Source organism: Balaenoptera ricei, chromosome 1, assembly GCF_028023285.1.
Source record: "Balaenoptera ricei isolate mBalRic1 chromosome 1, mBalRic1.hap2, whole genome shotgun sequence".
NCBI lineage: Eukaryota > Metazoa > Chordata > Mammalia > Artiodactyla > Balaenopteridae > Balaenoptera > Balaenoptera ricei.
In genome coordinates, this window is record NC_082639.1 from 122282300 (window position 1) to 122426478 (window position 144179).

The following is a 144179-nucleotide window of genomic DNA, read 5'->3' on the forward strand; positions in this document are numbered from 1 at the left end:
AGTATCATAATTTTTCAATCCCTAATTATTGGCAATTAGTGATTAGCAAAAACTAACATTACAAAAAGAGACAACCAACAGTGTGTAAAACAGGCATGCAATCAGCAAGTTTCAAACTGAGGGAAACCCTACAGGGGAAACAATGCAGTTTCTTCAACAAATAAATTACAAGGGGGGAAATGAAAGAGAGATGGTGGGGAACTAAAATGTGAGTGGACTGCAAGCCAGCCAACATCAGCGTCACCCTGGAATTTGTTAGAAGTGCAAGTTCTCAAGCTACACTGCAGACTTATCAGAATCTCTGCAGTAGGGCCCAGCAGTCTGTGTTTTAACAAGGCTTCTAGGTGATTCTGATGTATTCTAGTTTGAGAACCATGATAATAGATTAGAAGAGATTTACAACGCTTGTCAACCAACTGACTAAAAAAAACTGTAAAAAATTTTGACATATATAGACAATTATCCTATCAAGGAATTGTCAATTTTTTAAAGTGTGAAAATGGTATTGAGATATATATAGAGATAGATATTCTTTAAAGCCCTGAAACGTTTATGGGTAAAAGATACAATGCCTAGGATTTGCTTTAGAATAATATAAGAGGAATAGAAGCAAGAAGGGGTAGACATAAGATTGGCCATGAATTAATTGCTGAAGATGAATAATCAGTATCTGGGTGTTCTTTATACTATACATTTTTTTAACTTTCATTTATTTTTGAGGTTTTTTTCCATTCTAAAAAGCTTTAAAACTCAAAGCAAGAAGTAAATTCAAAGAAAATAAAAGACTATAACTTAAGCAGAATTAATCCAAAAAAGGAGAAAGTATATGGTGCTTTTACTTGTATTGAAGGGCAGGACTGAAATACACAATATAAGTTTAAGTTATGTTGAAAAAACCCTACTACACACTAGCCTGTGAAAAAATGATTTTGATTTGGATGTAAGGGAAAATTCTGGATGCTCATCAACCCACTGATGTCATCTTAAATCCCTAAACAAACTGAACAGAATAATTTACACATGAGAGAAGAGGAACCACAATCTGGTCAAAGGCATATCAGTACACTCGTTTGCTTTCCAGGTTTCAAACTGGCTTAGATTCTTAAGTCTTATCTGTTAATAAATTTAGGTTTACCTGCATTTTTAAAAAGTTTACTACTAAGTATATTAAGAGCACAACCTGAGTAGCCTAATGTAAATATTAATAATGCTTGATTTTTTTTTTTTAACTAGGAAGGGGACAATCTATCCTTTACATAAGCAAAGTAACCAAATCACGTGTTTTGAGAGCTGTTCAGAGGCTTCTCTGGCTTGAAATGTCATCTCCATTAATTCAGTGATGGTCTGGATTTAGAGTCATCCGAATGACTAGTCTTGAAAATTTTTCAGGGCAAGTAAATAAAAAAGCTAACTGTGAGGCTATAGTAGCCCTTAACATCTCCTTGAATTTACATTCTTGTGATGTGATAGCTCTGTTTCCTCTGCATACATCCTTGCTATTGTGTCCTTTTAGGAATAGGGTGAATAGATGTTCTCTCTCCTCCTTCCTTCTCCTTTTTTACTTCTCCCTCTTATTTACCCTCTTCCACTGAAATATACTTTATGAAAACCTCAACATCCATTAGAAATCTGATTAGAAAGCACCAGCTTCAAAACCTAAGAGGGCTGATGGCAGGATGAACTATATATTTTCACTTTACAAGGTGACGCAGAATTTTGAGTATGGTTTCTTCTCTTTTTATGCTTTAGTTTAGATATTCCGTCATTTTCTCATCATTGTTATCATGATCATCGTTTCCTTCTTTATCACCCTTTTAATTTTTATTTTGCCTGGAACAGTTAATGACATGGAGAAAAGACCATTAGAAGTTATCACTATCCATTATCAGGCATCTTTTCTGATAAAGGTAACCTTGCAATAGAGATTTCTGTTCCATTTCAACTGCTTTTAATGAGCTCCTGCTGTGCCCCCTCCCACCCATGTGATGGCTTTGAGGAAACAAGAACAACAACAAAAAAAGACAAAGCCTCAACTTTAGAGCTCATATACTCTAGCTGAGGAGATAATGGAAAGAGATGGGAAGAGATTCACCACATACTATATTGGGATGTTATAATACAACACAGCATTTGAGAGCCTGGACTACATGGCTTTAAACTGCTTGGGTTCGAATCCTAACTCTGCCACTCACTAGCTAAGGGATGCTGAGCAAGTTATTTAACCTCTCTTGCCTCAGTTTCTTCATCTGTTAAATGAGGGCAAGAACAGTAATTACTTTGTGGGGTTGTCTTGAGATAATCCTTAAACTAGATAATCCATAAAATATTTAAATGTATCCATATATTTTATCAATTTCTGTGTTGACCATCGTTTCTTAGATCCCACACCTTCCCCCTGGTATTCTTTCCCGTCCCTGAAATATATCCTTTAATAATTCAACTATCTTGGATTTTGTAGCTCTGAAAATATTTTCCCCAGTTTTGCTCTCAAACTTCTGGTTTAGCTGTACATAAAATTCTAGGTTGATAATTATTTTCTCCAGCTTTAAAAATATTATCCCACTGTCTTCTGGACTTTATGCCATTGAAAAGTTTGCTGTTGGTTTAACAGTTGTTACTTTGCAAATAATGTACCTTTCTCACTGGTAGAATACATGCATCTAAGGACACTACTGATAAAAGTAAACATTTAGTACTAGAGTTATCACTCCACATAAGATTTCCAATTCCATGGATTCGGGGGGAAGATCATGGTATAAACATCCTCTCATCCTTTACAAAGGAGCAGGGCAAGAACCGAAGGCCACTGTGACTACAAGGAAGCTCTGCAAGATTAACCACAGATATAACCATAACCTTGCCTCCAGGGGAGGACTGAGTGCCTTCCCAAGAATCCAACAGATTGTACTAGGGTATGAAGGAAACTGCTGAGGACCCTCATTTTTGTACTCTCGTGAGTTATTACTTTCCTTTCCTCTCATGCTTTCGAATTCCTATAACAGAGCAACTCTGTATTTTGAGCATATGAAGCAAGTATGATAAAATATTACATTTAAACACTGCCCCAGGGTAAGGGGGACGGGAGAGAAAAAACAAAAGCAAAAACAGCATTGCCCCTTCCTGGCCAATGTTTATTTTACCCTTATGTTCAGATTACTAAAAATATGTATCTAGAAATATGGCAAAACAAAACATGTCTCTCCTCGTAGATGAAATAGCTAAAATTTTGGCCTCTTTTATTGATCTCAGGTCATATATTTGGGTTGAAAAAAACACACAACAAATAGTTCCAAATAAGAGTTACATAAACTAAATTTTTCTTCCAGATCTCTAAATGCTCACTGAGAGCCAACTTCCATGGTACATGGCACACAGCACATACTTGAGAGTTGATCCCACAGAAATATTTGGGTAAGCAAAATAAGAATTCGTTTCTTATTACATAAACATCACCTGTGCTTATCTAATCAAAACACTTGTTTAAAAAAAATTAATCTGTGACCAAAAGCACTATCATGCTTGTTGAGTGCCATTCTCATTCAAATCGTATCCAAAAAAATCTAGAAATAACTCAAAATTAGAAAGTGGCCCAAGTGCTAAGGCTGCCTATGGCTCTTGCTACAAAATAGTTGCCGGTCTGATTTGAATGTCTAAAAAGAATGACAGGAATTACAGGGTTCTTCTTAAATTCAAGAGAACTTCCCAGAAGGAGGTGGAGGGCCAAGAAATCCACCTGCCTGCTTGGTGGCGGCTCGTGAAGGGGCAAGGCCAAGGATCTTCTGGATGTTCTGTGAAGGAAACAGAATAAAAATTGGGTTTTAATAAGATACAGAGAAAAGTATTTAACATAGATCTCATATAAAGAGAAAACTTACAAATAAAAAGTACTGATATGACCTAAAACAGGATGATTACTACTTATTTTTTAAAAGGCCTATAATATTATAGAGATCACAGAACAGTAAAAGGCCTCTTACCTCATGGGATCTTGGTCTACTAACCAAAGAAGCTGATTTTTTCAACTGGAGAATCATAAAAAGAGGTAATCTTTTATTTCAACACAAAGTACATTCATTAGCTATTTCGTGTAGGAAGGCCTTTTCTCTGAGTATGGGTCTTATAGCTGGATTTAGTCATTATTGCACCGTCTGAAGCTGAAACTGAAATATTCAGTATCAATGTCTTCAAAGAAGCGAGAGAATTCAGAATTTTGCAAAGTAATCTAAGTTCAGAATCCTCCTAGGTTTCTACACAACCCCTCATCTTTTCAGCTGTCTCACTTAAATCTAATTCAATAGTTTTTTTTTCTAGAAACTCAACTTTATGAAACTAGTTCTCATAGAAAAGACTATTTTATACTCAGATTTCATCAGTTAATATAACATTAAATTAAATAACATAAATGCAACAATGAGTAAAACTAGCATAAACAGTTTAGGGATAAACACAATTGGCTCTTGAAAGGCAATGACTCAACTGGTGGGAGCAGACAGGTGGCGGAGTTCTATAGAGCAATCAGTAGTGGACAGTGTGATGTGGGGATGAGGTGGTTTGCTTTAAAGAGGGAGGGAAGGGGTTCATGAATGTGGAGAGGTTAAATAAGGTCAGTTAAGATACTGTACAGCACCTGTAAGGGGGAAAAAAACCTTAAAGATCGTCTAATTATTTTTGCTCAAGTCTTTCATTTTATATTTCAGAAATTCCAATTAAAACTTGGAAGAGTAGGATGGCCTGTCTAAAATTACAAAGTTCAATGAAGAACAGAGTTAGAATTAAAACCCATGTTTTTTGATTCTTAATCTAATGGGTTCTCTTACACAGTACCTCCTCTATTAAAGTTCTGTTCTTCAGAACAAACTCTACACCAGGGTAGGCAGGTAAGCTTGTATGCATTCATTCGTTCAACAGTTATTGAGTACCTAATGTGCATAAGGCACTATGAGAATATCTATATCTAGGCTCCTCTGAAGTATACACTCCCCAATCCTTTATCATTAAGAATAATTGCTACTGAGAGGGCAGACAGCAGAAGCAAGAAGAACTACAGTTCTGCAGCCTGTGGAAGGAAAACCACATTCACAGAAAGATAGACAAAATGAAAAGGCAGAGGACTTTGTACCAGATGAAGGAAAAAGATAAAACCCCAGAAAAACAACTAAATGAAGTGGAGATAGGCAACCTTCCAGAAAAGAATTCAGAATAATGATAGTGAAGATGATCCAGGACCTCGGAAAAAGAATGGAGGCAAAGACTGAGAAGACGCAAGAAATGTTTAACAAAGACCTAGAAGAATTAAAGAACAAACACCTAGAAGAATTAAAGAACAAACAGAGATGAACAATAAATAACTGAAATGAAAAATACACTAGAAGGAAACAATAGCAGAATAACTGAGGCAGAAGAATGGATAAGTGACCTGGAAGACAGAATGGTGGAATTCACTGCCACAGAACAGAATAAAGAAAAAAGAATGGAAAGAAATGAAGATAGCCTAAGAGACCTCTGGGACAACATTAAATGCAACAACATTCGCATTATAAGGGTCCGAGAAGGAGAAGAGAGAGAGAAAGGACCAGAGAAAATATTTGAAGATATTATAGTCAAAAACTACCCTAACATGGGAAAGGAAATAGTCACCCAAGTCCAGGAGGCACAAAGAGCCCCAGGCAGGATAAACCCAAGGAGAAACATGCCGAGACACATAGTAATCATATTGACAAAAATTAAAGACAAAGGAAAATTATTGAAAGCAACAAGGGAAAAACAACAAATAACATACAAGGGAACTCCCATAAGGTTAACAGTTGATTTCTCAGCAGAAACTCTACAAGCCAGAAGGGAGTGGCATGATATATTTAAAGTGATGAAAGGGAAGAACCTATAACCAAGATTACTCTACCCAGCAAGGATCTCATTCAGATTCTACGGACAAATCAAAAGCTTTACAGGCAAGAAAGAGCTAAGAGAATTCAGCACCACGAAACCAGCCCTACAAGAAATGCTAAAGGAACTTCTTTAGGTGGGAAACACAAGAGAAGAAAAGGACCTACAAAAACAAACCTATAACAATTAAGAAAATGGTAATAGGAACATACATATCGATAATTACCTTAAACATGAATGGATTAAATGCCCCAACCAAAAGACACAGGCTTGCTGAATGGATACAAAAACAAGACCCATATATATGCTGTCTACAAGAGACCCACTTTAGACCTAGGGACACATACAGACTGAAAGTGAGGGGATGGAAAAAGATATTCCATGCAAATGGAAATCAAAAGAAAGCTGGAGTAGCTATACTCATATCAGATAAAATAGACTTTAAAATAAAGAATGTTACAAGAGACAAGGAAGGACACTACATAATGATCAAGGGATGAATCCAAGAAGAAGATATAACAATTATAAATATATATGCACCCAACATAGGAGCACCTCAATACATAAGGCAACTGCTAACAGCTCTAAAAGAGGAAATTGACAGTAACATAATCATAGTGGGGGACTTCAACACCTCACTTACACCAATGGACAGATCATCCAGACAGAAAATTAATAAGGAAACAGAAGCTTTAAATGACACAATAGACCAGATAGATTTCATTGATATTTATAGGACATTCCATCCAAAAACAGCAGATTACACGTTCTTCTCAAGTGCGCACGGAACATTCTCCAGGATAGATCACATCTTGGGTCACAAATCAAGCCTCAGTAAATTTAAGAAAATTGAAATCATATCAAGCATCTTTGCTAACCACAACGCTATGAGATTAGAAATGAATTACAGGGAAAAAAACGTAAAAAAGACAAACACATGGAGGCTAAACAATATGTTACTAAATAACCAAGAGATCACTGAAGAAATCAAAGAGGAAATCAAAAAATACCTAGAGACAAATGACAATGAAAACACGACGACCCAAAACCTATGTGATGCAGCAAAAGCAGTTCTAAGAGGGAAGTTTATAGCTATATAAGCCTACCTAAAGAAACAAGAAAAATCTCAAGTAAACAATCTAACCTTACACCTAAAGAAACTGGAGAAAGAAGAACAAACAAAACCCAAAGTTAGCAGAAGGAAAGAAATCATAAAGATCAGAGCGGAAATAAATGAAATAGAAACAAAGAAAACAATAGCAAAGATGAATAAAACTAAAAGCTGGTTCTTTGAGAAGATAAACAAAATTGATAAACCATTAGCCAGACTCATCAAGAAAAAGAGGGAGAGGACTCAAATCAATAAAATCAGAAATGAAAAAGGAGAAGTTACAACAGACACCGCAGAAATACAAGGCATCCTAAGAGACTACTACAAGCAACTTTATGCCAATAAAATGGACAACCTGGAAGAAATGGACAAATTTTTAGAAAGGTATAACCTTCCAAGACTGAACCAGGAAGAAACAGAAAATATGAACAGACCAATCACAAGTAATGAAATTGAAACTGTGATTAAAAATCTTCCAACAAACAAAAGTCCAGGACCAGATGGCTTCACAGGTGAATTCTATCAAACATTTAGAGAAGAGCTAACACTTATCCTTCTCAAACTCTTCCAAAAAATTGCAGAGGAAGAAACACTCCCAAACTCATTCTATGAGGCCACCATCACCCTGATACCAAAACCAGACAAAGACACTACAAGAAAAGAAAATTACAGACCAATATCACTGATGAATATAGATGCAAAAATCCTCAACAAAATACTAGCAAACAGAATCCAACAACGCATTAAAAGGATCATACACCGTGATGAAGTGGAATTTATCCCAGGGATGCAAGGATTCTTCAATATACGCAAATCAATCAATGTGATACACCATATTAACAAACTGAAGAAGAAAAACCATGTGATCATCTCAATAGATGCAGAAAAAGCTTTTGACAAGATTCAACACCATTTATGATAAAAACTCTCCAGAAAGTGGGAATAGAGGAAACCTACCTCAACATAATAAAGGCCATATATGACAAACCCAAGGATATACAAAGGAGAAAAGACAGTCTCTTCAATAAGTCGTGCTGGGAAACCTGGACAGCTACATGGAAAAGAATGAAATTAGAACACTCCCTAACACCATATACAAAAATAAACTCGAAATGGATTAGAGACCTAAATGTAAGACTGGACACTATAAAACTCTTAGAGGAAAACATAGGAAGAATACTCTTTGACATAAATCACTGCAAGATCTTTTTTGATCCACCTCCTAGAGTAATGGAAATAAAATCAAAAATAAACAAATGGGACCTAATGAAACTTAAAAGCTTTTGCAAAGCAAAGGCAACTACAATCAAGATGGAAAGACAACCCTCAGAATGGGAGAAAATATTTGCAAACGAATGAATGGACAAAGGATTAATCTCCAAAATATATAAACAGCTCATGCAGCTCAATATTAAAAAAACAAAGAACCCAATCAAAAAATGGGCAAAAGACCTAAACAGACATTTCTCCAAAGAAGACACACAGGTGGCCAAGATGCACATGAAAAGCTGCTCAACATCACTAATTATTAGAGAAATGCAACTCAAAACTACCATGAGGTATCACCTCACACCAGTTAGAATGGGCATCATCAGAAAATCTACAAACAACAAATGCTGGAGAGGGTGTAGAGAAAAGGGAACCCTCTTGCACTGTTGGTGGGAATGTAAATCGATATAGGCACTATGGAGAACAGTATGGAGGTTCCTTAAAAAAATAAAAATAGAACTACCATATGACCCAGCAATCCCACTACTGGGCATATACCCAGAGGAAACCATAATTCAAAAAGACACATGCACCCCAGTGTTCATTGCAGCACTATTTCCAATAGCCAGGTCATGGAAGCAACCTAAATGCCCACTGACAGACAAATGGATAAAGAAGATGTGGTACATATATACAACGGAATATTACTCAGCCATAAAAAGGAACGAAATTGGGTCATTTGTAGAGACGTGGATGGATCTAGAGACTGTCATACAGAGTGAAGTAAGTCAGAAAGAGAAAAACAATTACCATATATTAAAGTATATATGTGGAACCTAGAAAATGGTACAGATGAACCAGTCTGCAGGGCAGAAATAGAGACAGAGATGTAGGGGACAAACGTATGGACACCAAGGGGGGAAAGCAGCGGGGGATGGTGGTGGTGTGATGAATTGGGCAATTGGATTGACATATATACACTAATATGTATTAAATAGATAACTAATAAGAACCTGCTGTATAAAAAAATAAATAAAATTCAAATATTCAAAAAAAAGAATAATTGATACTGATGTGTTTATATTTCTGAGATAACACTGTCAGAATATCACATAATATTTAAATATGAAGACACAGCTTTAAGAACTCATTTAATTATATTTGCCATAAAATACTTTATTTATTCATTCATTCAATCACTCACAGTACTATAGATCATGCTGTACTTTAAAAAGAAATCTAAAAACAGGTTAAGAAGAAAAATCAATCATTAGTAGTTCAGGTTACATCCCCTTAGTAAAGCTGGAGAATGTCTGTATTACTTTCATAATAAAAATAGCTCCTGCATGCCCCCCTCTAAAAATCCACTGCACAAAGCAATAAGAAGACCAAATGATAGAATGTCACTAAATTTCCAACTTCTTTTATTTATTTATTTTTAAATTATTTATTTATTTATTGGCTGCATCGGGTCTTTGTTGCTGTGTGGGGCTTTCCTTAGATGTGAAGAGCAGGGGCTACTCTTCATTGCGGTGCTCGGGCTTCTCCGAGTGCAGGCTCAGTATTTGTGGCACACAGGTTTAGTTGCTCCACGGCATGTGGGATCTTCCCAGACCAGGGCTTGAACCCACGTCCCCTGCGCTGGCAGGTGGATTCTTTACCACTGCACCACCAGGGAAGTCCCCTGACTTCTTTTACTTAGTCAGTAAGTACTTACTGACCACCTACAATGTATCCAGCATTAAGCAACGCATGATGGTAAATTACTTTAAAGATAAAATTTGAAATAGTAAGACATTTGAGAATTAGCTGCTGATAAACACATTTGTCTAGTTAATGACTAGAATAATACAGTCTAGACAAAATATACAAGGCATCCTTGCTCCGTTATTCTGTAGAGACAGGGGTCAATTAAGTGACTCCTTACCATTTTAGAGATAAAGACCAGTGTAAAAACCTCTGATGCCCTTTAAATCACACGTTTACTGTGATTTAAAGAAGACAAATGAAAGGAAAACAGGCAATATTTTGAAAGGCAGACTGAAAGGGTAGACTGTGGACAGTCTCATTATGAATTAAAAACACACAAATGACTATTGTACACAAGCCACTGCTCTAGATGGAAAACAGCCCTAACAGCAACAACCAAAACAGCAACAAGAATGTCAAAACAAGGTTCAAGTTCATGGAAATCCAGGCAGTGCTTTGGATTTCCTTGTGGTTCTTGTCACAGACTCCCTTTGGAAACACTAAATCAAGTTTATCAATGGTACTTTACTCAAGCATTTGTATTTCAATACCAACCCTCTGCAACCTTATCCTTTAGTGAAATTCTAAACCATCAGTTTAAATTCCTATAGTCTCACAAATGAACCCACAACGGTTTTTCTCAGATAAAATTTTTCCTCCACAGCAGTAATACTATCCTACATTTCTATGCACTTTAAAGTTTGAAAATAATTTTAAAGACTAGATACCAGTCCTTAGTTATCCTTGTTTTCGAGATGAGAAAGCTGAGGCAGAGAAAGGTTACAAATCAGGCACAGTTTTCCTCTATTAAACAACTCTCTAAGGGATCTTCACCTTAGGAGTGAAAAATATTGTAGCAGGCCTGGCCTATAAAAAAATACACAATTATGAAGACTATGTATGAGCACACCATAAAAAATATATATATGTTACATTGTTAAGTGAATAAAGGCATATAAATCAAAACCCACAGAAGGTACAATACCAAGAGTGAACATTAATGTAAATTATGGACTTTGGGTGATAATGATGTATTAGTGTAGGTTCATTGATTGTAAAAAGAACGTATCACTATTATGCAAGGTGTTGATAGTGGGAGAGGCTGTGTGCAAGTGGGGGACAAGGAGTTAGATGGGAAATCTCTGTACAGTCCACTCAATTTTGCTGTGAACCTAAAACTGCTCTAAAAAAATAGTCTATAAAAAATGCATATAAATACTGTAAGAATATATGGAAAAACAACAGTTGTATTAATAATAGTTGTATATCCTTTTCTCATTCCTTGCCTTCAACTTTTTGAAATATTGTTGAACAGGATAATTTAAAATAAAGACAAATATTTCCATAGGTGCTATCTCAAAGTGCCAGCCAGGCATTGTTCTAAGCACTTCACATCTATGTTCTCCTTTAATCCTCACAACAACTCCATGAAGCAGGCTTATTATTATCCTTACATGCAGATAAAAAAAGGGGATCCAACTGTCAGGCTGTAATTCAATAAACAGTCACTGAGCTTCACAGTGTATATAGCAGGTATGTGTGTATACATTATCTCCTTTATATCTTTCAACAATCTCATCCATTAAACTTGACCTGACTGCTTTCTTACAGCCTCTCAATTCTCCTCCAATTTTTCAGGCCTTCTTAATTAGCAAGATTTAGTTTAGAAATATGCACTTTGCTAAAAAGACAGGAGTTTTAATATATTATGAACATGATATGGAAGAACACTTAACAGAAATGCAAAATATAAGATGTGAGTCTCCCAAGGAAATAGAAATAAAACAAAAATAAACAAATGGGACCGAAATCAAACCTGCAAGCTTTTGCACAGCAAGGGAAACGATAAACAATATGAAAATACAACCTATAGAATGGGAGAAAATATTTGCAAACGATGTGACTGACAAGGGCTTAATTTCCAAACTATACAAACAGCTCGTACAACTCAGCAACAACAACAACAAAAAACCCAATAGAAAAATGGGCAGATCCATTGTTCTCAGACTGTTGCCCCCCAGGGTGCCCAGGGACTCCAGCGGTGGGGTAGATGGGGGGAGACTGAGTTGGGAAGAGGATAAAGGCAGAGAAGCAGACAGTTGGGGTTCTGGGACCCCTCTCTCACTTCTACCACTTTTACTGCTTTTCTATTTGGTGGTTCTGTGTAAGATTTAACTGGAAAAAGGGGTTGAAATGCTAAAAAAAAAAAATGCATGGGACTTCCCTGGTGGCCCAGGGGTTAAGAATCTGCCTGCCAATGCAGGGAACACGGGTTCGAGCCCTAGTCCGGGAAGATCCCACATGCCGCGGAGCAACTAAGCCCATGCACCACAACTACTGAGCCTGTGCTCTAGAGCCTGTGAGCCACAACTACTGAGCCTGCGTGCCACAACTACTGAAGCCCACGCGCCTAGAGCCCGTGCTCCGCAACAAGAGACGCCACTGCCATGAAAAGCCCGTGCAACCACAACGAAGAGCCAACACAGCCAAAAAGAAATAAATAAAATAAATTTAAAAAAAAATGCATGAAAGCCTCTTTCTACGGACCTGGGATCAGATCTCAGTCTGGGTGCGGGGCCCTGGCCAGTTGGACTGATTCTGTGGTGTGATTCTTGTCAATAAAAAAATAATATAAATTTAAACAAAAACAAAAAAAGAAAAATGGGCAGATGACATTTCTCCAAAGAGGAGATACAGATGGACAATAGGCATGTTAAAAGATGCTCAACATCACTAATTATTAGAAAAATGCAAATCAAAACTACAATGAGAAAAAAAGAAAAGAAAAAGATAGGGACTTCCCTGGTTTGCGCAGTGGTTAAGAATCTGCCTGCCAATGCAGGGCACACAGGTCTGAGCCCTGGTCTGGGAAGATCTCACGTTCCGTGGAGCAACTAAGCCTGTGCACCGCAACTACTGAGCCTGTGCTCTAGAGCCCATGAGCCACAACTACTGGGCCTGCAAGCCACAACTACTGAAGCCCGTGCACCTAGAGCCCGTGCTCTGCAACAAGAGAAGCCACCGCAATGAGAAGCCTGCACACCACAACGAAGAGTAGCCCCTGCTTGCAGCAACTAGAGAAAGCCCGTGCGCAGTAACAAAGACTCAATGCAGCCAAAAAACTAAATAAATAAATTAAATAAATTTATTAAAAAAAAAAAAAAGAAAAAAAATTTTTTTAAATCAAAAGAAAACTGCAATGAGGTATCACCTCACACCAGTCAGAATGGCCATCATTAAAAAGTTTACAGGGCTTCCCTGGTGGCGCAGTGGTTGAGAATCTGCCTGCCAATGCAGGGGACACGGGTTCGAGCCCTGGTCTGGGAAGATCCCACATGCCACGGAGCAACTGGGCCCGTGAGCCACAACTACTGAGCCTGCGCGTCTGGAGCCTGTGCTCCGCAACAAGAGAGGCCGCGATAGTGAGAGGCCCGCGCACCGCGATGAAGAGTGGCCCCCGCTTGCCACAACTAGAGAAAGCCCTCGCACAGAAACGAAGACCCAACACAGCCATAAATAAATAAATAAAAAAAAAAAAAAAAAAAAAAAAGTGTTTAAAAAAAAAAAAAAAAAAAAGTTTACAAATAACAAATGTTGGAGAGCATATGGAGAAAAGGGAACCCTCCTACACTGTTGGTGGGAATGTAAGTTGGTGTAGCCACTATAGAAAACAGTATGGAGGTTCCTCAGAAAACTAAAAAATAGAATTACCATATGATAAAGCAATCCCACTCCCAGGCATGTATCTGGACAAAACTATAATTCAAATAGATACATGCACCCTTATGTTCACAGCGGCACTATTCACAATAGCCAGGACATGGAAACAACCTAAATGTGCATCAACAGATGAATGGATAAAGAAGATGTGGTATATATATACAATGGAATACTACTCAGCTATAAAAAAGAATGAAATAATGCCATTTGCAGCAACATGGATGCAACCAGAAATGATCAAACTAAGTGAATTAAGTCAGAAAGAGAAAGACAAATACCATATAATATCACTTATATGTGGAATCTAAAATATGACACAAATGAACCTACCTATGAAACAGAAACAAAATCAAGGACATAGAGAATAGACTGGTGATTGCCAATGGGGAGGGGGGTAGGAGAGGGTAGGAGTGGGAGCTGGGGATTAGCAGATACAAACTGGTATATATAGAATGGATAAACAACAAGGTCCTACTTGTTATAGCACAGGGAACTATATTCAATATCCTGTGATAAACCATAATGAAAAAGAATATGAAAAAGAATGTATATATATGTATAAGTGAGTCACTTTGCTGTACAGCAGTAATTTACACAACACTGTAATTCAACTTTACTTCAATAAAAATTAAATTTAAAATTAATTTAAAAAATTAATTAAAAAAATAAAAATAATTTAAAAATTAAAAAGAAAAAAAGTATGGTAAGGTTTTGGAAAGATATAAAACAATTATTTTGCATTTCTGTCCAGTCCTGTGTAACAGGGTAACAACTGAAGAGTATATGTCAGAAGAGAAAAACAAAGGAAAAACATTTTCCCGTAATCATGCCTTCTATTGGCAGGAAACCCAGAAAAATACCACTACAGGATTTGCGTTCCTTCCTCTCTGCAAAGGATAAGGACCGGTGATCAAGAAAAGGAAATTGTTGGTTGCTAACTGGATATTCTGGGAAGACCCAGGTCACTGGCAATAAACACATTCTGCTAAATTTTATTTCTTAGTCATTTAGCTAAAATAACTCAGCCATGGCAGTCCTTACTTCACTCTTTGTTAGTTTCTCTGGCATCTGACAACCAGCCTTCCTTTCCAACTGATTACAATTTCTCATCAAGTTCCTATAACATAATCTTTACTTTATTCATAATGCTGTGTGTAAAATCCAATCACCTCAAATGGCCCCATCCAACAGTCCCAGGATTTTCACATTGTATCAAAATAGGCTATTTAGGAGAATGATGTAGAGATTAAATATTTAATGACAGTACAACACCAGTGTAGCTGAAATAATACTGGGTTAGCAGTCAGAAGACTTGCTTTCCAGTACTAGCAAACTAGGCAAAGAAAGTAATAAGCAGTATCTTTTCACTTTACCAAGTCTCAATTTTCCTTATATTTAAAAGAAGGGGGCTCACTAGGTTGATTGTTTTCAGACCCTTTAGCCACAGAATCCTTTCTTTAAACAAAATCATGTAAAAACCCAACACAGAAAAGAGATGAAATAGTGTTGGGAACCTGAAGCCCCCTACCGGGCCCTTCAAACTTCCCCATCAAGCACCTTCAAGGAGCCACAGTCCTGTGTGGCTGTGGCTCTAACATTCTAGAATGTGTCTATGTTGTAACAAATTATATTGCAGACTTCAACACATATCTTACAAAGTGGAAATCAAAATTTTGAAAGGAGGATGAGCCATCAAATCTGCACCAGAGTAACACCACCTCCTTTGTAAAGTTGAATGAATATTTTCTGTCCTAGGATGTCCAAAGGCCTCTTTTGTAATAAATGTCTCTTTTGGGGGGATTAGGGGATCAAGTGACAATTTCGACCAGTCAAGGAGAACGTTCTGAATGTTCTGAATTTGAGTTTTGTGTAAGAAGACAAGATGTTTTATCCTTTTAAAAATCTCAAAATGGATAGTAGAACCCAGCTGGCACCATGTGGGGTATCTATAACTCAGAATGAAATTGTAGTCTTACTGGTTTGAAGAACCAAAGGACAGAGTTTAGGGCAACCACAGCAACTGAAAGTTGAGGGGAAAAAATCTTGGAAAATAGCTAAAAGGAGAGTTCAAAATTTTACATCTAAACTCTGCCCATATCTCTGGCTGACTCTTAAACCATTCACGCATGAGACTGTCTTCAAGCAGCCGAGCTAAGACTAAAATAACTAAGATCTCAGGTGCTGCCTACCACAAAGGAGACAGACTTTGGAGTTTGAGTGCCAACTTAATTGCCCACTTAAACAAACAAACAAACAAACCTCCCACTCTTTTAAGAATAACAGAATCTAGAATCTCTGTAGCCTATCATTCACAATGCCCAAGATACAGTCTAAAATTACTAGACATACAAAGAAATAGGAAAACTTGACCCATACTAAAGAAAACAGGCAACAGATAGAGCTCAACCTTGAGATGATCCAAATGTTGGAATTAGTAGATAGGGTTTTTAAAACAGCTTAACTATGCCTAAGGACATAAAAGAAAATATGTTCGTAATAAATGAACAAATAGGAAATCTCAGCAGGGAAAGAGAAAAGCCAAAAAGAACCAAATGGAAATTCTGGAACTAAAAAATACAGTATCAAAATTTTAAAATCATTGGATGAGCTTAGGGTTAACTCAGATGAAAGAGGAGTCATGAACTTGAAGACAGATTACTAGAAATTATCCTATCTAAAGAACAGAGAGAAATAGACTTTTAAAAAATTGAACAGACTCAGTGTCCTATTGGAAAATACCAAAATTTTAAAAGGAGGATGAGCCATCAAATCTGCACCAGAGGATTAATGTATATGTAAACGGAATCACACAAGAAAGAATGGGGCAGAAAAAAATATTTGAAAAAATAATTGCTGAAATTTTCCCAGATTTTATAAAACCATAAACTCTAGCAGGATAATTTTTTTTAAATGCCCTAGGCACATCATAGTCAAATTGCTGAAAACCAAACTTAAAAAAAAAATTGAAAGCAGCCAGAGAAAAGTGACACATTATCTGTAGGGATACAAAGATATAAAGGACTGCTCATCAAAAACAATGGAGGCCAGAAGATAGTGGAAAGACATTTTAAAATGCTAAAGGATTAAAACAAACACAGTCAACCCAGAATTCTGTATCCCACGAAAATATTCTTCAAGAATAAAGATAAAATAAATATTTTTGGATAAATGAAGATTAAGAGAATTTGTCACTAGTAGATTTGCACTATAAGAAACACATATAAAGAAAGAAACAGGGCTTCCCTGGTGGCGCAGTGGTTGAGAATCTGCTTGCTAATGCAGGGGACACGGGTTCGAGCCCTGGTCTGGGAAGATCCCACATACCGTGGGGCAACTGGGCCCGTGAGCCATGACTACTGAGCCTGCGCGTCTGAAGCCTGTGCTCCGCAGCAAGAGAGGCCGCGATAGTGAGAGGCCCGCGCACCGCGATGAAGAGTGGCCCCCACTTGCCACAACTAGAGAAAGCCCTCGCACAGAAACGAAGACCCAACACAGCCAAAAATAATAAATAAATAAATAAATAAATAAATAAATACCACATCTGTGCAACAACTCCCACATTTCCATTTAAAAAAAAAAAAAGAAAAAGAAAGAAAGAAACAGACAGAAATCAGTACAAGCAGTGACATGCTTCATCTCCTATTATATCCCACCAAGAACTCTGGACTCAGTGGTCTCTATATCCACTACACACTTTCAAGCCTCCATGTTTTTACTCATACCATGCCAAGAATATTCTGATAAGATTGGAAAACCCCTACTCATCCTTCAAGATACAACTTAAATGGCCCTCTTGTATAAAATCTTTGTTTCATAGAAATAATCCCTGCAGCCATTTCACTTCCATAGCACTTTTTTTCCCCTCCTATACCGTATTTGTACATGCACACACACACAAAGGGCATCAATCACACTCTACTATTACTTATGGGTCTGTCTTCCCACATAGACTGTGAGTTCCACAAGGGTAGAGACAATCACTTCTTGCTCTTGCATTCTCAGCATCAAAGAAGAATTCCTGGCATAGTATAAGGACTTGAATCATTCTTTTGCAAGGACAGGAATATTCTAAATAAAGCCTTGAACTCATGCACTGAAACAATTCAAAGGGATCAGATTAAGATGATGCCTGAATAATCTGTTCTGAATCACATGCATTCTCTGATTTGAAGTTAAATATTACAAATGAAAATGCCTTGCTTATAGATAAGCTATACTGAAATTAATGACTTAAGTTATAATCCTTAAATAAAGTGACATAAATTAATGATGAGGTACAAGAGATGGCAGGCATCTATCTTGTCCTATCATTCTGATGACTTTAAGATATACTGACATGACATAATTAGAACCTATTTTTACAAGCCATATCAAAATTCTTTGCCCTAGGAAAGCCAAAAGTGAGAGAAAAAATAAAATTTACTTATTTTTATCACTGTCCTGAGCACATATGTCTGTTGAAGGAGACAATGACAAATTCTCACTGATACTTCTTCAGATTACAGTCATACATCCATTAAAGTTATATATTAAGATGTGAGTGACAAAAAAAAAAAAAGAAACTCTTTCTTGTACTTTCCTCAGAACCACTAACCCTTTTTGCCTGCAAAGAAAAGAGAATTCTGTTCATAGCTTTTACTGTCATATAAATTTATAAGAATAGACCACTTTTCCCTTAGCTGTTCACCAGGTAAGTTTGCGTGTATTTTCACTAAGATTTAGAGCACCTTCTGTAGAGGAGATCACCATTTACTCAACCCACTACTGACTCATAATAAGAAAAGGAAAGAAAAAAAAAAAAGCAAGTACCTTAATTTTAGGAGTTAAGAAAATTTCCCTTTATTCTTAAATTTCATCACTGCCCTGGACTAACTTATCACCTCTGATAAAAGCTGGCAGACCTACCATTTCCGCTGCTACAAAGTCAAACAAAGGAAACAGTGATGTGAAGGTCAAGGCAGCTAATCGCTAATCACTACACATTAAGCAAGTAAACAAAAGGAGAAAGATAAAATTAGGAAAGGTAATTAGATTTCTTTTCAGTTAATATGACATATCACCATGTTTTAATCTGTGAAAAGAACCGGTCCTATCTAGGGCTGGGAAACAAATACTAATTTTAAAAATTTAAATACTTATTTTTTAACTGGTTTTTAAAAAAACTATCACCTTAAGAAAAACTGCTAACCTTCTATATCATTGTCATCTGATTATCATAACATGGTGAGGTTGTACACCAAATCCCATTTCACCTTTGTGAAAATTGAGACTCAGAGAGTTTCCCAAGGACACTCGGCCAGTAAGTGTCAACAAGAATCAAACCTTGGTGTTTTACCTCCAAATACTATACTTCCTCAACCTTATAATGCATTCCTCCTCTCTCCCCACCATTTTAAAGTTTCTGAAGTAAGAATGTGTCTTAAAATCTATTATCAGTAAGTATTATTTCTGCTTTTACTTGAAAACTCTTTGTTATTTTTTTTATAACTTTATTTATTTATTTTTGGCTGCGTTGGGTCTTCGTTGCTGTACGTGGGCTTTCTCTTGCAGTGAGTAGGGGCTCCTCTTCCTTGCCGTGCGCGCGCTTCTCATTGCGGTGGCTTCTTTGTTGCGGAGCACGGGCTCTAGGAGCACAGGCTTCAGTAGTTGTGGCACAAGGGCTCAGTGGTTGTGGCTTACGGGCTCTAGAGCGCAGGCTCAGTAGTTGTGGTGCACGGCCTTAGTTGCTCTGCAGCATGTGGGATCTTCCCAGACCAGGGCTCGAACCCATGTCCCCTGCATTGGCAGGTGGATTCTTAACCAATGCGCCACCAGGGAAGTGCCTCCTTGAAAACTCTTTAAGTCGATGGTGAATCATATAATCACTAACATACTAGAACATGAAAAAAATAAGTAATAGATAAAAACCAGACTCACAAATACTTACGTGAATTAGTAATGTCATAAAATTGCCTTAGTTTAGGTTTAAAATTTAATCTTTGTTTAATCTGCCTCCACTCTGATTGGTATAACAGAAATAATTTTAAATGTACTTCTATACCCTCATATTTGATAATGATTTCTTTAGAAGTGAAGTTGCAGGTGGGGAAAATTAACCTTTTTATTTGAAAAGAAACGTAAGTTCCATGAGGGCAAGGACCATAATCATACGTCAGTTTTTTTTTTTTATATAACTGTATACTAAGCACCCAGCACAGAGCCTGATACACATATGTGTTCAATTTTGTTGAATGAATAAATGAACAGAGGACTCTATCAAGGGATTATTATTAATGTGATAGTAAGTTCTCTTATAGATAGGGGAAAAAATTACTGAAGCAGACAGATACCCTTAATTCAACCTAATATTATACCTCCATCATAATAAGGGGGCATGATATAGAAAGTTAGCAGTTTTCTTTTTTTTTTTAGCAGTTGTTCTTAAGGTGACACTTTTTTTAAAACCAGTTAGCACACTCCTACCCTTGGGGTATTGTCACGAAGGGACTGGAGCTAGTTGATTTAATCACACTATCACTCTCAGTAAAGGAAGTGGATTCTGGTTAATGCTGTAGAGACGTTATTAACTGACATATGTAAATATCATAATCTTTCACAAATATAAGATGTTTAAAACAAATTCCAGAAACCTGGTGATAGAACTATCTACTCACTTCAGCAATTAAACTGTTGATAGTTTAAGGACATGAATAACAGAAATGTTTCTCATTCCCCTAGATGCTATATTCTAATTTACTACAAGAAGACTTCCCCATTAAAACAAGCAAGGCCACCCCACCATTGCTGGAGGTAACGAATAAAATACATTTTGTTTTTACACATTCAGCATAAACATTAACCCTGAGTGAATGAAATTATGGTTTTCACTCACTGAAACAAAAGCATGAGAAATTACTTGTATTCTTTTAAAAATGGTCTCAAACTGGTGGCGAACTGAAGCCTTAAGATAACAGTACTGGGTAAAATGATGAGTAGTTATGGAAAACAGTATGTTGATTCCTCAAAAAATTAAACATAGAATTGCAGTATGATCAGCAATTCTACTTCTGGGTATATATGCAAAAAGAAGGGAAAACAGGAATTCAGACATTTATACACCCGTGTTCACAGCAGCATTACTCACAACAGCCAAAAGGTAGAAGCAATCCAATGTCCTTTGACAGATGAATAAACAAAATGTGGTATATACATACAATGGAATGTCTATTCACCCTTAAAAAGGAAAAATTCTGACACATGCTATAACATGGATGAACCTTTAAAACATGCCAGTTACAAAAGGACATAAGTATGATTCTACTTATATGAGGTCAAATTCACAAATATGAACAGCCAAATTCACAGAGACAGAAAGTAGAATGGTTGTTGCCAGGGTCTGAGGGGAGAGGGTAATGGAGATTTAGTGTTTAATGGGCAGAGATTTTCGGTTTGGGAAGATGAAAAAGTTCTAGAGATGGATAGTGGTGATGGTCATATGACAACGTACAATGTACTTAATGTCACAGCATTGTACAGTTAAAAATGGGTAAAGCAGCATATTTTATGTTATGTCTATTTTACCACAATAAACAAGAAAGATTAAAAGCACTGGAATTACTGAATATAGGAAACCAGAAAGTAGCTTCTGGACATAAGACGGCATTGCCTTGAGGATTCCTCAGGAAAATTGCTACCAGGGGCCAGTCACACTGACAAGTTTAAACCTTGAGACTCTATAGGTATGACATGTATATTTTGACCCACTCCTCCATATTCTTTTACTCTAGGGGTTCAGATCACAATGCTTAGCCCACCCTATGACACCTGTGCATTCCAAAAGACCTGATTATCTACACAAGGTGTGAAGAAAGGAGGAGTGTCCCCAGCCAAACACTTGCACTGGGATCTGAACAGACTTACAAATTTCAAAGAGGAATTTAGCCAGGCACTCCAGAGAAAATATTAATAGTAGGCTGCTGACAGGGCTTCGTCCTATTCAAATACACACTAGATTCAAGAATAATCATTAACCTTACTGCATTCTTTTGACCCCCTGGCTTCTCAGTCTTTGAAAACAAGGGATAGGCAACCTTTGATCTCAAATGAATCCACGTTTTCCCTCATAAAAATCACATAATAGTTGGCAAAGTACAAGAGCAAAGAATAAATAAGGTACACCAGTGTCAACTCCAAATGCATCGAACCATGATTTAAATATAAAGAATGAAACCAAAATGTACTAGAAGAAAACAAGGATGAATTTCTTTATAACTTTAGTTAAAGACTAGTAAACCAAAAAAGGAAAAAACAAAACAAAAAAAAAACAACAAAAAACCTCCAGCAAACAAAATTTTGCATGGCAAAAACCATACTAAGTAAAACAAACACGAATGACAATTTGTAAAAATTATTAGTAACTTAGATCACAGAGAGAGCTAATCTCCCTAAGAGCTAAAAATTAAGAAAAAGACCAACAACACAATAGCGAAATAGGCAAAAAGCATACACAGTGTCTCACCTACCAAAGAAAGAAAAAATATACATGAATAGCTCTTAGACAAATAGAGATGAATCCAATCCAAATGAGCAAATTAAAACTACAATGAGAGAGCAATTCTTATCTATTAGATTGGTAAAAACCCAAAAGTTTGACAATTTCTACTGGAGGTTGGGGGCAACATGAATTTTCCTACATTGTTCTAGGGAGTAAAAAGTGGTATAACCCCAATTTTCCAAGTTTATAAGTTTATATTTGGGTGTAGTATCTACTGTTTGTTTCACATATGCCTTTTAGGTGCACACTATGCTTTAAGGTATATACAGGAAATTAAGAAATCACTAGAAGCCCGCATACCACAATGAAGAGTAGTCCCCGCTCGCTGCAACTAGAGAAAGCCCATGTGCAGCAACAAAGACCCAACACAGCCAAAAAAAAATTTTTTTAATATATACATAAATTAATTAATTAATTAAAAAAAAAGAATGGCTTCATTGAGGGAATCATAATACAGTCTCTAATCTGAAAGCCTCATATTTTATGACGGCTCATTTCACATGCATCAACAGAGTCAACTATTATGCAACCTAAGATCTTAAAAAACAAATAAAACAACAAAACAAAACTTAGAAAGAGAAAGGGAATAAGAGAAAGGAATTTTAATTCAAAGAAAGAAGCATATATTCCATAGTAACACTTCAAATGCTGAAGTATTTCAGACTGGATATAAGTTCATAATCCTCCTGTTAGTATACATACTAACAACCAATGGGGAACAGAATACAGAAACTATTGGCAGCTAATAAAAATGATAAAAGTAGGCCATTTAGGTGATTTTTCAAAGATTTTTAATATCTCAGAATACTTATATTAGAGCTCTATATACTTTTCTCTTATTAATATCAGTGCATAGGATCGGACAAGTGTAAATTAAAAGTATGAATATATATCTTCCTTGGCTGAAAACAAATACACTGAATTTTTTTGGTTTTTTTTGCTGCCCCTTCTCTCCCCACCCATCACCTTTCACCTTTTTTTTGTATTCTCAGGAGTTAGCATGGCTGGTCTACTGCCCGGTTTTTATAAATTAATTAATTAATTAATGGCTGCATTAGGTCTTCATTGCTGCGCACGGGTTTTCTCTAGTTGCAGCTAGCGGGGGGCTACTCTTTGTTGTGGCACGCGGGCTTCTCACTGCAGTGGCTTCTCTTGTTGCGGAGCATGGGATCTAGGTGCATGGGCTTCAGTAGTTGTGGCAAGTGGGCTTCAGTAGTGGTGGCTCGCAAGCTCTAGAGCACAGGCTCAGTAGTTGTGGCTCACGGGCCTAGTTGCTCTGTGGCATGTGGGATCTTCCTGGACCAGGGCTCGAACTCATGTCCCCTGCATTGGCAGGCGGATTCCTAACCACTGCGCCACCAGGGAAGCCCCTGTTTTTATAAATAAAGTTTTGATGGAACACAGCCACACTCATTCATTTACATATTGTCTAGGACTGTTTTCATACTATAATGGCAGAGTTAAGTTGTTGTGACAGAGACTGTATGGTCTGAAAAGTAAATACAAAAATATTTATCATCTAGACCAGCAGTCCCCAAACTTTTTGGCACCAAGGACTGGTTTCATGGAAGACAATTTTTTCCATGGACGGGCAGCAGGGAGATGGTTCAAGCAGTAATGTGAGCAATGGGAGCAGCAGATGAAGCTTCGCTCACTTGCCCGCAGCTCACTTCCTGCTGTGCGGCCCAGTTCCTAACATGTCGTACCAGTCCGCAGCCTGGGTGTTGGGGACCCCTAACTTCTTCTGTTTGCTGACCACCATGGTAAATGACCATGGCATTCCTGATAAAATTAATTGCTACATATACACCTCACCAGACTTTCTGAAATAACTGAAAGGAGTTTAAAGACCAGCTTGAGCTGAACTTTCTCAATGATCGTTCTTAACATTTATTTCATTAAAAAAAAAACTCTACAGTTCAGATGGTGATTTCTAGGTAACAATGTCCAGGTAGCAGTGCAAATGGTGCATATAAAATAACTATTGTGAGGGAGTTCCCTGGTGGCCTAGTGGTTAGGATTCCAGGTTTTCACTGCCGTGACCCAGGTTCAATCCCTGGTCAGAGAACTGAGATCCTGCAAAGCCGCGAGGCGTGGCCAAAAAAAAAAAAAACCCCAAAAACAAAATACAAAACTGTTGTGAGCCATCACAAATAAAGTAGTAACATCTGCATGTAATTAAAATAGAATTGTTCTTTGTTGCTTAAAGTAGCATGTATACATCATTGTTTTTATTAATATTTTGACCCTAGCTATAATTTTAATATTTCATACTTAAATAATCCAATTTAAGAGCAATATTCTAGTTACTGATGACCTCTGTTAAACCAACAAAGAGATCCATGTTGTCACTGTCTTGGCTTTCACCTTGGATAAGTCAAAATGCTAAAGCATGCCAAAAGATATAGTATACACCTCGGCTACACAAGAATATAACTTCCTGGTGGACATACCCACTTAAGTGCCTCACAAACACCTCAAACAGCATGTTTTCTAACCAACCTACTTCTCTTTCTTCTATTCCCATCCTCCATTTGGTCACCAAAGCCATAATGTTGAAGTCACCTTAGTTTCTCCTTTCTCACATTAAATCAATCTCTAAGTTCTGCTAGTTTACCTCTATATATTTTTCAACTTTGTCCCCTCCTTTTCAACCCTCCCATCACTGTAACAGTTTAGAACATAGTGATTTTTTGCTAGACTACTGTGATAATCTTCTGAGATTTCTGCATCTGGTCACATATCTACCCTTCAGAATGCAGCAAGTGTCAGAAAATGATTCCAGGAAGCCTGGAAACTTGGTTGCATTCAATATGCAACAGAAGAAGGTGGGAGACATCCAGACAGAAGGAAGAGCATTCACAAAAAGTGAGTCTGGGTAAGTGGAACATGGAAACTGTCAGGCAAGTCAGAATGGCTGGAGTGTTGGATGAGGTGAGAGATGAGGTAAGGAAAGTATTAAGTGGTAAGATCATGAAGATCTTTGTGAGCTTCAAATTATAATTCCGTTTCCTATTGATTCCCACATGCCAGACAAATCAAAAAACCTGCTGCCACAGACAATATTCAGAGGAAGAAGAAGAAGAAAAACAACTCACTTTTTAAAGTCCCATCTCAAAAGCCACTTCATTCTTTCAACCTTTCTGCCTGAATCGTCTGCCACTAATTGAATGTTGTGTCTCTCTTCCAGGCTCTCACAACGTTATATGGATCTCTTAGTTCTCACTCTTTTTCACTATGAATGTCTGACCATCATGTTGCTTGAATGTAAATTCTACAACCCAGACTTTATCTCAACTGTGACTAACTTAAAGTTCCCAAATTATTATGTTTATCTGTGTTTCTGAAGTGCCAAAAGGCACTGGTGTATAATAAAGAAGAAATGATAGTGGGAAGACAAAACCCACTCTTTACTTTTCTACCTTTAGATAGTTGCAATAAAGAAGAAACTTGAGAGCTCTAAAAATGGGATGTGGAAACCATTTTTGATTTTATGGCTACTTCCCATCCCTAAGGATCAGTAATCTAGACCTACACACATTTAAAACAGTTTTAGATGATACTCTGGAATTCTAAAACAAGCAACTGAGAGATCTCAGTAGCAAAAGGTAGACACTTCCAGTATTACAGAAGTAGACACTAATTTAGGGTGTGACAGCAAGGAAGGATATACATATTAAATAGTGGATGTTGTCACTTACCTGTCGAATTGACATGGTACAGAGAATATACAGGAAGATGAAGGAACAGTCTGTGGTATCATCCCCCAGCAGATTTCGATGAGACAGTCCTTGGATGTAGGAAAGGGGGGTGAAAGGGAGCTTTGCCACCACTCTACCATCAAATCTAAAAAGGAAAAGACAAAGAACTGTTATTTTTGGAAGACAGACAAGGCTCTTAGTTCCAGAGAAGAATCTGGGACAAAAATAGAACTCTAAGTCCCTTGATCTCTAAAAAATAAAGAAAGGATGATATTCTAAAAAGAGACTTGAAGTATAAGGATGTAAGGAAGGGCCTAGATTTTTCCCATCAATCTTTTTCTAAACTAGTGATTCTTAATTTTTTCAGTACCAGGATCCTTTAACACTCTGAAAACTTACTGAGGACCCTAAAGAGGTTTTACTTAGAGGTTATATCTATCAATATTACTGTTTTATAAATTAAAACAGAAATTTTAAACCATTTATCAAATCATTTAAAAGGTAGCAATATTCAGTATGTTAACACAAGTATTTTTATGGAAAATATATTTTCCATAAAGAAAAAGAATTTAGTGAGAAGAAAGGCTTTTTTTCCCCCAATCTCTTTAATGTTTTACTTAATAGAAAAATGTTGGATTCTCATAGCTGCTTCATTACTCAGGCTGTCGCAATATTACACACCCTATGAAGCCTCTGGAAAATTCCACTGTACATGCATGAGAGAAGGAGAGTGAAGAAGGCAAATAACATCTTAGAATTATTACAACAATAATTTTTACCTCAAGGACCTCCTAAAAGTCTCACAGACCTCCAGGGATCCCCAGACCACACTTTGAGAACCACTGTTCTAAACCATGACACCAATAAGATTTTAAGAACCCTCTTTTCCAAGACTCAAAGATTCCCAGTATATACACATTAAACAGGATAAACACTTCTGGAGAGAAATTCATGGAATATACATAGCGGTGAATGAAAAATGGCATACATAATACTCTGAGGTAACTTTTAACATACTTCTAATGTTTGAAAGTAATTCCTTTTACTTTTTCTAAAATAGGAAAGAAAAATGTTCTGAAAAGAGAAAATCTTAGAAAAAACTAGAAGAAAATATGTATCAGTGTTTATTTTGAGGTGCTGGGGATATAAACTTCTTTTATACTTTTCTATGAATAAGCTGTACAGTCAGACAATATTGAGAATTATAAATTAATGTGATTAAGGATAGTGATACTTCATAATATTAGAAAAATATATGACAGCATCAGTTACATTATCCAAATAAAGTCTTTAACTCCAGTTAAAATATCTAGAACATTCCCTCTTAGAAAAACATTTGGTATTTAGAATGTTTCTATAGAGGGAGAGGGAAAAGAGAGGTAGCATTACCATCTTTTTCATTGGGGAAAAAAATCCCTAAATATCCATATTAACTATTGTGGTTATAAAGATCTTCTTATACAGCTGAACTCCAAAGAATATAAATAGAATGAATTTGACATATTCTATACATATGTATGATTGTCCACTTACTATTTCCAACTGCTTTCCTAGTATATAGTTTGCACAGGGTAAGGGCTCAATCATGAACTGTTACTTGGATATGACGAAAATATTTAAAGATCTGCTTGAAGTAGTTATTCTTATCTACTAACCTCACAAAAGCAAAACAAAGTATTGTAATAACTTTTCCAGGAGGAGATATTCCCATTCACTCACAGGAAGTATTATACACAGTTGTTCCAATATTTCCTGGTTATATGCTGTATGCAGTATACTGTTCTACATACGCCACTCTACTCTCCATCTGTAGAGTTAAACTGTGAGGAGTAGGGCTGGAATAAATATAGCCCAAAATGTTTAGCCCTCTTATTGCTAACATACACACCCAACAAATTCATCTTATATAGTAATTTTATTCCTTGACATTTTTGACTTGAAATTGTAGCCAAAAAGAAAATCTTTTACAACTAATAAATGAATTCAGTAAAGTTTTGGGATGGAAATCAACATACAAAAATCAGTTGCATTTCTATATACCAACAATGAACTATATGAAAAAATAAATAAAACAATCCCATCTACAATAGCATCAAAAACAATAAAATACTTAGGAATAAATTTAATCAAGGAGGTGAAAGATATATACACTGAAAACTATAAGACATTGATAAAGAAACTGAAGAAGACACAAATATATGGAAAGATATCCATGTTCATAGACTGGAAGAGTTAATATTGTTAAAATGTCCATACTATCCACAGTCATCTACAGGGCTTCCCTGGTGGCACAATGGTTAAGAATCCACCTGCCAATGCAGGGGACACAGGTACAAGCCCTGGTCCGGGAAGATCCCACATGCCGTGGAGCAACTAAGCCCATGCGCCACAACTACTGAGCCTGCGCTCTAGAGCCCACGAGCCACAACTACTGAGCCTGCACGTCACAATTACTGAAGCCTGCATCCTAGAGCCCGTGCTCCACAACAAGAGAAGCCACCACAATGAGAAGCCTGCGCATCACAATGAAGAGCAGCCCCCGCTCCTTGCAACTAGAGGAAGCCCGTGCACAGGAAGACCCAAGGCAGCCAAAAATAAATAAATAAAATAAATAGATTTATTAAAAACAACAACAACAAAGTCATCTCTAGATCCAATACAATCTCTAATCAAAACTCTACTTTTCACAAAAATAGAAACATCAATACTAAAACTCATATGGAACCACAAAAGATCTTGAATAGGCAAAGCAATCTTGAGAAAGCTGGAGGTATCAAACTTCCTGATTTCTAACTATGTTACAAAGCTATAGTAATCAAACCAATACATTACTGGCACAAAAATAGACATGCAGACCAATAGAACAGAATAGAGAGCCCAGAAATAAACCCAGTCAACTAATATCTGACAAGAGCCAGAAATGCTCAGTGGGGAAAAGGATGGTCTCTTCAATAAATGGTGCTGGGTAAACTGGATATTCACATGCAGAAGAATTACACTGGACCCCTATCATACACTACTCACAAAAATTAACTCAAAATGGATTAAGGACTTAAACATGAGACCTGAAACTATAAAACTTATAGAAGAAAACATAAGGGAAAAAGCTCCTTGACATTGGTCTTGGCAAAGATTTTTTTGGATATGACACCAAAAGCACAAGCAACAAAAATCAACAAATGTGACTATATCAAACTAAAAAGCTTCTGCACAGCAAAAGAAACAACAAAATGAAAAGGCAAACTATGAAATGGGAGAAAATATTTGCAGACTATATATCCGATAAGGGGTTAATATCCAAAATATATAAGGAATTCGTACAACTCAATAGCAAAACAGCCCCCCAAATAATCCAATTAAAAAGTGGGCAGAGGATCTGAATAGACATTTTTCCAAGCAAGACATACAAATGGCCAAGAAGTACATGAAAAGGTGGTCAACATTACTAACCATCAGGGAAATGCAAATCAAAACCACAATGAGATTTCACCTCATGCCTGTTAGAATGACTACTATCAAAAGGACAAGAGATAACAAATGCTGGCAAGGATGTGGAGAAAAGGGAATCCCTGGGCACTATTGCTGGGAATGTAAATTGGTACAGCTACTATGAAAAACAATATGGATGTTCCTCAAAAAATTAAAAGTAGAACTACCATATGATCCAGAAATCCCATTTCTAGCTATTTAGCCAAAGGAATTGAAATAAACTATCTCAAAGAGATCTGTACTCCCATGTCATTGCAGTATTATTCATAATAACCAAGATATGGAAACAACCTAAGTGTCCACCGACAGATGAATGGATAAAGAAAATGTGATATATATACTGTATACAAGTCTGACAGAGAAAGACAAATACTGTATGACATCACTTATATGTGGAATCTAAAACAGCTGAACTTATGGAAACAGAGAATTAGATTGGTGGTTGCCAGAGGACGGGGGTTGAGGGAAATGGGGAGATGCTGGTCAAAGGGTACAAACTTCCAGTTTTAAGATGAATAAGCTCTGGGCTTCTAATGTACAGCATAGCAATTATAGTTAATACCATATTATATGCTTGAAAGCTAAGAGAGTAAGTCTTAATTGTTCTCACCGCCACCACAACAAAATGATATTTATGTGAGATGAAGGATTTGCTAACTGACCTTACTGTGGTAATCATTTGGCAATATGTATGTGTATCAAATTATCACTCTGTACACCTTAAACGTACACAATGTTCTATAATATGTCATTATATATCTCAATAAAGCTGGAAAAAAGCTTTAAAAGAAAAAGGAGAGAGAAGACCTTTCATGTCCTATAAGTGAGTTATTCATTTATGTGAAACTGAGCATTTAGTACGAATGAGACCTTAAACCAGCCACAAATATGAAGGAAAAAAACCCTTCAAATTAATTTTTCCAGGAGATTAGAGGCTTGCCATTGGAATAGTTACGAATAGATACCATTACTGGTGTGTAGCCTAATAATGAAAAGAGTTAGGGAGAGAAAGAAAAAGGTGCAAAGAGAGAAATAGCTTATAATAGGTCGATTATTTCTTTAAGTGAACTTACTCTCTGCAGTTCCAGAGGGCAGGACCACTGCTCATGAGCAGAAGAACAAGCAGGCATATTTTGGTCCAGTAAAAGGAACCACTTTCATACTCTAAATACTACTCGGTAAAACTATATTATCTCAGAAACCATCAAGCTCCTCATCGTTGAAAATGATTAAAAATAATGGAAAATTATCTGCTAGAGGTATTATTGGAGGCATTTCCGTATTGACACAGAAGTAATGTGTTAAATGACTTTTAAGATCACTTCTAATTCTAAGATTTAATGTTTCAGCTTTATGGAAATGATCCAGAAGAGAAGCCAAAGACAAATAAATAGCTGAATTTGGTGCCTCTTGTTGCTACTCTGGCAATCTGGGAGCTCAAGTCCTTCCCATCTTAGTCTAACTTGAGGCTTTTTTCTATCAACAATTTTAAGACTAAAATAGATATTAGAGATAATGTATTCCATTCCATAATAAACAGATGATCAAGGTGAAACTAAGAGAAATTATACGAAAAATGAATAGTGATTGTTCAATACAATCAAAATATGTACTAGACTCTGTAATAATTGACACCCACATTAATTTTGTTTAGAACTGCTGAGGGATGGTGGGGTTTTTTTTTTCTATATGTTTTTTTTCCTTTTTTTCCCATTTAAATTTAAAATTCATACATACAAATATGATTAAATTTTGATTAAATTATTATTTGCTAATATTTTTAATGAAAAGAAAAAGAAAGGGGTGCATTCGGTTTCAATCCCAGCTATTGTCTGGACTGTCATGTCACATGAACAATGACGTTTTATCTGAGGATATGAAGATAGCATTGAATCCTATAGACTGGATATTCTGAACATCAGATCTGAAACGTCTGCTTTTCAATATATGTGAAATAAAACTTGGAATTCGCTCACCAAAAAAAAAAAAAAAATGTACTAGACTTTTAATTTCACATACCAGCTTATAAAAATAGAGATACATTCTTTAACTTCTAGGTGTTCACAGTCCTAGACATAAGAAATATGTATATATTTAAATAGATTAAATATATATGTTTATATATATTTAAGTATATATATATTTATATATATACTTAAATATATATATATATTTAAATTTCTGGGCTGGGCACAAAGACCAGAAAAAAAACATGAATACCATTCGGCAACCATGCTCCTTGGTATCTATCCAAAGGAGCTGAAAACATGTTCACAAAGAAACCTGCACACAGATGTTTATGGAAGCATTATTCATAATTGCCAACTGATGAACCTACAATGGCACCTCATTATCACCCAAAGTCCACAGTTTACATTAGGGTTCACTCTTGGGTTTTAATAAATGTATAGCAACATGTATCACCCTTAGTGTCACACAGAATAGTTTTACACTAAAAAATCCTCTGTGCTCTGCTTATTCATCCCTCCCTCACACCTAATCCCTGGCAACCACTGACCTTTTTACTGTCTCCAGAGCTTTGCCCTTTCTAGAATGTCATATAGTTGTAATCATATAGTACGTAGCCTTTTCAGGTTGATTTCTTTCACTTAGTAATATGCATTTAAGGTTTCTCCATGTCTTTGCATGGCCAATAGCCCATTTCTTTTTAGCAATGAATAACATTCCACTGTCTGGATGTTCCACAGTTTACCCGTTTACCAACTGAAGAACATCTTGGTTGCTTCCAAGTTTTGGCAATTATCAAGCTGCAGTAAACATCTATGTGCAGCTTTCTGTGTGGACATAAGTTTTCAACTCATTTGGGTTCACTTTCACTTTTTATTCTATATTACTCTATACTGTTTGAATTTTTTAGAAGTATTTGTGTATTACTAGTATAAGAAAATTCTTTTTCTTTTTAAACTTTGGTTCTGATGCACATTCCTGGTTAAGATCTACTGCATAAGCTTTGGGAAGCTACCTGATATATCATAAACTAGTCATTTCAAATCATCAGGGAAAATATATTATTTGTTCCCTACCTGGTATTAACAATAGCTAAGTACTTGGTAAAGTTGGAAACTGACCACCAAAAAAAATTACAGATGAAACAAAATTTAAATATAACAAATAAAAAGTAGAAAAAAATTTATATAATCTGGTATGAGAAAGGCACTATTTATATAACAGAAAAGAGTAACAGATTTGACATAAAAATTAACATTGTCCATATATCTCAAAAAGAGAGCTTAATAGTCTCAATAAATAAAAAATTCTTATAAAAAGAAAATAAGGGAAAGAACATGAACTAGAAATTTAGAAATAGATAAACATAATAAGTATATGAAAAGATGCTATATCTCACAAGAAATGCAAATTTTAAAAGAAATATTATTGTTTAGCTATTAGATTTGCAAATATTAAACAGATACATAATTCCCAGTAATGACAAATATATGAAGAAAGAACCACTCAACCACTCACAAGTACTGAGGGCAATAATCAAAAAATATAAATTAATAAAAACCTTTCTAGGGGAATTCCCTGGCAGTCCAGTGGTTAAGACTCCGCACTTCCACCGCACGGGGTCGCGGGTTCGATCCCTGGTCAGGGAAACTAAGATCCCGCATGCTGTGCGGCAAGGCCAAAAAGAAAAAATTTCACCTAAGCAATACTGCTAGGATATGCCTGAGGAAAAAATAAGTATACACTGGTGTACATACTCCTGTGAAAATTCTGTGTGAAGATTAATAGAAGATTATATAAGTTAGGGTACATCCATTCAATGGAATACTGACAGACATTAAAAATGATTATGCAAGATTGGACTTCCTTGGTGGCACAGTGGTTAAGACTCTGCCCTCCCAATGCAGGGGGTCCGGGTTTGATCCCTGGTCAGGGAACTAGATCCCACATGCATGCTGCAACTAAGAGTTCGCATGCCACAACCAAGGAGCCCACGAGCCACAACTAAGACCTGGTGCCACCAAATAAATAAATAATTTTAAAAATCCTAGCCTGCGTGCAGCAATGAAGACCCAACGCAGCCAAAAAAAATAAAAATAAAAAAATAAATTTTAAAAAAATTAAAAATAATAAAAATCCTCTAAAAATGATTATGCAAGAGTTACACATACTGTATTTAAAAAATTATCACAGGTAACTATAGCAGGTTACAAAACAACCATTTTGGGGTATAAAAATTAATACATACAAATATCTAAATGTTTGTATACGGAGAGAAGAAGTACAGATCTTGAAAGGACACACACTCATTTGAGGAAGGCAGAGTGATCTTTACTTTATATTTTATACATTTATATATTATTGGAATTTTTCCAGTAAGAATTTATTACTTCAATGATTACAGAAAAAAATGTAATAAAAGGTTCCACCTGAGGGGAAAAATATGGCATTGTGAGAAAAATATATTTGAATCAGATGCCCCTCCCATAGAGCAGCCATTCATACCACGATATGTTCACAAATAACATTAAGAAAGGGAACCACATGAATATAAGGCAGCATTACCACTGGTAGAAATGGCCACCATTCTTTCTTCCTTTTCTTTTTTTTAAAATTCAGGTATAGGTGATTTACAATATTACATAAGTTTCCGGTGTACAACATAGTGATTCGCAGTTTTTAAAGATTATACTCCATTTAGAGTTATTATAAAATATTGGCTATATTCCCCACAGTTCTTTCTTCATCAGCCTATTTCGTTAGAACCCACCTGTACATAAGACTAAGGAATAAAATCAAATGCTGAACTTCAAGCAAAGCAGTGATTCAAATTTATTGTAGGTATCACACAATAAAGCCAAGACCAATAAGAATAGCTATACACACACACACCACTAACCTATAAAAATATTATTTTAAAAATCAGAAGTATGAGAAAAATAAGACGTTAAGCATCAAATTTTTAAAATATAGATGAGTACTTAGCTAGCTCTATACTGTCCAGAATGTGACAAATTAAAGAATATTTGAGTATTTGAGTTGTACCAATGAAGCTTACTAGTTAACTACAAAATCTTTCAGTGTTTGGTTTGCCTGGTAATCCACGGTGATATATACCCAAGAAATGAGAGAAAGCATAGCAGTGAAAAAAGAATACTGAGTTTAGAGTTATAAGTTAGAAATTATGAGACTTCTACAAACCTTGGGCAAGTTATTTAACCTTCCAAAGGTCCTTTTCAGCACTAAAGGTCTATGATTTTAGTAATCACTAGTTAAGTGGAAATTCTGTATTAAAATCATTTTGGACATTCCCTTTGGTGCCTCACCTAAGTAAAAATAACCACTCCCTTTCTCCCCCCTACTATATTTCACACACACACACATCTATTGTAACATCCATCAATGTATTGATTTGTTTGTCCTTTCTTTCCGTAAAATTTTGGTATTACTGAGGGCAGGGAACACACCTTATTTGTTATATTCTGATACCTAGCACAATGCCTGGCACAAAGTAGGCCCTTGACAGGTGGGAAGAGAAGAACATGGAGGTGGGGTGGGGGGTGGGTACAAGGAGAGAAAGAGACAGACAGGTAGAAATGAAGCAGGGGAGGAAGAGTAGGAGAAAGGGAAGAAAAAGAGTGAGTGAGGAAAATGCGTGGTAGTTCAGGTGAGCTCTGAAAGGTAATAAATGACAGCTTGTCATCTCTGGATACTTTCCCAGCTTCTGTCAAAAGCAGTCCCACAATTACTCAGGCCTGCTATATGCTAGTTTAGACAATAGTAACCTACCTTATCATTAAACAAGATTATAGTTGTTAAGACTCTATTTTAAGAGTCAAAACATCTCTGTACGACTACCTTCATTTTGAAGCAGTTTGTTAGTAAGGAACTTAAAAAACCCAGGAGACATATTAAATTCTTTTTAGAGGACCCATAAAACCTTAGTCTTTGCCTTACACATAAGATATCCTCAATATTAAGAGGGTGAAAAAGTTATAATTGTATTCCATCAAAATTAAATTTCCCTTGATTTTGATAACTGGATTGAGGTTAAGTAAGAGAATGTCCATGTTCTTAGGAAATACACACTTGAGTAGTTACAGGTAAAGGGGCATGAAGCCTACAACAAACTCTTGAATGATTCAGAAAAATATACAAATAATGTATGAATGAGTACATATATGATATGGAGAAACAGAGAAAAAAGGAAAGCAAATGAGGCAAAATGTTAACAACTGTGAATCTGGTTAATCAATGTACTATTCTTGTAACTCTTCTGTAAATTTGAAATATCAAAATATTACCAAAAAAGTTAATTGTTCACATATACACACACATAGAGCAATATTTAGATAAAACCATATAAAAGGCTACTCACATAGAATTAAACATTCCCATTAGGGCAGTAAAACAAAAGCCAATTGCAAACATGGATTTCATTCGAACCTGGAAGGAAACCAACCAATTGTTATTTTACACTAGAGAAAAAGCACCACTAAAGCACACCCCAAAAGTTTTGGTTTCATGTCATTTTTAAAAGATGCTCCTTGGCAAAAAGCTGTTTATTGGCTAACCCACCCTCCACCTCCAAGGCCTCTTCTCCTTGCCAGCTTCTGATGAATAGTATTGGGGTGGCCATATGACCCAACTCTGGCCAATGAGATGTAAGTACCAACCAGAACTTTTAAAAGGGACAAACTTGGCTAGCATCCCTTTAGGCCTTTTGCCCATACTTCTTGCCTGGAATGAAGAACATAATGCCTGACAGTAAAGCACCATCAAACAACCAAATGACCATAAGCTAAGGAAGGTTAACCTGAGTCCTTAGTGACATTACTGTGTTGCCACAGCAGCCCAGGACTACCAACCTCTGTACCTCTTGAGCAAGTGAAAAAAATTTTATATGTTTAAGCCATTATTAAGCATTTTGTTTCTTGTAGCTAACTTCTTTCTTGATTACATGTGCCATAAAAGTATAATCAAATAGAAGATCATAAAGATATAAGATTAACAGTTTATCAGCAATTTTTATCTCTTCTTTCTGCAGTTTCCAAATTTGGTCTCATGAACATGTAATAATTGCGACAACAGAAAAGCTATTTTCAAAAAAATGCACTTCTAAATTATGATCTTTCTTAATAAGAATTTCAAGAAACAGAAGATAAAATAATATAGCAAAGGTCTCTTGGTAAGCAAAAGACAACTGTTGCACAGTTTAGATGTCCTGTGTTGAATATACAGAAATTAAGTAGAAAAATAAGTCAAGCCATATAATTAGCCTACCTGCACCTCAGAAAGACATGCTTGAACTCTACTCTTTATAAATAATGAGTAAATGGCTAATAAAATCACTTTTCCTTACACTTTATGATATGCCTGACCCTCAGATCAAAAGGCCTCTTAAAGAATAAAGGCCACAATAAAGGCCATCTATGATGCTCCAACTCCTATTTGGGATTACCAGGTCACCATAAAGCCAAAGATTCAGCAATAACATGAGGAAGAAAAAGAAAATAAGCTACTTCATTTGAAAACATAAGGGGGAAGCTAATAAAAACTGTGTGAAAGGGACAAATTATGACTTCGAGAGAGCCTTAAAAAAAAGCTATTCATATTACTAACATGAAGCTTCAGCCCAGTAGCATATTTTCACTTCTATTTGGTCCAGGAACAACCATGATATTATTTATACCCTGCATAACTATAAATTTCTGAAAAGGTAAGTGCAGTGTACTTGATGAAAATCAGGGTCTTTTGCTGAAAAACATGTGGTTTATCATGAAGTTATATTTAGGACTCTTACCATTGATAGATCCCTGTTATTATTTTTCAGTTTCTCTTCTTGCCGCTCTGCAAAGAATTAATGAACTGGTTAATATACACAGCGCTGAGCGCAAAGCAGATGTTAAACTGTCACTGCCTGATGACTATAATAGCACTTCTGTCTCAGTATCACTTAGTAAGATAAGCTGAATACATGGAATACTGTATACTTTGTACTAACAGAAAATTCAAATGCAGCAGGGGATCAAAATAGTTCAAATTAAATAAATAAAAATACTTAAAGTTTAATTTAAACTTTAAGTGTCTGAACTCTGTACATTAAGATATACTCTTGGGCTTCCCTGGTGGCGCAGTGGTTGAGAATCCGCCTGCCAATGCAGGGGACACGGGTTCGAGCCCTGATCTGGGAAGATCCCACATGCCGCGGAGCAACTGGGCCCGTGAGCCGCAATTACTGAGCCTCCGCGTCTGGAGCCTGTGCTCCGCAACAAGAGCGGCCGCAATAGTGAGAGGCCCGCGCACCGCAACGAAGAGTGGCCCCCGCTTGCCACAACCAGAGAAAGCCCTCGCACAGAAACGAAGACCCAACACAGCCAAAAATAAATTAAAAAAAAAAAAAAAGATATACTCTTACTTTACATCAAAAGGAAGTATAACCATAATGACTGTACTTAGGTTTCAAGTATTAATTCCCCATCTGTTATGATTTTTTCCCCCTCTTTCAGTTTCTTTAAGAGAGCATGGAGTCTAAAAATTAAAAGCCAATTAAGATGAATTTAAGATTCAGGTTCTTTCATATTACAGTCAAATCAATCTAAAAATAAGCATAGTTTCATAGTTAAGTCACTTGGAAAGCTAGGAAATTTGACATATATTTCAAGAAAATTGTTATATAGACAGAACCTAAACTGCTAAAGAAGTCTCAGCTGTACATTAATGACCTTATTTACTGTATTCCATCAACATAAGGGACTTTATTGTACTTAAGAACAAATTGAGGCCCAGCAAAGGAGAAGTGACTTCTCAGAGACCACACAGGTATTTTATGCCAAAGCCAGGATGAGAAACCAAGTTTCCCAACTCCCAACCCAATGATCTCTATATATACTATGCTACTGCTTTCTTTGATTATGCATTTTTATCACCAGGATCAATTTATTCAACAAATACTTACTGATCACCTACTAAATGCCGAGCACTTTTCTGAGCACTAGGGATAAATGAATGAACAAAACACACACAAATCCTCACCCTCACAGGAAGATTATGAAATTAAAATATAATACCCTCTAAAATAAAAAATATACAATTGGAATATATGAAACTTGTGTGAGGGCTGCAAGTGCAGGCAGTTAAAGGAAAGGAAGGAAGAAAAGGCCTACAGGAACCGCAGACTGGAGTGTAGTTTCCAAACAATGTACAGTGAGATGAATATATGCTTCCTTGTCTTAAATCGTTCCTATCCAGTTTGTTCTCCCTGGGGGGAAAGGATACAGGCAGGAGAAAGTGGGGATTATGAAGATATATGGAAGAAAATGAACAAAATGGGGTGGAACTAAGGTGTATCTCGGGGACTAGAGCTCTTTTTCTACCTGAGCAGCCCTCTTACAATGTAATAAGACTTTTTAAAATTGGGTGTTTGAAGATTGGGATGACTAGAAGGTAAACAGGCATAAAATCAAGTAGAGAGGGAAAAGGACTACCACTGAGACATGAAAAGAAAGGTATAGAAAAGCATCTATGCTAGAAACCTTGGCACATCCTTGACTCCCTACTCTATCTTCAATCAAACACCAAGTCCTATTAATTATACCTCATAAATACTTATGAAATCCACCTCTTCCCCTCCTTACTATCACTTTCTTAGTTAGGATTTCTAACATCTCTTAACCTATATTACTTTCAAGTCTCCTAACAGATCTGCCTCCAAACTTGTTCCCTCAAATCCATCTTCCACATAAATGCAGTCAGATCTACTTAAAAGGCAAAACTGAACAAAATCATGATACTCCCAAGCTTAAAATCCTTCCATGGCTTTTCATCCCAAGATCATGTTTCTTTTTTTTTTTGGCCACGCCACACGGCACGTGGGATCTTAGTTCCCCAATGAGGGATCGAATGCACCCCCTGCAGTGGAAGCGTGGAGTCTTAACTACTGAACTGCCAGGGAAGTCCCAAGATCATGTTTCACTATCACCTGCAAGTCCTGCATCTGGCCCCTGCTTACTTCTGCAGCCACATTTCCAACCGCTCCCATACATTTTTATGTTCTTACAATACCAAACAACTTTAAGTTCCTGTATAAATGATGCTTTTCTCTTGATTCAGTGTGTTTGTTCACAAAGTCTCTTCTACCTTGGGTGACCAAGCGTCCCAGTTTTCCCCAGACTGTTCCAGTTTTAGCTCTGAAAATCTCACATCCCAACAAACTCCTCGGACTAGACAAATAGGGATGGTTGCCTACCCTACTTCCACCTAGACTGTTTTATCCTACCCCACCAAACCCTTTCCTGGCTAGCCTATACTCAACTTTTAAGCCTCAGCTCTTGTGTCACCTCCTTTTGACAATCTTGATTCCTTAAGCAATACTATTCTAAAAAACTTTCTACAATTATGAAAATATCTTATATCTGTGCTGTCAATACAGTAGTCACTAGCTACAGAGCAATGAAATGTGACCAGTATGATTGAGGAACTAAAATTTCAACTTCATTTATTAATAATTTTAATTAATTTAAAATCTGAACAGTCAAATGTAGCTACAGGCTGCTGTACTGGACAATGCAGTCTTAGACACCGGATTAGAAGTCCTTTCTTTATGCTTCTAGAATATTCCAAGCACATCTCTATCATTATACTCACTGAGTTTATACATTTTGTTATAATGATCTGTTTATGTACTTAACAATGCAACTAGATGGCAGGCTCCTGGAGGACAAGGACTTCTTCATCTTTGTATCCTCAGTAATTAGCAAGTAGTTAGCTGCTCAGTATTGTAGTATATGCTCAATATTGCTTAATGAATCAGCAATATAATAAAAGCTGATCTGAAGATACCGTACACCAAAAATCCCCTTCCAGGGACAGGAGTCTTTCATGATAAAGCTGGTAGCCTGAAGAGGCACTTAAAACCTGAAAGGTTGAGAGGACACTACAGTGACACAGTTTTTATGAAGTTCTATTCCACTTTTTTCAATTATGTCCAAACAGAAGCTCTAACCATACGTAGTGTCAAGGTAGACTGTATGTATACATGGCTTAAGAAGAATACAGCAGTACAGGTTTATGATATATCCCAACACTACTGTGCTTGGTTACTGAAGATTTTTCAACTCAAATTGTTTTTAGGTGCCCACCATATACAAATAAAGTAGGTTTTGTTGGTTTCAAATAATTCAGAAATAAGTTAACGTTCATCTGGTTTTGGAGGGGATAAAAGAAACAGAGTCAAGTTTCTTATGACCTTGATGTGCTTAGTTGGCAGGAAATGCTAAGATGCCTCAAGAAGCATAAACACTACAAGGACTTTAACATTTAAAGTCCTAGACAATGTAAGAGTTTTCAGAAATCCAGAAATGCCCAGGTGGGAAACAGCAAACCTGATCTAATAGAAATGTTACCAATAGGGAAGCAATTTCAGGTACTCCCCAAGTTATGAACAATAAACTTGTAAATATCTCCATAAAGGCACAGTTAGGTTTATATACCTCCCCTTCTCCCCACTAACCCCAATGCCTAATCTAAAGTTTTTCCATTTTCAGTTTTCTCCATTCCCAGCTCAGTTAATTGTATCTCAGATCCTCCTAATCTCTCTCTCTCTCTCAATACCCACGTTCTCTTTTACCCTCTTTATTTTCTTTCCAGTCTTAGAAAATTATTAAACTCCTTCTCTATCTCTCTTCCATTATGACTATCAAACCCTGACTCTAATAAAACTGCTAGGCAACGATTTATTCTATTCATTCTCATTATTTTAAAATATAAGATTCAAGTTTTACAAGGATATTCTGTTAGACACAATGAGAAGTGAAACATTTAAGTCCTTAAAAGTACTTAAAACATCCTTTTAGAGTTTCTATCTCTCATACTGTAATCAAATCTACTTTTCTTTAAGCCTCAGTGATTTAAGTAAATTTTAAATGTTATTTCCTAACCAATTTTGCTTTTAATTACCAGCAATACAAAAGAGGAACAAAAACAAAACCAACTATTGTCCCTAAGAATAAAGTTTTTACATTACATTATGGGTTAAATAAGCTTACGAAGACAGGTTTGTCAATATAACCACCATGTAATACATGGTTTTATAAGAATAATCCAACTTCTAATAAACTGTACTGAAAAAAGTATCTTTTTTTAAACAACCTGCTTTTCCCTTATCAAGAAACTTTGTTTCTTCAAGTGAATAATTTCTGGGAAAGTCACATTAGTAAGTAAAATAAGTGCAAACAATTTATTTTGAAATGATGATTTATATTGTTTATTAGCAGCAATCAAATATTTGACCATAATGCTTCATGTAATTATGAGAACAGTTTTGGCTGAGATGACGCAATAAGAGCTAGCTAGTTAACTCTTAACTTCTAGTACGCCAAATAGTTAAGAGTATACTGAAATAAGTAAAAGTGATTGACTGGTTCTCTATTGCTCTGTGTGTAACTTAGCCCTTAACTGTTGTCAGTTAACTAGCATAACTCCTCTCAGAAAGTTGTTTCTTGGCCCCAATAAGGTAGGGAAGTCACTGTCTCAGTCTAATGTTATTTTCATCTTGGTGGTGTGTTACTGAAAAGAAGTATAGCTAGTGAACCTCCTCCTAAGGTTCACTCGCCTTAGTTTTCTCCTTTGAGAAAACTCAACATCTAGAAGCCCAAGGCTTCCAAGATGGTTGTACTTCCCAACCCACCTTTCAACTGTTATGTTGACATCAGGAGGGAGAAAACGTATGTCTAAAACCTTCTACACCTCCCCTGAAGATCTAGAATTTAAAGGTTCCAAGCCGAGTGCTGGAAATAAATATTCTATGTCATTCAGTGTTCACTTGTCCTGTGTGAACTATTCTTTATGCCATTCAGAACCTCAGGATTTAATACAGAGGAGAATCATACCTCAGTTCCTCCATCTGAAAGGAATTCTATACACCCTTTTACTACTGAACTTTTGGAATACACCCTCTATGAAATTTGAGGAAATTTCATGGAGAGAAAAAACTGGAAGTATAAAGAAGATATATTTATATTCTAGGATGATTTATTATCCAAGATGATAGACAAAAGGAAACATTAAAATTCTAAAAGGGAATACTCCAATTAAAAAGAAGCTACATTTCTTGTAGGTACTGGAATACACTAATAGCAACTATGACATCCATTCTGACCAAAGAATGAACAAACCTCAAGCCAATCTATCACACATTTTTATTTGACAGCATTACGCTTTGTACAACAAGATAACATAATTTAACTAGAAAAGGAACACGTCATCATTTACCTTAGTCAATAACCAGTGATGGGACTTCCCTGGTGGCGCAGTGGTTAAGAATCTGCCTGCCAATGCAGGGGACATGGGTTTGAGCCCTGGTCCAGGAAGATCCAACATGCCACGGAGCAACTAATCCCAGGTGCCACAACTACTGAGCCTGCGCTCTAAAGCCCGCAAGCCACAACTACTGAGCCGACGTGCCACAACTACTGAAGCCCGCGCGCCTACAGCCCATGCTCCACAACGGGAGAAGCCACCGCAATGAGAAGCCCGCACACTGCAACGAAGAGTAGCCCCCGCTCACCACAACTAGAGAAAGCCCATGCACAGCAAAGAAGATCCAATGCAGCCAAAAAAATTTAAAAAATAAAAAATAAATAACCAGTGACTTTTCTGTCAAAGAATATAAATCAATTAAAGTACTCACGGGGCAAATGGGTAGTCTGATCAAACCGACAGTTTGGGAGATGGGGAACATTTTCAAATAAGGAAGAGATGATCAAAATAGCAGGTGCTTCTCTATAGATTAAAAGAGTTAGGTATGCCATGACATTTCTATATTCTGAGTTGTCTTGAATGGAAGACCAATTAATGACATGCCTTTAAAATTTCATGTAGATTGGGAGAAGCAAAATTTAAATGAAATGCCTGATACAGCCTTCTTTTATAGAAAATCCAAATAGCATAGATAAACGTCTTGAATAAATATATAAATTCAGGGCCCCAAATAAATTTCAAAAATGTCCTCCCATATTTCCAAGTCAACAAGAAAGGAGATACACACCCCATTCAGCAAAGTTTCAGAATGCCTGCTCTCCCTTCTCTAGCCACCTTCTGGGGAATATCTCCCTCTCATCATAGTCTTTGTTGAGGTTCAACCTTATGAAGATTCCTAATACCCCCTGCCCTGCCACTACTGACCAAAAAGGAGGCCAATCCATAGGCTTACCCATGACCTACGGCATAAAAAGATGAGCTGAGCTAGTCAGATTCCTTCTTTCAGGAATTTAAACCAAAAAATCTTGGGAAAGTGAAGCATTTAACTGTGGGAGCAGAAACAGCAAAACAGTAATGTAGAACTGGCTCCTGAACTTTAGTTCGTCTAAAAATTATCTGGGCAGCTTGTTAAAAAAGCAGGCTCCTGTGTCCCATGTCCAGAAATTCTGATTCAGTAAAGCCTGGGAGTAAGACTCAGAACCCTTCATTTGTAACAAGTATCTCAAGCAATATTGATATAGGTGGCCTAGAGAGCACATTATGAGTAATACTGATACAGAAAGAACCACAGGACACAAGCCAAAGTTAGGCGCAGGCAAAAATTAAATGCTAGGAAAGCACTGCAGAGAAAGTGGGGAAGTTGAACAACAGAAGAGAGAGAAGTACTATAAATTAAGAGTGGAGCCCAATGTCTGGCTTTATCCCAGGGCTTGCTCTGCCTGCAGGAACTGCTTTAACACAGTTCCTGCCTTCCTGTAACCAATTAGTTCAGCTTTTCCTGAGTTCTGGATCACATATATCCTTAAATTCCTCATTACTTGAGGTAACTTGACTGCAGCCAAAATATCTAAATAAAATTCACACATCAAAAGTAGTTTCTCTTTAATGAGAGGGAAACGTAAAATAACCAAAACATCTGCTCCTGAAATTAAGAACGGGAAACATAAAATCTTCAGATACTTCAGTTTCAAATTAATGTCTCTATCCAAGACCATCATCTCTAAGAGCTTCACCTAGTGATATCAATGATATTTTGCTTCTCTGAAACACTGAATATTGCTGACAACACCGCTCTTACTAAAAACTCCCTTCTTTCAATGCAGCAATATCATTCTTTATAGTCTCCCCATTACTGTATATATATGTTTGTTTTTTTTAAAAATAAATTTATTTATTTATTTTTGGCTGCATTGGGTTTTCGTTGCTGCACGCGGGCTTTCTCTAGTTGCGGCAAGCGGGGTCTACTCTTTATTGCGGTGTACGGGCTTCTCATTGCGGTGGCTTCTCTTGTTGCAGAGCATGGGCTCTAGGTGTGTGGGCTTCTGTAATTGTGGCTCGCGGGCTCTAGAGCGCAGGCTCAGTAGTTGTGGCACACAGGCTTAGCTGCTCTGCAGCATGTGGGATCTTCCTGGACCAGGGCTTGTACCTGTGTCCCCTGCATTGGCAGGTGGATTCTTAACCTCTGCACCACCAGGAAAGTTTATACATATATATATATATATATATTCATTCTTTTTTTTTTTTTTTTTAAAGAAACCCAAGTGGGGAATCTGAGCAAAGGGGAAGTAAGGGTTGCATAATAACAAAATTGTAGATAGGGTCAGTATACAAAAATACATTTAACTGGTCTTATAAAGTTGCTGGAGATGAATAGCAAATCTGACTCTATGCTTATTAGCAGCCAGTCTCAAAGTGGAGGGAATAACCATCAGTTCAAGCACAGGGTCAATAAGATAAAAAATAAATTAATTATTTATGAGAATCACTGCTTGTCTTGACATTGAAAACTACTAGAAAGTTTCCACAATTTCTCGTCAAAGGGGTATCGTGTAATGTTGTAGATAATGTTCTCAAAAATAGTCCATAGCAGCACTACAGTAAATTTTATCTGGCTGAGTTTTTCATGACATGTCTAATAGTGCAAATGTCAAGGTGAAATAGATAGAGTAGAAGCAATTTTATAAAGTCCAAAACAATACAAGTTTAGGTTTACAGATTTCTGATAGTCTGGTTTAATTAGGAGTAAAATTTAGACATCTACAGAATGGATAGGATGTTTGTCCTTCAAGCAACTCCTAACAAATATTATGTCTTGTAACTCCTATTAGATTTTGATAAGCAACTCTTCATAAATATTATTTCTTTTACCTTCTGATGACATTTTGGTGAGCAAACAATTCAAGGTAGCATTCCATGGTAAAATAATTTGAGTATAGATAGTTTGTGTTGTCAATTTTAAGGGTAGTGGGTAATGTGCCTTCCATTTTTATATCTTGCCCATCCTTTATAGCAAAGCTACTCCAAAGAATTACCCATGTTCAATGTCTTCACTTCCTCACCATGCATTATCTCCCTAATCTATACAATCTGGCTTCTATCCCCTATCATGCCACTAAAATTATTCTTGCTAAATCACTAATTATCTCTGTTTTGCCTCTTAGATATTTAACACCCAGCCTCTAACCCTTCCTGTCCTCTGAAACTCTCCCCTCAACTTCCGTGACACAACTCCTTTCCAACTTCTCTGGCAATACTTTTTCAAGCTCCACTTCTTCTGCTACCCCTCAAGCTCCACTTCTTCTGCTACCCCTTAAATTTCTATGTCTCAAGACTCTCTCCATCCTCAGCCCTTTGCTTTTCTTACTTTATATGGTCTCCCTGTGTGATTTCATTTACTTTGTGGACTCAATTATAATTTATAATCATATGATTCTAAATTTTATTTGTAGTCTTTATCTCTCTGCCAGCTCCAAACCATACATCCAACAGTGTACCAAGTATTTCCGCCCTACTGTCACACAGACACTGCAAATCTAACATGTTCAAACCTGAAATCATCCTCTCCTCTTCCTCATCCCAATCTGCAACTTCTCCGATATTTCCTCTCCTAATCAGAAATCTGGGCTTTCTCCCAGACTCATTCCTCTCTACATACCCTACATCTAAAAAGTCTGCAAGTCCTGGGACTTCCCTGGTGGCACAGTGGTTAAGAATCCGCCTGCCAATGCACGGGACTCGGGTTCGATCCCTAGTCTGGGAAGATCCCACATGCTATGGAGCAACTAAACCCATGTGCCACAACTACTGAGCCTGTGCTCTAGTGCCCACGAGCCACAACTACTGAGCCTGCATGCCACAACTACTGAAGCTTATGCACCTAGAGCCTGTGCTCCGCAATGAAGAGAAGCCACCGCAATGAGAAGCCCACGCACCGCAATGAAGAGCAGCCCCCGCTCGCCGCAGCTAGAGAAAGCCTGTGTGCAGCAACGAAGACCCAATGCGGCCAAATAAATAAATAAAATTAAGAAAAAAAAAAGGCCTTCAAGTCCTGTTACATCTACTTCCTCTATATCCACTGAATCTGCACCATTCCCATTGTCACTGCCTAGGTTCAGGTTCTTGCCATTTGTATGCCTAGGATACTTAAAAAGCCTCATAACTTCCCTGCCTCCAGAATCATCCCCTCTCTGATTCATCCTCCAAACTATTGCCAGAGTTGTCTTCCTTAAAATCTGATTTCAAATCTCTGTTTAAATCCCTTAATGGTTATGGGAAGACTTCTGCATACGTTAACCTCCTTACCTTAGTTTAATTTATCAAGATCTTTATGAACTAGGCCCTACTTATTTCTCTAGCCTTGTCTGCTTGTACTTTATACATACCTTCTTTTTTATTTGTTATACTAAACTATTTGTAGTTCCAGGTATATACCTTGCTATTTGATCCCTCTACTTCTACCGAGAATATACAAGGCTTAAAAATGCGGATTCTTGGGACTTCCCTGGTGGCGCAGTGGTTGAGAATCCGCCTGCCAATGCAGGGGACACGTGTTCAAGCCCTGGTCTGGGAAGATCCCAGATGCCGTGGAGCAACTAAGCCCGTGCGCCACAACTACTGAGCCTGTGCTCTAGAGCCTGCAAGCCACTGAGCCCACGTGCCACAACTACTGAAGCCCGCGCGCCTAGACCCGTGCTCCACAACAAGAGAAGCCACCGCAGTGAGAAGCCCGTGCACCGCAAAGAAGAGTAGTCCCCGCTCGCTGCAACTAGAGAAAGCCCATGCGCAGCAACGAAGACCCCAAGCAGCCAAACATAAATAAATAAATAAATAAATATTTTAAAACTGCAGATTCTTAAAGTTATGAATGACTAGGATCAAACCCCGTCTCTACCACTGACTTAATCCATCATACCACTGAATGACCAAGATCAAGTTACTTAAACCTCAATTTTCTCATCTCTGAAATTGAGGTAACACTGTTCACTACCACATACCATTGTTAAGAGAATTAAAAAATATGTCAAGTGCTTACTTCAGGGTGTTGCAGATGGTAAGAACTCAACTGACCAGTATTTATTTATTTATATTTTTACTTAGTTAATGCACACTAAAGCTTCAAGATTCAGCTTAAGCATTATCTCTTAAAGAAAACCTGATCCTCTAGATTCTTTTGGATATCCTTTCTCCTTTACTTTTATGACACTCAGAATATCTCTCTAAAAAGTAAGTATTACACTGCATTGATCTGTTTTTCCTCTTTAGACCTCTTAAATCAGCAGTCCCCAACCTTTTTGGCACCAGGGACCGGTTTCGAGGAAGACAATTTTTCCACAGATGAGGAGGGCAGGGGTGTGTGTGTGGGGATGGTTCAGGTGGTAGTGCACACGATGAGGAGTGACGGGGAGCGGCAGATGAAGCTTCACTCCCTCACCCACCCACCACTCACCTCCTGCTGTGTGGCCTGATAACGGTCTGTGGTCCAGGGGTTGGGGACCCCTGTCTTAAAAGACAGAATTCTACTTTGTTTCTCCAATGCCCACCAGAGTGACTGACACATACAGAGTAGATGTACAGTAGCATCTTGCCATGGAACTAAATGAATAGGCCATTTAGAACATATCTGATATCCCTACACTAAATTGAAAAGCTTTAGCCAGAAAAGAACACTTGTATAGTCTAGTCTGGTAGAGTAATCTCCCGGGATTTAACAGCAGTGACCTAGGCATAGAGACGTAGTTCTGATCCAAATACACAATTTCACAACCATTTTGTTCTGATTTTAGAATCAGGAAGCATCATAAAGTATAAATACAAATCACATGCAGTCATTTATAAATTGTCTTTTTGGAACTGAACTACATTCTGTAATTAAATTCTAAATTACACTGGAAAACCAAAAACATGTAATTATTTTGCAGACTAGGTAAAATTACTCAGCAGAAAATTTCCTACATCTTGGTAGATCTCCATCACCAGTCAATTCTCAGTAAGGAAGCTATGGCAACAATAAATACTAGTAACTCAGACTTAACTGGAAATAATCATCTCAGATAAGAAAAACAATACCCTTTTACAAACTATGCCAAGAACCTTCAGCCAAGTTCAAAAGCCATGACTGTCAACACCATTTCACTAAACTGAAATTTCAAACCTAAGAGCAAAAACAAGCAGAGAGAATCAAGTAAGATAACATATGCAAGTGCTTTGTAGATCATAAAACTATACAAACATAAGTTACCACTATTAAATACTTTATTACATTTTCATTATCTAAGAATTTATTTCTTCCAAGAAACCTCAATATTTTGTATACCAATAACTCATCTTACCGATTTTCTTTTTTTGTTGTCGACCAGCTGACTCCGTTATTGTTTCCTTCTTCTTTTCCACTGTAAACAACATAGTAACACCGTAAAAATTAATTATGCATTACACAAAAGAAACAAAGGATGTTTTATCACAGCTGAACCAATGAAAGAAGCTTACAAGAAAGTTACATGCTGCCTTTGATTATGGTCACGGTTAACTGGTATGCTCCCACACCTGCTGACAGTAAAAGGTAAACACAATATTCTAAAAATAAAACAGCAATATTGTAAGCATCATTAATTAAATACCCATAAAGGACTTTATAAAGACAAAGTCATAATCAAAACTGAGATGATTTTCAGACCATTAGCTGTGGGTGATTGCCTTAGGTAGAGTCTAAGCACAATTTTAAAATTCTGCTCTCTCAGGTGATTAATTGTAGTGCCATTCTCATATTCACCATAGAAGGTGGGCATTCATTCATTCAGTTATTGGCTGCCTAAGTTAACAGGCACCATTCTAGGTAAATAAAAAGATAAACATGATCCTTGCCCTCTAAAAAGCAATTCAGTGAGGGCACATAATCAAGTAACAATTATAGTATAGAAAAATGGCAACACATGCACAGGGTAGGAAGATCAGGAGAGCCAAAAAAGCTAAGACCAATTTTTTTTGAGGCTTTTCAATTAATATGACGATAGAGTAACAGTAAGCTTTTGAAGAAGAATAGTGTTAACATATTTATATTTTATATTTACTATCTTTAATCACCTATGAATGGACTAGCAATAGATACACCAAAAATCACCTTTACTCTATTTACATTATCTGTTTCTTATATTATCTTAGTATACTTTCTTTACTAGCAAATAGTACAGTACCTGTATTATTTCTAAAAGCTGCATTAAAGAGAATTGGCAGGTAGGAATCTTTCCCTTAGTATATTAAGTATGCTGAATTCTAAAGGCAAAATTGGTGTTACTCCTTTATCAAAGAGATATAAAATTCAATTTAACTCCACTATTACAAATAAAATGGTAAAGTTCTGACTAAAATAAAATGGTAAAGTTCTGACTATAATAAAATGTGTGTGCGTGAATATATGTATTGGGTGTCTAAGTGACAGGTACTGTTCTAGGTAGATAAAAAGATAAAACATGACATATATAGGGGGAAAAAAGAGTTGTTTTTTTTTTGTTTGGCCGCACCAGGCGGCATGTAGGATCTTAGTTCCCTGACCAGGGATCTAACCCGTGTGCCCTGCAGTGGAAGCTCGGAGTCTTAACCACTGGACCACCAGGGAAGTCCCAAGACAGATTTGGAATGAACTACTAGTATGAGATCATAAAAGGAAATTAAGTCAAATTCTACAAGATGTTACAGAAATAACATTTTAAAAGACATAATGGACAGAAACATTGATGCTTTATTCTTTATCATTATTATGAACCAAAGAAACAAAAAATATTTCTTTCCCACCTCAGAAGGACTATAACACAGCTACTTGGCATTTAACCATGACTGCATAAAAAACAAGGGGGAAAAAAAAAGTCAGAAGGCTAGAGAACAAAAACATAAGATGATACAATGAACATTAACCTGATCTTCTAGCACACTGGATTAAGACTAGATAAATCTTTTCTAGGGATAATATAAATTAACCTAATGGTTTTTTAACCTCATGAAGTTGCGAAGAAAACTCTTTTTGCTGATATTTATTCACCAGAACCTCACCCCATAACAAGAAATGGAGATATTGGACTTCCCTGGTGGCACAATGGTTAAGAATCCGCCTGCCAATGCAGGGGACACGGGTTCGAGCCCTGGTCCGGGAAGATCCCACATGCCGCAGGGCAACTAAGCCCGTGTGCCACAACTACTGAGACTGTGCTCTAGAGCCCACAAGCCACAACTACTGAGCTCACGTGCCACAACTACTGAAGCCTGCACGCCTAGAGCCCATGCTCTGCAACAAGAGAAGCCACCGCAATGAGAAGCACGCTCACCGCAATGAAGAGTAGCCCCTGCTCGCCGCAACTAGAGAAAGACTGCATGCAGCAATGAAGACCCAAGGCAGCCAAAAATAAATAAATTAATTAAGTTTTTAAAAAATAAAGGGAGATCCTTCTCTAAAAAAAAAAAGAAAGAAAAGAAATGGAGATATCAGAGTTGACAAAAATAAAAGCCGTCTACTATGAAACACATTTTTTACCCATGACCTGGTATTGCTGCATTCTGAATTCCAGAGTTGTCAAACAGTTTATAAATTACTCTAAAAGCTTTATCCTGTTGCACTGTAAACTAAAGAAATATTTCATACTTTACAATAATTTGTACTTAATAAATGCTCTCAAATAAATAATTTTGTTACAAGAATCCAATTACATATAGTACTTTAATCTTTCTCATTTACTGAAGTGTTCTTTCATTGGTCTATGTCATAAAAGTGACAACAAAAAAAGACTTACTGACATTTAGAGCACACTCATAAGTCTAGAGACCACCTAAATCAAACAACTTGGTACCTTTATGAAAGCATCTTTTGTCAAAGGTCCCACCACAATAGGACAGCTTTGTAGGTAACACCAGTGTTCTCCAAATAATGCCTAGGATCAGATCTGCACAAGATACGAAATCTACACCTAATTCTGATTCAAATATATTTATATTTCTTTGTATTCCTCAAAAACCCTACAAATTTTTTTGAGGTTTTAATTATTTTATTTTTTTAATTTCATTTCATTTTATTCTTTTACATTTTGAGCCTGTGCTTCCCATCGCTTTATTACAGAACAAAGAGTAGATGCAATAGCAAGGCTTCCCTTCAGTTTGGTTTATTACTATTGATTGGTTTGTTCACTGAAATGCGTGAAAATACACCTTAGTCACCTTAAATTCATTATTAGCTATCAAAGTCCAAAATGGATTGACTGATTCAAAATTGTTTCAATAGACAGAAAATATCTGCCTTTTCAACTGTGGCTGCCTACTTATTTATCTACTTATTTATACTCATAAAGGATTTTTGTTTGCCTGAAGTTGTGAATAGATTAGATTTTTATATAAGTTTAAAATATCAGGTAGTAACTATTTTAATAGTCTACAAGTTGGTGATCATCCAATGAGAGTTGTCACTGGAAAACATTTTAAAGAACAGATACATGTATATGTATAACTGAAACACTTTGCTGTACACCTGAAACTAACATAATGTTGTTAATTAACTATACTCCAATATAAAATAAAAAGTTAAAAAAAATAAATAACCAAAGTAAAACACTCATTTATTTTAAAGAGTCAGTTTTAAAGATAAGCAATTGTCTTATGCTTGCCCCCACTCCCTATTTCCTTCATTTCAAAGAGCAACCACTTTTACCTCTTTTAGTTGATTATTTTGATATTTACCCCTATATCCTTTTTTTTGGTTTTTTTGTTTTTTTGGCAGTGCCGGTGGCTTGTGGGATCTCAGTTCCCCAACCAGGGACTGAACCCGGGCCGTGGCAGTGAAAGCACCAAATCCTAACCACTAGACCACCAAGGAACTCCCATAAAGTTTTTTTTTCTTTTTCTTTTAACCCCTATATCTTGAAATAAGCTAGTTACATCATAAAATTGTTATAGTTATATACCATTGTTATAGTTGTAATTTTGGTTAAATGTGAGTTCAACATTTACAAAATTATGACCGTGAAAATACTGTTCACAGGTAATTTATGTAGCAAACGATTTAACTTCCTGCAAGCTTTTCGTAGATTTATGGCATTTTAAAATTTGTTTGGTTGTCTCCATACTTATCACTAATTCAGCCCCAGATTCTTAGTTAGCTGTCTAAATCTTTCCTGTACAAAGTCAGATCATTAGGCATTATAAATTTTCCTGAAGAAGTTTCTCCTAGCACCCTCTTATAAGCTCAGCCTGGTGCACAGCTGACATTCCTAAGAATGTCAGATCTAAATCTGCCGTCATCATTGTCACGGCAATTCCCTTCACCTGAGTCCTGTGTTGGAGCACTTGTTTCCTGGAATTCATAACTTCCTCTTTTTTTTTGGTTTACTCATTTGTCTTGGTGTAGTGTATTTTCCAATAGTTGGCCGAGATAAAATTTTGTAAGGCCTTGCATATCTGATAATTTCCTCAAAGGATCCTTTATGTCTGATATGTTTTTATTTCTGTCATTTCCATGTGACACTTTTTTATAGTTTCCATCTCCTGAAAATCCCCATCTGTTCATGCATATTGTCTAGATCCTTTAAAGGATCCTTTCCACTAGATCCTTTAACATGCTAATCATAGTTATGTACAAGTTCTATGCCTGGGCCATCTCTTTTTTTTTTCCTTTTTTCTTTGGTCACACTGCACAGCTTGTGGGATCTTAGTTCCCCAACCAGGGATTGAACCCGTGCCCCCTGCAGTGGAAGCGTGGAGTCCTAACCACTGGACCACCAGGGAATTCCCATGGGCCACCTCTAAATTTGGTCCCTACAAACTTTTCTTGCCTGGATCCATACCAAATTTTGAACACAGAATGTCAGAAAGGATTATGTTTGCAATTAAGACGTTTGTTCAAAGAGGGAATTTACCTTATTTCTTCCTATTAAATATCTCATGCTAAATAACAGTTATCCATTTGATTACAAACATCTAGAAGACAGTATCTATGCCCGTTCATTGCGTACTGCACTCATCATGGTGACCTCTACAGCGAGCAAGCAATCATATGTTTCAACTGATCATATAAATGAAAATAATACATGCTGAGTTCTTGTGTTTTTTTTTTAATTGAAGTACAGTTGATTTACAATGTTGTGTGAATTTCTGGTGTACAGCAAAGTGATTCAGTTATACATATATACATAAGTTCTTTTGCAGATTCTTCTCCATTATAGTTTACTACAAGCTATTGAATATAATTCCCTGTGCTATATAGTAGTACCTTGTTGTTTATGTATTTTATATATAGTAGTTTGTATCTTCTAATCCCAAACTCCTAACTTATCCCTCCCCCTATCCTTCCCTTTTGATAATCATAAATCTGTTTTCTATGTCTGTGCATGTTCACTGAGTTTTGATAGATTACCTGAAATAGAGGACCTAAGACCATAAGAAATGCCATGAGACATTCCAATCATCACCAACCTACCTCATACTTATCTTCAAAGCAAGCACATTAGTCAATTATATTAAAAAATACAACTATGGAAGCTTTGCCTGGCAACTGTTACTTTGAATTTAGGTGTCAGGTGAAGGAGACTTAACTTCTATAATACAGATAACTAGAAACAAGGCAATTAGTTGTGGATACCAAGGAAGCCCAAAATCTACAGAGCAAATTCATATAAGTATTTAAGGTATGAGAATATTAATCCAAACAAATTCGAAGCTAAATGTGTTTTGTATTTCATAAGACTACTCCATGATACATGTGATATGAAGAAATTTGTCTTTGGATGCCACTGCATGCTGGCTAACTAGTTTATGATCATAGCAGAATAATTCCTCACAAAGAATACATGTGATGTTACGTTATAGAGATCATTTATTCTTTAAGCTATTCAACACACTTTTATCAAGTAGCGAATCTGTGCCAGGAACTGTGTTAAGTGCTAGAGATACAAGGGCCTTTGCCCTCATAAAATTACAGTTCAGTTGGGGAGAGGACATTATTTGAATAATAATAATCACACATAGAAAAAATTGTAATTATGGTAAGTTCTCTAAGGAGAAGTATCTGGATAAATTAAGGCCCATGATCTGAAGATTTGATCCTGCTGGGGAGACTAAATAAGGCTTTGAGATCTGAAGAATGAGTAGGAGTTTATTAGACAAATGAGAAGGGAAAATTATTCCAGACAGAGGAAAAAGCAGATACAAAAGCCCAGCTCCATAGTAGGAAAAAGCAAGATTAGTTCAGAGGATGGCTAGAGAATAGAAAGTAGGGAAAAACATGACGCAGATGTGGTCGGAGGGGGAGAGAGGGAGGTACCTGACCACGCTAGACCTTGTAGGCCACACCTTTGTCCTCAAAGCAATGGGAAGAAATTGAGTGTTTTAAGAAGGGCAAATAACACAATCAGATTTGTGTTTTGAAAAACTACTCCAGGTGTTACTGAACAGAATAAATTTGAGTGGCTGCAGGTGGAGCAATGAGGAGGCTATCACAGTAAATCAAATGAAATGTGATAGAAGTTTAGGCTGAGTGATGGTGGCGGAAATGAAGAGATGTAGAAAGACTGAAAACTCTTCAGGAGGACAATAGTATCAGGGATTGAGAGTGGACTGCACATACAGGGTGATAGAAGGAAGTATTTGAATCAACAAATATTTATTAGACATTTACCATGTGCCAGCCACTTTTCTAGGTGCATGGGATACATCAGTAAACAACGACGATAAAAAAAAAAAAAAAAGAACCCTGCCCTAGTGAAGCGTTCATTGTAGCAGATGAATGAAAACAAAACAAATAGCAGGATAAGGAAGATGAGGAGTGGCAGTGGTACAGGAGGTAGGCTGACTGCAGTTTTAAATACGGTGGTCAAGTTAAGATTCACTGAGGTGAGCTCTGAACAAATATTTGAAGAAGTTACAAGGGTTAGGTAAACAGATATCACAGAGAAGAACATTCTAGGTAGAGGGAACAGCCATTAGATAGGTCCCAGCACAGGAGTGAGGCTGATGTGTAGTAAGGAACAGCAAACAGGTCAGTGAGGGTGGAGCACAGTGAATGAGAGGGAAAGAAGATCAGAGCCGTAACAGGGGACCTCTGTAGGCCACTGTAAAAACTTTGGCTTTTCCTCCGAGTTAAAATGGGACACCATCACAGAGTTATGAGCAGAGAAGGGACATGATCTGATATACTTTTAAAAAGATTATTCTGGCTGCTATCTTGGGAACAGATTACAGGGAAACACAACCACTTGTTGGAGGCTATCACAATAATTCATGCAAAGGATGATGGTGGCTTGGACTATGGTAGTTAGCAGTGGAGGTGATGTAAAGTGGGCAGATTCTGGATATATTTGAAGGCAGCCCAACAGTTTTGGATGTGGGCTGTGAGAGAAGAGTCAAAGATAACTACACAAGGATTATGTCCTTATGTCCTACACAAGGACAGGATTACCACTGACCAAGACTGTGACGGCTACAAATGTAGCAGGCTTAGAAGTGAAGAACAGTGTTCAATTTGGACAGCTTGGGTTTGAGATATACATTAGACATTCCAGTGGAATTAACAAGTTGATAGTTGGATATTTGAATCTTGCACTAACAGAGAGGGCTAAGGATATAAATTTGGGGGGGTCACTGGCAAATAGAGCACATAAATGAGTTCATTAAGGGAGTGAGTATAGAGGAAAAAAAATAAATTTTGGTCACTCCCAACAACAGGAGGTCAAGAAGAGGAACCAACAAGGAAACTGCAAAAGAACGACCAATTGACAAGTTAAGTGCAGAACCAAGACAGTGGGGTGTCCTGAAAGCCAAATGAAGAAAGTATAGTAAGGTTTCTGGCTTGCACCATTGGAAGCAAGGAAGTACCATTCACCGAATAGGGAAATACTGGAAAAGGATCACATGTGTGAAGGTAAAGATAATGAGTTTGGTTTTAAATATGTTGAGGTGCATTATCAACATTGAATAAATGAAGGAACAGTAAACCGTAACTTAAAAGGCCTGAATTTGGTTTCTAATTCTTTGTTTGCTCTGAGACATTAATACGTCATTTAACCTTTCTGAGTCTCAATCTCCTTTTCTAGAAAAGGAGAATAATTTTATACAACTGACCACAAATTGTTACTATGTGGATATTAGAAATGGGATGTTGTAAGAAAGAAAACTTCAAACTCTTATGAAGACATACAGTAAAGTCATAGAATACAGAAAGTCACAAGAATTTTAAGATGTGAAAGTTAGAGTTAATCTTTATAAGGCAGAAAAGGAGACTGAAAACCAAACCAAGCTTGTAAGGAACCATTCACATTATGCCTATAGCAGCCCCCTCAGCTGTATCCTGTGGAATTCCTGTTTTATTTCAAAAACAACAAACTCGACTTGTTCTTAACCTTTTCCTCAAATACTCCTTCAACCATCAGACCCAAATGAAAGTTGGCTTATCCCTGAAGACACCACTTACCTTGATACTTATCATTATGACCTGCTGTTCTCCAAACACACCTTACTAGTTAAAATTTCCCTATTTTTGCACATATACTATTTCCTTTGCCTGGAACTCCTTCCTCATCTCATCCTCTGTCCAAATTCTAACTACGCATGAAGGACTGCAAGGCTATCTGCATCACAAAGGCTTCCATAGCCCCTCACAACTGAATGGGGTCTCTTCTTTAGAACCACCACAGCACATAATAAGTACCTCTCTTGTCAGTCACTCCGCTGAGGTTTGTATTAGGTATTCTGCATAAAAGTCTTATATTTCGGGACTTCCTGGTGGTGCAGTGGTTAAGACTCCGCCTGCCAATGCAGGGGACACGGGTTCAAGCCCTGGTCCGGGAAGATCCCACATGCCGCAGAGCAACTAAGCCCGTGTGCCACAACTACTGAGCCTGCGCTCTAGAGCCCGCAAGCCACAACTACTGAGCCTGCGTGCTACAGCTACTGAAGCCCGTGTGCCTAGAGCCTGTGCTCCGCAACAAGAGAAGCCACCACAATGAGAAGCCCACGCACCGCAACGAAGAGTAGCCCCCGCTCGCCGCAACTAGAGAAAGCCTGCACGCAGCAACGAAGACCCAATGCAGCCAAAAATAAAATAAATAAATTTATAAAAAAAGTTTTCTTTAAAAAAAAGTCTTATATTTCTAAACAGACTTCAATTCTAGTCAGATTCACCTTTGTATTCCTATAAAGTTTTTATATGAGTTGATGCTCCTAATATATGTACTGTGAACATGCACTCAGTGAGCCTCATGTGTTAAAACTGTTTTTAAAGGATGTTCCCATACTCACATTTTTTACTCTGTTTTTCCACTTCTGCCTTCAGTCTCTTGTACTTGTCTGTCCTGTAAACCAGGACCCAGGTTATACCTGAAACATTAAAAGCAACATGCTAATAGAGAAATGTTTGGAACGGTCACAACAGCCTTTATTAGTGGTTACCGTTAGATAAGAATGGATTTCAATTTTCTGCTCTATATTCACCAATAGTTAACTTTTTTCAAACGTTAAGACAACTGAATCTTCAACCAAAACTGTGACAAGATACGAAGGTGTCTTCACAAACACGCAAGTGAAACCTCCCCTAGACCGAAGAAACCTCGGCAATCGATTCCACACTACCCCTCCCGCTCCTGGAGGTAAGATTCCCTGGAATGGAGGTGAACCCCACTCCCACCCCCGCCAAAGGAAGCAAGGCTCGCGCCCTCTCCCTAGGCTCGAGGGACCCAGTGCCTAGGATCCTTCCCTCGGGGACTGATCAAACGTCAGAGAAGCAGCCGCTCTCACCCTCGGCGAGCAGAGCCGTGCACACGGAGATAAACACGATGAGCAGCGTGTCTGCGAACATGGTGCTCATCTTGCGCTTCAGCCTCTGCACTCCCACCCGCCAGGGGGGAAGCGCTCGAAAGCCAGGGAAAGTGAAGCGAAAACGACTTTCCTAGATTTCAGGACAGCCGAGTAACACAGCAGCTCCGTCAGCCTGGAAGCCTCACTTCCCCTTCCGGGGCGCAGCGCCGGAAGTGCTCCTCCTGGCGTGTCGCGCTACCGCGAGAATCCCGTAGAAACCGAGCTGCGTGGGGCTTACGGGCTGGCGCTCAGGCCGAATCTCGCGAGAGTTGGAACTGGAGCAACTGAATCGGAGTTGCGGCGGCGGGACCTCGTCCGGTAGCGTTTGCTCGCGGTGGTGGCCCAGAGTCCACTTGTTTTGACTCGTCTTCGTTTCTGTCTCAGCCCCACATCTAAGGTCGAGTAGGTAGTTTACCCTAGGTTTGCGTAAAGTGAGGAGATTGACTTCCGCACACCCGTACCGAATGCCTGTGTTTAGATGCCGGGCCACGGATTTGGGGCGCGAACGTCAATGAATCGTGGGCCGCTGGCTTCCAGGCACTCACATTCTAGTAAAGGAGAAAAACTTGTACATACGGTGTGATTAGGGTTTTAATAGAGGTATGACCAGAATGCTGCGGTGACCCGGTTGAGGGGATGGTCAGAGAAAGCTGGTAAAAGGAATTGAAGCAGTCGCTTAGAGAAGTCTGAGTGCTTTTGTAGAAAGCAGAGTCTTTCCAGGCAGAGACACGGTGCTTGAAAATACCCGGTGTGTAATAGAGCAGTGAGCGGTGTGTCTTGAGAAGGGGTCCTAAACCCAAATACCCATTATGGTCAGCTATAAAGTATTTTACACTGGGTGGGCGTAAGAAAATGGTGGGAGGTACTATGATGAGCAAGGGAGCACTAACTTTATCTGAAGGGAACAATTGATACATCCAACCAATTTCCCTTGGAGAATGAGCACCCAGTTTCCAATACCTTCCCATTTTTCAAGAAAATCCAAAAATCCTGATTTTATGTGAAATTTTAAAAGTTCAGTCTATAAATGCTGGTAACTCATTAAATTTTTAAATGGGTAGAGAAATTGTCTCATTAGCTTGGTTTCAGCCTTTTCAGCTTTTGCAGACTGTGTCTGTGTGTGTGTAGGAAAATCTGGAAGCTGGCTGAACTGTTTCCCCTTGACCTGTACTCTCTATCGTTTTTTTTTTCTTTTCTCCTAAACTCCAATGCATTTTATTTATAATTTTCCTATAACACTATATTTGGCCTTTATTAGTTATATGTGCATTTCTTGTCTCCTCTTTACACTTAGTGGCAGAGACCCTGTTTCCTTTTAACAGAGAAACAGAGTTTCTCTTCATGTGTCAGGATCAGTGGTAGGCACTGTAAGGTTGGAAAGGGTGATTAAGATACTACTCCTGACTTCCTTGTAAGTTATACATTATAACAACATATACTAGAGGTGTCAACTGAAAAAATTGCACAACCTGAAAGTTGGGAGTTACATTTTATTCCACGCGGACTTTCTGAGGCCTTAAGCCCGGGAGGCAGCCTTTCAGCTCTGAGACACTGCTCCAAAGAAGCAAGGGAGGAGCAAGGATATATAGGAGTTTTTGCAACAAAAACCAGGTAGTTGGCAATCAAAAGATTACTGCTAATTGAAGAAAAACCAGACGTCTCAAGCTTATGAATTTAGCTGTGTATGGGAAGATGCAAGAGTTTGGGCTTATTGAAATCCTTCCTTTGATATGCACCTTAACTGTCTAGGGCCAGCATCCTGTTTTTTACTCCATCCTGAATCCCCTCAGGTTGCACCACTGGGGACAGCTGCAGTGGCTGACAGCTTGGTGACCAGCAGCCTGTTTGTTTTTCTCTACCCTGAGTTGCCTCAGGGCTGATGTAGTGGCTGATGGCTTGATGGCCACAGTAGCCTATGTTTGCTGATATGGCAGGTGACATTTTACATCCACAGAGGTACTCATAAAATGTTACGGGAGCACAGATGAGGGCAAGATTGGTTCTTTCTGGAGGCGTTGGAAAAACTTCATCCCCCTTAAACTATTCAACTTCGATGGTTTTTATTCAGCTTTGTATCACCCATGGTAAATGTTGAGGTGCAACAGAGCATGACCTTTGAAGTAAGGCTTGGTTTTCTTTTTCTTTTTGGCCATGCCACAAGATTTCTGGATTGAACCCAGGGCCCCAACTGTGGGAGCACTGAGGCCTAACTGCTGGACCGCCAGGGAATTCCCCAGACCTGGTTTTCAATTCTAGCTTTGCAACTTCATTGACAGCAGTCCTTGAGCATATTGTTTAACATTTTTTTTTTTTATAAATTTATTTATTTATTTATTTATTTTTGGGTGTGTTGGGTCTTCGTTTCTGTACGAGGGCTTTCTCTAGTCGCGGCGAGCGGGGGCTACTCTTCCTCGTGGTGCGCGGGCCTCTCACTGTCGCAGCCTCTCGTTGCGGAGCACAGGCTCCAGACGCGCAGGCTCAGTAGTTGTGGCTCACGGGCCCAGTTGCTCCGCAGCATGTGGGATCTTCCCAGACCAGGGCTCGAACCCATGTCCCCTACATTGGCAGGCAGATTCTCAACCACTGCGCCACCAGGGAAGCCCTGTTTAATATCTTTGAGCCTCAGTTTCCTTGTCTATAAAATAGTAATAGTATCAGCTACATGAAACTGTTAGGAAGATTAAATTAGAAAGAGTAATATTATAAAGCATATAAAACTGTGGCACACATAGTTGATCAAATCCAACATGCTATTGATTAGAAGATGCACTATTATTTTATGTACTACTAAGAAAGAAAATAATTAAACCATGACACACCATTGATTGTGAGATGCATCCCATCCAGAGGTTTAAAATATGGGGGGAAAAGTCTTAAAATCAGTGAAATACGGTAATAAAAAGCATTTCAGTTATTCCTATGTTAATATTTACTACAGAACTGTCTGCTAGGATAACATTTCCTTCTCTAGGGAAAGAATATCATGACCCTAATGCCCTTTGTTGAAGAACAGTGCTAGAGGCAGTTCAGTGACATCTTTACTACATGCTACCAGATTCCTTTATCATATCTCTAAAGACTCATTGTATTAATTTTTAGATTTCAAAGTTTTCTCCATGAAGACCACTCTCCAAAAATTCACTGTCCTGCTCCAATTTCTCTACTATAAGGCTTTTGTACTGGGACTTCCTTTCACTATTCTCTAGGGTACGAGTCACTATTTCCTGGACCCACATCTTCCGCCTTAGTTTATACTTTTTTTATGTTGTGGTGCAACCTCAAGTAACTTCCTGTGAAAGGTAAATTGGAGCTAAACTTCAATGTTCTTACATTATTAGTAGTAATAATTAAGGATAATAATACCATTTTTTAAACAAATATTTAGTACTAGGCAAGGCATTGTAAAAGATTATGAGAGAAATTAAATCTCTTCTCATAAGTGACGTATGAAAGGATATGGTCTTTAGTTCTGAATCGTAATCCTACTTCATGCAAGCTGTATTACTCTAGCAAGTTAATTTAATTTCTCTGAGCCTCATTTTTTTTTTTTTTAATCTATGAAGTAGAGGTAAAAATACCTACCTTCCAGAATTACTGTGAGGTTTGTATAGGGTTGAGAACAAAATTCTGGAGTCAGGCTACCTGTCTTCAAATCATGGCTTCACCACTCAATTTAATGTGCAATTTCAGGCAAATTATTTCACTGCACTGTGCCTTGGTTTCCTTAAATGTAAAATGGCATAATAATAATAGTACCTATGTCCAAAGTTGTTTTTTTTTTTTAAATTATTTGAGCAAAATATTTAGAATGGTACCTGGCTCATAGAAAGGTCACAGTAAGTGTTAACTGTTATTGTTACTGGTTCTTATTAAACCACCTAGCACATAATCCTTGAACTAGTTTTTTCTCATTCTATTCATTTTCCCTGTCCTCTTGCTTTCTTCAGTAGCTTCAGTTACCATTTATCCACTGATAATTCATTAAATAATATCTGTAGCTCAGGTTTCTTTTCTGATTCTCAGACCTAGTAACTTAACTGCCAACTGGGCATTTCCGTTTGGATATCCCAGACTGAACCTATCCAGTTCTTTCACCCAAACTCCAATTTTCCCTTCTTCCCTTATACTTAGCAATCCAAGTGTTCATAGATGGATGAATGGATAACCAAAATGTGTCCATATACACACACACACATATATATATATATATATATATATATATATATTTCAGTCTTAAAAGAAGGGAATTCTAACACATTCTACAACGTAGATGAGCCTTGAAGACATTATGCTAAGTGAAATAAGCCAGGCACAAAAGTATGAATACTGTATTATTTCACTACGAGGTACTTAGAGTAGTGAAATCCATAGACACAGAAAGTAGAATGGTGGATGCTAAGGACTGGGAAGAGGAGAGAGAGGAGAGTTATTGTTTAATGGGCATAGAGTTTCAGTTTGGGAAGATGAAAAAGTTCAGGAGATGGATGTGGTGGGTGATTATTGCACAACAATATGAATGTACTTAATATCGCTGAACTGTACCCTTAGACATAGTTAAAATAGTAGGCTTGATATTGTGCATATGTTACCATAGTTTAAAAAAACTTTTAAGTTGGACCATACCTAGAGGATGTGGATCAGCAGAATCTTTTAGTCATTTCTAGTGGGAGTATAAATTGGTACAGCCTCCTTTGAAAGTTTGTCATTACCCTGTAAAGATAAACATTTGGAAACCCCTTGACCTACCATTTTGCTCCAGGTATATACCCAAAAGAAACTTGAACAAGTACCAGGACATACACAAGATTGTTCATATGAGCATTCTCTTTAATATCAAAATCTGAAGACAACCCAAATGCCCATCTACAAGTAGAAGAATAGATAAATAAATTAGAATATATTTATACAGCACTCCAAATGAATTTATTAGTTATATGCCATAATGTGCATTAATCCTAGCAATATAACATTGAGTGAAAAGAGTAAGTCTGTAAGAATTACATACAGCATGTGATAGACTTCTTATAAAGTTAATAACTTCTAAGCTGCCCCCCAAAACTGTTTAGGAACACATATATATATATATATATACCTGTGATATTAAAAAGAAAAGCAAGAGAATGATGATTTAGATAGTGTTACCTTGAATGGGAAGAGGCTGGGTGATGCAATGGAGGGTCAAAGAGGTGAATGTAAATGTAAATTCATGTACTAGTTTTCATGTTGGTGGTGACTTCATGGATATTTGTTTTATTTATTTGTTTGTTTGTTTATTTATTAGCTGCGCAGCTTCTGGGATCTTAGTTCCCCAACCAGGGATTGAACATGGGCCCTCAACAGTGAAAGCTCGGAGTTCTAACCACTGGAACACCAGGGAATTCCCCTGTTGTATTATTTTAAATGAAGGATGAATGAATGCTTGAGAGCCTTGAATGAACCAATGGTGAGAATGTGTCATGAGCCAAGAATAATAGTGAATCTAATTTTCTGCATCTGAGCTCAAAAGTGTTTTATCTTTTTACATTCAATTCGATATCTCTTTGATACAAGTAAAGAAAAGAAAGGCGGGAAATAATCTTTTAAATTACTTGCTATCAAGAAAAAATGATACTCTAGAAAAATGTGTCACATTTCTCTTGTGGCTTCAAGTACCCTCTGATTGACTGTCACTTTTGCCTGGGCATTTAAGCATCCCAAGTGTAGAAGATCAGTGATAGTGGAAAGACACCAAAATATCTTGAGTTTGGATGGGAATTTTGCAAAATAAGCAATGTTTCTTTTTAAGAAAATTAGTCTGCCAGCTTTACATAGGATAGATTTATTTGGAAGGGAGATTGCAGTCAGGAAAACCAACTATCAGGCATTCATCATGATGCAGTTTTAAGTGAGGAAGCCCTGAACTAAGTAGTATCAGCAGAAATTCACAAGAGAAAGTCCAAGAGAGTTTTGAAGGATGAAATAGTAATTCTTAGAATTAAATAAAATGAGGTGAACAAGAATACTTCAGTAATGCTAAGGTTTCTACCAGAGGCATTTCTAGGTGTATTGTGACCTAAAGCTTATACAATTCTTGGGCTCTTTTTACAAAGGAAAATATGGAATTACATGTCAAAATTAGGTACAAAAGTGAATACTTATTTACTTATTTTTTTGGGGGGGGATTTTTTTTTTAATTCAAACAGAAAGTCACAAAAATTATACTCATCCTAATCAGTTCACTCAGTCCCATGTAATTAATTTTTTTTATCTTGATATTTTGTTAGCACTTTTATGAGTTCATCAGTTTTTCATTAGAGTTCTGAAAATGCTTATTCGTTCAGTTCAGCAGTACAGTCAGTTACCAGAAACCTGTACTTGTCAGAGTCTTTTCCATGAATTTCTTGAAGATGAAACCCTTTTATAGGAACATATTTGCAAAAGCATCAGAGTACACCCAGAACTGTCTGTAAATGACATAAGACTTAAAAATGACCCCAGTTAAAGATTTGAGGAAAGTTCATAATAATGCAGTTGACAAGAAAATTAGTTATTTCTGAGATATACATTTTAAAGTAATAACTAAGATTATGACTTATAACATTATACCAGAACATATAAGATTTTTAGAAATTTCATGTAATGTCTGAAACATTTATATTAACATATTTCCATACAAATAACCCAAAGAAAGTTTAGTATTAGTTGTTTTGTTTGTTTGTTTGTTTATACTGCAGGTTCTTAGTAGTCATCAATTTCATACACATCAGTGTATACATGTCAATCCCAATCGCCCAATTCAGCACACCACCATCCCCACCCCACCGCAGTTTTCCCCCCTTGGTGTCCATATGTCCATTCTCTACATCTGTGTCTCAACTTCTGCCCTGCAAACCGGCTCATCTGTACCATTTTTATAGGTTCCACATACATGCGTTAATATACGATATTTGTTTTTCTCTTTCTGACATACTTCACTCTGCATGACAGTCTCTAGATCCATCCACGTCTCAACAAATGACTCAATTTCGTTCCTTTTTATGGCTGAGTAATATTCCATTGTATATATGTACCACAACTTCCTTATCCATTCGTCTGTTGATGGGCATTTAGGTTGCTTCCATGACCTGGCTATTGTAAATAGTGCTGCAATGAACATACGGGTGCATGTGTCTCTTTGAATTATGGTTTTCTCTGGATATATGCCCAGTAGTGGGATTGCTGTGTCATATGGTAATTCTATTTTTAGTTTTTTAAGGAACCTCCATATTGTTCTTCATAGTGGCTGTATCAATTTACATTCCCACCAACAGTGCAAGAGGGTTCCCTTTTCTCCACACCCTCTCCAGCATTTGTTGTTTGTGGATTTTCTGATGATGCTCATTCTAACTGGTGTGAGGTGATACCTCATTGTAGTTTGGATTTGCGTTTCTCTAATAATTAGTGATGTTGAGCTTCTTTTCATGTGCTTCGTGGCCGTCTGTATGTCTTCTTTGGAGAAATGTCTATTTAGGTCTTCTGCCCATTTTTGGATTGGGGTGTTTGTTTCTTTAATATTGAGCTGAATGAGCTGTTTATATATTTTGGAGATTAATCCTTTGTCCGTTGATTCGTTTGCAAATATTTTCTCCCATTCTGAGGGTTGTCTTTTCGTCTTGTTTATGGTTTCCTTTGCTGTGCAAAAGCTTTGAAGTTTCATTAGGTCCCATTTGTTTATTTTTGTTTTTATTTCCGTTACTCTAGGAGGTGGATCAAAAAAGATCTTGCTGTGATTTATGTCAAAGAGTGTCCTTCCTATGTTTTCCTCTAAGAGTTTTATAGTGTCCAGTCTTACATTTAGGTCTCTAATCCATTTTGGGTTTATTTTTGTGTATGGTGTTAGGGAGTATTCTAATTTCATTCTTTTACAGGTAGCTGTCCAGTTTTCCCAGCACCACTTATTGAAGAGACTGTCTTTTCTCCATTGTATATCTTTGCCTCCTTTGTCATAGATTAGTTGACCATAGGTGCGTGGGTTTATCTCTGAGCTTTCTATCTTGTTCCATTGATCTATATTTCTGTTTTTGTGCCAGTACCATATTGTCTTGATTACTGTAGCTTTGTAGTATAGTCTGAAGTCAGGGAGTCTGATTCCTCCAGCTCCGTTTTTTTCCCTCAAGACTGCTTTGGCTATTCGGGGTCTTTTGTGTCTCCATACAAATTTTAAGATGATTTGTTCTAGCTCCGTAAAAAATGCCATTGGTAATTTGATAGGGATTGCATTGAATCTGTAGATTGCTTTGGGTAGTATACTCATTTTCACAATGTTGATTCTTCCAATCCAAGAACATGGTATATCTCTCCATCTGTTGGTATCATCTTTAATTTCTTTCATCAGTGTCTTACAGTTTTCTGCATACAGGTCTTTTGTCTCCCTAGGTAGGTTTATTCCTAGGTATTTTATTCTTTTTGTTGCAATGGTAAATGGGAGTGTTTCCATAATTTTTCTTTCAGATTTTTCATCATTAGTGTATAGGAATGCAAGAGATTTCTGTGCATTAATTTTGTATCCTGCAACTTTACCATATTCATTAATTAGCTCTAGCAGTTTTCTGGTAGCAGTTTTAGGATTCTCTATGTATAGTATCATGTCATCTGCAAACAGTGACAGTTTTACTTCTTCTTTTCCAATTTGTATTCCTTTTATTTCTTTTTCTTCTCTGATTGCCGTGGCTAGGACTTCCAGAACTATGTTGAATAATAGTGTTGAGAGTGGACATCCTTGTCTCGTGCCTGATCTTAGAGGAAATGCTTTCAGTTTTTCACTGTTGAGAATGATGTTTGCTGTGGGTTTGTCATATATGGCCTTTATTATGTTGAGGTAGGTTCCCTCTATGCCCACTTTCTGGAGAGTTTTTATCATAAATGGGTGTTGAATTTTGTCAGAAGCTTTTTCTGCATCTATTGAGATGATCGTATGGTTTTTATTCTTCAATTTGTTAATATGGTGTATCACATTGATTGATTTGCGTATATAGAAGAATCCTTGCATCCCTGGGATAAATCCCACTTGATCATGGTGTATGATCCTTTTAATGTGTTGTTGGATTCTGTTTGCTAGTATTTTGTTGAGGATTTTTGCATCTATATTCATCAGTGATATTGGTCTGTAATTTTCTTTTCTTGTAGTGTCTTTGTCTGGTTTTGGTATCAGGGTGATGGTGGCCTCATAGAATGAGTTTGGGAGTGTTCCTTCCTCTGCAATTTTTTGGAAGAGTTTGAGAAGGATAAGTGTTAGCTCTTCTCTAAATGTTTGATAGAATTCACCTGTGAAGCCATCTGGTCCTGGACTTTTGTTTGTTGGAAGATTTTTAATCACAGTTTCAATTTCATTACTTGTGATTGGTCTGTTCATATTTTCTGTTTCTTCCTGGTTCAGTCTTGGAAGGTTATACCTTTCTAAGAATTTGTCCATTTCTTCCAGGTTGTCCATTTTATTGGCATAGAGTTGCTTATAGTAGTCTCTTAGGATGCTTTGTATTTCTGCGGTGTCTGTTGTAACTTCTCCTTTTTCATTTCTGATTTTATTGATTTGAGTCCTCTCCCTCTTTTTCTTGATGAGTCTGGCTAATGGCTTATCAATTTTGTTTATCTTCTCAAAGAACCAACTTTTAGTTTTATTGATCTTTGCTATTGTTTTCTTTGTTTCTATTTCATTTATTTCTGCTCTGATCTTTATGGTTTCTTTCCTTCTGCTAACTTTGGGTTTTGTTTGTTCTTCTTTCTCTAGTTTCTTTAGGTGTAAGGTTGGATTGTTTACTTGAGATTTTTCTTGTTTCTTGAGATAGGCTTGTATAGCTATAAACTTCCCTCTCAGAAGTGCTTTTGCTGTATCCCATAGGTTTTGGGTCGTCGTGTTTTCATTGTCATTTGTCTCTAGGTATTTTTTGATTTCCTCTTTGATTTCTTCAGTGATCTCTTGGTTATTTAGTAACGTATTGTTTGGCCTCCATGTGTTTGTGTTTTTTACGTTTTTTTCCCTGTAATTCATTTCTAGTCTCATAGCGTTGTGGTCAGAAAAGATTCTTGATATGATTTCAATTTTGTTAAATTTACTGAGGCTTGATTTGTGACCCAAGATGTGATCTATCCTGGAGAATGTTCCATGCACACTTGAGAAGAACGTGTAATCTGCTGTTTTTGGATGGAATGTCCTATAAATATCAATGAAATCTATCTGGTCTGTTGTGTCATTTAAAGCTTCTGTTTCCTTATTTATTTTCATTTTGGATGATCTGTCCATTGGTGTAAGTTGGGTGTTAAAGTCCCCCACTATTATTTTGTTACTGTCAATTTCCTCTTTTATAGCTGTTAGCAGGTGCCTTATGTATTGAGGTGCTCCTATGTTGAGTGCCTATATATTTATAATTGTTATATCTTCTTCTTGGATTCATCCCTTGATCATTATGTAGTGTCCTTCCTTGTCTCTTGTAACATTCTTTATTTTAAAGTCTATTTTATCTGATATGAGTATAGCTACTCCAGCTTTCTTTTGATTTCCATTTGCATGGAATATCTTTTTCCATCCCCTCACTTTCAGTCTGTATGTGTCCCTAGGTCTAAAGTGGGTCTCTTGTAGACAGCATATATATGGGTCTTGTTTTTGTATCCATTCAGCAAGCCTGTGTCTTTTGGTTGGAGCATTTAATCCATTCACGTTTAAGGTAATTATCGATATGTATGTTCCTATGACTATTTTCTTAATTGTTTTGAGTTTGTTTTTGTAGGTCCTTTTCTTCTCTTGTGTTTCCCACTTAGAGAAGTTCCTTTAGCATTTGTTGTAGAGCTGGTTTGGTGTTGCTGAATTCTCTTAGCTTTTGCTTGTCTGTAAAGCTTTTGATTTCTCCATAGAATCTGAATGAGATCCTTGCCGGGTAGAATAATCTTGGTTGTAGGTTCTTCCCTTTCATCACTTTAAGTATATCATGCCACTCCCTTCTGGCTTTTAGAGTTTCTGCTGAGAAATCAGCTGTTAACCTTATGGGAGTTCCCTTGTATGTTATTTGTCGTTTTTCCCTTGCTGCTTTCAATAATTTTTCTTTGTTTTAAATTTTTGTCAGTATGATTACTATGTGTCTCGGCGTGTTTCTCCTTGGGTTTATCCTGTATGGGACTCTCTGTGCTTCCTGGACTTGGGTGGCTATTTCCTTTCCCATGTTAGGGAAGTTTTCGACTATACTCTCTTGAAATATTTTCTCTGGTCCTTTCTCTCTCTCTTCTCCTTCTGGGACCCCTATAATGCGAATGTTGTTGTGTTTAATGTTGTCCCAGAGGTCTCTTAGACTGTCTTCATTTCTTTTCATTCTTTTTTCTTTAGTCTGTTCCGCAGCAGTGAATTCCACCATTCTGTCCTCCAGGTCACTTATTCGTTCTTCTGCCTCAGTTATTCTGCTATTGATTCCTTCTAGTGTAGTTTTCATTTCAGTTATTGTATTGGTCATCTCTCTTTGTTTGTTCTTTAATTCTTCTAGGTCTTTGTTAATCATTTCTTGCATATTCTCAATCTTTGCCTCCATTCTTTTTTTTTTATAGACTTTACATTTTTTTTAAAGACTTTTTTGATGTCGACGATTTTTAAAGTCTTTATTGAATTTGTTACAGTATTGCTTCTGTTTTACGTTTTGGTTTTTTGGCCGCGAGGCATGTGGGATCTTACCTCCCCGACCAGGGATCGAGCCTGCACCCCCTGCATTGGAAGGCGAAGTCTTAACCACTGGACCGCCAGGGAAGTCCCCCATTTTTTTTTAAGTATTTGTTTATTTATTTATTTATAGCTGTGTTGGGTCTTCGTTTCTGTGCGAGGGCTTTCTCTAATTGTGGCAAGCGGGGGCCACTTTTCATCACAGTGCGCGGGCCTCTCACTATCACGGCCGCTCTTGTTGCAGAGCACAGGCTCCAGACGCGCAGGCTCAGTAGTTGTGGCTCACGAGCCTAGTTGCTCCGTGGCATGTGGGATCTTCCCAGACCAGGGCTCGAACCCGTGTCCCCTGCATTGGCAGGCAGATTCTCAACCACTGCGCCACTAGGGAAGCCCTTTGCCTCCATTCTTATTCCGAGGTCCTGGATCATCTTCACTATCATTATTCTGAATTCTTTTTCTGGAAGGTTGCCTATCTCCACTTCATTTAGTTGTTTTTCTGGGGTCTTTTCTTGTTCCTTCATCTGGTACATAGCCCTCTGCCTTTTCATCTTGTCTATCTTTCTGTAAATGTGGTTTTTGTTCCACAGGCTGAAGGATTGTAGTTTTTCTTGCTTCTGCTGTCTGCCCTCTGGTGGTTGAGGCTATCTAAGAGGCTTGATGGGAGGCTCTAGTGGTAGGTAGAGCTGAGTGTTGCTGTGGCATTCAGAGCTCCGTGAAACTTTAATCCACTTGACTGTTGATGGGTGGGGCTGGGTTCCCTCCCTGTTGGTTGTTTTGCCTGAGGCAACCCAACACTGGAGCCTACCTGGGCTCTTTGGTGGGGCTAATGGCAGACTCTGGGAGGGCTCACGCCAAGGAGTACTTCCCAGAACCTCCGCTGCCGGTGTCCTTGTCCCCACGGTGAAACAGAGCCAACCCCCGCCTCTGCAGGAGACCCTCCAACACTAGCAAGTAGGTCTGGTTCAGTCTCCCCCAGGGTCACTGCTCCTTCCCCCAGGTCCCGATGCACACACTATTCCGTGTGCGCCCTCCAACAGTGGGGTCTCTGTTTCCCCCAGTCCTGTCAAAGTCCTGCAATCAATTCCCACTAGGCTTCAAAGTCTGATTCTCTATGAATTCCTCCTCCCATTTCCAGACCCCCAGTTTGGGAAGCCTGACGTGTGGCTCAGAATCTACACTCCAGTGGGTGGACTTCTGTGGTATAAGTGTTTGCCAGTCTGTGAGTCACCCACCCAGCAGTTATGGGATTTGATTGTACTCTGATTGTGCCCCTCCTACCATCTCACTGTGGCTTCTCCTCTGTCCTTGGACGTGGGGTATCCTCCTTGGTGAAGGCCAGTGTCTTTCTGTCGATGATTGTCCAGCAGCCAGTTGTGATTCTGGTGCTCTCGCAAGAGGGAGTGAGAGCACGTCCTTCTACTCCGCCATCTTGGTTAGTCCCACCACTATTTTTTTTAACATGAATATAACGAACTGATAACTTCATTCTGCCTTTGATTTTGGTCATTAGACCTTCATTGTTATTTAATGACAGTATTATGTGACAAGAGGAAATGACTGCCAATGATATTTCTCTAATCAGCATTTGCTAATGAATGAATGAAAATAAAGCACTGTCTTTTATTTTCTATCTTCTTTAATATCCTGGAGTATCACCTTTTATACTATAAGAGAGTGGTTATCTTTTATTTGTTACAGGATATGTTTCAATTAGACTATTGCAAACTTGAATAACCGGAAAGGTCAGGCAGGTAGCGTGAATATGTCAGTCCATTCTGGAGTATTTAACAGAGAAAGTAGGGTGGGAACTATAGTGAAATGAAGAGTGAGGTCCCACCTAAAGCTATCCCCATGCCATTTGTCAAACAAAACATGCCTTCTGGGTGGAATTTGACCAAAAAGCAGGCTAATGTGCTACTCGTGTTCAATTCCTAGCCCTTTCATTAAATTACTCCTAATTATTATAGTGGCCAAGACCCTGGAATTTACTACACTTGTGAGGTATTATTTTCACTTTAGTTCTAAGATTATTTTCTGCCTCATGTTGTTAATATATTATGGTATAGCTCCTCTAGTTTTTATTCTCACATTTTCTTCCTTATTTCTGTTCCTAACTTTTTTCTTGCTGTCTTTCCTACTTTCCTGCTGTATCCTTCATTCTTGCTCTTGGAATCAATGCAGTCAAGTCATGGTTGTCCAGAATGCAAGGTAGAGTTGGTTCTCTTTCAGTGTCACACTTCAGTGAAATGTCTAGAGTTCTCTTGTTTGCCTTTTAAGTACATTCACCTGCAGTTCAACTTCGGCTATAATTTTTATTTTTCTACGTGTTTGTATCAATTGAATTAGGCTAATAGCAGACTATTCTGACCACAACATTACTAAATATGTGTAGCAGGTATGTGCATTGGAGCCCAGAAAAGTAGAAAAGAGTAAAAACATAGAAAGGTATGAATAAGGAACTATCACTTTGAAATTAGATATAACTAAAGTTTTCATTTATAATTTGTCTGCTAAAATTCATTTAGCTCCTCATGCAAAAATCATGGCTCAGATTCTTCTGAGTCTTTTATGACAACCAAACAAAAAATCTAGTCATTTTTCAAGAGGAGTTAACTGATCATCTGGATGATGAGTACTAGGTGTGTATCTCATCTTAAAGATGATAGCTGTCTGGTCTTTTACCCTCACTTAGACCTGATATTGAAACATTTTCATGCCTTTATACCTTCTGCACCACAAAATTATTGCTGTGTAATATAGGATGCCATAATCTGCCTGCTCTAGGGTGTTAGCAACAGCATAAGAGCAACCTCCTTGGTTTGTCTGTTTTCTGCTAGAGCATGTTGCATCATTACATTGTCAGCTAAGGATATTTCTTAACACATAGCCAAAAGCAATTTTTTGCACATCTCATTGCATTATAAATTAAATGTGTTATTTAGTTGGGGAGGTGAATTTAGTACCATCTGTAGCAACAGCGTGATGGGAATTTTAGTCCCACCCAGAATATTACAGGATTTTTGTCTTTGACATTAAAATTCAGCATCTTTACTAAACCTGACAAGCTGTTGCCCAAAAGAGGCAGTTTCTGATTTGTAAATGCTTAAATATTTAATTATCTCAAAGAATAGTATTAGTCACTACAACCTTTCTGGTGCCCAGAAACTTTCTGTTTCTTTGCAACCACATAATTATGGCAACCAGTAAAATTTTATACTGAGAAAGGTTGCTTGTTATGACTGGTTCTTTCACCTCCAGATCTCTCAGAGTGATACGCGAAATGAGTTTTGTTTCAAAGAGATAGTGTCATTTTAGAACAGATGTTATCAGTCACTTTATTCAGAAGCTTCCTCTCTTTTATCCAGAGAAACCAGGGGGAAATTGTCAGAATGACAATGACTGTCTATATTTAACTTAGAAGAGAACATGTTTTCTGTAAATGTAAATAATGGTCAGAATAATCTGGGATGTATTAGATTACAATTTAGAAGATCTGGAGTCACTTTCTCATCATATCTTTCATCTTGAAATCACTTTCATCATCTCTTCGAGAACTGTCAATGTGAAAAGGAATTATACTGATGAGGTACTGACATTGTACGTTAGGCTGAGGAGACCAGTGAGGGAAGTCCTTAAGAACTTGGATTTGAATTTCAGCCCTGCCACTTAGAAGTTGTGCAGTTTCTCTAAAACTATTTCCTCTTCCACCTAGGAATCATAAGAGCCCCCCTCCCAGGGTGTTTGTGAAACACAGGGAGAATGCACCAAAAATGATAAGCATAATGTCCGGCACGTAATAAGCTCTCAATAAATGGCAGTTGCTATTATTGCTAGAAATATGTATAATAAACTCCATGTAGCCAATGGTCAGTTATCCCTGCAAAAAGAGAAATGCAGAATGCTTGGGCTGCTGAATTACAGCAAATTATTTAACAACACTATATAGAAAATCAAACAACTTTTCTTCAATAATAAGTGTAATACATCCTTCATTCTTAAAATTTTTTTTAAAATGTCCTGTTAACTAAAAGAATTTCACTGGTCCAGTTTTCTTTTCTCCTTTCATTTCCTCTTGCCATCCTTTAGTCAAGATACTCATAAGCTCTGACAGCCCAAATGTCAGCCGAGATGAGGTGAAAGAAAGACAAGGAAATAGCCTGAAGAGTCCATGAACTCAAAACTTGTCCCCGGATAATTAAGAAATGGAAATGAGCATATCTGAAGGATTTCATTGTGGTTTTCTCTCATTACACTGTTGGACAAAGTACAGATTTTTTCCCACTAATGAGATTTTGCCATGACTGAAGCTGATTTTTGCTATCATGATACCTGGAAGCCTAATTCCTGGCTGGACTTTCTCTAAACACCCTTGTTAGCATCTCAAACTATTTCCTCTGGAAAGAATGTAAAGCAGATTCAGGTGTTGTGTGTATTTACAATTTGAAAGCCAAAACATTTTATTTCAATAGATTTTAAAGGAAAAAGAGAAGTACAAACATGTTTTAAAGATCCATCCAAAAACCATTTATTTAGCACAGACTGCTCCAGACTCTGTGCTGGGGTTGGAATTGAGAACACAGCCATAGTGTCAGACCTCAGGGAGCACAGAGGACAATCAAGTGACAGCCCATAAATGCACTATTGCACACAGAGAAACAAAGCTTATAAAATGGGATATGCTCTGTGCTTCTTTCTAAATTAAAGGCAACATCCTCAGAGGAGTAATTTTGAAAAAAACTACACATACACACACACACACACACACACACACACACACACACACACACACATATCTTTATTGGACTCATTATATATTTTTTCAATAAAGAAATATATATATATATTTTCCAATCAAGAAAAACCAAATAAAAGAAATGAAGACCTTCAGTACTTTAGATAATTCTATGAAAGTTAAGAAAAACAATCCATTATATTCCATTCTTCTTTCTCAATTTTTTTTACAGAGAAACTCAGAGAACTGTTTTTATTCTGCTGGTTTAGGAGAGGGTAATTGAATTTTAAGTACCTTTTTCTGCCAGCCTTAAAATCATATCTACCTATGAGAAAGTGATTGTCCAATAATAAAAAAGAGAAAGAAAGAAAAAAGAAGTTAGTCAAAACTTTAAGGAAATAAAGGTTTAGATTTTTTTTTTAAGTTTTTGGCCGCACCCCACGACATGTGAGATCTTAGTTCCCCCGCCAGGGATCAAACCCACACCTCCTGCATTGGAAGGCAAAGTCTTAACCACTGGACCACCGGGGAAGTCCCTAGATTTTTGTTTGATAAACACCGTGTTCCATCTTGATTAATTGACTTTTTATTTTCCCTTATAAAAAACTTCTCTGATTATTACATATGGCTTAATTGTCCTAAAATAATGTCATTATTGCAGTCTTCCCATGAGGGATTGTAGTGTGTTTACCAGACACGGTAGGAAAGGAAAAGGAACTCCACTTATTTCTCAGCCTGGATTTCTGCTCACATTCAAGAATCCCTCTGCTTACCTGGCCACCTTCAACTTGTGAATCCACAGATCTTGATATGGCGATGAGAACTGTGGAGTTTTCCGTTGTGTAAAGTGGGAACACAGCCCATTGACATCATGCCCAAGATGGTCAGTACATGGTAGCTATCAAACAAGGGTTCTTGAAGGAAGAGCTTTGTGTGGCCATCTCTGCGTGTCAGGAAAGTCAAGTGTGAAAAGATTGCAAAGGATCTCATTGGCATTTACACAGGTCAACCAGGGCTGGTAGAGGCAGGATCAGGAGAAAGGTGTGTTTACCCTCGTTAACCCTAAAGGCAAAGGACACAGACCTTGAGTCTTGAGAGAACTAGAGATTCAAACTTATTAGTAAGAGTAAGATAACCTAGTAAAGTGAACATCTAGATTTTTCCCAACTAATTAGGGTTATATGTGAGTGTATCTGAGCAAAAGTAAATTTTTATAATAATTATCCCTAGTTGTTCCACAGCACTCTCTTAGTCTTAAGATATACCATTCAGTGTTTCCCTAGGCAACTCTAAAGCTGTCCTCATTTTCGATATGTGTATATATACACACACTATAAATAATTTATGTTGTATATATAAAACATATATTTAATTTGAAGTGTACAGTTTTTGACTGTAAAATAAAGAAGACAAACTAGACACTTCAGCTAATGAAACCTGCAATTAAGAAATTTTATGATGGGCCTAATCAATTGAGTTCATATAGCCCATGTTTCAGAGCAAGAAATTAGTTTCCCTGTGTTTGAAACCTGGTCCTATGAATTAATAACTATGCAACCTTGCCAACATGCCTGAATTCCTCTGAGCTTCAGTTCTTATCAGCTATAAAATAGGATAATAAATAATACTGGACTCATAGAGTTGCTTTGAGGATTAAATAATGTAACACATGAAAAGAACTTAGAACTCTGCCTGTGAAAAAGTAGCATTTCGTAAATGTTAGCTGTTATTATTTCAATGTGCTTACTTTATAAAGTGCTTCTCATGACATAATGGTATGTCAGTACAATTAAGAGTTTTGCAGTTGTACATGTTGATAGAGCATAATTCCTGGTGCAGAGTTGGCATTCAATAATTTTGCTACATATGGGTGAAAAAATGACTAAAGTATGCATGTGAAATATAACAATTATTAATATTTATAAATTAAGAAAATATGTTGACTAATACATCTTTTTGAAGACATTTCAATAGTTCAGGCTATTTTAATATATGCTGACATATAGAATTTTGGTAAAAATACATGAGTTTGCCTTTGACATTAATTTCCGTCTTCAATCTTATTTTAAAATTTTGTGCATTCAATTTTTCAGAATTTGAAAAAAATAACAATTTTACCACTGTTCACTGTATTATGAATCTTATCCCTAATATGTTTTTCCCATGATCTCACCACTTGGATAATTAAGTCCAAAACAGATAGAAACTTTAAAGCTCATACTACACAATGTGTTTTTTTCTTAGTATACCTACTGCAGGAATAGCCATGAATTCTAAAGTAGCAACCAAAGTTGGCTATAAACTTAAAAGTGGTCATATTCATTCTTCTTATGCCATTAATTTAAAGAATCAAAATCATAAAGTATAAAGGGACATAATTTGCTAAAATAGTTTTGAATTTTGTTATAAAATAGTTTAAACTTACTGAAAATTATAGAAAATACTGTCACAAATACTTGTGTTCTTGCTATCCAATTTTACCAAATCGTAACATTTTGCTATATTGGCTTCAGATATTTTTTAATAAAAAATATATTACAGGTACCCCTGAAGTCCTCTGAAACCATTCCCCTGTTGTGCTGAGATAACCACAAAATAGAGTTTAATGTCTGTAATTCCCAAGCTGTCTTATGATATTAATGTTTGTCATACATATATACATGTAGACATAAATAATTTACAGTATTATTTCATGTAATTTTAACTTTATATCATGATAACTTACTATAGGTTTTCTTCTGCAAATTATTTGCTCAAGATTTTTTTTAAAATTTATCTATCTTGATAAATGAAGGTGTATTTCATTTAATTTAACTGCTGCTTAAATTTCATTGAATAAATATATCATAATGTATTTATTTATTATTAACACACTATTAGAAACAATGTTGCAATGAATGTTCTTTAACAAATTCCTTTTGTACATGTGGGAGAATTTCTCTAAAGTAGAAGTGGAATTAAGTCAAAGTGGAATTTTCTGGGTACTTGAGTGCATAAACTTCACCAGACATAGACAAATTTACCTAAAAAGTATATGTACAAATGTATACTTTCTGTCCACAGTCTATGAAAGTTCCTGTGTCTTTGAATCATTGCCTATACATTTCCCCAGAATTATTTGCACTTTGTGCTGAATGACAAAATTGTCAAATCCTACTCTTTTTTTGTACATTCAGATAGCTTGGTTACAAATAAGAATAGTGCTGCTTCATTTCTTAAATTGGATTCAGTTCACAGTGGCTGAACTGTGAGGTCTTAGGAGACATGAGCTCAGTGGTTCTCAGTGGTTCTCAATCTTGGCAATACTTTAGATTTACCTAGATCATTTTTAAAATTCTGATGCTCAAGCCTCACCCCAGACCTGTTAAATAAGACTCTCCTTGGGGGTGAAGGGCAGGGGGTTGTGGGTGCCGTGCTAGTTGCCCCACCTACCACCCTTGGAACTCAGATCCCAAAGTGATCCTAATATGCAGTCAGTGTTGGAAATTATTGCCCTGTGTATGTCTGATAAGAAAGAGAATAAAGCCAGAGGGAGAAAAAAAAGATACTTGGCTGTAGACCCATCTCTAAAGTGAGTGGTGAACTGGAGCTTGATTCTTAATAGTTTTATCTAGAATGAATAAGTAAATTAGCATCTGGGGAACAATAGTAGGTATTCCAGAATTTGGCAATGCTTGAGACCAAGAATATAACAAGAGTTAGTCTGCCGACAGTTGGGAATAGAACTACAGATCCAGGGTCAGGATGCAGTACCTTTAGGGTAAGGCAGTTTATGAAGTCCAGGCACGTGAATGGACCCCAAACAAGTAGGTTTGTTTTCTAGGCAGAAAATTTGGAAAAAGCCAGTGAGTGTTAGAGAAAAGCTTTGTCTATGTGGGCACCATTGGCTCATAGCAAATAGCAATAATTCCAACCCCATTAGCTGGTTAATGCCAGTTATAAATGTTTTGTCAGACTTAATTAGAATAAGTTTTGAAAATAAGTTATGCTTAAACGTGTAAGATATAAGCTTCTAACTGGTGATCAGAGGTCATGGAAGAGTCAAGGATAAACTGAAATGCCCCAAGTTATAATGAATGAGGAAAAGTTTTGATTTGGTTCATCATTTGTAACATAAGCTATTGACATAAACCAAGAATTTGTATTTAATTAAGATTGTTTCATAACTAGATTAAGTATTCTACTTTACCAAGAGGGTCAAAATCTACTATAAATATAAGGTAACAAATGTTCATGGAATCTCAGCTATAGCAACAGCCATTTTTCATCCTTTCCTCAGTCAGTACAGTTATTTCAGTTTTTTATAGAAAAAAATGAATTGAAAGACCATTTGGCTTTGCTGACATGATCGGTTGCAAAGCTATTGGAAAGTTAAATATCAAATTATTGTTTGTAGGACAAGAAGATATTGACGTTACTGTATAGTTCATGTAATTATCTGACACATTCAGGAGAGATTAAGATTTCTAAAATTGTATCCTAGTTAGAACCCCTAAAAGCTTTTCTTTAAAAATAAAATACCTTAGGGAAAATTAAAGGCATCCAAGATATTTTTAAATTGTCATTGTGCATTCAACTTAAAAGACAGTTTAAGACATGAGTATGATGAGACGATTACATAGTGATTCAAAACAAAATACCTTTAAAAGTCTGCATGCCCTTCAGGTTGACTATGAAGTCATCGGTCAAGGTAAATAATCAGGGTAATTCTTTATTTTTTTCCAATTCAGTGCTGAGTACAAGAGAAGGACTAAATATGTTCAGAAAAGTCTTAATCCTGAGTGGAATCAAACAGTAATTTATAAAAGTATCTCCATGGAACAGGTATGCAATGATTATTTTCTGTATGACAGATTCAGGCTAATATAAAAATAGTGATGACAGAATTATTGAAAGATTGTGATTCATATCAATTTTTCCATACAAACAAAAAAAAAATTAAGTAAAATACATGCAAGAAGTATAGCCAGTAAAATGAACTGGGTGCAGTTCGAAGATACAGTGAAAGAAAATGTGCACATTTTGACAAAACAGCTAAAAAATAAACAAAATGCATAAGACTAGTGGGACATTTTCCACTGATTATTTCAAAATTAAATATTTCAATAGACTGGGCTCTATTTATCATATTTTGGTGGAAAGTATTTTCCAACTAGCTGTATTTTGACTTTCATAAACAAAGAAAAAATAAGATTCAGATGCACTGAAATGAATTACCCCTCCTGGAAACAATTTAGGGATCATCTCTTTTCTAAATTGAGGCTTCCTATGGATCTGGCATTGTGCAACTAAACTGTGCAGAAGAAAGCATGAAGAAGACTAGTGTAAAGGATTATCACAACAAATAGATGACTCTAAGCAAAATTGCATCAATGTGTTTCTGAAAATCTTCATGTCATAACTTTGTATCAATAATAGAGTTAGAGTCTGTCATACAGAGTGAAGTAAGTCAGAAAGAGAAAAACAAATACAGTATGCTAACACATATATACGGAATCTAAGGAAAAAAAAAAAAAAAGGCCATGAAGAACCTAGTGGCAAGACGGGAATAAAGACACAGACCTACTAGAGAATGGACTTGAGGATATGGGGAGGGGGTGGGGTGAGATGAGACAGGGTAAGAGAGTGTCATGGACATATATACACTACCAAATGTAAAATAGATAGCTAGTGGGAAGCAGCCGCATAGCACAGGGAGATCAGCTCGGTGCTTTGTGACCACCTAGAGGGGTGGGATGGGGAGGGTGGGAGGGAGGGAGATGCAAGAGGGAAGAGAAATGGGAACATATTGTATATGTATAACTGATTCACTTTGTTATAAAGCAGAAGCTAACACACTATTGTAAGGCAATTATACCTCAATAAAGATGTTTAAAAAAAAAAAAATTAATAGAAAATAACTGATGGTTTATAAAGATGAATTCAGAGAGAAAAGAATACAAATAGAATAGGAAGAAGACATCCATGAAAACAATTTACAAATGAGTTGTCTTTGAAAATGAGATTTCTAATTTATCCTTTGTAAGATTTCTAAGTTGACTATGAAATTGAAACTGGATATAAATTATAATCAGGGTTCTTGAATTTAAAATAAGTTAAATTCATCTGCAGAAATAAGACAGTGCTACTAATGTGTTTTGGCAATTTACTGAAACAAAAAACTATAATCCAAATACTTTGAATAACCTAGACATTTTTGCAACCTATGAATTTCATGTATTTAAAGAGTATATATAGATTCTGCTTGGCACTTTTAATAATGGGCAGGGGTAGAATAACAGGAAATAAGTAAAAATCACCCTTTTTTTTGCAAAATAGTGAGGTATCTTATGATCAAATACTTGGTTGGACCACAAAATGATTGACAGTTTACATAATATTGAATGTAAGTATACAGTTTTATATAAACTTAAAGTATTTTTACATAAGCGGAAAGAGTTCAAGGAATGAAAATATAAATGAGTCTATTATATGAGTATAATGAAAACTTATGATGAGAAATGAGGTTAATGACATTTTGATTTGAACTGTAGCTCAAGAAGAAAACACTGGAGGTGACAGTCTGGGATTATGATAGATTTTCTTCCAATGATTTTCTTGGTGAGCTGAGCCTATGGTTTCCTTTTTTTATTTGCTTCATTATAAACCATCAATTAAACCTTTATGGAAAGCATATTTCTTAAGTGTATAAGATAACTTTCTGGATAAAATTCTTTGGTGGATAGAATTTATTTACAAATGACTCTTTGAATAGATGAATAGCAACTGGAGAAATAATTTTCACTTTACCACTTGATGTACTTTATAATTAATTTGCAAGATGAAATATTAATTGTTTTGATAGAAAGTTATATAATCATACTGTAAATCTAAATGATTATGTAAAAGATTTGAGATAAATTTATTGTATTATAAAATGAGCTGGATTTTTTTCAAATGCATTTTCAGGGTATTTAATTGCTATTCCTCATTGCACGTATGAATGACTTGATGTGACATTTTACATTCTTATTTCTTTTAAGTGTCCCACAAAACATCTCAAAATATTTTAAGAAGCAAAACTAGAAGTAGGAGAAAATAGTAAAAACAATTTTTATAAATTCACAAGGAATGTAACCTAATTATGAAATGTGGCAGGATGCTCAGATTCTGTGATATTTTTCATCTATCATATTCCAAAAATACATATTTTGTTTAGTGATCTTTGCTTAAAGCAGAAGTTATGAATTAATGTTAAAAAAAATAAATCTCCAAAAATATATAACACCTAGAAAATACAATATCCTTTTGATAGAGACAATAGAAAACAGTTGAGTAGTCTAGGTGACATGAGGTCTTGTTTGGTTCCTACACTCTGTACTTCTTTCCCATCAAAACTAGATCATTTGAACTTCACCTGCAGGCTCCATGTGGTATAGCCACTTGGACTAATCTTGGTCTTAGACAGGACTACTCTAGAGTACGGTTATATCTGATTTATTGTCCTATTTCAAAAAGCTGATTTATTGAAGTCCTTATAATTTATTGTTCACATGAACCTAAAGCATATATCCATTGTGTGGTTTTATTTTTTAATATCTGCTCAAATTTAAGATGCCAACTACTGTAAAATGCACCATTGTTTATGTACCACTGAGAAAGAAAAAATGTTGCCAATTAAACCATGACACAGCGCTTTCTTATTGTAAACTGTTGGTAATATCTCTGTTTCAAATGTGAACTAAAGTATGTTTTAAAATAGAGGGAATAAGTTAGTAATTGAAAATTAGCCATTCTTTTTCATTTTGTCCCTCTTGTAACTAAAATCAAACAATCTGCAAAAACACACTAGCCCAGTTTAAGAATATAATGTGAAAAAAAAAAAAAAAAAAGAATATAATGTGTCCATTTAACAAAAGAAGACTTGGGCTTCCCTGGTGGCGCAGTGGTTGAGAATCTGCCTGCTAATGCAGGGAACACGGGTTCGAGCCCTGGTCTGGGAAGATCCCACATGCCACGGAGCAACTAAGCCCGTGAGCCACAACTACTGATCCTGCGTGTCTGGAGCCTGTGCTTCGCAACAAGAGAGGCCACGATAGTGAGAGGCCCGCGCACCGCGATGAAGAGTGACCCCCACTTGCCGCAACTAGAGAAAGCCCTCGCACAGAAACGAAGACCCAACACATCCAAAAATAAATAAATAAATTAATTAATTAATTTAAAAAAAAGATTTGAAAAGTGTGCTTGGGTCAGATATGAGTAGATCATGGGGGTGTCTGGTTTAAAAGTTAGTTACAGTATAGCTTTGCTAAAGTGACAAAAAAAAAAAGAAGACTTTATTTCATAACGAGATTGACTTGTGACTCTACCTTTTTGCATCATCTCCAAATAATTTAATTAATAGTCAGAGATGTCATACAGTTCGATTTAACCAAACGTTTATACAGCATCTGGTATGCACAAGACATTCTCAGTATCATGGGTGAAGAAAAATGAGGAAGACCTCATCATCCTAAAGGTTATACTATATCCTTTGACTTATGTCCTTGAATAAATTTCAGATCACAGAAAAAGACAACAAATGAATTACAGCTTAATCCTTAAATTTTATTCACTTATTGCACTTTTTTTCAGGTATTGATTGATTTATCTAGCACATCTCACCTCGATAACACGCCTAGGTGGTATCCTCTCAAAGAACAGACTGAAAGCATTGATCATGGCAAGTCCCATTCCAGTCAAAGCAGCCAGCAGTCCCCAAAGCCATCTGTCATCAAAAGCAGAAGCCATGGTATCTTCCCTGACCCATCCAAGGGTAGGAGATATTTCAAGTAGAAAAAAACTTTTGTCTGTTTGTTCACTCACTATCTTCTTGAATATGAGAGCCTGTATATTTAATATCCTTTGAAAAGTATTATATTGGGAAATATTTAATATATTATCATGCAAAGAGTAATGGATATGGAATCAGGAGAAATTTGCTTTAGTCTCAGATCAGCCCATAATTAGGTTGATGCCTTTGTGATCTTCACCTCTCTGGTTCTCTGTTTTTCAACCTATAAAGTGGAGGAGGTTGGGTTAGCTATTGGGTCTTTTTCAGCTCTCAAAATCTAGGTTAATAAGATTTTATAAAATACGTTGGGGTATTTCATAAAGAAAACATAAAAATCCTCAACAGGTCATTGACTAGACATAATCATTACCATTTATGCATGTTTCTTCTGTTTAAATCCCTATTTTTTCATACGTATATTCTTACTCATAAATCATATATGTAATATATGGATATAAACAGTTTTGCATTCTGCTTTTTAATCATATCAAAAACATTTTCCTCATGTCATCAGAACAATTGGTATGCTGAAAATTACTTAAACCTTTCCTAAATGGTGCATTCAAACTAATTCTATGATTTTTTTTAACTACTATTATTATTTTTAAATTGCAGCATCATACATTGGGTTTGGCAATACGCACAGCTTTCCCATTGGAATGAGCTTTTCCTTTGGGAGGTTCATTAACCAGTTATCCTATAACACAACAGTAATCTTCATCATAAAATGAGTTACTGCCTGTATGAGAGAACCATGTAATATCTTTCCAGGATATGCTGAGCTATTTATAAATATTAAATAAAAATTTTTATATTGGATCTGAGTATTCCTTCCTTTTCGCCTCTTCTCAGGAAGTACAGCAAATTGAAAAGTGGTTCTTTGCAATTTGGATTGGAAATGCAAGTGTTCTAGGAGATGAAAAACTGAAGTCACGTCCAGGAGGCCACTGAGTTGATACAATAAACCACTGACTACAATAAGTGCTATAGATTACTTATGAGTTGTATAGATCATTTCTGGATTCCACTTAGCCAGATCAACTCTGCACTAATTAACATTCTGGAAGATTATTGGTATAAAGACCTCTCTCTCTACGACTACCACAGTAAATGTGTGATCTTATATATACATTCTCTAAAATCACCTGAGATGATGATATAATACAGTCTCCACTTCCATGTATCCCAGTGACTCACACACCTTCCTCCAGGAATTTTACTTAAAACTCCTCCTGCGGCAGTGTCAGCCTATTGTTTCTTACCTGGTCCCTACTAGAATTAGCAGAGTTGCTTGGTCAAACTATAAGTTAATATATTCATTTACATGAGACTACTTAGAATGTATTCATTCCTCTTCTCAAACCTCTCTTCTCAAGATTATCATCCTCTTGCCTTTCCTCCCAAAAATTGTCTCCCAAATGTTGAATCACATTGCTGTATGGTGAGCAGTTGCATAAACGCGCCAAAAAAAGAAACAGAATTAACATAAATCTTGGACGGTTTCAAATTATGTGAGACCCAGCTTGACAGGAGGAACGCTGGAGCAACTTTAACTCATGTTTTACCCTTTTGTAACCAGACATGCAGCTTCCCACCACTGAGAAATCCCATAGCAATCCCGGTAGCTCGAAATCCTCATCCGAAGGCCATCTCTGCTCTCATGGACCATCCCGCAGTCAAAGCAAAACCAACGTCACTCAGACCCACCTGGAAGATGCAAGGGCTGCTATAGCCGCTGCCGAAGCCGTCGTGCAACAACTCTGCCTTCAACCAAGTAATAGACGCAAATAAATTCCTCAGCATGGCAGCTTAATGTTCATCTGTTGCCTTTCTTTCCTGCTGTCCTTCCCCATTTGCTTTGTTTTGTGCATTCCCTGCCCCCTCTGTTCTCTGTCCCTTTGTGTAGGAACAGTATCGATACATAAATATGCTCTCTCTCATTTAGTTCTTTTTTGTTTTAATTTACATAGAACGAAATAAAACTGGCTGTTTCTCCTTTGTCTCCACCATCCATCCAACCTGGCTCATAGTATTTGGTAGCTGTGTCTGTGATGTGTGCAGGCAAAGCTATGTTGTGTGTCCTTTTTGTGTGCACTTAAATATCCTTTAGAATACAGGAATTATAAGCACAAGTGGCTGCCAGATTTCCAGGCATTACACCAAAAAAAGGCACACATAAGCATTTTGAGCAGATTATCAATGAGAGTCTCACCTCTGAAAAACACTAAAAAATTTTAGGCAGAAGAGTCATGTAACCAACAGTCAAGTTCTAGAACCTAGGGGAAATGGAAAAACCATTTTACGCTTAAAATTTTTAATAAATTATGCATGTGAAATAATGAAGCTTTCCGTGTGAGAAACTTTCTAGTCTTTTGGAAAAAAAAATCTGTAAAGATAATAATGTTTCTTATATTCTCAAAAAAGTATGTAGTATTAATATATGTCTAAGCATATTCAATGAGGCCATGTTACCTCATTAAGGAGCACAGTTGGGTCCATTCTGTTGGATCACACTTTGTATATGATACAAGAGAATTTATAGGGTTATTCTTTTTTCTAACCATTGGAAGTCAAGATATCAATTAAAGCATAACAATTCACCCATCTTAACTGCTGTAATTTCAATTGATAGAATTATATAGGAACTTAGTGAGTACAGAGACTTTAAAAATGTAGGGGCACTGTTACTTCCAAGAGGCATCAGCCAAACAACGGAGATAGATGAATGTTCTCCCCATCTCCCAAAGTCATCATTTCCAAAGAAACAGCCAGTTTTAACCACCTTTAGTGCTGTGCATGTGGTGTCATTTTGGCATTTGAACACACAACTTACTTCGATAGAGCAAAAGATCACTTCTGTTTGCATGAATAACATTCAAGCTGGTTCCATCTGAGGATACATACTCTGGGTTTCCATTTCACCCACAGTACCACAGCAGCACATAAAAGCGGTCAGTCTAATCATGCCAGGAAGCAGCACAGACACAGCATAGCAGGAGTCCTCCCCATTCAAAGAACTCAGTCTGATAATCTGCCTCCACCAGCTAATGGCAACCAAGACCAAAGCCAGCTAGCCCTCAGGAAGGTGATGTCTGATGGACAAGTCAAGCCAGAAGGAGGTGAGCAGAAAGGCGCTATTCAAAGCACACAGCAAGAACATCCCCCAAATTTAAAGCCCTCATCTTAATTTTTAGAGATTGTCTGATAAAGTATGTTTATCCACTTTTTAATGTGCTTTTGTGGGCATGGCATTTCAGGACTTCATCATCACTGTGTAAGTCCCAAGATCAGTCCCATAATGTATTGACTACAGTGATTTGTATTTTTCTATGCACTGGGCATCTTTTGACTTTTGTTGGGAAATAGATTAACAGTATTCATATTGCAGAATGGAACGCATGCTACTGACCTAATCTGTTCAAGCATGACTATAAATATGTTGCACTGTGATAAAAGTTTAAACTGCTCACAATTCGAGTTAGCATACCAGTTGGAATGTAGATCAGTTTTTCAAGTGTAACTTTAAAAAAAAAATTCAGTGGATTTTGGAAATTCTTAGAGAAAGTAAAGGAAAAAATTGTTAATGCACTCATTCACCTTTACATGGTGAAAGTTCTTTCTTGATCCTACGAACACGTTTTTTCCACTCATGTTTCCGTAGTTGTCAAGTGTATCAGATGTGTTGGCATGTGAATATCCAAGTGCCTGTGTAATAAATAAAGTATCTTTATTTCATTCATAAACCACTGGGTTCTGAGCCATTGTTATATGATGCAGCTTAAAATGAGTGTGTCAGTTTTTGCTTTCTCATTTGATTCCTTGCAATAGAGAATTTAAAGTTACTGCTTCGTTTCTAGTGCGAGCTATAATGATAGAATATTGAGTTGCAGGACAAAGTTTCATGTCGGAAACATAAGATAGATGGGGAATTATTACCAAATAAAAGTACCAGAGCTTACATAAACATGTAAATAAATAATGGGGTTGGGCTACTCTAGGCAATGCTTCCTCTCTTCCTTTCTTGCACGTCTGATCTACTTCACAATCGTCTCAGCTTTCTGGATAGAGGAAGACAAATCCAATGAGTCTTGCTCCAGACAGGCACCTAGACTTGATTCCATGACTTTGTTAGGAAGGAAAGCAAGTTAATATCTGTCCCTAACTTGACACCAACAATTTGTGGAATTTTCCCCAGGAAAGAATGCCACTCACTGCCAGTGACAGGGATCAAACCAGGGTGAATATAAAATTATCTTCATTGTAATTCAAATTTAAATTTAATTTTAATTCAAAAACATATATCAAAGAAAGGATTAAAAAAAAACAATAGTAGTGTTTGCCCCCTTAAGTCCCTTCCAGCCCTAAAACACTTGATTCTATGATTCTGTACTTTCCACAAAACTAAAATTAAGACTTGTACTTTCCTATTGCATTTCTCTGTATTCTCAGAAATTTTTTAAATTTAATATGCTTTTGTCCCAACTAATCAGATATTTAGGAGCAATGGAGGATGTATGTGGCAGTACAAAGGGCAAACCACTGTGATGTTCCTTGAATTAGCAGGCAATTAAGGAAACAGCTTAAATATTAAGATAATTGTGAATATGCATTTACTCAGCCCAGTTTATAGACTATCACCAAAGCAGTTTCCCTTTTCTAGTTAGCCTTACTGTACTGTCCAAGAGTACTTAAAATTCCACTTCTCACCTTTTTTTCCATCAAATAAGTTCAGTTGATTTCTTACTTCATTTTCTTACTGCAAATATTTCATAATTGTAAATGTCACAGTAGTCAAATGCTTCTCTTATTTCACTCTATTTTTAATTATCATGATTTAAGTATTTCTATGATACTTTGTCTGAGTTTTCCTAGGTGTGGGTCTTAAAATTTGCAGCAAAATGCATTTAACTCCCTTTCTTTGAATAATGCTCTAATGGATATTCTCATACATTTAGAATAGTTCTTCACATTGTGCAAAGTGTTTCATCACCCATTTTCTCATTTTGTCACACCTAGTGGATGAGGGATTCGTTGCAGATATTTTCATTTCTGTTTCCTGAGTGAGCCATCAGAGAGTCAGGGTGTGCGGGTGGCAGCATGACTGATGAAGAACACATAGCTGGAAATTGTCAGAATCGGCAATCTAACCCGTGTTTATGACTGCACCTAATAAGCCTTTGCTTTTTAAATACATTGGCTCCTTTGAAATCAAACTCTCCTGATTTCACTAAAAACAATTGTCATTTACTTATTTGCTATTTACACTCCAGTCCTTACAAATGATTAGAGGTTGCTAGAAATTATGGCGGAATACAATTTAGACTTGGTCTACCTACTTGATCCTCTTTTCTGAAGGCTGATAATTAAGCTGCCACAAGCCAGGGAAGTAAAACCCTCCCACTGCACAAGCTGAGTGCAGCAGCAAGCAGGCTCTGTAGAGGAGGCTGTGTGTACATCTGCAGTCATTTCTACAAGGGTGATGAAATTGTCCCTAAAGAGCTTTTCTTTTTTCTTTTTTTTTTTGGTGAGCTTTTCAGCAGACTTCTGCTTGAAGTAGCAGACAATATGGGTCAGGTAAGAATTATGGAGTAAGCCAGGAGGAACTTTTTCTCTCTCTCCAGGGTTTAGTTGCATGCTAGGAAACCTGAAGGGAAGGATTTAGACAGATTGTGCCAGATCATCCTGATACCTAAACAACTCTCCGTTTGTATTTAGAAATCCCTGGAAATGTTTTTTTCCAAGCCAGTTGGTTTGGTGGAATATAGGCCCGGCTGTTTTAGAAGGTAACGCCAACCAGGGAAAAGAGTTTCAAAATAGGTTGTTTTTTAAAACCATACCCAAACTAAAACAAATTGAAGTATTTTTAAAACCTTGAAAATTAATTTAGTTGCTATGGAATGTATTACATTTTATATATATATATTAAGGGCATTTTTAAATTCCTGACCTGTTTTTGTTTGGTGCTGAGATTTTAGGTAAGCTTTAAGTTTAGAAACACTCATACAGGATGGATAGAAGTATCCCTCCACCCTGGGCAATAAGATGAGAGCTTGGAGAGGTTAGTAAGAAGATGAATCATTGACTGAGTTGTGTGAGGAACTATGACTGAAGGTCCCTTGTTGTGGCTGAATTTTAGGAGAAGGCCCTGAAGCTACTTCCACAGACCGCTGCTGGAAACTCCACTTTCCGCAAGGCTCCTTTGCGGCACCTGTCAAAGAGTTTCCTATCCATATTGCCGTGGTGAACTCTGACTAAGCCATCTCTCTGTGAGAGCTGCTGTCTTGGGCAAGTGGTATGGGTGGCTGGGTTGGGAAACAGGGCGGGCACTGGGAGTGGAGAGAAGTGTTGGTTACAAAGGCAGTAGCTGATCAGTGGTCCATTCTCTTCTGACCGGAAGCAGATGGTCACTTTTGATCAGAAGGAATTTGGTGTTCTCTCTTTCTGGAAAGGAGAGGGTTCAAAAGGAAAAGAAATCAGAATGAGATCATTTGGAGGTGAAGTCTTCTGGAATGTGTGTAAGAGGTTAATAAAAACAGACTTAACATTCCTCATTTCAATGTGTTTGTGCAAAGAAAAGAAAGGCAGCACAGAAAAGCTTTAAAACTGAAAATTTGCATAGTTTAAAATAAAAAGAAAACAAACTGTAATGATGTGAACACAGCAAATAGCCAGCAAAAATCTAAGAGAATCAAATTGGATTTCAGCTTTCAAAGTTTTCTGCCTGTTTCTCTGGAGGCAAGGGTTGTATTTCTTTGTTGTCTGTGGAAATCAAAGTATTCTTCTAAAGTTTTGGTTTTTTAAGAGTTTCCATATTTTCTTAGAAAGATTAGTTATGCATTTTCAAATCTTTCTATAGTCATTTAACATTCATTGCCAGAAATATCTCTGCTGCACATGCAGAGGCACAGACAGTAAATATATAGCTCTGAACATATGACACTGTCTCTTGTTTATGCACCTTCCTTCCCAAAGGTGAATTCACTGACGTATCATCAATGGATACTTTTGTTCTTTTCTAGTAGTAGCCATGAGTGTGTCAAGCCATCCACGTAAAGAATTACTGGTTCATACTGAGGACTTCTATGTTCATTTCATCTGACATGAATAGCAAGACCAACTGGCCTATCTAAGTATCAAACTTGGCTTCAGTATTGCTGTGCCTTTGTCACGTGATCTAACTATGGGCCTATATGATTGAGCGGGACTATTAATACATGATCCGAGAAGAGAAAGGCCTAATTTTTAATATGTCAAAGTCCCTTAAATGCTATTTATGACATGTCTTTAACAAAGTTCAACTTACTTTTTTGATTGCAAATTATTTTATTTTAGGTTTAAACAAATTTATTTTCAAAAAGTTAATTTACCAAATTACCAGCAGAGAGCAGGACCCAGAGCAAATGAGACAGGCAAGTAAATGCTGATGGAGGAAAGAAATGAGAAGCATGGAGCATGAGAAGGCTGATGGGGACACAGTGCGGGACCATGGACAGAGGGTACAATCTGAGCTTGGGGCTGGGAACGTTATCACCTGGGTAGGAAGGATCCTGGAACTGGGTGAAATGCCACCTGGGGAGAGGTGGAGGAATGCCAAAGGCTAATAGGTAGCTACTTAACAACATTGCCTAATTCCAGATATCTATCCATTAATTACTTGATTTTTCCCCCACTTTTCATCCGAATGTACTACATTATGTAACATCATTATATTTCACCCATTCTCTGTTGTGCAAGATAATCTTTGGGAGGGAGGGGGACATATGGGGATGGGATAGGATGAAAGGAATCTTTATGTATAATGAGTCAGACTGTGAAAAATAGCCTTTTTTATTTTATTACTTTGTTGAGTCTGTAAATATATATTTTAATCACTGAGGTGACAAAAAAAACTTTTGGATTTCAAATGAAAACATTTCAGCAATATTTTGATTGGGGTATTATGGTTTTCAGATGTATAAAGAGAAATAATGTAGATAGAACCATAGCTTTATACCTCAATGTGTTTTAAAATACTGAAAGATAAAATTAATTAAATGATCATTTGAACAGAAACTAATCAAAATATTAATATTACAAATCAAACAAGAACAGATAAGTTTTTAAGAAGAAAATGCTTGATGAAAATCAGGAGGTAGGAATTCCCTGGTGGTCCAGTGGTTATGACTCCACACTCTCACCGCCAAGGGCCCGGGTTCAATCCCTGGTTGGGAAACTAAGATCCCACAAGCCTCAAAGTGCGGTCAATAAAAAAAAAGAAAAAGTCAGGAGGCACGTCCCTATTTCTAAACATAAGAAAGACAATGGAATAAAATTTCTACTTCTACTTATTCTTAAAAGAACACAGAAGCAAAATCTACTTTTCCTCATTAAGACATTTGAAACTAAAATCCACATTATTTTAAGTTCTATAGGTCACATTATTTTTATTTTCAGAGATCTTATAGCTTTTATTTTTATTTAAAAAAAATTTTGAAGTATAGTTGATTTACAATGTTGTGTTAGTTTCTGGTATACAGCAAAGTGATTCAGTTATACATACAGGTCACATTATATTTTTATCTGACTCTTTAGGTAAAATGAGGTTGGAATCTAGAGAGAGAGAAAATGTAACTTTTATACTACACAATTCAAATTTCTTTCTATATGGATATATATATATACTTTCTATATATACTTTTAGTTTACTGTAAAGCATTCTCATTGCTACTGACATTTTTAAAGTAAATAACTACTTTGGCTCCATCCAACTATTATTGTACAAGAAAATTGAAGAGACTTAATGTAGAGAAACGCCGTTTTGGGAAGAATTTGCATTGTTTTATGCCTGCCAAATTTCATTATTTACTCTGGATTTCTGTGTAATATAGTTTTTTTGTGGGGTTTTTTAGGCAAAAATAGAAGAGACAAGCAAATTTTTATGATACATATAATATTTAATTCAGACCTTATAATTCTAGAGTTGCAAAGTTCTGAGTGAAACAAATTCTGAAGAAGCTTAGAGAAATGAAAAGGGTGATGATAATAATAAATCTTTTCAAGTAAGACATTAGAACTTGATTTTTTTAGTGCAGAAAATAAAAAATAAAAGACACCATAGCATGATTGTCATGTATATACTGGTTTAAGATGATTGTCAAAAAAAGCTGGTGCTAATTGTTTCTTTTTTTTTTTTTCATTTTCACAGTTCATACTTCATTTTCATCACTGTAGACATAGACCAGTGATTCTCAAAGTGTGTCCATTGATCCCTAGGTGTCCCAGAGACCTTTTCAGGACTCTATAAGGTCAAAAAATTCTTAAGACTCTTAAGATGTTATTTGCCTTTTTTACTCTCATTCCTTCCTTAGTGTGCAGTAGACTTTTCCTACATTTCCATGAGCTGTCATGACATCATTGCTTTGATGGCTAATGGAATATGTATTTGTCAACTGCTTATGTCAAATGTTTCTTAATTTTGAATATGATAAATATTGATAGATATAACTCACATAAAGCTAAGTTCTTTAAGAAATTCAACAATATTTAAGACTGGAAAAGGGGTCTTGAGACCAAAATATTTAAGAGCCACTGATCTATACCTGGGCACAATCATAATTTTTCCAATAGTCAAGGATATTGGATAATTAGAAATTTCTTACAAAATATAATTATCATATTTGCTTCTAAATTTTCTATGTCTTTTATATCTGGTATTACATTTTGGAATCCCTACTTTCTTTTCTTATTTAATGTTAATTTATAATTTAAGATTGACAAATGATTTTTCATTTTATATTCTTATTTTAAATATTTTATTGGACATGATTTAGATTAAGTTATGATTATATGCCCATATTCATTATTTACATTTGCAGTTTGACTGGTAAGTTGTCTATCAACTTTAATCAAGTTGTTCCTAGCCTAAGGTAGAATGAGAGGGAGTATTACAAAGGTAGAATACATTTTATTTGTGTCCTTATTTTGGTGATAAAATTTATTGGAAAAACATTTATAAATTATTTGTTTCTTTAATCTTCTATTGTATTATCTATATTAGTGGTCCTATACATTGCAAATTCATTGTTGGCATAAATAAAAATAGAAACACTGAAGATCATCACTTTGATTCAAATTTGAGGAGACGTTAAGTTTCTTACCTCTTACCTAATCCTTGATCCTTAATTTCAAACATATAATTTATTGTGTTTTTAAATAATTAAAGCTAAAAAGGGAATTCTGAAAATATGTATTTATCATTTACAGAAAATATTATCTGAATTACCCATATTAGTTGCTCATCATTTATTCACATTCATACACACTTTTTTTTTAATGAATAGTATGTTTCAGAAACTCTTCAAAGTGTTAGTGATTCTGCAGTGGACACAATAGACAAAAATCACTGTCCCCATAAATCTCCCATCCTAGTAATATTTATCAAATAACCGATTAAAGATATGTAGGAAAAATTTGAAGAATGACAAAAGCATGAGTTTTGTCTGTCTTCAACTGAAATTGAAGTAGAACATTGCAATTAGTCATTGACTTAAGTTTATATGCACAGACACCATCATGTTTAGAAATATCTGAAAATAGAATTATTTTGTTATTTGTTCTGGTCTGGTTCTCTCTCGTTATCTTTACAGTTCACTAGGATATAACCAAGTATAGGAGGAGAGAAAGTGTTTGAAAATGATCAATTTGGAGAAGGTAGGAATATTAATGAAATTAATTAGAGATGTTGGATTCCATGGGACTGGACTGTGTTTACCAAATAATTGTCCAAATTCCTCTTTACTTTATTGCCATTGACTACATTTGAATGATATGAAAAATAATACTCAGTGTTTGTTGTAGCATTAGCCATGTAAATCAGTATGCTATTATTAATTTGTATTTGTTTACACTGGAAATGTCTCCTCTGGGCAGGATTTTTATATAAATCAAATTATTTGGATTCCGTTTAAAGATAACATCCTTGTTATCTTGGTATTCATGATCTAAGTGATCAGTTTCAGGATTATGTTAAGAACATTTTTCAAAACTATTTTTATAATTACTTTCACTCAAACAGGACCGCTTGTTTTGCAAGCAAACTGTGAGAGAGAATATTTCAGTTTCAAAGGAGAATGAAATAAATATTGAAAAATTGAGTTGCCCTTGAAAAAATTGATGTAGATCTTGAATATTTTTTTCTTTCAAATATGATTCTCCTTACTATTAATCTTTTAAAGGTAAAGATCTTTATAGTGTTATTTAAAGGTAAAGATCTTAATTGTGTTAGCATTTTTTTAGCACAAAACCAAAACTTGGTCCTTGATAAACTCTTTGTTCATTCTATTTATTTGGACATAGCTGGAATTACAAACTAAACTTATTAAAGATAAAATGAATTTACTTTCTTTATGATGTCTTAATCAAACTTTTATCCATTATTTACTCTGAAATTTTGGTCCCCACTTAAACTGTATTTATTTTAAGTGTCTTCTTCCAAAATAAGTTCTGAACCAAAAACACCTTTAGAAAGAAAGACACACTTAAAAGGCAACATTATAGCATAAATGCAAGAACTATATAGTACACTGAGCCATCACATATTGTATTTATGTAAGAAAAAAATCCTCTCTACCATGTTACTTAAGCTAACTTTACTCTCATTTCAAATACATGTTGTATTGAAGTTATATGCTATTACTTTTGTTCTCTAAAGTGATCATTGATCCTATTATCCGTAAAGCTAGGGAGTGAATGGGAGACACATGCAAAATGGTGATGCATTAGATCAAAAAAGATTGAATGATTATTAAAATGTCTTGAAAAAGTCAGTTGTAAGGCCAATGTGGATGGAGAGGGAAGAGTGTGAACATGATTTAAAGTTTTACCACCTTTCCCAGGACATAGAAAATAGAGGCATCACATCTTCATCTCCCTCTCTGAAAGAAGCTACTATGTGAATAATATGGAATATCTTGAGGGACATATTTTGATTTTTATAAGTTTGTTATAACTTTCTGATATATATAATTATTTTTTCTGAGTGACCAAGCCCAGTGTTAGTGTTAATTTCATCCTCAATGACCCTGGGAGAGAGGTAATATAATCACCAATAATTTTTCATTTAAAAAATATTTCAATGACATCCTTCCTTTCACTGACCCCACCCAAGGGTTTACAAATGACTGATATATTGTAGAAATCAGAGTTGTCTATTTTAAATACTTTTATTTGTGAAAACTTATAATTTGTAGGTATGTGAACACTCCTACAAATAGTTGTATTGAAGCTACCTATGCCATTTTTCTAGTGTCTTCCTTTAAATTTTTCCAAATTGGATAATGAATATACTGAAGTAAATTCAGAAAAAAAGTATATTAAATTTCTAAAGTCCTTGTAAGATGCAACACTCCTTCTTAATACCCCTGGATGATAGTAGAAAACCTAAAAATGTTATTGCACATAATTCAAGGGGAGACCTACCAACAGTGTTGGGAACAGTGGAAACTAAAAGTTGACATTTTTCAGGGCTACATCCAAATCCAATCAACAAATGAGATAAGACTGCAAAATCTCTTTAATAAATATAACAACTAAAACAACAGCAGTAATAAAAGGTAGATAGATAGATAAATAGAAAGAGTGAAAGGTAGAGAAGATAAAGTAGAAAAGGTCACTAAAGTTAATACCAGCTAAATTAAAGTTACACTAGCTAAAGAACCAAAAAAAAAAAGCATGCTATAAGTATATAATTTCTAAAATAGCCAGGTAGTTATTTCAGTTCCATCATTATACTATTGGAATAAACAAAAGAATTATTGATTGATTTCTCTTAATTTCAAGCAGTTGATTCTAAAATCCTATACATTGTATCTATGAAGATAATAATAATACTGCATCAACCAAGTAATTTGGAAAATTACAGGTTACCTACATAATAAATTACTCCTGAAATATTTGGAAATACCTTTGAGCTAGACCGAAGATATAAAACCAATGGAAGTGAGGCTTCATACATTCCAAGCACTGAATTCTAAGGTAGGCAACCTCTCTTAATTTGAGACAATTCAATATGATAGAAAAGTGGATGAGCACTTTTTAGTTTTGATTTGTGACCTGGAACAAGTCACTTAAACTTTCCAGGGCTTAGTTTTTCTATAAGCAAGATGATGGTTCTGGAACAGGTTATCTTTAGAGTCCTTACCAGCTTTTAATTTCCACAATTATAATTCCACAATTATAAAATCATCTACAATTCTGGTCCGAGACTTTGCGCATGGTGCTGCCATCGTGTGGTAGGCACAGTGATAGTTCTGCATTTTTTAAGTATGTATATATAGTAGAGGGGAAAAATCAACAGAGCAAACTAATTGAAGACAGATGTGCAGTCAAAGAGACACTACCAGGTTTAATTAAGGTTAGCCACAGAGGAGTAATAAAACAAAATGTTTTCTAACCACCTAGCAGCCGCAGAAAATGAAGAGGTCAAAGAATAATTTAAAACAGATTGAATTGCCTCACAGAAAATAAAATTTGTTTACCTGAAATGCCCTCTCAAAAACTGAGTCACAAAATGATTCAACACGCTAGTATTTATTATTCTAGCGTATAGGGACCCTCTCTATAGGAATGGACTTCTTCCATCACATATTTATATGATACATTCTTTTTTCTAGTTGGTACTTAATAGTACAAATAAAAATTCAAAAAGAAAGTAGGCCCCCCAAAATGTAACTCTTTAAGAAAATGGCTCCAAAAATGTTTTTCATTATTAAATAAATCTCAATTCTAATGTAAAATAAATATTTTCATATGTAATACACAGGTGTATAATACATGATTTCTGAAATTCTGATTTCAAGATTTGGAAAAATAAAGCAGATAGAATATTTTTTAATTGTTAATTTTGAAATCATAAAATTATGGAAAGTCATATTTAGTTTTAATGTTTTAAAATAATATTTTCTACAAGAACATAGAAAGAGAGACATTACACTGAAATATAAACTGGAGCTCACCACCTGTCTGTATACCAAGAGGTGCAATCGGCCTACGTACTAGTATCTGTATTAGCACCATCTAGTGCCTCCCATGGAATGTTACCATACAAATTATTTTGTCACTTCAATTTAGAAATATATATATAATATTCATGGTCTGTTATGAATTTTTTTAATTCACAAGTCTATGCTCTCCCATGTTTCATGTATTATCATTAAATATTTCTTTCAGTCAAACCAGTTTTGAGGGAATTGGGATAACAGAACATCTGGTTGAGTGATCACATTTTTATATACAGTGTGACAGATTAAGGTTGAATCTCTGATTTTAAAAGCTACCAAAAAAAACTAGGTTACCCAAAATTTCATTGACAAAGAACGTGGGGTTAAAAAAAACCTATATTGTGGTGTCTTTGATGAGATTTTTTTGATTTGTATCAACAGAACTGGATTAAAAATGAAAAATCTACTAAATCACTCAGATGTTTTAAGTTGTTCGGTTAAAGGAAAGAATTATTAATGTTATCATTATTATAATTTTACTATCAATTTATTAAATATTGCTTAAGCATAGTCCCAGGATTAAGCTTTTAAGAAGGCTACCATGGAGCAAACATAGGTAGGTCCTGTTTCCAATAGCCACATGAATGTAACAACTACAATTAAAGATAGAAAGTGACAATTGCCATAAAAGACAAAAATTATGTGCTATGAGAGTCTAGGTATAGAAGTTCACTTCTGATTGTAAAGATGAGGAAAATGTATGAAGCAGGTTCTATCTGAGCTGAGCCTTTCCGGATGAGTGTAATTTAGATATGAGAAAGTGACAGGGTCAGAGGAGGGTATAACAAAACTGGAAAGAAGAGGCTTGGCTAGAGCTCAGGAGAAAAAAAGCCAAACCATAGGGATTCAGAGTGAGTGGTCTGAATGGGCTTCAATGAAGGGTATACAAAGGAAAATTATGGGAGGTACATATGGAAAGGAGCAGATGATAAAGGACTTCGAGAGGCAAACTAAAGAATTTGACTGAAATCATGAGATGTCTTGAAATTGCATACGATCTGCCCTCCAATATTAAATCCTAAAAGCACTTTATTCATTAAGAAGTTTGCAGTAATATAGATTTAGTTCAGTTTAATTGAGTTGATGGTTTCTTATGTGGGGGCTGATTCAATTAAAAGAAATTAGCAAATAGACATGTTGTTTCAAGTAACTGAAAAAGGTCTTTTAAAATATTTCCACTCTTAGCACCAGCTTATCAAAACCTCAGCATTTCTGTATTTTTAACTTCATTTTATGCTATGTATATATAGCACTGTACAGGGAAGCTCCACTCTGCATTTTAGTTTAAGTCATTTTCAGAAACTAACTAAATGTCAGGCTATCTATCTCTACGTTTACATACCAGGTTAAGTATAAAAAAATTCAGTCATGCACCAGATGTTTTGAGATAATGCCAAATATCTAGACTCATTTGAATTATTCACCTAACCGCCCAAAATTTCTTTAGATTCAACATTACATGTAATTTTGTTTTGCAAAGATGTTAAGGTAGACTTAGACTTATTCTGAAATATGTATATGTTCCCTATATTTAGTTTTCTTTCTTGTAATATTTCTTATAAACTATTACTTGTTTGCATTTAAAATATTGACAACACTTGTACAGGTTTTCCAAATGAAATTTCTATTCACGTAGGCAGTATGACAAAACTGGCTTTCCTTAAATTTATTTCAATCCTTGTTCCTTTTCTATTACTATATTGTTTTACGTTCTGTTCACATTTCTCAAATTTCCCAGAAGAGGAATACAACTAGAAATTGCATCAGGTAAAATCAAAGTTTGCAAAAGAAAAGATTGGATATTTTGATATGTAAATAAGAAACATCATTTCTATAATGTGGATATTTTGATATATTGTGAGATTGCTCTGGGATTAAAAAAAGTTTTAAATTAGTAAAGATAAATTGATTTTAAAATTAATGTCTATTAATTAAGGTTTGTCTTTGAAAATAGTATATTGAGATTTTCCAGTTGATGAAATTAAATTTTTACATTCAATATCATACTAAAAATTATTAACAATCTAGTAGGTTGGATTATATAATGACAATCAAAAGGTATGATAGCTTTTCCTTGTTTACAATCAGTTGACTTACCTGACTCATTATGTGGTTGGTTATACAGTTTAATCTTCTTTATAATGTTCATAATTTTATATCAGTCATATTACCTTTACATTTTTTAACATCCTTTTAAAAGGTCTTTAACACTACATACGTCAGCTGGGTTTCTTCTACATAAGTTGAAGAAAATATTAAACAAACATTATGACTATTATTCTTTTCCTGGAAATCTAGTCCTATGAGTTACTCTTAATTCACTGGTGACTGGCTATTTAACAGGATTCAGACCCTTTTCTAACTAGCTATTCCCAATTTATAGATACCTGATATATAACTGACTATCAAACATTTCTTCCTTCTCTGTCCTGGGAAAGGAATCCTACTATCACTGGAATAGATAGTATGAAAATTTCTGGTGGCTTTAGAGAGACTGCTAGTTCACAAATGGAAGGGAAGAAGTGAGGAAAAGTTAAAGCCTTTGCAAGACTTGATCCTGGCTAATCTGATGGAGAGTTTCCTGCCCTCAGATGATTTCCCTCACAGTATCTATGCTTTTCACTTTATTTGGATATATTGGTTAAAACTCCACCGGATTGTCATTGTGTTTTTATACATTTCCTTAAGAAAAATGTTGATAATTTAGAATCATTAAATGATTATGAACTCTTTACCCAGTTGTGTGGATCTATCCAACTGCTGGAGAAACTCCTGAGTGAACAAGAGGAGAGTATTTATGGAGGAGAGAGACTCCTAAGTACTTTTGCAGCCTAGAATACATGTGAAATTAGAAGAGAATCAAGGTGAATTCATTGTCCAGGACTAGGTGCGCTGTTCAGTGGGGAACAGCCATTGACAATAAAGCCCTGAAGAAGAGCTTGGGGGTACAGCAAATTAAATCACAAGACAAAGAAGCGTGAGTTACTGAGTTCCTGTTTTATCTCACTCCTCATAATCACAGTCTTATGAGGGGGGCTTTACTGACCCCATTATTTTCAAATGAGGAAACTGAGACCACCTAGAGTTAACTTCAGCAGGAGTTGGGATCCAAAACCAGATCTGTGTTATCAGAGCTCATGCTCTTAAACTCTGACCATGTGTCAGAAGACAAATGACAAAAATTTGCCTAGAGAATCTCCACCCCCACAAAAAAAGAGGAAACACTTGCCTTCTTTTTTTTTTTTTAGTTATTTCTGAGATATACATTTTAAAGTAATAACTAGAATTATGATTTATAACATTATACCAGAACATATAAGGTTTTTAGAAATTTCATGTAATGTCTGAAACATTTATATTAACATATTTCCATACAAATAACCCAAAGAAAGTTTAGTATTAGTTGTTTTTTTTGTTTGTTTGTTTATACTGCAGGTTCTTATTAGTCATCAATTTTATACACATCAGTGTATACATGTCAATCCCAATCGCCTACACTTGTTTTCTTTTCATTCCTTTTGCATCAGAATTTCCTCCCAAATCTCTAATCTAGAACTCTGCTAACAATATTACCATTCTCTTACTGCATAATTTATAACACAAATTCATAACTCTTCTATGGGAATATGGATTCTTATATACAAAAAATCAAACTCATGGGTTATTTAAAACAAGTCCCAGTCATAAACTAGGACATGCCTAAGGGGAAACAAATATCTTCAAATTTAAAAACCTGCTGGAGGTAGTTGGTAGAGCTACATACAAACAAGTCCAGGATTTTCAGTCTTTTCCTGAAATTATCTATTCTATTTTGCATCTTCATTTCTCAGGAGAAAAATTACTGGTTATTAATATGGGAAATAATTAAGCAATTTTCACATATCCTGTCATTTCTATCTACCCAAGTCTTCCTAAATTCCTTTCTCCATGAAATAGCCACAATTCTTATTTGTTTGCCATATCATTATTGCAATACTGTATAAAGAAATCACAAGTAATAATAATACTATTTAACTCAGTCTAAAAATCTGATGGTTGATTCCTAGAAGTTAATTTTTTTTTTTCTTTTGTATCCAACAAAAACAATCAAGGGCTTTAGTGTTGCCACCGAGAGTTACTGGTTAAGGAAAAGAAAATGAAAGGCAGGTTAAGAGATGTGGAGTTCTTGCTAGAGCTGTTTCTTTACACACGTAAATGAAGAAAACATATAAGTATGCATTCGGAGATCAATGGGAGGTCCACTGATTGACTGTGGTGTTGAGTCTTCCCAAACCATGCAGCCAAGCCCACCAATCACCAGCCTGCAGAAAGCTCCGTGTCCACTGGCTCCCCGGGCAGCAGCTTTGGCAGTGGGTATAGCGTGGACAGTGGAGGAAGCAGCAGCACTGCAGGGGACACTAATCTATTTCCTATTCCAAGGATGTAAGTGGTGGTTTGTTTTTTTTTTCCCACTGGAAAGTTAACAGGCTCATGAGTAAGCTTTTCTTAACATTGAAAAGGAAATAACTAGAGAATTATCCAAGTCTCAGTCAGTGTCCCTGAAGCACTTCAACTGTTTATGCCTATGTAAAAAATAGACTGTTCAGGAAAGATTGGATTAATTTAGTGAATTCTAAGCATGAATGCTGGTCACCACCAGGACTACTTAATCAGTGCATTCTGTATTTAATAGAAAAACTGCTAAACTAATAATAACTTAGCTATGCCTGAATCAAGTTCAGCAGCAGTAATACATGGATGCTTTAATCGCATAATGCATAGATTAATTGATTTTGAATCAGGAGATATTTAAACATATTTAAAGAACTCATATATCACATTTGAAATAACACATTGGGCTGCTCATATAGACTTTTCAACTATAAATTCCTCTACCATTAAAATAGAAGATTTTGAAGTGGATCCATATTTTCTAGAACAGATAACAAGCAGTACATAGGTCCCCAAATAGATACTCTTGGAGTAAAGTTAATTTATAATACGTTAAGCCTCGAGAAAATCATATTACAAATAAAATGCAAAACTAAAGCAGACTGTATTTAAAATGTGTTAGAATGGGTTTAGTCATATTGGTGGCAAAATCTAGCAGCATCCAAGATAAATCAAAGATAAATATGTTATCTCTATTCCAATATCAAAATCTAAACTTCCTGACTTTCTCCAGTAACTAGTTTTCTAAGTTTTCAAAAACACCATTGGGCCATGCAGCTCCAGGATCTAGCCCAGGGTGAGTCCATCCTGCTGCTTGGTTTTGTAAGGTCTGTGAAGAACTAAAAATGGCTTTTGCATTTTTAAATGTTTCCCAGAAACCCAGAAGAATAGCATTTTGTGACACATGATAATTACATGAATTTGTAATTTCAGTGTCCATGTGTTAAGTTTTATTGGAACACGGTCACACCAGTTTGCTTATGTGTTGCCTAATGTTGTCTGGGCTCTAGGGGCAGACTTGTATAATTACAACAGGCACCATTCAGATCATTCACTGTCTGGCCCTTTGCAAAGTGAGTTTGAAGATCCGTGGTCTGGGCCCTTGTTAGAGGGTCTTTTTCATTTTCTCTGTTAAGTGAAACCATCTCTGGGAGTGGAACTTCTATTTCTCTTTGTTTTAATATCATGGTTTTTTATGAATCTTTCCTTTTGATCCCCAGAATAGTTCTAACATTTAGATACTGGCTCAAGTTTATAAAAGCAAAATAATGGGGAAAATGGATTTGTAAGGTGAAAAATGTGTTTATTTTGTGATTTTCGGGTTACATTTTTCCTACTTAAATTGACTAATTATTGGATTATCTGTCTATTTTTTTTGAGACATAGGCTGTGGAGTTATTAGGAATGGAGTTATTTGTATTTAATCAATTCTTTTTTTATTGGCAGTTATTTCTAAAAGGAGTGTGATCTCATTAGTCCGCAGACTCTGATGATCCAATTTAACTGAAGAGAATTTCTACAAATTCATTACATTCTTCTCTCTCCAAGCTGTGAATATCATATAAATTTGTAAAGGTTTTGCACCACACATCACTTACTATCTTTCCAATTTATCTGTACCTTTCAAATTATATAATCTAACACTGATGATAAAGTTATAACTTTCAGAACATAAAGTACATTATTTCCTCAATATCTGAATGTCTGAAGTGGAAGTAGATTGGCTTTTTTACATACAAACCACATTTCAATTTTGCTTTTTCCCATTTTCCTGTTTCTCTTGTAAATCAAAAGCTTTTAAAACTGCATAGGAGGCTATTGTTTTTCCCATATGAGCACAAAGAAAATTCTTTTTTCTAAAGCATTATAGGATATAAGTAAAAAGCAGTATTTGGTGGTTCTTTTCTATCTCTCTTTGTATCTAACACAGTTTTGCTCGGGCTAGCATAAGTGTCCAATAACTATTTGGTGATTTTTTTTTAAACATCTTTATTGGAGTATAATTGCTTTACAATGGTGTGTTAGTTTCTGCTTTGTAACAAAGTGAATCAGTTATACATATACATATGTTCCCATATCTCTTCCCTCTTGCATCTCCCTCCCTCCCACCCTCCCTATCCCACCCCTCTAGGTGGTCACAAAGCACCGAGCTGATCTCCCTGTGCTATGCGGCTGCTCCCCACTAGCTATCTATTTTACATTTGGTAGTGTATATATGTCCATGACACTCTCTCACCCTGTCACATTTCACCCCTCCTCCTCCCCATATCCTCAAGTCCATTCTCTAGTAGGTCTGTGATTTTATTCCTGTCTTGCCACTAGGTTCTTCATGACCTTTTTTTTTTTTCCTTAGATTCCATATATATGTGTTAGCATACTGTATTTGTTTTTCTCTTTCTGACTTACTTCACTCTGTATGACAGACTCTAACTCCATCCACCTCATTACAAATACCTCCATTTCATTTCTTTTTATGGCTGAGTAATATTCTATTGTATATATGTACCACATCTTCTTTATCCATTCATCCAATGATGGACACTTAGGTTGCTTCCATGTCCTGGCTATTGTAAATAGAGCTGCAATGAACATTTTGGTACGTGACTCTTTTTTTTTTTTTTTTTTTAAATGTCTGAAACATTTATATTAACATATTTCCATACATATTTCCATACAAATACAAATATGATTTTTAGAAATTTCATGTAATGTCTGAAACATTTATATTAACATATTTCCATACAAATACAAATATAAGATTTTTAGAAATTTCATGTAATGTCTGAAACATTTACATGACTCTTTTTGAATTACGGTTTTCTCAGGGTATATGCCCAGTAGTGGGATTGCTGGGTCATATGGTAGTTCTATTTTTAGTTTTTTAAGGAACCTCCATACTGTTCTCCATAGTGGCTGTATCAATTTACATTCCCACCAGCAGTGCAAGAGTGTTCTCTTTTCTCCACACCCTCTCCAGCATTTATTGTTTCTAGATTTTTTGGTGATTGTTTAACAAAGATAAATTATAACCTGTGCAGTCAGAATGTTCTGAGATGAAGATTATTTATTGGGAATTCAGAAAAATTGCATCCTTTATGACCCACAGTTACATTTCCTTTGTACTTCATTTAGCTTCACAGTGCTGCAAGTTTTCTGTATAATCTTAGAAATGCACCTAATACACATTTTGGCTAAATACCAAATGTTAAAATCAGTTTTCATTAGAAGCAAATACTGCAGCTGAATAGCATCATTAAAATATGAAATGTAGGCCTCAAGATCAAATAAAAATTATCAAAAAAATTGTTATTACAATTACTAAAAATTATACTTATTTTGTTAAAGTTTGGCAAAGTATAGGATAGTAATTTTTCAATACTCTCATCTACTCGATTAGCACTACTAAAATGATCCTCACTTTCAATTGAGTTTGGCTCAGTAACAAGATGTGTTTTGGCCTGCTCTGCTTGTATAGTATACTGCTAAAGGTGAGATTGCTACTAAGTTATTAAGCTTACTCCATGTCTAATCCTGGCAGACAAAGTTAATTTTTTTAATTTATCAACACTTTGTCTTGAATCTCATTGAAGTAATTATACAAATTTAAGTCTTTTTGTATATATTCAGATGCAAACTATATATAATTATATATATAATTTATAACATTTCTTCATGCACTTTATCCTTCACATAATCACTTAATAAAAATTTGTGTTTAAAACTTTGACCTAGAATTGTCGTCTTGGAACAATGTAATGGCTTTCAAGATAAAATGATTTTTGAATTTACATCAGTTCCTCTTTCATTATGTGCAGAACCATTTCAGTAGAATGATGAGAGGATCTTTAGAGAAGTTTTCAAGTAAGATCTAATTGGAGTCTTGAGAAATAAGTATGGTTACATTTTCAGCTGGTTGGGCAAACTGAATATTTTTGTGAGAGTAAGAATGAATTGTTAGTAAATACTGCTATGTTTGAATTATTGTCTAGAAAATGTAGTATTAAGACATTCCTTTGTTCAAGCACCATTTTTAACACTTAAGCATTTTTATTCCATCTTTTTAGAACATCTTATATAACTACACATAAAGGCAACTTCCAAATCTTTTGTATGCCATGTAGCTTTTTCTCTGAAGAAATAAGAAGTGACCTATAATCTTTTGGCTCTTACATTATCAATATTCTGAACCACAGTGCTCAGAGTATAATGAATTCTTCATCTGTTTGGCCTTCCAAGAAGTTTAAGGCTGAAATTAAAAATGGTTTGCAGCCTTTGGCTGAATTCTAAAGCTGTTATGTACATATCTACCTATTAGTACTTTATATTTATTGAATATTATGATGTTTCAGACACTATGCTAAGCACTTACATACATTTTCCATGTGATTTTCCCATAACCAAATGGTAGCTCATGTTACTATCCTTAAATTACAAAAGAAGAAATAGTCTTCACCAGATTAAAAGATTTACCTTACATGACGTATAGCATAAAGTAGCAAAGCCAGAAGTAGAAACCAAGCTGTATGACTTCAAAAGCCAATGTGCTACACACAGCTGAAAATACAGGAAGGATCTGAAAGAAATAATAATCCATGTAATTACAATATTATATTTATAAATTATTCAATTCAAAATTACCCTTCTCACCAAAGGATCTATACAACTCATCATAACAAAGTGTGAAGATATAAAAACCCTTCTCCTTCTTGAGTTAAAAACGGCAGGAAAAAAAAAACCCAATTCTAAAACAAAATTTGAAGATTTCATGATGGTCATGTCTGATAAATGAGCCCATGAATAAGACACTGAATTTTGAGATACTATGTTTGGACTACACAGGAATGATAAACAAATTTCCACTTTAAAATTAACATGATATAGAGTGATTTATTGTGTTTGTACAACATTTGCCATTCAAGTAATTTGTTGCAGGTCTGAATATATGATGTCATTCTATTCTTTCAAACTTGGACTCCTCATTTGCTTTTAGGATCATAATTGAATATATAAACTTTTATTTCCTTTTTAAACAGAGGAAAGATGGGGCAGAATGGGCAAGAGACTATAAAACAGCCAGGAGTAGGCATAGGACTAGCAGACCCTGAAGGTAAGTTACAGTTTACAATACACTGGATTTTGGTTGTATCTGTATGCTATACTGTTTGCTTTGTTTTTGTTTTAATATGAATGTTAATTTCTAAGTACTAATACCAAAAGCACTAGGAAATAAGTCACCATTATCTGTATGATCTATTAAATTAGAATGACTTTGTCACTTCATTTAACATTCATATTTAACATTTAAGCACTTTGGGGTACTACAAATTTTAAAGGGAAAGAAGAATGAGGATTACAGAACGAAACTTGAAGACTATCTCAGGGAAAAAATATCTTGAAATTAAAAAAAATGTTTTTGTTTAAAATATTATACAAATAGAAAATCATGACACCTCATTTAAGTCAATGGCAAGCCTTAAAAATGTGGAACTAAGAAGAAACTAATGGTGTAAATATCTTTTTATAGAAAAAATAATGACTGAACTAACTTCTAAAGTGAAAACTTAATTTGAAATTAAACTTTGTTTTATTAAATAGTATTATAAATGTATTACAAAATGCAAAAATAAAAAATCCTTTTCTTCCACACATAATCAGTATCTCTAAGGTGCACAATGACTTATCCTTCGTTTAAAAAATTTTTTTCCTAATGTTTTGATAAGATCTGATAGCACTGGTATCCATCATGACTTACACTCTCAAGAATTTTAACTATTCTAAGTACTTAACACTATTCTAAGTACTTTTCACATATTATCTCATTTAATTCTTACAATTACCTATGAAGGTACTTGGTTTTACATGAAAAGAAACTGAAGTGCAAACATCACACAAGGTAAGAGCAAGTGATTGAATCCAGGAAAATGATGCCAAATCACACGCTATTAAAAAGAATGATTAATGGCATGGTACCACATGGACATTCGATGGGGAAATAGGAAACCCAGATTTAAGGTTCAAATCTTGTCTTGACTGGTGACCTGATCTTTCTATCTTTAGAAACCTGATCTGAAAAATGCTGGGTCTAAGTGATGCTTAAGTTTCATAGTGGACTTAAATAGATATCACATATTTCTGGTTCTACTAAAAATGTTTCTTTGAACTCATTCAAAGACTGTGCTTCCTCTACTTGTTGCCATGGTCCCACGGTCCCATCCTCAATCCACCTTTCCTTTTACCCATCTTCCTTCTGCATAAACTCATCAACTCTTGTCTATATGTTGATTGCCATCCATGCTCACTGGAATTCAGACTCAGATGTCCACCAGGCATTTGTGCCCAACCAAGAAAATAGAAACCATATTAAAAATATACGTATTTAGGGGCTTCCCTGGTGGCGCAGTGGTTGAGAATCTGCCTGCTAATGCAGGGGACACGGGTTCGAGCCCTGGTCTGGGAAGATCCCACATGCCGCGGAGCAACTGGGCCCGTGAGCCACAACTACTGAGCCTACGCGTCTGGAGCCTGTGCTCCGCAACAAGAGAGGCCGCGACAGTGAGAGGCCCGCGCACGGCGATGAAGAGTGGCCCCCGCTTGCCACAACTAGAGAAAGCCCTCGCACAGAAACGAAGACCCAACACAGCCAAAACTAACTAAATAAATAAATTTATTTAAAAAAAATATATACGTATTTTAAAAATAGGACATTTATGGCTGGCAATTATTATATACGCGTTGGAGATGCTGAGAAACCCAGCAGGGGGTAGGGAGGTAGCAGAAGAAAGCCACTGTCCCTAAAGGCTGGAGGACAGGGAGAGCTGAAACCAAGATAAGCCTGTCTTCTGGGATCAGGAGGTAAGGAAGAGATACAACAAAAGATAGAAATGTATACTGAGATAGACAAGGATGGGGAGAAATATCCCAGTTTCTCCCTTCCTCCCCTTCTCCAGTCTCTGCCAGGGCCTGATCAAATCAGCTGGAAGACAACTAACAGGGGAGCCTGGAAAACATGCTAGAGAGCAGCTCTTCTGAAAGCAGGGCAGAGAAAGACCAAAGATGCGTCCAAGGGCACACAGGCATAGGGCTGGTACAATACTTTACCTGGAAATTCCATAGATGCATCAAACTACATATGCCCTGAATTCAATTTTTCCTCTTTCTCCTCCTATACTTTTCTATCACTCACAAAATCTGTGTCTATTTATACCATAATTTTCATATTGTGTTATCATTGTTCTTTGACTTAAATTTACCCATTTCTATGCCTGTCTCCTTCATAAGGCTGAACAACTCTCAGGCCAGAGCTATGATTTATTCATCTTGGTGTCCCAGCACTTAGCAGAAAGCCTTGCCCATAAAGTTGCTTCAAGAATGTTTAAGTGAATGAATAAACAATATAATCTTATATTAAAGTAATGGCCATTGATTTTCACCTGACTCTATACTTCATGTATACAGAGAAGCAATTCATGGGCGCTTTTTCCCAAAAGTTTTAGCTACTTAACTTCATCTTTCTCTTAACATTAAAGTTTATAAATAAAATTATTTTAGTATAGATGTTAACATTTGAAAAGAATAGAAATTGTTCATCCTAATGTTGCCTTCTTATTTCCTATCAGTCCCACACAAAACATGCTTGTTTTCCAAGAAGAAGCCAGTCATAGGCTACTTTATATTTTATTTAAACTTATGAGTCAATGTGTTTATGTTTTAGTGAACTGACCCTTTTCAACAGTTAATCTCAGATTAGTTACTGAGCAGAGGGTTGGGAGTTGAGGATGGGAACCATATGGAATATGTAATGTAATGTGAGTCATGCCCTTTTGGCAGCAATATTTTGGACAAATTATTTTTGACTGAGTTACTTATGACATTTTGACAATAAGCAAATTTACAAGTAACACATTTATGTGAAGTTGTGAGTAGTTCTATAAGAGATACATAAGAGATTGCTAATAATATGAAAAAGAAAACTGCAATAAATATTAAACCTTTATAGGAAAGTTGTACTTCAAAATCCAGCAGGTATACCCTGGACCAGCTACAGGGATATTCTGGCCTCAGAGAGGCTGCCAGTGGGCTAGCAGTGCCCTGGCTGCAGCAGGGTCCCTGCCCCCACATGAACAGTAGCATACCACAGAGAGGGGTATCTCAGTTAGGCCTAGTCACGTGCCAGAATCAGAAAGCATCCATGTCTAACAACAAACAAAGAAGTACTATGTGAAGTACTGTGATGATTCAAGTCCCAAGTGAAGAAATTTTACTTAGATACCAAGTAAATATACATTATACTTGTAGGAGCTTTAAAAAGGAACACAAAATTTCTCCATTTATTTAGTCGAGTCTGCAAAATCTATGAAAAAATTATTTTTCATTTACACCTTTCTTTGCTTTTCTGTATTATTTTTCACAGGGTGTAGTTTGTACACTTACAATTAATGCACTAGAAAGTCCCCTCCTTTGAAATAGTATAACAAAAACACAAAATAAATTGGTACTGATCATATCAAAGGAAATAGCTAAATAAGGAGACAAAACACTTGGTATAGATTCATTTTATAAATCATTTCATTAAGACCTGTTCACTATGCTCTTCATGTAATAAAATTTTCATATCGTTAGTAAATTTTAAAAAGAAATCTAAAATAATATTTCAACATAGTTTTCTTTTAAACTATGGCCAGACAACAATATTTACTGAGCAAATACTATGTGCCAAGTACTGTGCTACATACAATGATTAAGACAGACTGCCCTCATGGAGCTTACAATCTAGCGAGAAGAGTAAATGTTAAACATTTATTACAAGTGTGATAAAGAAGATGTGGCACATATATACAATGCAATGTTACTCAGCCATAAAAAGGAACAAAACTGAGTTATTTGTAATGAGGTGGATGGACCTAGAGTCTGTCATACAGAGTGAAGCAAGTCAGAAAGATAAAAACAAATACCATATGCCAAAGCATATATATGGAATCTAAAAAAAGGTACTGATGAACCTAGTGGCAGGGCAGGAATAAAGATGCAGACGTAGAGGACGGACTTGAGGACACAGGGGGTGGGGGAAGGGGAAGCTGGGACAAAGTGAGAGAGTAGCACTGACATATATACACTACCAGATTTAAAATGGATGGCTAGTGGGAAGCTGCTGCATAGCACAGGGAGATCAGCTTGGTGTATAGCACAGGGAGATCAGCTTGGTGCTTTGTGTCCACCTAGAGGGGTGGGATAAGAAGGGTGGGAGGGAGGCTCACGAGGGAGGGGATATGGGGATATATGTATACATATAGCTGATTCACTTTGTTGTACAGCAGAAACTAACACACCGTTGTAAAGCAATTATATTCCAATAAAGATATTAAAAAAGAAAAAAACTTTACGAACAATTTTACATTAAGAAGAATATATAGGCAGAGGTTGGGGAGAAAATTATTGAATCAGGCAGAAATTTATTTGTTCTAAGCAGGTAAGAAGAAGATACCAATTTAAAGAGTAAGATTTTGTTTTGTCCCCATAGAAATATGGACTCAATCTTGTGTTGGACTTGAGATATATGTATGATGTAAATTTTGTCTGTTTTGAGTGATCCAGAGGATTGCTTTCACTTCCTTTTGTTGTCAGTCAACAAAAACAGTCAATTCCTGGGAAAACAAAGAACAGACAAAACAGTTAGTTCAATTTGTTTTTAAACATAATATATAGTTTCCTGACCAGAATTTTCCTCCTTTTAATTCTTCACCATAGCATCAGAAAAATAGTGTCTCTTTGTAGATTAGTACAGTTTTCTTGAAATTGTAAATATGGCAATGTTCCACTTCATCTTGAACCTTTCATATTATTCATTTAAGCACTTTGTTTTGTGAACACCTCGGTCCACTCTAAGTGAAATTGATATGCCCTAGGATAGTCATACTTTAAATCAGACACATATCATAGATTTTAAGTAATCATCTTTAGACAGTCTGTTTTCATAAAAATTTTTATTCTTGTTTTGGAATTATAGTGTACAGAATGCAAAAAGTAATGTTTTATGGGACTGAAATTTTGTGTTGAGCACGTTGAGATTTTTTTTTAATGCTAAATAGCTGTGTCCTTATTCTACTTATTGAGCAAGTCTACTTATTCTGGGTTCTGATTTTTAAAAATCTACTTTCATCTTAATCATTTTCTCTAACAATGATACATCTCCTGTACAGCAGTGACTTATAAATTTTAATCCTAGCATGAGATTAATTCAGTGGGTCAGAATATAAGATCAATCAAAAGTTCTGGAATTCTGACCTAAGTTGTAGTGGAAAATAATAATAGTCTTGTGGGCTGTCTCTACTAATGAATGGTTGAATGCCCACAGTTTAAGTAAGTGCACAATGTAAAGAGCGAGTAAGGACCATGTGTGACACGTGATTAACGTTCTTTAAATTGTAGCTACTATTAAATGAGAAGTGGATATAAGAGAGAGCCATTTGAATCCCATCCAAAAGAGTGATATTAATCAAGACAAAATATGCACTTCTTGGAAGAGCTAGACCACTTCCTTTAAAGATTTAGATCAAATCCATTAGACTTTCCAAGTCTGACAAGTGTTTTCCCAGTTTACCTTAAAAACTTCGAATACCCTCAAAATAGACGATCTGGTTCTTTCCCACATTTTTAAAATTTCTAACTGTGTTATTCTTTGCTGGTGGGCATCCATGTATATTACATACAGTGACTGACTTGACCCATTTTTTCTTCTAAACCAGGTGTTCACAAGCTTTAGCAGCAGGCATTAGGATTGTGACTTTGTATGAAGCTTAATTTGCCTGGCTGCGTGCATTTAAAGAATAAAAAACCCGAATACATCATTTATTCTCTTAAGTATCTTTGGAAGCCTGAATTTAATTACTCAATTTCAATTTTCAGTGGGCCAGAACAAATAAACCTCTATTACTGTAGAAATATGCTAAGGTCTACTCACACGTGTGTTCAGATACTTGAGTGTGTGAAAGCACATCACCTAAAGATGTGGTGTGGAGGGGTTTAGGGTAGAGAACAAGATTTGACTTATATATTATTGGAAGTGGGTTTTTTTAAAAAAAGCATAACAATTTATGTAGAAATAATGGAAATCTATAATAACCACAACAATCTCATTTTAACTGGCATCTCAAGTCTATTTTATATAGGTATATGTTTCAGACATAGCTCTAACAGTGATTAGTTCGAATCCTTGTTAGATGAATGGACATATTTTGCAAAGTCCATGAAGCAAGTGTACAACAGAAATGAGTTCCTGAATTAAACCAAGAAAAATCTAGGTCCCAGGATTGGAGTCGTCTATCTTGTTGTCTTGTTTTGATAAATACACAAAAAAGGTTTTTAAAAGTATTTTCTCCAAGTATTTTCTCTTTTTAAATAGGGAAAAGAAAATGGAGTAAATGATAGTTATCTCTCTAGGAGGTTGTAGATTGGAATATCCAAGTGCTCTATGTAAAATACTCATTTAATTTCCTCATTTCCCTGTCCAACTGGGTTGTTTAAAAATTAGCTTGCAAAGGCAAAAAAACAAAACCATTCTGGAAGACCCCCCAACTAGAACAGAATAGCAGCTGTTACTAGGGCATCCAGAGAGTCCCTCAGCAAATGCTGTGGCTAACGGAACTAGGATTAGCACTGGGGATGCAGTTTGGAATGTGACATAATCCTTGGCCTCCAGGAGCTCCCAGCAGATTTCCCACAACTCAGATGATAGTTAACACTCTTGTTCCTGAAGAAAAATTCATGACGACTCCAGACATTCCCATTTCTTCAGGCTCTGTTTCTAATTAAACCAAGGAACTTTCAAATGAAATACGTAATGCCTTTTTTGTGTCTTCTATCACTTCCCCTTTTATCATTTTGGTAGTTTCCTAATTCTCTTCATTTTACCGAGGTCAAGAATGATCTTTCAAGGAGTTAATTTTTAAATTAAAAAGTATGTGTATTTTGTTCCGTTTTACTAAAGCTGGCAATAGATAAAATTGATTGACAACCTATTTATATTGTAGATGTGTTGTTAAAATTAAGAAGGAATTGTGATGTTATCTGATTTTTACCTCAAGTTTGAGGTCAGGATATTGTCAAAAACAATGTGATTAGTGGATTCTTTTGTGTCATTTGATTATTTGTCCTACACATATTGTTTTCAAAAACCAACCACCGTGCACATTATATTATAAAATTGTTTTCCATCGACTGAATATGTTTAGTTGTTTGTGAGCTTGTTGCCCTAATTTGACTGATACATCATTTTCTTTTTTATATTCTTTAAGTTGCTTAGTGATCAATATGAGTAAGTCTATTATGTGCAAGACGTGTTAAAAATTTGGATGCTACAGAGGTCAATTTAATATATACGTGGATCTGAGGGAGCTTACGATCTAGTGTGGTCCTGTCTCATCATCAACCGGTAGGCATGCATGCTTAACTAGTGTGTACAGTCATTGAGCAACGGCATTGGTTGGAGACTGTGCCATACCCCTTGTTAACTATTTGATCACCTTTAATAACAGCAATGCAAGGAAGAATTAGGATGAAAATTTATAAGTGAGAGAGAAAATTATGTGCTTTGGGATTTGAAAGCATTGCTAAATCTGTAGGAAGTCAGGGGGCATGGTTTTGTGAGAGAGGTAACAGGTGGTAACTGCTTTGGAAGGTGGACAAGCTCTAAACATGTGGCAATGGGAGAGGCAAATTCCAGATTGAGGGAACAATCTGAGGAAAGATACAAATGGAAGAAAGGATTAGGGGTATGTAGGGGAAAGGTAATTCAGTGCAACTGGAGCAAAGCGTGCCAGAGAGAGCAGAAAAATTGGATCTAACTTGTACAAAGTTAGATCAGACAAGGGAGTTCAATGCTTCTGTGAAAGTGCGAAGCTATTAAATGTTAATGAGGAATTTAGACAGTATCAATACTTAATAATATTGAATTTTCTATGGAAGAGCAAAGGTAGACCTCTTTTTTATTCAAATCCCCTCTTAGGACTTTTCAAGAATTGAAGTAAATATAGGCTATCCAAGTAGAAACAATGCATATTCTATAGTTGGAATGTGAATCTAGAGTTCAGGATATAGGTCTCAATTATGCAGAGTCATGAGGTAGTAACATTTGTGGAGCACTTAACATGAACCAGGAGCAGAGAGGAGCATTATCTCCTCCAAGCTCCAACCACCAATACAAGAAAAACCTCAGATGATAGACTTTTCCCCCCTGCAAGTCATACAGGGAGATTGAAAATCAGAGGATTTTAGTGCCATTAGGGGCAAAGTCAAGACCAAAACCCAGTTGTGTCTGATACTAAAGTCCATACTTTTAACCAGCACACTGCTGCCTCCCAGGAGTTAGAAGTTGTTGAGGTTACTGAGAAGAATGAACAGTGCAGAGGGCAGTTGTTCAGTCCAGGGTGTGAGTAACATAGCATGTGAACAAAGGGTTGTATCCATTCCTTTTAAAATGACAATTTAAATCCCTGACTTTTATCCCTAAACTTAAATACAAAAATATGAGGGATCAAATTTATAAGTAATTTTATTTATCATTTCTTCTTTAATCATTTGTTTAGATATTCTTTACACACACAGAAGATATTAGGTACATAATGATTTCTATTTTCTTCTAGCTCTTTTGTGGTGTGAAAGGTAATATTGAATTATTTAAATAAATTTTGCTTATTCCATGTGATGAGGTAATAGTCAAGAAATTTTCCTGGAAACATTTGTTGAATAAGCTTTCCTTTCCTCACTAATATGAAATACCATATCAATCATACTCAAAATTTTCAAGAATATTCATGGCTGGTAATGAACTTTATGGAATATTTCGTTGACTTTTCAGTCTATTTGTATCTGTCAGTGCCCGTCTCATTGTTATTCTCACTTTATTTTCAGTTTTTTCTAAATTAGAATGTTTTTACCCATTTATTTTTTTAATATTAAAGAAAAAAACTTTAGTAAGGCTAGGCACTATAAAACTCTTAGAGGAAAACATAGGCAGAACACTCTATGACATAAATCACAGCAAGATCGTTTTTGACCCACCTCATAGAGAAATGGAAATAAAAACAAAAACAAACAAATGGGACCTAATAAAACTTAAAAGCTTTTGCACAGCAAAGGAAACCATAAACAAGATGAAAAGACAACCCTCAGAATGGGAGAAAATATTTGCAAATGAAGCAACAGACAAAGGATTAATCTTCAAAATTTACAGGCAGCTCATGCAGCTCAGTATCAAAAAAACAAACAACCCAATCCAAAAATGGGCAGAAGATCTAAAGAGACATTTCTCCAAAGAAGATATACAGATTGCCAACATACACATGAAAGAATGCTCAACATCACTAATCATTAGAGAAATGCAAATCAAAACTACAATGAGATATCACCTCACACCGGTCAGAATGGCCATCATCAAAAAATCTACAAACAATAAATGCCGGAGAGGGTGTGGAGAAAAGGGAACCCTCTTGCACTGTTGGTGGGAACGTAAATTGATACAGCCACTATGGAGAACAGTATGGAGGTTCCTTAAAAAACTAGAAATAGAACTACCATACGACCCAGCAATCCCACTACTGGGCATATACCCTGAGAAAACCATAGTTCAAAAAGAGTCATGTACCACAATGTTCATTGCAGCTATATCTACAATAGCCAGTACATGGAAGCAACTTGACATTGACAGATGAATGGATAAAGAAGATGTGGCACATATATGCAATGGAATATTATTCAGCCATAAAAAGAAACGAAATTGAGTTATTTGTAATGAGATGGATGGACCTAGAGACTATCATACAGAGTGAAGTAAGTCAGAAAGAGAAAAACAAATACCATATGCTAACACATATATATGAAATCTAAAAACAAACAAAAACATGGTTCTGAAGAACCTAGGGGCAGGACAGGAATAAAGACACAGACGTAGAGAATGGACTTGAGGACACAGGGAGGGGGAAGGGTAAACTGGGACGAAGTGAGAGAGTGGCACTGACATATATACACTACCAAATGTAAAATAGATAGCTAGTGGGAAGCAGACACATAGCACAGGGAGATCAGCTCAGTGCTTTGTGACCACCTAGAGGGGTGGGATAGGGAGGGTGGGAGGGAGACACAAGAGGGAAGAGATATGGGGATATATGTTTATGTATAGCTGATTCACTTTGTTATACAGTATAAACTAACACACCATTGTAAAGCAATTATACTCCACTGAAGATGTTAAAAAATAAATAAATAATTTTAAAAATCTTTAAAACTCTCTTTATTGAGAAGCAAAGGAAGTTCCACATGAATATTTCTTGAAATTATATTAAAATTCTAATATAATTTTGAGGGAATTGACATCGTTACATAAAGTATTTTCTTACTCATGGGCATGGTATATCTTTATACACCAATGTGCACATGACAATTTTTATATGTATGATATTAGACATATTACTCATATTCTCTAAGTCTCTGATTCCTCGTCTACAATAGTAAGAATAACAATAGTATTAACCTTATCAGTGTGTTGCAAGGATTGATGGAAATAACGAGTGTAAGGCGCTTGGCACTGTGGCTGGCACGTAGTCAATAAATGCTAGCGGTCATTGTCCCAGTCATCGCCTATATCATGTAAGTGAATACTTCTGACCTGATTTTCCCCAAGACTTTTAAACTCATGTTTTCTAAAATGGTTTCTTTTTCTGCCTTTGGCATTCCACCAGAAAAGATGTTTTCAAGGTCCTACATTTTCCAGTTTGTTTTGAAAAGATGATACATATACTTATTACAGTATTTCAAACTACTCTTCTTCCCAGAATAAATCTGACGTGATCCTTTGTATAGAAATGCCTCCCCTCTATGAAGGATGTCTTTTCTAGACCTTATTATGCTTTACTAAATGGCCTGAGTTTAAAATTCAGTGCTACTGATTTCTAGTCCTGGATTACTCACTGGGAATTTAACATTGAAAACATATCCTAAAAATTGTCTATTATTGAAATAAAAAATAATTCTAGGTCTTTACTGTGAGCCAGATTCATCACTGGAGGTTATTAATTGACCACTAAAAACGAATTAAATGAATTAAATTTCTGGAATAGATCTTGACTGTTTCTTAGCCTTAAGCACACATCAAAGAATTGGCAATTGCTAAATTTAAGTCCAGAATATTTTAGACTTTCAGGGATTAATATCTCTAATGGCAGTTTTTAGTATTTTTTGAAAATGTCTTCTTTGCCTACAAGTCCCCAAACAGCTTGCATTGGGAGTTGGTGCTGAGTTATTTATGGGAGAGAGGCTTTTGAATCAAGATAAGGACATTAAAACATAGCAAAGGGTAGTGAATGAATATAAACTAAGAATATTCTCTTAGCATAGTTGTAGAAAATTAACAAAACAAGACATATAAGTATTACAGATATATAGTTTTACTTTGTTCTAAATGCCTTTACATTATCCGGTTCATTGTCACAAAACAGTAAGGGATATAAATATAGAATAATGATTTCGATTTTAAAGTTATGGAAACAGAGACGTAGAACAATGACACCATTCACCCAGAGTCAACTAATTAAACAGTGTGGGTTAAAATCTACAGATATATAATCTAATATCAACTGACTCTTGCCTATTGTACTTTCTAAGATTTTTTAACATTAATGGTTACAGTGCTATTGCATGAAAAATAAATTTATAAAACTAGCTGCAACTATTGGAAAGAAAAATAACATTGTTGATGATTATGACCAGTTAACTAAGATTAATATCAATTACATTATAGGTACTATGTAGCTTATAAAACCATTTTAAATCTTGTTCTATCTGATATTAAAAATGTCCATAAAATTACTGTACTCAAAACAGCAAGAGATATAAAGGAGATGCTGATATACATATAAACCTAATTAAAATACATTACATACAAAGGAGGAAGGATAAGAATCCATACAATGTCTCAACAGCAATAATAGACACTTAAAAGAGGGTCATGGGTAATGCCCTTGAAATTCCAAGTGGAAGAGAGTATAAACTAAAATTCTATCCACAAACTATCCATTAAGTATAAGGGTTGAATAAAATAATTTTGGGATGTCTAGGTCTCAAAAAATTTTAGGTCTCCATGCTACCTATCTGGAAGTTACTTGACGGTATGTTCCACCAACATAGAGAATAAACCACACTCAAACGCACACTGACCCCTCCCCCCCCCCCACACACAACTTGGAGCCAAGAGACAAGAAGCGTAGAGAAAAGAAGAGTGGGGACGTCAATGGTGAAATGAGGAGATTCTAAGGACAGTAGTCATGCAGCAGACAGAGAGAACACATGGGAAAATCTGACCAGATATGGTGAGTTCTAGCTGCAAGTGGATGACGAGTGAGGTGTTAGTGTGGGAAGGAAAAGAGGAATTGACAGGCGTCAGTATCTAGCTAAGTGCAAAATGGTCTTCAGAGGGGTTAAGTACTCTTGGAAATTTTGGAAACAGCTAGGAATAGGTACATAGAAAGCAAAGCAAATTGTAAAACACTGTAATTAATAACTTGAGGATAAAACACAAAAGAAATCTTTAAGTAAAGAACTCCATGAAATACCCAATGGTCTCAGAAGTGAACAATATTAGTCACATTAATGTAAATTCCAAACATTAGTTTAATCAAGATTGTGACATAACTATATGTCAAGGAGGAGGAAGGCTAACTCTTCATCTACCAAAATTTAAGTATCAATAAATTATGAAGGCAACACAAAATTATTCTGAGAAATATGAATATAAAGAACCAAAGAAACAGATAAAAAGAGTTGACAGATTTTTCTTGGCAATTTTATTAAGGGTTTGGGGAAATGAAGCGTTGGGCCAAGGGAGAATTGATTTTTGAAAAATAAGTCATAAAATTATGTAAAATGATTCAACCTTTTGATATATGAAGAAATAAAAAATGAGGGATAATGATCAAACAGTGTTAACAAGTATGAGAAAAAAAGTGACAGTTTGTAATAAATAATTTCCTATTATTACCCTAAATGATTATGAATATCCATTCTCTTAAAACTTTTTTAGTAATAGTTATTGCAACTAAGTACTCTGTTTAACATACTCATTAAGATATTCTGATAGCACCAATGCTATACACAGGGAGCTTTTTCACTTTTAAGAAATTTAACTGTAACCAATAACAATAAAATACAAAATATCTGGGGAAAAAATGCTGCAGAATTCAAACTACCAAGTAGTTTTAACCTTTTTTTCACTTCACTCAAAAGTCGAAATGAATTTTCTAAATTCCCAGCAAGAAATAAATTTCAGAATTTTGGAAAATGCAAAATTCATTGAAGATAATTCATTCTTCTACCATTTAGATTATTAGTTACTTTCTCTAACTGAAAAATTCTGATTTATTTTATCCAGAAAGTCATTTGGAAATTTACATAACTTTCTACAGGAAAAAAAAACCCCTACATTTAAGTAAAAAAGAGTAGAACTGACCAAAAAAACCCCACAAAAACAGCACATTTCACAAAAGTAGCCCTTGCTCAACCAAGTAACACTTTCCCTTAAGGAACAATTTTACAGGTAAGAAAGTAACCCAGACATGAGATAATACACTCTGAGGAAAGTCCACACTGCTTCTTTATTAAGTGACTGTTAGTCTCTGAAAAAATCAATATATTCTACTATTTGCTTTGCGACAATACAATTGTAGGAAAGAAGCATTTGCCTGTTTAAAACTTTTATTTTAAAAATATGCTTTGCTATTTACTCGTCATCTTTTGCATTTGAGTATTTTCCTGCATCAAGCAAATGCAATTTTAGACTGTTATCACAGAAGATGCTTCTTATCCATTAAATAACATACCACTGTGATTTCTGTAATTTACATAACCCTCTGAAGTGCAGACAACTATCACTGGTGTATGAAATACTAAGTAGCAGTAACAGGGCTTTACCTTGCATGTTTTATTGTGACGTTGTTGCTATTGAATAAATAAATATATATACATATACATATTATCCATTCTACTTGATGACTCATCCTCTCAAAAAACCCAACACAACCCCCTTAACATCAATAACCACAGCAACATTACAACTGACATTTATTTGCTAAACATTTTGCTGGGATCTTTAAAAATTTGGCAGCTCCATTCTCACAATAACCCTCTAAAATAGATATTATAATATTTATAATATTCCCAATGTCTAGCACTGAGACTTCTACAAAATATCCACACAATAAATATTTTTTGAATCAAGACATTAAGACTCCAAGAGACTAAAGGATAAATCAAGCCTAGTAATACACCTGTGAAATTGAAGTGAATATTTATGCAAAAAATATTTCGTAAGATGCTATGGAAACCCGAACGAACTTTTTGGCCAACCCATGTATCAGATTTTAGTGTAGTTTTGTTTTGTTTTCCTAGAGCATAGAACGGAAGACTACAGCTCTTAACCTATAAACTCTTCCTCTTCCTATATTTTATAGTTCAGTTTTGGTTGCATTAGTCTTCCAATCACTTTCTCATTTCCTCACTTAGGCAATTGCCAAATTCTTGAAGATTTTACCTCTTAAGTATTTTTTAAATGTCTTCCCTCTTTTCCCTCCCAGTGACTGCCCAATTTTAGGTTTTCATCACAGTTCACCCAGAGAACTTCCTAGTTTCCTAATTGTTCTCTTCGCCTATAGTATCGTCATCTTCAAAATCATCTTTGATGGCACTGTCTAATCTGGCTTTGTCACTCTTCAGTATAAAATATTTCTGGGGACCCCTATTGGCTACCTGACTCTAGCAAGGTTCTAATACAACAAGCCCCTCCTTCTGCTTCTCCAGTTTATCTCCTGGCATGTTCCCTCTCCCACTCTATATCCTGTTATATCAAAACTGCTTACGTTTGCTCATGCTGTTTTCTTTACTTAATATGATCACCACTTCTCAAATGGCTTTATCTCGGAAGACATCTATTCATCCTTTGAGGCCCACTCCTCACCTTACCTCTTCCAAGAAGCTATCTGTGGCAAGCACTCCCACTGGCTCTGTTAGGGAAGTCTTCTCTTTGTACCCTCAGCGCCCCTATCATCGCATTAACCACACTGTATTGTAATGATATTGTTAAGTTCTATCTCCTCACCAGACTGTGAGCTGAAATGACTGAAGTGAAGAGATGGAGGGTTAGAGAGATACAGGGAAGCATTTCTTAGCTTATATCATTGAAGATTTTTTTTTCCTCTAGGACAATTAAGAATAATTGCTTTCTTAAGCTAAAGGCAAAAATAAAACATTAAATACTACTGATGAAACATAAATTATTTGGTATGTAAAGACTTCCAAAGCATTAGTAAAGTAATGCTTTCCAGTTTGTGTGTAGTGTGTGTGTGTGTGTGTGTGTGTGTGTGTGGCTGTGGAAAGTTGGAGTCAATATATGTGTCCATTGCTGAAGAATGCATAAATAAATCACATGATATGCAGGTAAAGGAATACTATGCAGCTGTCAGAAAAAAATGACCTAGATTTACATATAAGAAAATTAGTAGATTTCAAAAAGCATAACTTTGAGTGGGAAGGAAATGAGTAACAAGAGATTTTTTTATTAAAATATAGTTGATTTACAATGTTGTGTTAATTACTGCTGTACAGCAAAGTGATTGTTATACATATATATATACATTCTACTTTTTTAATATTCTTTTCCATTATGGTTTGTCATAGGATACTGAATATAGTTCTCTGTGCTATTCAGTATGACCTTGTTGTTTATCCATTCTATATATAAACGCTTACAGCTGCTAACCCCAACCTCCCACTCCATCTCTTCACCAAACCTCTCCCCCTTGGCAGCCACTAGTCTGTTATCTATATCTGTGATTCTGTTTCTGTTTCATAGATAGGTTCATTTGTGTCATATTTTAATTCCTTTAATTCCTTGATACCAAAACCAAAGACACCACCAAAAAAGAAAATCATGGGCCAATATCTTTAATGAATATAGATGCAAAAATTCTCAACAAAATATTAGCAAACCGAATTGAACAACACATTAAAAAAAATCATACACCACGACCAAGTGGGATTCATCTTAAGTTCACAAGGATGGCTAAGCATACACAAATCAATCAATGTGATACACCACATAAACAAAAGAAAACCCAAAAACCACATGATCCTCTCAATAGATGCAGTAAAAGCATTTGACAAAATTCAACATCCATTCCACATGATGATAATGATTCCACATGTAAGTGATACCATATGGTATTTGTTTTTCTCTTTCTGACTTACTTCACTTAGTATGATAATCTACAGTTGTATCCTTGTTGCTGCAAATGGCATTATTTCATTCTTTTTTATGGCTAAGTAGTATTCCATTGTATATATGTACCACATCTTTATCCATTCATCTGTTGATGTACATTTAGGTTGTTTCCATACCTTGGCTATTGTGAATAGTGCTGCTATGGACATAGGGGTGCATGTCTCTTTTTGAATTAGAGTTTCATCTGGATATATACCCAGGAGTGGAATTGCTGGATCATACGGTAATTCTATTTTTAGTTTTCTGAGGAACCTCCATACTGTTTTCCACAGGGACTGCACCAACTTATATTCCCACCAACAGTGTAGGAGGGTTCCCTTTTCTCCACAGCCTATCCAGCATTTGTTATTTGTAGACATTTTAATGATGACCATTCTGACTGATGTGAAATGGTACCTCATTGTAGTTTTGATTTACATTTCTCTAATAATTAGCAATGTTGAGCATCTTTTCATGTGCCTGTTGGCAATCTGTATTTCTTCTTTGGAGAAATGTCTCTATAGTTCTTCTGCCCACTTTTCAATTGGATTGTTTGTTCTTTTGTTTTTGAGTTGTATGAGCTGTTTGCATATTTTGGAAATTAAGGCCTTGTCGGTCTCATCATTTGCAAATATTTTCTCCCATTCTGTAGGTTGTCTTTTCATTTTGTCTATGGTTTCCTTTGCTGTGCAAAAGCTTGTAAGTTTGATTAGGTTCCACTTGTTTAGTTTTGTTTTTATGTCTATTGCCTTGGGAGACTGACCTAAGAAAACATTGATAAATATTTATGTCAGAAAATTTATTCCTAAGTATTTTATTTTGGGGGGTCCGATCTTAAAAGGCATTTAAAAAACATTTTATTTATTTATTTATATTTTACTTTTGGCTTCGTTGGGTCTTCGTTACTGCATGCGGGCTTTCTCTAGTTACAGCAAGCGGGGGTTAGTCTTTGTTGCAGTGCATGGGCTTCTCATTGCGGTGGCTTCTCTTGTTGCAGAGCACGGGCTCTAGGCGAGCAGACTTCAGTAGTTGCGGTGCATGGGCTCAGTAGTTGCAGCATGCAGGCTTAGTTGCTCCATGACATGTGGGATCTTCCCAGACCAGGGCTCGAACCCATGTCCCCTGTGTTGGCAGGCGGATTCTTAACCACAACACCACCCAGGAATTTCAAAGGCATTGTTTTTTCACATTCCCTTTCTGATATTTCATTGTTGGTGTAAAGAAATGCAACTGATTTCTGTATGTTAATCTTGTGTCCTGCTACCTTGCTGAATTCATTTACAAGTTGTGGTAGTTTTTGTGTGGAGTCTTTAGGGTTTTCTTTATATAGTATCATATCATCTGCATAAAGTGACAATTTTACCTCTTCCCTTCCAATTCAGATACCTTTTATTTCTTTTTCTTGTCTGATTGCTGTGGCTAGGACTTCCAATACTATGTTGAGTAGAAGAGGTGAGAGTGGACATCCTTGTCTTGTTCCAGATTTTAGCAGGAAGGCTTTCAGCTTTTCTCAATTGAGTATTATATTGGCTGTGAGTTTGTCATAAACAGCTTTTATTATCTTGAGATATGTTCCCTCCATACCCACTTTGGTAAGAGTTTGTAACATGAATGGATGTTGAATTTTGTCAAATGCTTTTTCTGCATCTATTGAGAGGATCATGTGGTTTTTGGCTTTTCTTTTGTTTATGTGGTGTATCACATTGATTGATTTGTGTATGTTTAGCCATCCTTGTGAACTTAAGATGAATCCCACTTGGTCGTGGTGTATGATTTTTTTTATGTGTTGTTCAATTCGGTTTGCTAATATTGTGTTGAGAATTTTGCGTCTATATTCATTAAAGATATTGGCCCATGATTTTCTTTTTTGGTGGTGTCTTTGGTTTTGGTATCAAGGTGAACATGACTTCATAGAATGTCTTTGAGAGTGTTCCCTCCTCTTCAATTTTTTGGAAGAGTTTGAGAAGGATCAGTATAAGTTCTGCTTTGTTTGTTTGGTAGAGTTCACCTGTGAAGCCCTCTGGTCGTGGACTTTTGTTAGTAGGGAGTTTTTAAATTACAGATTCTATTTCTCTTCTAGGCTGTATATCTCTAGAAACTTGTCCATTTCTTCTAGGTTGTCAATTTTGTTGGTATATAATTTGTCATAATCAAGAAAGAGATTTATAGCACAATATTATTTCCATTAAAAATAAATAAATACGGAGGGTCTGGGCAAGATGGCGGAAGAGTAAGACGCGGAGATCACCTTCCTTCCCACAGATACAGTAGAAATACATCTACACGTGGGACTGCTCCTACAGAACATCCACTGAACGCTGACAGAAGACGTCAGACCTCCCAAAAGGCAAGAAAATCCCCACGTACTTGGGTAGGGTAAAAGAAAAAAGAAATAACAGAGACATAAGAATAGGGATAGGACCTGCACCAGTGGGAGGGAGCTGTGAAGGAGGAAAGGTTTCCACACACTAGGAAGCCCCTTCATGGGCGGAGACTGTGGGTGGCAGAGGGGGGAAGCTTCGGAGCCACGGAGGAGAGCGCAGCCACAGGGGTGTGGAGGGCAAAGCGGAGAGATTCCCGCACAGAGGCTTGGCGCCGAGCAGCACTCACCAGCCCAGGGGGCTTGTCTGCTCAGCCGCCGGGGCGGGCGAGGGCTGGGAGCTGAGGCTTGGGCTTCGGAGGTCAGATCCCAGGGAGAGGACTGGGGTTGGCGGCATGAACACAGCCTGAAGGGGTTAGCGCACCACAGCTAGCCGGGAGGGAGTCCGGGAAAAAGTCTGCAGCTGCCAAAGGGGCAAGAGACTTTTTCTTGCCTCTTTGTTTCCTGGCGCGCGAGGAGAGGGGATTCACAGCACCGCCTAAACGAACTCCAGAGATGGGCGCGAGCCGCGGTTATCAGCGCGGACCCCAGAGACGGGCATGAGCCCCTAAGGCTGCTGCTGCCACCACCAAGGAGCCTGTGTGCGAGCACAGGTCACTCTCCACACCGTCCCTCCTGGGAGCCAGTGCAGCCCGCCACTGCCAGGCTCCCGTGATCCGAGGACAACTTCCCCGGGAGAATGCACGGCGCGCCTCAGGCTGCTGCAACGTCATGCCGGCCTCTGCCGCCGCAGGCTCGCCCCGCCTCCTCCATACCGCTCCCTCCTCCCGGGCTGAGTGAGCCAGAGCCCCCGAAGCAGCTGCTCCTTTAATCCCGTCCTGTCTGGGCGGGGAACAGATGCCATCAGGCGACCTACACGCAGAGGCGGGTCCAAATCCAAAGCTGAACCCGGGAGCTGTGCGAACAAAGAAGAGAAAGGGAAATCTCTCCCAGCAGCCTCAGGAGCAGCAGATTAAATCTGCACTATCAACTTGATGTGCCTGCATCTGTGGAATACCTGAAGAGACAACGAATCATCCCAAATTCAGGAGGTGGACTTTGGGAGCAGGATATATTAATTTTTCCCCTTTTCCTTTGTTTGTGAGTGTATATGTGTATGCTTCTGGGTGAGATTTTGTCTGTATAGCTTTACTTTCACCATTAGTCCTAGGGTAAGGTCCGTCCGTTTTTTTGGTTTTTTTTTTTACTTAAAAAATTTTTTTCCTAATAAATGTTTTCTTAATAATTTTTTCCTTACTTTCTATTTTTAAAAATTAAAAAAAATTTGTAATAAATGTTTTCATATTTTTTATTAAAATTTTTTTTTCTTAATAAATTTTTTCTTAATAATTTTTTTCTTATTTTTTATTATAAAAAATTAATAAATCTATTTTTAAAAATTAAAAAAAAGTTTTTTGCTTAATAATTTTTTTCTTATTTTTTACTATAATAGCTTTATTTTATTTTATTTTATCCTCTTTCTTTCTTTCTATTTTTTCTCCCTTTTATTCTGAGCCATGTGGATGAAAGGTTCTTGGTGTTCCAGCCAGGCACCAGGGCTGTGCCTCTGAGGTGGGAGAGCCAACTTCAGGACACTGGTCCACAAGAGACCTCCCAGCTCCACGTAATACCAAATGGCAAAAATCTCTCAGAGATCTCCATCTCAACATCAAGACCCAGCTTCACTCAACGACCAGCAAGCTACAGTGCTGGACAGCCTATGCCAAACAACTAGCAAGACAGGAACACAGCCCCATCCATTAGCAGAGAGGCTGCCTAAAATCATAATAAGGCCACAGACACCCCAAAACACACCATCAGACATCGATGTGCCCACCAAAAAGACAAGATCCAACCTCATCCACCAGAACACAGGCACTAGTCTCCTCCACCAGGAAGCCAACACAACCCACTGAACCAACCTTAGCCACTGGGGACAGATACCAAAAACAACGGGAACTACGAACCTGCAGCTTGTGAAAAGGAGACCCCAAACACAGTAAGATAAACAAAATGAGAAGACAAAAAAACACACAGCAGGTGAAGGAGCAGGGTCAAAACACACCAGACCTAACAAATGAAGAGGAAATAGGCAGTCTACCTGAAGAAGAATTCAGAATAATGATAGTAAAGATGATCCAAAATCTTGGAAATAGAATAGACAAAATGCAAGAAACATTTAACAAGGATGTAGAAGAACTAAAGAGGAACCAAGCAATGATGAAAAACACAATAAATGAAATTAAAAATACTCTAGAAGGGATCAATAGCAGAATAACTGAGGCAGAAGAACGGATAAGTGACCTGGAAGATAAAATAGTGGAAATAACTACTGCAGAGCAGAATAAAGAAAAAAGAATGAAAAGAACTGAGGACAGTCTCAGAGACCTCTGGGACAACATTAAACGCACCAGCATTCGAATTATAGGGGTCACAGAAGAAGAAGAGAAAAAGAAAGGGACTGAGAAAATATTTGAAGAGATTATAGTTGAAAACTTCCCTAATATGGGAAAGGAAATAGTTAATCAAGTCCTGGAAGCACAGAGAGTCCCATACAGGATAAATCCAAGGAGAAACACACCAAGACACATATTTATCAAACTATCAAAAATTAAATATAAAGAAAACATATTAAAAGCAGCAAGGGAAAAACAACAAATAACACACAAGGGAATCCCCATAAGGTTAACATCTGATCTTTCAGCAGAAACTCTGCAAGCCAGAAGGGAGTGGCAGGATATACTTAAAGTGATGAAGGAGAAAAACCTACAACCAAGGTTACTCTTCCCAGCAAGGATCTCATTCAGATTTGATGGAGAAATTAAAACCTTTACAGACAAGCAAAAGCTGAGAGAGTTCAGCACCACCAAACCAGCTTTACAACAAATGCTAAAGGAACTTCTCTAGGCAAGAAACACAAGAGAAGGAAAACACCTACAATAACAAACCCAAAATTTAAGAAAATGGGAATAGGAACATACATATCGATAATTACCTTAAATGTAAATGGATTAAATGCCCCCACCAAAAGACACAGACTGGCTGAATGGATACAAAAACAAGACCCATATATATGCTGTCTACAAGAGACCCACTTCAGACCTAGAGACACATACAGACTGAAAGTGAGGGGATGGAAAAAGATATTCCATGCAAATGGAAATCAAAAGAAAGCTGGAGTAGCAATTCTCATATCAGACAAAATAGACTTTAAAATAAAGACTATTACAAGAGACAAAGAAGGACACTATATAATGATCAAGGGATTGATCCAAGAGGAAGGTATAACAATTGTAAATATTTATGCACCCAACATAGGAGCACCTCAATACATAAGGCAAATACTAACAGCCATAAAAGGGGAAATCGACAGTAACACAATCGTAGTAGGGGACTTTAACACCCCACTTTCACCAATGGACAGATCATCCAAAATGAAAATAGATAAGGAAACACAAGCTTTAAATGATACATTAAACAAGATGGACTTAATTGATACTTATAGGACATTCCACCCAAAAACAACAGAATACACATTTTTCTCAAGTGCTCATGGAACATTCTCCAGGATAGATCATATGCTGGGTCACAAATCAAGCCTTGGTAAATTTAAGAAAATTGAAATCGTATCAAGTATCTTTTCCGACCACAACGCTATGAGACTAGATATCAATTACAGGAAAAGATCTGTAAAAAATACAAACACATGGAGGCTACACAATACACTACGTAATAACGAAGTGATCACTGAAGAAATCAAAGGGGAAATCAAAAAATACCTAGAAACAAATGACAATGGAGACACGACGACCCAAAACCTATGGGACGCAGCAAAAGCAGTGCTAAGAGGGAAGTTTATAGCAATACAAGCCTACATCAAGAAACAGGAAACATCTCGAATAAACAACCTAACCTTGCACCTAAAGCAATTAGAGAAAGAAGAGCAAAAAAAAACCCAAAGCTAGCAGAAGGAAAGAAATCATAAAGATCAGATCCGAAATAAATGAAAAAGAAATGAAGGAAACAATAGCAAAAATAAATGAAACTAAAAGCTGGTTCTTTGAGAAGATAAACAAAATTGATACACCATTAGCCAGACTCATCAAGAGAAAAAGGGAGAAGACTCAAATCAATAGAATTAGAAATGAAAAAGGAGAAGTAACCACTGACACTGCAGAAATACAAACGATCATGAGAGATTACTACAAGCAACTCTATGCCAATAAAATGGACAACCTGGAAGAAATGGACAGATTCTTAGAAATGCACAAACTGCCAAGACTGAACCAGGAAGAAATAGAAAATATCAACAGACCAATCACAAGCACTGAAATTGACACTGTGATTAAAAATCTTCCAACAAACAAAAGCCCAGGACCAGATGGCTTCACTGGCGAATTCTATCAAACATTTAGAGAAGAGCTAACACCTATACTTCTCAAACTCTTCCAAAATATTGCAGAGGGAGGAACACTCCCAAACTCATTCTACGAGGCCACCATCACCCTGATACCAAAACCAGACAAAGATGTCACAAAGAAAGAAAACTACAGGCCAATATCACTGATGAACATAGATGCAAAAATCCTCAACAAAATACTCGCCAACAGAATCCAACAGCACATTAAAAAGATCATACACCATGATCAAGTGGGGTTTATCCCAGGAATGCAAGGATTCTTCAATATACACAAATCAATCAACGTGATACATCATATTAACAAATTGAAGGAGAAAAACCATATGATCATCTCAATAGATGCAGAGAAAGCTTTTGACAAAATTTAACACCCATTTATGATAAAAGTCCTGCAGAAAGTAAGCATAGAGGGAACTTTCCTCAACATAATAAAGGCCATATATGACAAACCCACAGCCAACATTGTCCTCAATGGTGAAAAACTGAAATCATTTCCACTAAGATCAGGAACAAGACAAGGTTGCCAACTCTCACCACTATTATTCAACATAGTTTTGGAAGTGTTAGCCACAGCAATCAGAGAAGAAAAAGAAATAAAAGGAATCCAAATAGGAAAAGAAGAAGTAGAGCAGTCACTGTTTGCAGATGACATGATACTATACATAGAGAATCCTAAAACTGCTACCAGAAAACTACTAGAGCTAATCAATGAATTCGGTAAAGTAGCAGGATACAAAATTAATGCACAGAAATCTCTTGCATTCCTATATACTAATGATGAAAAATCTGAAAGTGAAATTAAGAAAACACTCTCGTTTACCATTGCAACAAAAAGAATAAAATATCTAGGGATAAACCTACCTAAGGAGACAAAAGACCTGTATGCAGAAAATTATAGGACTCTGATGAAAGAAATTAAAGATGATACAAATAGATGGAGAGATATACCATGTTCTTAGATTGGAAGAATCAACATTGTGAAAATGACTCTACTACCCAAAGCAATCAACAGATTCAATGCAATCCCTATCAAACTACCGCTGGCATTTTTCACAGAACTAGAACAAAAAATTTCACAATTTGTATGGAAATACAAAAGACCCCGAATAGCCAAAGCAGTCTTGAGAACGAAAAATGGAGCTGGAGGAATCAGGCTCCTGGACTTCAGACTATATTACAAAGCTACAGTAATCAAGACAGTTTGGTACTGGCACAAAAACAGAAATATAGATCAATGGAACGGGATAGAAAGCCCAGAGATAAACCCACGCACATATGGTCACCTTATCTTTGATAAAGGAGGCAAGCATATACAGTGGAGAAAAGACAGCCTCTTCAATAAGTGGTGCTGGGAAAATTGGACAGGTACATGTAAAAGTATGAAATTAGAACACTCCCTGACACCATACAAAAAAATAAACTCAAAATGGATTAAAGACCTAAGTGTAAGGCCAGACACTATCAAACTCTTAGAGGAAAACATAGGCAGAACACTCTATGACATAAATCACAGCAAGATCCTTTTTGACCCAGCTCCTAGAGAAATGGAAATAAAAACACAAATAAACAAACGGGACCTAATGAAAAGATACCTGCACTCCAGTGTTCATTGCAGCACTATTTACAATAGCCAGGACATGGAAACAACCTAAGTGTCCATCATTGGATGAATGGATAAAGAAGATGTGGCACATATATAAAATGGAATATTACTCAGCCATAAAAAGAAATGAAATGGAGGTATTTGTAATGAGGTGGATGAAGTTAGAGTCTGTCATACCGAGTGAAGTAAGTCAGAAAGAGAAAAACAAATACAGTATGCTAACACATATATATGGAATCTAAGGGGGAAAAAAAGGTCATGAAAAACCTAGTGGCAAGACGGGAATAAAGACACAGACCTATTAGAGAATGGACTTGAGGATATGGGGAGGGGGAGAGTTGAGATGTGACAGGGTGAGAGAGTGTCATGGACATATATACACTACCAAATGTAAAATAGAGAGCTAGTGGGAAGCAGCCACATAGCACAGGGAGATCAGCTCGGTGCTTTGTGACCGCCTGGGGGGATGGGATGAGGAGGGTGGGAGGGAGGGAGATGCGGGAGGGAGGAGATATGGGGATATATGTATATGTATAGCTGATTCACTTTGTTATAAAGCAGAAACTAACACACCATTGTGAAGCAATTATACTTCAATAAAGATGTTTAAAAAATTTAAAAAAATTAAAAAAAAAACCAAAACAATTAAGAAAATGGTCATAGGAACATACATATCGATAATTACCTTAAACGTGAATGGATTAAATGCCCCAACCAAAAGACATAGACTGGCTGAATGGATACAAAAACAAGACCCATATATATGCTGTCTACAAGAGACCCACTTTAGACCTAGGGACACATACAGACTGAAAGTGAGGGGATGGGAAAAGATACTCCATGCAAATGGAAATCAAAAGAAAGCTGGAGTAGCTATACTCATATCAGATAAAATAGACTTTAAAATAAAGAATGTTACAAGAGACAAGGAAGGACACTACATAATGATCAAGGGATCAATCCAAGAAGAAGATATAACAATTATAAATATATATGCACCCAACATAGGAGCACCTCAATACATAAGGCAACTGCTAACAGCTATAAAAGAGGAGATCGACAGTAACACAATCATAGTGGGGGACTTTAACACCTCACTTACACCAATGGACAGATCATCCAAAATGAAAACGAATAAGGAAACAGAAGCTTTAAATGACACAATAGACCAGTTAGATTTAATTGATATATATAGGACATTCCATCCAAAAACAGCAGATTACACGTTCTTCTCAAGTGCGCACAGAACATTCTCCAGGATAGATCACATCTTGGGTCACAAATCAAGCCTCAGTAAATTTAAGAAAATTGAAATCATATCAAGCATCTTTTCGGACCACAACGCTATGAGATTAGAAATGAATTACAGGGAAAAAAACGTAAAACAGACAAACACATGGAGGCTAAACAATACGTTACTAAATAACCAAGAGATCACTGAAGAAATCAGAGAGGAAATCAAAAAATACCTAGAGACAAATGACAATGAAAACACGACGACCCAAAACCTATGGGATGCAGCAAAAGCAGTTCTAAGAGGGAAGTTTATAGCTATACAAGCCTATCTCAAGAAACAAGAAAAATCTCAAGTAAACAATCTAACCTTACACCTAAAGAAACTAGAGAAAGAAGAACAAACAAAACCCAAAGTTAGCAGAAGGAAAGAAATCATAAAGCTCAGAGCAGAAATAAATGAAATAGAAACAAAGAAAACAATAGCAAAGATCAATAAAACTAAAAGTTGGTTCTTTGAGAAGATAAACAAGATTGATAAGCCATTAGCCAGACTCATCAAGAAAAAGAGGGAGAGGACTCAAATCAATAAAATCAGAAATGAAAAAGGAGAAGTTACAACAGACACCGCAGAAATACAAAGCATCCTAAGAGACTACTACAAGCAACTGTATGCCAATAAAATGGACAACCTGGAAGAAATGGACACATTTTTAGAAAGGTATAACCTTCCAAGACTGAACCAGGAAGAAACAGAAAATATGAACAGACCAATCACAAGTAATGAAATTGAAACTGTGATTAAAAATCTTCCAACAAACAAAAGTCCAGGACCAGATGGCTTCACAGGTGAATTCTATCAAACATTTAGAGAAGAGCTAACACCTATCCTTCTCAAACTCTTCCAAAAAATTGCAGAGGAAGGAACACTCCCAAACTCATTCTATGAGGCCACCATCACCCTGATACCAAAACCAGACAAAGACACTACAAAAAAAGAAAATTACAGACCAATATCACTGGTGAATATAGATGCAAAAATCCTCAACAAAATACTAGCAAACAGAATCCAACAACACATTAAAAGGATCATACACCACGATCAAGTGGGATTTATCCCAGGGATGCAAGGATTTTTCAATATACGCAAATCAATCAATGTGATACACCACATTAACAAATTGAAGAATAAAAACCATATGATCATCTCAATAGATGCAGAAAAAGATTTCGACAAAATTCAACACCCATTTATGATAAAAACTCTCCAGAAAGTGGGCATAGAGGGAACCTACCTCAACATAATAAAGGCCATATATGACAAACCCACAGCAAACATCATTCTCAATGGTGGAAAATCTGAAAGCATTTCCTCTAAGATCAGGAACGAGACAAGGATGTCCATTCTCACCACTATTATTCAACATAGTTCTGGAAGTCCTAGTCATGGCAACCAGAGAAGAAAAAGAAATAAAAGGAATACAAATTGGAAAAGAAGAAGTAAAACTGTCACTGTTTGCGGATGACATGATACTGTACATAGAGAATCCTAAAACTGCCACCAGAAAACTGCTAGAGGTAATTAATGAATATGGTAAAGTTGCAGGATACAAAATGAATGCACAGAAATCTCTTGCATTCCTATACACTAATGATGAAAAATCTGAAACAGAAATTATGGAAACACTCCCATTTACCATTGCAACAAAAAGAATAAAATACCTAGGAATAAACCTACCTAGGGAGACAAAAGACCTGTATGCAGAAAACTATAAGACACTGATGAAAGAAATTAAAGATGATACCAACAGATGGAGAGATATACCATGTTCTTGGATTGGAAGAATCAGCATTGTGAAAATGAGTATACTACCCAAAGCAATCTACAGATTCAATGCAATCCATATCAAATTACCAATGGCATTTTTTACGGAGCTAGAACAAATCATCTTAAAATTTGTATGGAGACACAAAGGACCCCGAATAGCCAAAGCAGTCTTGAGGGAAAAAAATGGAGCTGGAGGAATCAGACTCCCTGACTTCGGACTATACTACAAAGCTACAGTAATCAAGACAATATGGTACTGGCACAAAAACAGAAACATAGATCAATGGAACAAGATAGAAAGCCCAGAGATTCACCGACGCACCTATGGTCAACTAATCTATGACAAAGGAGGCAAAGATATACAATGGAGAAAAGACAGTCTCTTCAATAAGTGGTGCTGGGAAAACTGGACAGCTACCTGTAAAAGAATGAAATTAGAATACTCCCTAACACCATACACAAAAATAAACCCAAAATGGATTAGAGACCTAAATGTAAGACTGGACACTATAAAACTCTTAGAGGAAAACATAGGAAGAACACTCTTTGACATAAATCACAGCAAGATCTTTTTTGATCCACCTCCTAGAGTAATGGAAATAAAAACAAAAATAAACAAATGGGACCTAATGAAACTTCAAAGCTTTTGCACAGCAAAGGAAACCATAAACAAGACAAAAAGACAACCCTCGGAATGGGAGAAAATATTTGCAAACGAATCAACAGACAAAGGATTAATCTCCAAAATATATAAACAGCTCATTCAGCTCAATATTAAAGAAACAAACACCCCAATCCAAAAATGGGCAGAAGACCTAAATAGACATTTCTCCAAAGAAGACATACAGACGGCCACGAAGCACATGAAAAGAAGCTCAACATCACTAATTATTAGAGAAATGCAAATCCAAACTACAATGAGGTATCACCTCACACCAGTTAGAATGAGCATCATCAGAAAATCCACAAACAACAAATGCTGGAGAGGGTGTGGAGAAAAGGGAACCCTCTTGCACTGTTGGTGGGAATGTAAATTGATACAGCCACTATGGAGAACAATATGGAAGTTCCTTAAAAAACTAAAAATAGAATTACCATATGACCCAGCAATCCCACTACTGGGCATATACCCAGAGAAAACCGTCATTCAAAAAGACACATGCACCCGAATGTTCATTGCAGCACTATTTACAATAGCCAGGTCATGGAAGCAACCTAAATGCCCATCAACAGACGAATGGATAAAGAAGTTGTGGTACATATATACAGTGGAATATTACTCAGCCATATAAAGGAACGAAATTGAGTCATTTGTTGAGAAGTGGATGGATCTAGAGACTGTCATACAGAGTGAAGTAAGTCAGAAAGAGAAAAACAAATATCGTATATTAATGCATGTATGTGGAACCTAGAAAAATGGTACTGATGAGCTGGTTTGCAGGGCAGAAGTTGAGACACAGATGTAGAGAATGGACATATGGACACCAAGGGGGGAAAACTGCGGTGGGGTGGGGATGGTGTTGTGCTGAATTGGGCGATTGGGATTGACATGTATACACTGATGTGTATAAAATTGATGCCTAATAAGAACCTGCAGTATAAAAAAACAAACAAACAAAACAACTAATACTAAACTTTCATTGGGTTATTTGTATGGAAATATGTTAATATAAATGTTTCAGACATTACATGAAATTTCTAAAAATCTTATATTTGTATTTGTATGGAAATATGTTAATATAAATGTTTCAGACATTACACGAAATTTCTAAAAATCTTATATGTTCTGGTATAATGTTATAAGTAATAATCCTAGTTATTACTTTAAAATGTATATCTCAGAAATAACTAATTTTCTTGTCAACTGCATTATTATGAACTTTCATCATATCTTTAACTGTGGTCATTTTTAAGTCTTTTGTCATTTACAGACAGTTCTGGGTGTACTCTGATGCTTTTGCAAATATGTTCCTATAAAACGGTTTCATCTTCAAGAAATTCATGGAAAAGACTCTGACAAGAACAGGTTTCTGGTAACTGACTGTACTGCTGAACTGAATGAATAAGCATTTTCAGAACTCTAATGAAAAACTGATGAACTCAAAAAAGTGCTAACAAAAGATCAAGATGAAAAAAAAATTTAATTACATGGGACTGAGTGAACTGATGAGAATGAGTATAATTTTTGTGACTTTCTGTCTGAATTAAAAAAAATCCCACAAGGACTCAGAGGCAAAGAATATACAAATCAATTTTCACTGCAAAGTAAAGGAGCTGTTACAGTGGAGGATTACTGGACTGAATGTCAATATTATGACATAGTATGAGTGTGTTTCAGGTTTGGTAATTGCAATCATTGTTGCTTTTGTTGTGGTCATCCATGTTCAATGCTTGGTGTCAGTCTATTTATCTCTTGTAAAAATAAAATACAGTGTGTGTGTGTGAAAAGAGAAAAAAAAGATGTGATACACACACACACACACACACAATGGAATATTACTCAGCCACAAAGAAGAATGAAATATTGCCATTTGCAACAATATGGATGGACCTAGAGAATATCATACTAAGTCAGACAGGGAAAGACAAACATTATATATCACTTCCATGTGGAATCTAAAAAATAATACAAATGAATCTATATACAAAACAGAAATAGACTCCGACATAGAAAACTAATCTATGGCTACCAAGGGGGAAAGGGAGGGGGGAGGGATAAATTAGTAGGCTGGGATTAACATATACACACTACTACATATAAAATAGATAAGCAAAAAGGATTTGCTGTACAACATGGGGAACTATATCCAATATCTTGTAATAACCTATAGTGAAAAATAATGTGAAAAAATATATACATGTATAACTGAATCACTTTGCTGTACACCTGAAACTAGGACAATATTGTAAATCAACTTATATTTCAGTTTTTAAAAACCATGTTGTTTTGCAGGATGAGAGATATGCAGTCATAGGTACAGCAATTCCTTTATATTAGAACAAGATTATAAATCATAATATAACAAAGATGATTAACTTATACTAAAATGTTCAGGAACATGATCTTCATCTTACCTTAAAAAGATGATATTATTGGGATACAGGCTTCCCTGGGGCGCAGTGGGTAAGAATCCGCCTGCCAATGCATGTGACATGGGTTCGAGTCCTGGTCTGGGAAGATCCCACATGCCACGGAGCAACAAAGCTCGTGCACCACAACTACTGAGCCTGTGCTCTGGACCCCACGAGCTGCAACTACTGAGCCCATGTGCCACAACTACTGAAACCATGCTCTGCGACAAGAGAAGCCACCGCAATAAGAAACCCACGCACTGCAACAAAGAATAGCCCCCACTCGCTGCAACTAGAGAAAACCCGCGTGCAGCAATGAAGACCCAATGCAGCCAAAAATAAATAAAAATAAAATAAATTTATTTTTAAAAAGATAATATTATTTGGGTAAGTTTCAATTAAAAATTTATCAGGTCATTGGCTTTCTTTTCAAAAGCACTGATTATTTAATTCTTAAAATATTTATTGGTGTTTTGATTATTTAAAAATAATTTACTCTTCTTTTTCAGAAAACTCACTCATGTCAATCCACTATTGATGAAGCATTTTTATGTGAGTCTGATTTCAAGGATTATTTTACTGTGAGCTAAAGTTACATACCGATCTTTGCAATGCCTAGTAGTATATTCTCAATATACTTTGGTCAATCTACAATTATGGTTCATCCATTTCCTATAATTTCAACCTTTAAAAAAGAAACCAAAGAAAGTCTGATTTACTAATTTGGGGAATAATAATGCCAAGTGCTTTTGTACCAGATACTATCTTTGTCATTTGAGGAAAATGATTGACTTATGAGGACTTAAAAGAGAGCTAATATTAACTACTTATTCAGAATATCACTGTGTAAACTGAGTATAGAGAGAATATAAGGAGGCTTTTATTTTGCTGTTGAAGCACTTGGGGAAATGATAGCTATTGTTGATTAGAAAAGAGCTTAGCTTCAGTCAATCAGAAATAGTAAAATTGGTAGCAGGTTTTCAAAGGTGGTGACAAGCAGTAGCAATTAGACCATAGAACATTCCAATTTTTGTTCTTTGAAGGTAGGTTACTAAATTCTCTACTTAATTATTTCAACTTTAATAGTAATTGTGTTTTGTATTTATCAGGAGTATCAATGATCTTGCATGCTTCATTTACTAGGAAGCCTGAGGTCAGTGCTGCTCATGTATGTAAGATGAGCAAAGCCCAGTTCCAGGAGGCACTGTTCACCTAAGCCAATTAGTGATTGGTACACTCTGGAGGTATCAGTGTGAAGTTCCTGCCAGAAGGATAGGGTACAATATACTGCCTGGACTTGGGGTCCAAAATGATTTGGGCTTTATAAAAATTGGATAATAGGAAATGATTTCCATTATAGTAAAGAGGAAATGTAAATAACTTACATCTGTCAAGAGCTTAAATATGCTGAGCACTGTGTTAGCTCATTTGATTTTTGCAAGAACCCTGTGATGTAAAATCCTTTTCTCTCTGACCCACATTATTGTGTCTGGAAGGTAGACGTGATGCCTGGATATGTAGCATGCATCTTGCAACCATTAGACAAAAAGGGCAAAAAAACAAGTACTAAAAATGACACAGTAGAAAGAAAGAACTTGGATGCCTGCCTCATTACTGAAATGACAAACCTGCGCCTATCTCTGGATTTCTTTTATATTAAGAAAATGAATCCCTATTTGTTTAATCATTCTAAGTAAGTTTTTCTGTTACTTACAGATGAAAGCATTCCTTAAGGAGGCAGAAAGAAAACAATAGAGAAAAGTGCAGTTTTTAAAAAAAGAGTTAAACAGAAAGTAAAATTAATTCCAAATTACTGCTAACTTGTTGATGTATTAAAATCACCTAATGAAAGAGAAATTTCATCCAAGTAGTTAAAAACATCTAGCTGCATGCTATTTACAGAAAATCTACCTAAAGTAAAAGTCTCACAGATGAGTTGAAAAAAAAAGAAGTGGAAATATATACATCACACAATTATTATTCAAAATAAGGCTGGTGATATGGTATCAGAGTCAGAAAAAATAGAAAAATCAAGGCAGGAAATAATAGCCTTCTTATGTCACCTATAATGACCACTTCAAAAACATTATTTAAAAAGAGAAACTCTTCACAGTAGAGATAAAGTCTAAGATTCCAGGAGATAAATCTAACAAAATACTCACACTTTTATGAGAAAATTGCAAAATACTGTTGAAATTCCGAAAAGAAGGCATGAATGAATAGGCATATAGAGCATGTCATAAAGATTAATATCATAAAGATTGAAATTGTTTCCCACTTAATATGGGAATACCATGAAAGTTCAATTAAATAACTAGAAGTTTATAGTGGAATTTTGAAAGCTGATCCTGAAATTTATATAAAGGAAGTAAAGGCTAAGAAATTTTGAATAAAAATGATAAAGTAGGGTTATTCCTAGTTATCAAGATTAATTAGAGAGTTATAGTATACAAAATACTGTGGTACAGCACATGTATTATCTAGTAGAACAATGAAACAGAGCAGATGGACCAGAAAATATTTTCATGTATATGAAACCTTAATTTATAACAAAAATTGCATTGCAGATAAAGAAATGATTAAAGGAAATTTGGCTACCTGCAAAGAAAAATAAATTCCTACTACCTCACACTGTAAAAAAGCAATAAAGAGTAACTGAGGATGGTTTGAGTATCTAAAGTGAAAAACTTTTAGAAGAAAATAGAGACTTTCTTCCTAATGGCAAAATATGAAAGAACTGTTAAAAAACAAAACAACAAAACTATTTAAACACAAAACCAAAACTGTAGTGTAAAAGACTAAATATTTGACCACATTACAATTAAAATAAAACTTTTGTTCAAAAAATTATAACATAAACAAAAACAATATGAAGACTGAAAGTAGATATTTGTTATGCATATAAAAGAAATGGATCAGGATTCAGTATGTGTGTATATGTATATATGTATATATTATTTTTCTAAAACTCCTTAAAAAAATTCAGAATTTGCAGAAGTGTGACAAAATTATTATACTGCTGATAGAAAAGCAGTACATAAAATGTTAGTATAAATGGTTTTGAGACTAATTTGACAGTAACAACCAAATTTGAATATTTGCATCGTTTGATTAATCGTTGGCTAATGATTCCAACATATCCTAAATATTTTACTATATCCTAGCTAAATTCTTTTATCCATGTGTGAAGAGTTGTATAAAAAATGTTTATTTTAGCTTTGTTTATAATAATGTAAATTGGAAAACTATATTTATGACAGATTGATACATAATTTTAATATATTCACTAATATAATAAATTAAAGTATATGGATGAAGAAAAATCATTTGATTTACATTAAACATCTGTTTTTGATGACAGTTCCTAGCAAATTAGGAAAGGTAGGGCCTTTCCTCAATTTTGTAAAGATTATATTAAAAATTATTTTACTTATAGGTGAAATTTTGGCACATGCCTTTTAAGATCAGGATTGACAAGGATGTCTACTATTAATATTTAACATAGCATTGGTCTCGGTTAATATATAGGGAAAGAAAATGGAGTAAGAGGTACAGTGATTGGAAGGGAAAGAATAAAACAAATTATTTGTATACAATTTGAATATGTATGCAGAAAATCTGATGGACTCAACAGATAAATGTTAGAACTAATAAGAATTACTCTAGATCACCAATAATTAATCATAAATACACAATAGCAAAAAAGCAACAAAAATAATAATATCACTCATAATATCAAAACTGAACAGTATCTTAGGTTTAACTTGTAAAATAACCAAGATATCCATGACAACTTTTAGACTCTATTAAAGGGCATAAAAGGAAATCTGACTAAATGTAGAATTATTCCGTGCTTTGTAGTGAAACAATTTAAATATAAAAATATAAATCTAATAAAATTCTGATTAAATTACCAGCTAGATATTTTCGAGGAACTCAATATAATTATTTGAATATTCATATGAAATAATAGAGAACTTTCAACATCCAAATCAACTTTGAAAAGGAGCAAAGAAAGTTTTGGTGTTCATTAGTGTTGCTCACTAATTATTTCTGTTTCTCTGACTCCCAAACTGTTTGGCTCCTTTGTGGCACAGTTGGCCCTTTGACTAGTTCTAGCCAATGAGTCACGGATGGTCAAGGTGTGTGCCATTTTTGGACTGAACATTTAACTGCTGGTGTGAGACTTGTAGAGTTCTCTTTTCCTCCAGACGTGGCAGTCAGCAAGGGGGAAAATTGTGACTCCCCATCAGCCTGAGATGGTGTGACTAAAAAGAGCAGAGACCCTGCCAACCTTTACTGGATATGTAGAGTGAGAGAGAATAAAATATTTCAGTTTTTTTAAATTAACTTTTTTTATTGACGTATTGTTGATTTACAGTGTTTTAATTTCAGGTGTACAGCAAATTGAATACATGTACATATATATATGCTTTTTCAGATTCTTTTCCATTATAGGTTATCACAAGATATTGAATATAGTTCCCTGTGCTATACAGTACATCCTTGTTGGTTATCTATTTTATATATAGTAGTGTGTATCTGTTAATCCCAAACTCCTAATTTATCCCTTCCCCTACCCCTTTCCTCTTTGGTAACCATAAGTTTGTTTTCTATGTCTGTGAGTCTTTTTCTGTTTTGTAAATAAGTTCATTTGTATCATTTTTTTTTAGATTCCACATGTAAATGATATTATATGATATTTGTCTTCCTCTGACTTACTTCACTTAGTATGATAATCTCTTTTGGTAGTGTTTCTTACTACAGCAGAATCTAATATATCCTGACTGAAACAAGGGTGAGGTTACCCTGCAAGGTGTTAAAACATAAAGACAAAAGAGTCTGGTACTTGTGCAAGATGAAAGGAACAATGACATAGAATACAAAGCATAAAGATAGACCCAGGAATATATGGGAACTCAAAGTGGCACCACAAATCAAAGGGGACCGTTTCATAGATGGAATTGGGAGACTGTCTCCCTATAGAGAAAAATCAAACAAACAAAACAAAACAAACCCTGGATTACTGTCTGACTTTATATGCAACAGGGGATGTCCCGCGAAGCCCTAGTGGGAAGCAGGTAACACATTCAAAGGGGTAGTTTAAAAGAATTTAATGACCATTTACAAGGTGGGGAAGGTTAAAGGAACTAACAAGGAAAGGTGATGCATATTAAGGACCAGCCACAACAAAAAGCCATTCCTACCCTTGGTCTAATGAAGCATGGGGAGGGAAGCTATTGCCAGAACCCAGCAAGATATACAGCCACGGTACAGGAGATCGCAGACAGGAGTGGTAGCCTTTGTAACGAGGCACAGCCACTGCAAAACTAGCTGACAGAGAGGATGGAGTCCAAGAAGGCAAAAAATAGCCCAGCCTCTCTCCTCCTACCCTCACATCTCCTGCTGTCTCTTCATTTCTAAAACCTCACAGAAGTCATATAAGGTAAGGACACCCAGGTGATGAAGTGTAAGCGAGTGTTCTTCTTGGGACAAAGCAGGTAAGACTGATGAAGAGGGGAACTGGAGCAGCAAATATATACACATACAGTCCAAGTGGGCTGAGAATACAAAACTGAGGTAGAATTATAGTGTGCTCTTTTATCTAGCATGGCAGTTAAGGACAAGGAAGACAAAGTGATTGCTGCAGAAATTGTATTGAGGAATTGAGGAATGTTTTTATAGAATGGAACAAATATTGCATTAGTAGTAAGTGAAAAACTGGAGAATTGGTTAAAACTGAGAGAAGGATCAAAAGTACTGTATGTTAAGAGTGGTAGAATAAATCTAAGCACAAAGAAAGCAAAATGATTTAAGTAACCTAGTGGGCCAATGGAGACATATGACTCTCATAATCTATTTAACCTTCATTCAGGTGGTTTTCTCAGGTTTATTCAGAGGTTACCTGACTGCCTGATCACCATCCGCTCCTGTGAGAAACTGGGGATTATTCTACAGGATCGGTAGCTTCACTCTTACAGTGACAAACTTTTTTTTTTTTTCACAAGAACTTCTAGTTTCCCTGACATTATACTATTACCTGATTTTATTTTCTAAAATCATTACATGACGATGCTAAGGTTTCTCTGTAAAAAGAGAATATGTGTAGACCCATCACTTCTCCTGGGTGGGTAATCTTCCTGGTTTTAGATCAAAGGTCAAGAAGTTTAGATGGGAGGTCTAGTCAATGGCTTGTGAACTCAGGAAGCTAAACTTGTCTTCTTAAACTTGACGCTTCTCTGGAGAAGAACATTACTG

At 36.1% G+C, this 144179-nt stretch overlaps 2 protein-coding genes across 10 annotated transcripts; one reads left to right on the forward strand and one right to left on the reverse strand.

Annotated features, from left to right (window-relative positions):
- Positions 1-3110: 3110 nt before the first annotated feature.
- Positions 3111-58599, reverse strand: TMCO1 (transmembrane and coiled-coil domains 1). Of its 2 annotated transcripts, XM_059935355.1 has the most exons (7): positions 58382-58599; positions 57887-57964; positions 48952-49011; positions 37167-37213; positions 35742-35809; positions 25907-26051; positions 3593-3788 (listed from the first exon to the last, which is right to left on the reverse strand). In XM_059935355.1, exons 1-7 carry the CDS (start codon positions 58449-58451, stop codon positions 3690-3692), a joined length of 567 nt encoding a protein of 188 aa, XP_059791338.1. In that variant the 5' UTR covers positions 58452-58599; the 3' UTR covers positions 3593-3689. The 2 variants fall into 2 exon arrangements, with proteins under 2 accessions (XP_059791347.1, XP_059791338.1); XM_059935364.1 differs by lacking the exons at positions 35742-35809; positions 37167-37213 and having other exon boundaries at positions 3111-3788.
- A 111-nt stretch (positions 58600-58710) lies between these two features.
- LOC132352617 (protein piccolo-like) lies at positions 58711-87344 on the forward strand. Of its 8 annotated transcripts, XM_059903218.1 has the most exons (6): positions 58711-58843; positions 79560-79653; positions 81363-81429; positions 83443-83623; positions 85221-85415; positions 86570-87344. In XM_059903218.1, exons 3-6 carry the CDS (start codon positions 81400-81402, stop codon positions 86632-86634), a joined length of 471 nt encoding a protein of 156 aa, XP_059759201.1. In that variant the 5' UTR covers positions 58711-58843; positions 79560-79653; positions 81363-81399; the 3' UTR covers positions 86635-87344. The 8 variants fall into 8 exon arrangements, 7 of the variants coding, with proteins under 7 accessions (XP_059759201.1, XP_059759241.1, XP_059759214.1 ...); XM_059903258.1 differs by lacking the exon at positions 81363-81429; XM_059903231.1 differs by lacking the exon at positions 79560-79653.
- The last annotated feature ends 56835 nt before the right edge of the window (positions 87345-144179 follow it).

What these genes read in the sequence shown, in the direction of transcription:
- TMCO1 (XM_059935355.1), bottom strand. Translation starts at nt 58,451, where the DNA reads ATGAGCACCATGTTCGCAGACACGCTGCTCATCGTGTTTATCTCCGTG. An exon ending in ACAACAAAAAAAGAAAATCG is followed by an intron (nt 37,214 to 48,951) that starts GTAAGATGAGTT and finishes AATTCTTTGCAG; the next exon opens with AGCGGCAAGAAGAGAAACTG. An exon ending in GTACCATGTCAATTCGACAG is followed by an intron (nt 3,789 to 25,906) that starts GTAAGTGACAAC and finishes TTTCCTTCACAG; the next exon opens with AACATCCAGAAGATCCTTGG.
- LOC132352617 (XM_059903209.1), top strand. Translation starts at nt 63,849, where the DNA reads ATGAATGAATGCTTGAGAGCCTTGAATGAACCAATG. An exon ending in GAGCCTTGAATGAACCAATG is followed by an intron (nt 63,885 to 83,442) that starts GTGAGAATGTGT and finishes ACTTTTTTTCAG; the next exon opens with GTATTGATTGATTTATCTAG. An exon ending in ACAACTCTGCCTTCAACCAA is followed by an intron (nt 85,416 to 86,569) that starts GTAATAGACGCA and finishes TTTCACCCACAG; the next exon opens with TACCACAGCAGCACATAAAA.